The sequence below is a fragment of the Schistocerca cancellata genome, chromosome 6, assembly GCF_023864275.1.
Source record: "Schistocerca cancellata isolate TAMUIC-IGC-003103 chromosome 6, iqSchCanc2.1, whole genome shotgun sequence".
In the NCBI taxonomy this organism is placed as follows: domain Eukaryota; kingdom Metazoa; phylum Arthropoda; class Insecta; order Orthoptera; family Acrididae; genus Schistocerca; species Schistocerca cancellata.
The window spans coordinates 113,220,327-113,364,505 of NC_064631.1; the positions used below are offsets into that span (position 1 = coordinate 113,220,327).

The 144,179-nt window shown below is 41.7% G+C and overlaps 1 protein-coding gene and 1 non-coding gene across 2 annotated transcripts; one reads left to right on the top strand and one right to left on the bottom strand.

Moving 5' to 3' along the window:
• Window positions 1–430: 430 nt before the first annotated feature.
• LOC126088552 (cysteine and histidine-rich protein 1 homolog) lies at window positions 431–54,265 on the bottom strand. The gene is made up of 6 exons (XM_049906734.1): window positions 54,010–54,265; window positions 50,716–50,954; window positions 31,775–31,986; window positions 11,056–11,216; window positions 9,601–9,803; window positions 431–1,619 (listed from the first exon to the last, which is right to left on the bottom strand). Exons 1-6 carry the CDS (start codon window positions 54,217–54,219, stop codon window positions 1,592–1,594), a joined length of 1,053 nt encoding a protein of 350 aa, XP_049762691.1. The 5' UTR covers window positions 54,220–54,265; the 3' UTR covers window positions 431–1,591.
• On the top strand, window positions 6,907–6,981 carry Trnat-ugu (transfer RNA threonine (anticodon UGU)). Its single transcript has one exon. It is a non-coding gene; the product is annotated as a tRNA-Thr (tRNA).
• Window positions 54,266–144,179: the final 89,914 nt, after the last annotated feature.

Here is a 144,179-nt window from a genome sequence, read left to right on the forward strand (position 1 = left end):
CTACTGGCAGAATAACTCACTTTCAAATGTATTACTTTCTTCCAACCCGACACTAAGTACTACAGGAAAGTATTAATGGAGGTTGAAGCAGCATGAGAGAATTGGAATCAGGCATTGTTAAATCAAGAAATTAAGCTACGTCATTATGAAAATTTTTTGATAAGTGAGCACAAACAAAATATTTTAATATTGTTAACATATTATGCATTATAACTCAGACCCTTTGCCGTGTCAAATGAGTTTCTTCACTTTGCAGCCTGATAACTGATTAAACATTATGTTATTGGCTTCTCAACAATTTCAAATTCTGAAACCTTAAAAATTGTAAAAACTCTCAGTCACTGCTAAAAAAAAAATTTAAAAGAAACATATTTAAATGTGTTTTCTGTAAACTTTCATATGGTGCAAAGTATTTACTTGCCACCAGATGTCAAGTGTGACAGTTCTTTATTAACAAACTACCTCTTACAAATTATTAATCAGAACATTATTACTTCTCAAATAATAATTACTTGCTGTTGTGTGGTCTTGTCAGCTGTACTGGCTAATGATAACTTTGAAAATGTTACACTCAATCTACGCGACTGATCTCCCAAATTAGTAAGCTGTGTAACTGTGAATTGGACAACTGTTTGAATTTTCATGTGAAAGTGGAAACAGTTTTTGAGGATGTACTCTGCAGCAACATAACCAAATAAACAATAGTAGGCACGGACTTAAGGAATTAAATAAACCTTTACACTACAGTTAAATGTTACTACATTCAATGTATCCAATAATTTGTAAAGTAGTTTGGGCAATTACAATATTTCTATACTTTTTGTTGTCTCTCACTTTCTAATTTTTAATACTGCACAGTGAGAAAATAAATTATTAGGTTTCCTCAAGAACTGTGTGTGATGTAAAAAAACTGGATAGTTATAATGAATGACAAGCAAAGTAGATGCATGTACAAGGATCTTATGTTTACAACAGTAATTTTTTTTAGTAGACTGTAGAAATTCACAGTGTCATTACATCAATTGTATGTTACATTATTAATATATGCCTGTGCCACAATTATAAACAATCATTAACAACAAGTAAATACATAACATAAAATTAGAATTTATCACACACAAAAGAAAAAATAGTGACTTTGGTTATATTCATCCTGCATCACAATAAATAAATCAGATCACATGTATAGGAATTCAGAAGGAAACACTTAATGGAATATTCCTTGTAAAAATACTCAGTAAAATAAACTGATATTAAGAAAAGCTGCAAAGAATTCTTTAGCATATATCCTTGAAATACATTTAAAATTATTTTAAAAAGTTCTTAAGTTTCACATCACTACAATCACAGTAACTAAGTAGATTATTAGCAAAAGAATATTGCCATAATTTTTTATTTCTTCAAAAAATTTGAGTAATTCTTGATTAATAGTCACTAACAACAGACACTATAGATGTTAATATGAAATATACAACCAAGCTAACTAGTTCACAACAAACAATAAACTACAGGCATGAAAAGCAACATCTGAAGCACAGGTGTGCTGAAACCACCTACAAGTTCTTCAACAGCAGTCTGTGTCCAGTAACTGCTACTTCGACATCACAAACATGATCAACCTGTGGAAAAAAAATGTGTTATGACAACATGGCATTTTTAAAAACTAAATCACTTCAACACAATATGACACACTAAGGTAATGTACGAGGTTAAGTCAATTATTAACTGCAATTTAGTTATATTTTTGTTTATTTTGGTAGTACTGTTGTTTTACGTTGATGACACATGCTTTGTTTATTTGTTGTTATATATTTGCAACTTTCAAGCTGCTAGGTTAGTTTCATTATCGCTGCCGTGCTGTTAATCATGGCTGCTCCGCTGTCTATTTGCACCAAAGAAGAGCGAAGTCCAGTGATCCGTCTTTTGTGGTCAGAAGGCGTATCAGGGGCTGAAATTCATCGAAGATTTTCAGTACCTCATGGGAACAGTGTTTTGCCAATGTGGAGTGTTTACGAATGGAATGAAAAATTCCGAAATGGTCGCTCAAGTGTTATGCATGATGAAGGAGCCGGATGACCATTTACCATCACAAATGAAGAAAGCATTGAGTGTTCAAGTGAAATGATTCTCTAAGATAGACAATTAACTAATGACAAAGTGGCACATCGTCTGCAAATTTGTCATGCTTCTACCTACAAAATCATCCACAACAGACTTGGATTTCATAAAGTCTGTGCAAGATGGGTCCCAAAACAACTCACACAGTTGCATAAACAAATGCACTTGGACATCTGCAAAAAAGCATTTGGATCGCTATGGTAATGAAGGGGACAACCTCTCAGACAGGATGATTACTGGTGACGAAACATGGCTCCATCATTACGAGTCAGAGAGTAAAGCAGAGTACTAAATGGAAACATCCAAATTCGCTGTGGAAGAAAAAGACCCAACCGTCTGCAGGAAAACTGATGCTTACGGTTTTTTGGGATGCGCAATGCCCAGAACTGGAACATTATGGGGAAAGGGGCACAACAATAAAAAGTGTAAGTTACAGTGAGATGCTTACTGCCAGGCTAAAGCCTGCAATTTGAAACCAACGCCGAGGACTGCTGTCAAAACATGTTGTGTTGTTGCACGACAATGCCCATCCACATACTGCTGCCCTCACTGCTGAAATGCTCCAGCAACTCGAATTTGAAGTACTGGATCATTCTCCATATAGTCCCGATCTTGCCCCTTCTGACTACTGTATTTACTCGAATCTAAGGCGCACTTTTTTCCGGTTTTTTGTAATCCAAAAAATCGCCTGCGGCTTAGAATCGAGTGCAAAGTAAGTAGAAGTTCTGAAAAATGTTGGTAGGTGTCGTCACAACTAACTTCTGCCGTTGAATATATGTAGCACTACACAGGCATGCTTTGCAGGCACAAAGATAAATACTGGCGCCAAAACCTCCACGTCAGTAAAAAAAAAAAAAAAAAAAAAAAAAAAAAAAAAAAAAAAAAAAAAAAAAAAAAAAAAGGGTGGAAGACGAGCTTTTTTTTCTGCCCTGAGTTTCGACCACTGCATTTTCATACATTATCCAACGAAGTAAATACAAATTCCGCATTGTTCATCTTCGAATGTAGCAGCATTTCAATGTACTACGAAAATCTGACTGGCAAGACTGTTTGGGATGTTTGCCAATATGGCCAACTCTACGTTCTGAATTTTTTCCTATCTGTGAGAAGAGATGGTTGCTAATAGGAACTTTTATGAACTGTGAATCACATGCAGTATTCACCATAAGAATAATATGAATATAAACATTTTGCCAGGTATTGTTTCGTGTTTGCTGCTATCTCGTGTAAATCCTGTCTGCCTAATAAACTACGAAACTAGAGTGAGACAACAGCAAATGCAGAAGAAAATACACATCATATCATGTTTATATCCGTATTATTCTTATGCCTAACAGTGATACAGTCAGAAATGAAGCACGGCAATTGACTAGATTTTTAAATCTAAGATGGCCCTAATTTCTGTGCAGAATGTTGTGTACTAAAGAAGCGTCTGCAAAGATTTTCAAATGGAGAAAAATTTTCGCTAAACTCTCGTTCAGAATTTCTATCACATGCAGTATATTATTTGGTTCTTGTTGATCATTATCAAAGAAAGCAGCAGTGTAGGTAACAACAAATAGCAGTCTCTTGCCATTGTTTCGCTAATGAGACGATTCCTCTCTCTCTCTCTCTCTCTCTCTCTCTCTCTCAATTGTAAGTGGCTGTAGTGTGCACAAAAGCAAGCCATGCCGCGAGCAGCGACAGGCTGTAAACACTCATTATCAGAATGTGACAAACAGTGCACGACACAGTACAGTAATGCATTTTCAGCTTAGAGTGACGTAAACACCTATAACAAAGACAACGGCGCATATCAGATCAAAGAAAAACAAACAATCAATTCAAACCAGATGAAGCACGTGAAAAAGGAAGGGTACCTGTATAAATACGGATGGAGTGCCTGACGCACAGCAATTGCTACCTGGTAAAGCTTAACTGCTAAGCTTACGACTTGAACCAAACTACTGTAGCTGTATCATCATTCATTCGACCTAAATTGTGTCTCATATTACAATGGACTAACTTTGTTTGGATTTGGAGGTGCGGCCTAAAACTTTTCTCTCCCCTCAAATTTCGAGTCTCAAATTTCAGGGGTGGCTTAGATACGGGAAATTTTTTTTTCCTTGATTTAGAGTCTCATTTTTCAGGTGCGGCTTAGATTCGAGTGCAGCATAAATTCGAGTAAATACGGTATCACTTGTTTGGCCCAATCAAACAGGCATTAAGGGGCCATCGATTTGCCTTGGATGATGTAGTGAAAGAAGAAGAGCATTCCTGGCTCACAGTTCAACCGAGAGCCTTTTTTTATGAGGGCATCAGGAAGCTTGTAAAATAAAATGATTATCTTGTAAGTTTGTCGAAAAATGATTATCTTGTAAGTTTCCTATTTAATTACAATAAAATTTTATAACTACTTTGCAGATAATAACTGATTACATAACCAGAAGAAAACAACTGAATCTCAAAATGGATGCATCAAAGTCACACTTTTGCACAGAGACTTCATTTGTCTAATTGACCCTGACTATCACCATGCTGCTAGGATACAGGAAAACCACCAGGAGCCCCCCTCTCCACCAAGGTCGATGGAGATTTTCCGATTTTTTTCATCCTTGTAGTGGTTGATTTGTGAGGGTATGCACCGATACGCTGTACTGGTACCTCTGATGAAACTAAAGACCTAAAATAACGCTTTAAGATGGTGGGGGGGAATACAGTACTTGCCTCAGGAAGTGAAATATATAGACCACACACACACACACACACACACACACACACACACACACACACACACACACAAAGGTAAAAGTGACGGTACCTAGCTTTTGGTGCTAATAGTTCCTTGGATTGAAGAGTTCCTAGATAACAGAACACAGCATGTCATTCTCAATAGAGAGAAGTCTACCAAAGTAAGAGTGATTTCATGTGTGCCGCAGGGGAGTGTCATAGGACTGTTGCTATTCACAATATACATAAATGACCTTGTGGATGACATCAGAAGCTCACTGAGGCTTTTTGCGGATGATGCTGTGGTATATCGAGAGGTTGTAACAATGGAAAATTGTACTGAAATGCAGGAGGATCTGCAGCGAATTGACGGATGGTGCAGGGAATGGCAATTGAATCTCAATGTAGACAAGTGTAATGTGCTGTGAATACACAGAAAGAAAGATCCCTTATCATTTAGCTACAATATAGCAGGTCAGCAACTGGAAGCAGTTAATTCCATAAATTATCTGGGAGTATGCATTAGGAGTGATTTAAAATGTAATGATCATATAAAGTTTATCGTCGGTAAAGCAGATGCCAAACTGAGATTCATTGGAAGAATCCTAAGGAAATGCAATCTGAAAACAAAGGAAGTAAGTTACAGTACGCTTGTTCGCCCATTGCATGAATACTGCTCAGTAGTGTTGGATCCATACCAGATAGGGTTGATGGAAGAGATAGAGAAGATCCAACGGAGACACCGCACTTCATTACAGGATCATTTAGTAATCGCAAAAGTGTTACGAAGATGATAGATAAACTCCAGTGGAAGACTCTGCAGGAGAGACGCTCAGTAGCTCGGTACGGGCTTTTGTTGAAGTTTCGAGAACATACCTTCACCGAGGAGTCAAGCAGTATATTGCTCCCTCCTACGTATATCTCGCGAAGAGACCATGAGGATAAAATAAGAGAGATTAGAGCCCACACAGTCATACCGACAATCCTCCTTTCCACAAACAATACGAGGCTGGAATAGAAGGGAGAACTGATAGAGGTACTCAAGGTACCCTCCGCCACACACCGTCAGGTGGCTTGTGGAGTATGGATGTAGATGTAAAGTGAGAAGAGAGTGATAGGTTGAGGAAGGCTGCAAGGGGACGACTAATCACTCAGACCCGGGGTAAGACGGACCCACCTATACTGAGAATTAGTGTAGAAAAGAATTCATCCTCACTACAGGTGGGTCCCATCATCCTGGGCTGAGTGAACTGGCCTTCCCTTTTAACCACCTTCAACCTGTTCCCCTCTGCCCCCTGAGGATGGAACTATTACTAAATAATAATTTAAGGAACACCCTAGCTGCAAACAGGCATTTATGTACTTCATTGGGGACATGTTGAAAATGTGTGCCCCGACCGCGACTCGAACCCGGGATCTCCTGCTTACATGGCAGACGCTCTATCCATCTGAGCCACCGCGGGCACAGAGGATAGTGCATCTGCAGAGACTTATCCCTTGCACGCTCCCCGTGAGATCCACATTCCCAACATGTCCACACCAATTCATTCGTAGTGCGCCTAATAGATGTTTGCCAATCATACTCATTACTCGTGGCAGATTAATCTACCAAGTCCCGTACGAGTTCGGGCATAGCGCGTGCGTTCGCACAAGAAGATGGATAGAGCGTCTGCCAGGTAAGCAGGAGATCCCAGGTTCGAGTCCCGGTTGGGGCACACATTTTCAACATGTCCCCAATGAAGTACATCAACGCCTATTTGCAGCTAGGGTGTTCATTTAATTATCATTTATTTCTAGCAAAGCTGCATAGTCATCCACGGTAACTGTTCTTTCGGGAACAGATACTACCATCATATATAGTTAAAATATGGCTTCCCGGCCATTGACCTTCTTGTGCGAATGCACATGCTATGCCCGAACTCGTACAGGACTTGGTAGATTAATCTGCCACGAGTAATGAGTATGATGGGCAAACATCTATTAGGCGCACTACGAATGTAGTGGTGTGGACATGTTGGGAATGTGGATCTCACGGGGAGCGTGCAAGGGATAAGTCCCTGCAGATGCACTATCCTCTGTGCCCATGGTGGCTCAGATGGATAGAGTGTCTGCCATGTAAGCAGGAGATCCCGGGTTCGAGTCCCGGTCGGGGCACACATTTTCAACATGTCCCCAATGAAGTATATCAACGCCTGTTACAGCTAGGGTGTTCATTTAATTATCATTTATTTCTAGCAAAGCTGCATGGACATCCACAGTAACTGTTCTTTCGGGAACAGGTACTACCATAATATGTAGGAACTATTACTGACAGTACAACACATTTTTCCTCCTGAAGGCAAGATCTGGTCAGCTACAAGTCTCAAATCATTACTTATCTCAGATGAATTTTCTTTTAATAAAAGCAGAATTAATGGAAAGACAAGGGGGAAAAAAAGACTTGAATATTGCTGGCTGAATGGAAAGAACCAAACAAATGGTGTCCAGCATGTTCCCATGTGTGAAGTTCTCAGTAACTGGTATCAGAAGAATCCAGACAGCCTATGTGTCAAAATGGCTCCGAGATTACACACAAGCTCTATCGTGCAAAGCATACTCTTGATGTGGGCACTGTGTATTGCCTGTATATACACTGTATGACAAAAAAAGTGAAGCATCCAGAAGACATGGTCAGATGTCAGTCAATGTAACTTTGTAAAACTTTTGTTACCAGGCCTCATAGGATGTATAAGGCATGAACAGTGACAGGTATTTGAGTGATCACTATGAAGGGCATGGAGATGTTTAGTACCCGTGCGAGACAGCATTATAAGAACCTGACAGAGTTTGAAAGTGCCTCATTGTGGATCTTAATTTGGCTGGCTGGTCAAACTGTGCAATATCCAGTGTTGTGTGACATTCAGGTGTGACAGTGGCCTGATGCCAGACAGCATCATCAAGGTTCCGTTTGACCGCATCTCATCACCAGAAAGGAAGATGATCATAATGTAAACCAAGCATATCTGTGCCTGCTATCCCAAAACAAGTAATGGACTCCCTGGTACGTTCCATGTCATTCCATTGTTCTTGGAGAGAAACTAACAGCAACCAGACTATGGAATTCCCATCCAATGTGTAAAGGAATCATAGTTCTGCACTACCACAGCCCATATGGCAGCGACATGGGGAAAGGTTCAATTCTTTCAATATTTTGGGGAGGCACAGTGACATTATTCCTGGCATAATGGTGTAGGAGGCAATGACTTCAGGGCACTGCTGGTAGTGATGACACAGCAGTATGTCATGGACATCCCGCATTCTCATGTGGCAGTACTTGGTGCCATTTTTCAACAGGACAATGCTCGTCCACATCTGCTACATGTCTCTCTGAACTGTCTGTGTTATATTTAGGTACAGATCTGCCCCCAACAGAAAGTGTGGGATCAGCTTGGATGTCAACAAGGCAGATGTAGACTGTGACCATAATTGATTAGTTACGAAATGCAGATTCAAACTGAAGGAATTTCAGAAGTGTAGGAAATTAAGGACATGGGACCTGGAAGTTAAAGGAATCAGAGTTAGTTTGGAGTTTGAGGGAGGCATAAGGCAATGTTGGGCTGAAACAGGGGAAAGGAATACAACAGAAGACAAATGACTAGCTTTGAGAGAGAAAATAGGGAAGGCAAGAGATCACAAAGATAAAAAGACAAGGCCTTGGAGAAATCGCTGGATAACTCATATTATTGAACCTGAATGAAGACAGGATAAAATATAAAAATGCATCAAATGAATCAGTGAAAAAGGAATAAAAAATTAGATTTACAGAAAGTGCAAAATGGCTGAACAGGAATGGATAGAGGACTCTGTCCCAGTGTTGGTATCCCCAGATGTCAGGCAGTTGCGAAACATGTGGGTCAACTTGCTGAAAGAGTGGATACAACAGCTTCATGACCCTTCCCACCCAAATTGTTACATGCATCTAGGCCACCGACAGCACATGGCACAGTGATTTGTCGGCTCATACTGCTAAGTTGCTTGTAAATTTGACTTGATTCTATTATCGCTCAAATAACATCACATACCTTCAACCCCTGAAGTTTAATTTCATTTCCTCCCCCTCTGGGTGCTTCACTGTTTTTTGTCAGGCAATGTGTTATATAAAAATGCCCATTCACTCTTTTTACCAACTTGTTCATTTCCACAGCAATATGAAAGATTTAGCAATAGTTGCGTTTATAAAATGAGGCATTTCCCAGGCAGTTCTCCCTTTGGCAGACTACGGATTGCTACTAACAGAAGTGGTGTAGGTAGTAAAGGGACAAGAATGAAAAGACAAGTAAACTAACTCAGAGGAACATAGGGTCTGACTGCATACTTCAGACATATTTTTAATTAATCAGTTTTCTTGTTTTTTGTGTTATGGAGGGACAGGGAATGGAATTGGGGGGGGGGGGGGGGTGTTGGGTTGTTTTGGGAAAGGAGACCAGATAGCAAGGTCATCGGTCTCATCGGATCAGGGAAGGATGGGGAAGGAAGTCAGCCGTGCCCTTTCAGAGGAACCATCCCGGCATTTGCCTGGAGTGATTTTTTTTTTTTTGGGGGGGGGGGGGGGGGAGGATCCATTCTATGTTGTGTAGGGAATAGAGTAGGTCAGATGGTCATTTCAGGGCACAACTTAGGAAAAAATCATAGCCCTGTTGATTAAGTTTGTTCAGGCATGACAGTCATTACTGATCCATCTAGCTTCCCATTTTACATACAGCTACTAATGTGAACAATACTGAATGTGTTTACCTGAAGTTGATAGCCTTCGCAGCCAGTAAACGGTTGCATTCTGCAGTGTCTGGCAATGGAAGTTGAACGTACGGACTTTCATTTTCCTGATCAGTAAACTCGAATTTGTGAATCTTGGGACTCACTTTCATGTCACCAAAAGGACCTCGCAATATTAAAAAGTGGGTGGTCAGAGGACATGCTGTCTTGGTTTTCAGGATCAGCTGCAGTTGAATACAAAACATCCATCAGCAGTAGCAAATAACTTTCTCGTAAAAAGATATTACTAAAGTAAAATAAACGGAAGAGTCAACCCACCTATAAAAATTACAATAATTTATCTTATCAAAAATTGTAAGAGTAAAGATATATATTGAATAGATATGATACCTACTTCTCCGGTGTGGACAAACCAAACAACTGTAAACAGAGATCAAAAAATGGAATGAAACTTTGTCTCTGTGAAACTTCTGTGGAGCTCTCGTCATGATATTAAGCAAAGAACAGGGATCTCCAAACTTATTTAATAACTGTTGTTTTAAAGAACTTTTGAATCTTTCTTCTCCATGAATAACTTCATTTTCCGGAACACAACATAACAGCAGGAGAATTATCTTCACTGGTCAACATGCAGTTTATCATCACTCATTTTAACTGAATAATTACAGTGTCTATGCTATGTGCATATTAACTGCAGTGCACTTTAGCCTATTTTGGCCCCAATTTCAGTAGTTTGCAAATAACTTTTCAAAAAATTAATAACCAATAGATTTGCTATAAGGTCTAGTTTGGAGCTCCCTGCCTCTTTTATGCTATATACATCTATTAGAAAAATCCATGCACTGTAATATAAAAGTTTATAACGTTACTAATGCTCAAAATTATCAAAGATTTTAAATTAATTTAAGTTTTTCTTCCAGTTAGCGGCAACACTTTCGAGTTATTGTATCCTCAGAGAATCTACTCGAATACATACCTAGAATCTGTAAGTACCTGAGGCCACCCAAGAGATAAGTGGACTTTCTCCAGAGTGAGCTTGTCTTCAACTCCCACTACCATCTTCTCTTCTCACATTTCCACCTTTTCCATCTGTTAATTATCTATTTCTTCCATCAATCTTCTTTAAACAGAGAAAATGATCTTCTTATGGAATGTCTATTACATGAAGCTTGCAATTGTTTGCACAATTTACACTATCCAGCAGTTCCCAAGCCAGGCTACGATGTCACGAATAAGAGGAACTGAAGCCTGGAAAGGAATTGTGAGCACAGTTCTGCAAGTTGATAAAAAGTGAATACCGGTACACACCGGCCTCCGCTGATATCGACGCTGGTTACACGATTAAAAGGAATTAGGCACGACCCCCCTCCCCCCATCACAACGCAGATGACGTGCAGCAACAACGCTGGGAATGAAGGGAAAATTAACTTACCTGGCATTGCAAACCTGCGACCTGAAGATGCAGTCCCACATTACCTGATATGTCATATCCCTTTCGGAGCTCTGAGTTGGATCACGCTGGCTATTGTTAATGCGTGCCTTCACCACCCACTGGTTGTTGAGTGCTGAGAAACGGCTTGTCTCGTAGAACAACTTGTGTACAAACTCATCTGTTCGATACGGCTTCATCTGCAAATCTGAAAAGAATACAAAGGGAATATTGCATATAATCTTGGCTAGAAACACCAACAGATAAAACACAAATGAGCAGGAATAACATACAAATTCAAATTTATTCTGAACTTCTTAGTAGTTTATAGTAATTTAGTAAACCTAAGAAAGCTTGTCTAAATAATCCGTGCTACCACAATGTTGTTTTTATTGCAGTCTTTGATGCAGCTCTCCACACTAGTCTATCCTGTATAAGCCTTTTTATCTCTTAATAACTACTACGACCTACAGCCATCTGACCTGCTTACTTTAATCATACCTTGGCCTCCTCTGCACTTTTTGGCCAGCACAGTTCCCACCATTATCAAATTGATGAGTCCTTCGTGCCTCAGGATGTTTCCTACCGACCAATCTCTTCTTATAGTCAAGCTGTGCCATAAATTTCTTCTCCCTCTCGCTGCCCCCTCCCCTTTCCAGTTCAATTCATTTTACCTCCTCATTAGACACAAATCCCTCTAATCTTCAGAATTCTTCCATAACACCACAATTCAAAAGCTTGTATTCTCTTCTTGTCCGAATTGCTTACCATCCACATTTAACTTCCACACAATCTCCACTCCACAAAATACCTTCCTTCAGAAAAGACGTACTACAACAAATTTATATTAGAGTCTAACAAATTACTCTTCTTTCCTTGATGTAACCAGTCTGCATTTTATATCCTGTCTACTTTAGCTCCCATCAGTTATTTTGCTGTACAAAAAGCAAAACTCATCTAATACTTTTAATGTGTCACTTTCTACTAATTCCCTCAGCATCACTTGCTTTAATCTGACTACATTCCATTACCCTTGTTTTACTTTTATTAATATTCCTCTTATAACCTCATTTCAAAACACTACTCATTCCTTTCCTTTCCACTGTTCTTCCAAATCCTTTGCTGTCTCTGACAAAATTACAATATTAACAGGAAACCTCAAAGAGTTCATTTCCTCACCATGAACTTTAATTCCTTCTCCAAATTTTTCTTTGGTTTCCATTATGGCTTGCTCAGTGTACAGATTGAATGACACTGAGGACAGGCTACTATCCTGTCTCACTTTCTTATCAACCATTGCTTCCCTATCACGCCCCTTGAGTCTTACATCTGCTGCCTGGTTGCTGTATAAGTAGTATACAACCTTTCCCTCTCTGTATTTTACCCCTGACTTCAGAGTTTCAGAGGGCATTCCAGTCAACATCGTTGAAAGCTTTTTTTGAGCCTACAAATGCTATAAATGTAAATTTGCAGCCTTTCTTTAACAAAGCTTCTAAGATAAGGCGTACGGTCAGTACTGCTTCGCATGTTCCTACATTTCTCCAAAATTCAAATGGATATTTCTAGAGGTCAGCTTCTACCAGTTTTTCCATTCTTCTATTAATAATTCATGTCAGTTCTCTCTCTCTCTCTCTCTCTCTCTCTCTCTCTCGACTTTTTAAACTGATAGTTTAGAAATAATCACAAGTATCAGCAACTACTTTTTTTGGAATTGCAATCATTACATTCTTTGTGAAGTAAGAGTATTTCGCCTGTCTCATATATCTTGCACACCATGTGTAATAATTTTGTCACGGCTGGTACTCCCAAGGATCTAACTTAATTTGAGAGAATGATGTTTGCTCCAGGGGACTTGTTTGGAGTCAGATCTTTCTGTGCTATGTCATATTCTTCTCTTAGTATCATAGCTCTATCTCATTCTCATCTACTACCTCTCTCTTTTTATAAGATCATCATCAAGTTCATTTCCCTTGTAGAGCCCCTCTACATATCCCCTTCCACTTTTCAGCTGTACCTTCTTTGTTTAGTACTTATTTGCCATCTGAACTCTTGATATCGTACAGTTGCTTTTCTTTTCTCCAAATGACTATTTTCCAATAGGTGGTATGTAAAGTTCCCCTGGCTATGTGTGTTTCTACAGCCTTAGATCTGTCCTCTATCCATTCCTGTTCAGCCATTTTGCACTTTCTATAAATGTAATTTTTTATCCCTTTTTCACTGATTCATTTACTGCATTTTTATATTTTATCCTGTCATCATTCAGGTTCAATAATATGAGTTATCCAGCGATTTCTCCAAGGCCTTGTCTTTTTACCTTTGTGATCTTCTCCTGCCTTCCCTATTTTCTCTCTCAAAGCTAGTCATTTGTCTTCTGTTGTATTCCTTTCCCCCAGGCCATGCTCTCCCAACACTTTTCCTCACCTTCCTTGACCAATTATTGAATTTCAGTCTTCCACCACAATTAAATTTTCTTCTCCCTTAACTTGCTGTTCATAGTAACTTACCCGCATTCCTGTTTTCTTACTCGTTATTAGATCTACTCCTGCAGTACTCCTTTTTGATTTTATGTTTATAAGTCTGTACTCTGCTGATCAGAAGTCTTGTTCATCCTGCTGCAGCATTTCACTAATTCCCACTATAACTGCAGCCTATACATTTACCTTTTCAAATTCTCTAACATAACTAGTTATTTAAGGGATCTAACAATCCACACTCCAAACCATAGACTGCCTTTTTTGCTGATGATGATGTCCATTATAAATTTGCAATAATTGTATGCCTAAGATATTTGTTATACTATTGTTCCTTAGCACATAGAAAAGTTTATTACTAAACATGATGGCTGGCATAGTAAATAAATGCCCTCTCCACTTGCCTTCAGCACCTGGATAGATTTGCTGTTTTCCCTAACCCATGTCCCTTTTGTACAATATTGGCCAACTTCCTTGCTAAATATTGCTGCAGATGTGTCAATAGCAAATTTACAGAAAAATGACATCATTCTACCAAAAGATAGTGGTTGTTATCAACTTGTAGTAAATTGTATTTCAGATTCATTGCTGTATTTGAGATACTTCCTTTGTTACTCCCCTCTCAAACAATGTGCAACACATTATCACTGTTTGAAATATGGCTGGTGCATGTAGAGAGGTTAAATGTCCATAGTGGTCCCATGATGGTGATAGGCAAACCACATATAATTTGACTGCACTTTTTCATGTTTCTAGCATAACTGACACTTTGATGTTCTGCATTATATTTTGACAACTGACCTTTAAGTATGACTTACCACTTCATGAAAGTGATAGGTTACTACATGTGTCTTACCTTTGATGACGTTTGTCAGCTGCGGGTAGATATTTCATTAGGTAGTTGACAAATGCAAATATGCATACTGTGTGAGAATTCGTTTGTACGTATATGTAACTGGGAGGTTAGACGCTGTGTATGTACAAGATTGGGGTGACAGACAGCTGGTTCCTACCATACATCATTCGCTGGGTCGGTGGTTGAGCCATGCAGGTGCACCCCTTGTTGCATACATGCAGCACTCCAGAGAATTCTGAGGGTTGTGACAGTGAATGGAGACATTAGGGGTTCTAGGGAAGCGTGCTACTTATGTCGCTGTAGAGCTTGCCGACACTCTTTAATTGCGTCAGCAACTTCTGGTGATCACGAAGGGACTGTCTTTCACCAGGGGCGCCCTAAAGAACGAGGATTGCATTTTCCACCGCAGAAACGATCGTTGTAGTGACCTGCTCATCGACAACATTGATGGCACCATGTGGGGGAGATTTAGCTGTGACAGCAGAGGTGAAGGCTTGCCAGTCTGCCTTGTTTAAAGCCCATCTGGGTAGGTGTCAGTGGGCATGATGCCAGGGGAGTGACAGGAAGATGGGGAAGTGCTCACTACCACACAGGTCGTCAAGTGCTCTCCAGCAGATAGATGGGAGAAAGCCAGGACTGAAAACCGAGAGATCAATGGCCGAATATGTGTCATGTACCACACTGAAATATGTGGGAGCACCTGTATTTAAGAGGCAGAGGTCGAGTTGTGGCAGTAAATTTTTGACCTCTCTACCTCAGCCAATACATGGTGCCACCCCACAAGGAGTCGTACACATTAAAATCTCCCAAAAGCAGGAAAGGTTTAGGGAGTTGATCAATCAGTGCAGCCAATACATTCAGGGGTACTGCACCATCTGCATTGCATTGCACGTAGTTATTTCCTGTGTCGTCCTTATCCTGACAGCCACAGCTTCAAGAGGGGTTTTAAGGGGCACAGGTTCACTACATACCGAGTTCAGGACATAGACACAAACTACACCTAAAACTCTATTATAGTCACTACGGTTCCTGTAATATCCCTTACAGCCGCAGTGGGCAGGGGTCCGAATTGCCAGGAACCAGGTTTCCTGGAGGGCAATGCAGAAATTAGATGTAAAGCTTAACAGTTGCTGTAGCTCAGCCAAGTGGTGGAAAAAACCGCCCCCATTTCACTGGAGGATCTGCTGTCACCGGTTGAGTACCTGTGCAATCGACATACATTGTGTCTGAGGGCCCAGCGAGAACTAGGTCCTCAGTGGACAACAAAATCTCCACCTCATCCTCAGACACAGAGCTTGTAGGTAGTGGTGGTGTGGGTGCCACTGCTGTGCCTTGGTTCTTGGGAGTCTTCTTCTGTTTAGTTTTCTCTCGCTGCTCCTTAGGTTTGTCCGGCTAGGAGGGCTTCACTGATTCAGTCTCAGGGATAGAAAAGGACCGTGAAGCCCTACGAACAGCTACCTGTGGTTGCTTCAGTCACTGGCGGGTGTCAGCTTTGCCACTGGTAGGAACCTGGGAAGGGAGTGACCCAAGGGATCCCTTCCTGGCGAGAGGAGCTGAAGAAGACTTATGCTTCTCCAGCTGAGAAGTGGTTTGGGGCAGGGGATGGGGGATGCTAATGAAGTAGGTTGCGCAGGAGCAACAGAGAGGGAAGTGCCCCCACCATTAAGGGGGCAGATGGAGTCTGACGGCTCTGAGAGCCGACCGTACATGGCGGAACAGAAAATTGTAAAACCTTGTCGTAGCGGCAGCGTAGGTTGATGTCATATGCACAGGATGTAGCCTTTCATATTTTCTCCTAGCCTCAGTGGAGGTCAGTCGGTCCAGGCTCTTGTATTCCATTATATTTCTTTCTTTCTGGAGAATCGTGCGGTCTGGCGAGCAAGGTGAATGGTGCTCTCTGCTGTTGACACAAATGGGAGGCGGGGCACAGGGAGTATGTGAAGGATGTCTACAATCCCGACAGGTTATGCTGGAAGTGCAGCAGGAAAACATATGGCCGAACTTCCTGCACTTACAGCACTGCATCATGGGAGGGATATATGGCTTTACGTTGCAGTGGTAAACCATCACCTCGACCTTCTCGGATTGTGTGTCACCCTCAAAGGCCAAGATGAAGGCACAAGTGACAACCTGATTATCCCTCGGACCATATTTAAGCTCTTATGGGGCATGATGGTTACAGATGGTTACAGAAACATCCCCCAGCTTGTCACAGGCGAGTAGTGCCTGTGACTGGGCAGAGGATGTTGTTTTGATCAAGATTGACCCAGACCACATTTTGGACAAGCCCTCCACCTCCCCAAACTTGTCCTCTAAATGCTCCACAAAAAACTTAGGTTTCATTGAAAAGAAAGATTCCCCATCATCATGGCTTTGCTGCCATCCCTAGCGTGGCATTCCTCCCATGGTTTGGCCGGGGGAGGGGACGATTTGGTGTAGTATTTCTTAGCATTAAAGTTAGACCTCGACTGCTTAGAGGCTGCTGGTGTTTGACCACCAGCAAAAGATGACGTACTGTACTTCATGGCATGTCATCCGCCCTGATGCCACCCACTCTAGACCAGGGACCTCCCCACGGGCACCAACCATCCGCAGCAAAGGCCATCTGGCAGGATGACCATTGCCGGTAGTCCTCTTGCTCTAGGGTGACGGGCATCTACTACTTGGCATATGTGGGGAGTTAACAGTGCAGACATCAGCAGAGCAATCCCTGTGTGGTCAGGGGGCTACAACCAACAGGGTACACCACGGCCCCACCACAACGGACTGGCTACCATGCTGGATATAAGGTGCAAACGAGCTAAGAAGTCCATTATCGTTGAAGTTCTCTAAGGTTATAGATACTGTGATAAGGAATAGCTGAGTTGGGGTTGGGTTGTTTGGGGGAGGAGACCAGACAGCGAGGTCATCGGTCTCATTGGATTAGGGAAGGACGGGAAATCGGTCGTGCCCTTACAAAGGAACCATCCCGGTATTTGCCTGGAGTGATTTAGGGAAATCACGGAAAACCTAAATCAGGGTGGCCGGATGTGGAATTGAACCGTCGTCCTCCCGAATGCAAGTCCAGTGTGCTAGCCACTGTGCCACCTCGCTTGGTATATTATCGTTGACAGTGCAGATTGATACTGCACCGAGGATGGAGGAAAGCGCACCCAGGATGGTGACATCGCCCAACGGCTGGAGAATGAGTGGAAGTGCAGATCCATCAACGTAGGATGCGAGAGGTCTAAGTGCATGATGGAAACTACGCACCACACAAGGCACCCTTCCCCAGTTGGCTCACCCTTCGAGAAAATTTTGAAAATTGGAGATCAGACCCTACAGGGGACCATCACATAAAGGCCAAAACATGTGAGACTCCTTTTAGTCACCTCTTACGAAAGGCAGGAATACCTTGGGCCTATTCAAACCCCCAGACCTGCAGGGGGGCAGTTAGTAGACACTGAGGAACTGTTATCATGATTTGAACAAGTACAAACTTTCAGTTCAACGGATTTAACTGCTGGGTACTGGTAGATACCCCTACATGCGAACTCCAGACCTTTAACATCATTTTTGTTCGAAGGTAAGTCATATTGATTTGAAGTGCTTTCTTTTGGGCTCCACATATCAGTAGCAGTGTTCAAACAGGCTGTTGACATATCTTTGGGCTTGGACCTGCTCCATGAATTGATTATGTATGAGAATGACATTTTGATGGTCTCTAAAAATCGGTGTGATCATTGCGCATTGTTGATAAAAACTTTAAAGAGATTATTAGAAAGGGAAACCACCACACAGTTAGGAAAATCACATTTTGGTTGGGAAAACTGATACTTCTAGGACATTTGACGAGAGTGAAGGGAATAAAACCTGACCTCAAAAGAATTAAAGTGCTCAAGCAGTGTCTCAAAACCTGCATGTAAAACAAATATGTGCGTTCCTAGTCCTAGTGGGATTTCATAGAAGTTTCATGAAAGGGCAAGCAATGAATGATCCACATATCCTAACCTTACTGAAGCAAAGCTCAACATGTTTAATAATATAAAACATGCTTTAGTGAATGCTAAGGCTCTAGGTCACCCTCAAATGCACCAATCATTTAAATTAGTCTGTGATGTCTCAGAATATGGTCTGGGAGTAGAATTCTTTCAAGGGGCACAGAATCCCAAAGGAGGACAATATATATCTATAGCTTTTGCAAGCAGGCGCCTTAACAAGCATGAACTGAATTACACAGACACTGAAAAGGAAAGCTAGGTATGAGTTTCAGATGCTTATTTGGGGGTTGATGATTGTAGTTTACACCAATCACCATCTTTCCTAATGGACAGCAGACTGCTACATAGCAAAATTATGTGCTGGGTACTCTTCCTGCGGGAACTCCAAATACAAATAAATTGTGTAAAGGAGTCACAGAATGTAAACCCAGTGCTCTATCCAGATTACCCCTGGATTTGATGTGCCCAGAACAGGAGGTATTGGAGTTATATTCACAATCAATTTCCTCACCGTTACACTAACAATGAAATACATTACTTAGTATGAAAGATAAAAGAAGCATTTCAAATGAATAAAGATGTTGGAGAGGTATTGGCAGCTATTCTATCAGAAAAAGAAAAGGATAAATGGGTAGTGTACCAAGGGTCTCTATTTTAGAGTGTCAAGAAAGATTCAGCGTTTTGGAAAATATGTATTCCTCAGGATGTTTGTTTGTTTTGCTTTAGGTCGCAAAAACAACTAAGGTCATTCACACCCATGTCAGACCTATACAACACGAAGATAAAAAAGGAGTTAAAAGCGACTGCATGTTAGGCCCAATCGATGGAAGGAAAGGCAGCTAAAAACAGGGACCTGGAGAAAGATCCATAATATACACCAGAGAGACAACAGAGGTCCTGAACTAAAGACTGTTACAAAAAAAAAAAAAAAAAAAAAAAAAAAAAAAAAAAAATGGTAAAGAGCAGTCAACAGCCCATGCGTCGTTCACTAAAACGGCCAATAGCTCAGACGGCAAACACAAATTAGAAAACAAGTTTTTTTTTTAAAAAAAATGAGCATTCCATCAGGAAATGGTGAACTGTCAAAGGTTGAGGACACTGAGCACAAAGTGGTGTGGGATCACCACTTAATGAATGGGATGGCTAGAAAGACAGTGTCCAATACACAACATAGCTAAAATGATCTCCTTGCAGTGAGAGAACTGAGTGGAGGTTAGCCAAGTCACTAGGAGAGATTTAATTCCCCGGAACTTGTTCCCATGAAGGGAAGACCAGTGATGAAGCCTAAGTGACACCACCTGCTGATTGACGGCAACATAGAGATCATCGGAAGGAATGGAAGTACTAGTGGACCGATGAAGGAGGACTGCAGCCTTGGTAGCAGCATCTGCAGCGTTGTTTCCCATCAGAATGATGTGACCAGGGACCCACATAAATGTCAAAGTGGCTTCATCAAGAGTGAGCAAGTGAAAGCTTTCCTGGACCCGTTGCACTAAGGCATGGACGGTGTACAGCCCACAGAGGCTCTGAGGGGCACAGAGAGAGAGTTAGAGCAAATGTCACAATTGAAAAGTCTGTGTCACCAGATGTACTGCATGGCCTGATAGAGGGCGAAGAGCTCCGCTGAAAATACTAAGCTGTGTTCCAGGAGCCTATACCAAAAATCATTGGTGCCAATGATGAAGATACACCGGATACCACGGTCAGTCCGAGAGTCATAAGTGTACACAAATGTACTATCGCATAAATCCTTGCAAAGGTAGAGAAACTTGTGGCAATAGTGCAAGTCTGGAGTAGTGTTTTTAGGAAGTGAATGAAGTCCAAGGTGAACATGGGCTGCTGCGCGAAGTCAAGGTGGTGAAGGGTTCACATCCATCAGGAATATGGCAGGTAGCATGAAGTTACGCTGCCGGAGCAATAGGTGAAAGCAATCTCCAGGAGGTAACAGAAAAGACGAACACACCCTGTACTGGCAGTCAAAGGAATCATCAAAAGAGGTGGCATAGGATGGGTGGCCAGGCATGGCATACAAACAGCATGGTCCAGAATGAAATTTTCACTCTGCAGCAGAGTGTGTGCTAATACGAAAATTTCATTCTGGAAACATTCCCCAGGCTGTGGCAAAGCCATGTCCCCGCTATATCCCTTCTTCCAGGAGTGCTAGTTCTGCCAGGTAAGGACAGGGTGTGAGTCGTGCTTGGGTAGCTCAGTTGGTAGAGTACTTGCCCACGAAAGGCAAAGATCCTGAGTTTGAGTCTTGGTCCGGCACAGTTTTAATCTGTCAGGAAGTTTCAAACAGCATGTGTGTCTGCTATGTAGAACATCACTTTGGTACAACAGCAGCAGTTCTGTCGCTTCTGCATACAGACTCCCAAACAAGCTAGTGTAAAAGGCACCAGTGGCCATACGGATGCCACGATGGTGTATTGCATTGAGACAGGATAAGATGGATAGATGTTGCAGATGCATAAATGAAACACCAATAGTGTAGTTTCAAACGGACAAGGGATTGGTATAAACAGAGGTGGGTCATCTTGTCTGCTGTAGGACAATGAGCGACTGCGTACAGTGGGCGGCAAAGTAAGACACGTGGTAGGCCCAAGAAAGTTTCCTGTCAAGCATGAGCCCCAGGAACTTCACAGCTTCAACAAATGGAAGAGCAGCAGGCCCAAGATAAAAAGACAGTGGAAGAAACCCAATGTGCTCCAGAAATTAATACAAATGGTTCAGTCAGTGGAAAAGCAAAAGCCACTGTCAATGCTCCACGAGTAAAGATGATTGAGACAATGCTGTAGACACCACTCAAGGAGACAAGTCCATGGAGAACTGCAACAGATTGCAAAACCATCAACAAAAAGGTCAACTGCAGAATGGCTCATTCAAAATCCACATTGTAGAGTGGTTAGCAAACTGCAAGACTAGCTGGGCACGAATGATATGTTCCATCACCTTGCAGACACAACTGGTGAGTGAAATGGGGTGGTAGCTAGAAGGAAAGTGTTGGTCCTTACCAGCCTTAGGTATGGATGTGACAGTGGCTTCATGCCAGCATCTGGGAAACATGCCCTCTGCCCGGATGTGACTGTACATATGAAGAAGAAAGTGCTTGCCTGCGAAAGAAAGGTGCTGCAACTTCTGTCTGTGAATATCTTGTGGCCATGGTGCAGAGGTTCAGGATGAAGTGAGAGCATGATCTAGCTCTCTCGTAGTGAATCCAGTGCTGTAGTACTCACGATTCTGAGAAGAGAAGGGTATCACGGGAGCCTCCTCCACTTGTTTCCAATGGAGGAAGGCAGAGTGATAGTGAGTAGAGCTCAAAATCTCTGCAAAACAGCAGCCCAAGGTGTTGGAGAAAGCAATAGGATCCGCTATAACATAAACTGCTATGGCCAGGCCGGAAACTGGAGAATGGACCTTGGTCCTAGAGAGCAACTGGATGTTGACCCACATGATGGAAGAGGGAGTGGAATCATTGAAAGAACTACTAAATGAAATCCAGCTAGCTTCGTTGCTGTCTCGAAGAACGTGATGACACTGTATATGCAACTGTTTACAACGAATAGAGTTTGCCATCATAGGATGACAATTAGAAATGCTGAGATCATGTCTCTGCAAGCAAATTGCATCATGGAACGCCTCTGTCCACCGAAGCACAGGCACATGGCGCAGTACAGATGAAGTGCGAGGAATGGAACATTCTGTGGTGGTAAGGATAACATTCGTAAAGTATTCTACCTGTTCATCACAACTTGGGAAATGTTCATCGAAAGTCATCAGAGAGAACTCCAGTCGCCCTTATAAAGCTGCCATTTGGCTGCGCACATAGGTGGGGTAGGAGTCAGCAAATGGAGTGCACCGGAAATGGTCGCTCAAGTATGTGTCAGAGGGGATAGACCACTCGAGACGACGGGTGAGCTGGGCTGTGCAGTAGAAGTCCAAATGGTAATAAGTACATGCGGAGTCTGAAAGTATACGGAGTCTGAAAGTATACGGAGTCCAGGTGGTTTGTGGTGTGTACTGGCAACACAGAGATCTGCTGAGTGAGGGTATCACATCGTAACACCGTTTGAGAGGATCTCAGAGTTGGTGAAGGAAAAGACCAATTGCCTCTGTTTGATTTCTTGGAGCATGTGCAGGTGGCAGATGACAATTCAGATGCTTGTTGGCTTGAGGGATGAAAGAAGTAATTTGTAATTTGAAAAGGTAACAGCCCAGGCAATCGCTCCTCCCTGGGTGTGGCCTGTACCAGAGGGTACATGCAAACCCTACCTGCTGGCCCAGGGCTGGGAATTATGCGTTACCCAGTCAATGGTTACATGTCAGACGCATAAGCCAGCCTTCAGGGAGACAGAGGGAGGAAGAAGAAAAAGAGGAAAATGTTGTGTAATGATTTGTGTCAAAAGGTACAAGAAATGTTGAGTACCATATAAGCTATATCCTGTAATACATAAATCATCATATGACCTCACACAGGCAGACTTCTATGGTCCTTTACTACAGGGGAGAAATGGGATGGTTTATATTTTAGTCTTATTACAGTGCTTGTCAAAATCCATTAAACGGCGTCCTATAAAATCAGCCAATACTAATACAACAATCAATTGCTTGAGGGACTATATTTTGAGGATGTGAGTAAACCAAACTGTTTACTCATCGACAATGATCGCAATTTGTAAGCCATAACTTTAAAGAGCTTTTAGTGTGGGAAGATGTGAAGCACTTCACTATTTTAAAATATCATCCACAATTGAATCCCCCTAAATGGGCAACGAAAGAAATTGGGAACTACATCATATGTCTTGTTCAGAGAAGCATACTACTTGGGCTCAGTTAATAGCAGAACTTCTAGTTGTGTTAAATGAACTTCGCCATTTATCAACAGGCTTATCTGTGGAAGTGTAGGATAAGAAATTCATTGACAAACAGTTACTGAAGTGTTTCACTTGGCCCTACAGCCCAGCAAGAGGTGAAATGTATATTACTGCAATATGGAAAGACACCTAAGAAAACAAGCAGAACAACAGTACCAGAGTTTAAGGTACATGACAGTGTTGGTAAGAGTGTACCACCCAAACTCAAATCTTAAAGAGAAACAAGTACATTTTTCCATTGCTATGGAGGCCCATATGAAATAGTTGATTGCTGCATCTAAAAGCAGTATTCCTCTTGTACCCATCATATGGTAAAGAAGGGACTTTAGAATGTAGATGTGTTAAAGAAATATATCGCCTAAAAGTGACAAGTTAATTGTTACATTGCTTCTACACTTCTGTTTCTGCATAACAACTTCCTATCCCTCTCTCTATCCTGTTAACTGCATTTTATATCTACTTTGACTATCTGGTAACAGTTTTAGGTTAAGAACATGCAGGAGCAAAAAAGTTGTAATAATAAAGACGAATATGCAGAAACCATCATAGGGGCAGGGGAGGAAGGGGGGGGGGGGATGAGGCGACAGGCTGACTTCATGTGTGAAATTACACCACATGCCACATACTACGCTATGCAATAATAATAGATAAGCTTTAAGCTAGCAAGTAGTGAAAATAATGTATGCTATGAGTATTATGGCCTGCCAAACTACCTAACAGGAAGGAAATGAGGGAGTGACACCAATGATCAACACAACAGCAGTAGGAGCTGAGGCTGTCATTTTTGCACCTGGATTGCACAGACGCAGTATATGATTACAGAGCGAACTGCAAGCAAAGCTCCTAAATAACATATGCAGGTACAACCAGAGCACAGCATTAGAGATTGGTACCTTGATTACCTAACACCAATGAGTCTAGCTAGCTACAGGGTGTAAACGCCCTGGCAAATTTGGGAAAAACTGGGAGAAAACTGGGGAAAAAACCCAGGAATTTTTTAAATTCTGAGAATTTTTTATTGACTTACTTTTGAGTTAAACTTATGTAATTTTGACTGGTACGAACTTATATTCTAACAAAGAATTTTACTTTAGCCCGCTATTGTAGAATAATACTCCAGCAATAAAACATAAATGAGATAAAAACACCAATGTAAAGTGCACATAAGTGTTCACTGACAGCGATATGTGTCAAAGGCTTCAGGACGAAGGCTATGCAATACTTCACAACAAATGAATTAAATGAGCATGACGTCACAAAAGTTTACATTTCTAACAAGTCACAGGAAAATATTCCAAATGGTGGTTTGAGAAGCGTTACTTTCAAAGTAAATTTCCTTTTACACAACATTAATTATGTTACGTGTGAAAACGTGCAATGAATTTCTTAAATCACAGAGTGATTGACTCTAAAGCAAAACTTAAGGCTTTGAGGACCAGCTGCTTACAAGAATTTTGGGCCCAGAAGACATGAAATTTGTATCATCATTTAAAAATTTACTGGCATATTCGTGTTTGAGACATCTTCAAGGATAACACTCGCAAAAAAAGCTATACTACAAGTATATTAATTGCAAGATAATGTGATATGAGCTGTGACATGCTGAGAAAAGCACACTGCAAACTGGATTTCAGTGCTTCAGAAACTAACATGCTGTGTTTGGTGTAATTTGTATTTATACTTGTGTATCACAAAAATTTGCAGCGTACATGTTGCTGCACATCAAAAATCTTTCCAAAACGCGTTATTTTTTTGCTGAGTTTCGTTTCCTAAAGTGCCGGAAAGTGGCGTATAAAACCTTTACCACTCAAGGCATTGATACGTTTTACAGTTCCGCAGGATATTTTCACCCAGGAAAATGTGTATTTTTATCCGGGAATTCTTTTTCCTTGTCCGAGTGTACACCCTGAGCAAAAATGGGAGCAAATAAATAGTGATAAGAACAACAAGTGTAAGAATTATTGTGCAAGTTTGTGCTATTAGCAATGCCAGATTTGACGAGAGGAGTGGAGGGGAGGGAGACAACCTATGGGCACGGAAAGTACTGGCATGCTTACAGCCAGAGAACAGGAATGACACTGAAGTAAGCATGAGGTCAGCACTCCAGAGAATTATGAGGGTCATGATAATGACTGATGACATCAAGGACAGTCAAAACATTCATTCTGTCTGTACCCTACGAGATGAAAAGACTGTTCTATTAATGTACCGAATGCTGATGTTTAACGACAAAAAAGCATTATAAGAAGTGTCTCCGATTGTAATATTTGAGTCAATATATGAAGTTTTATGAAGAAGTAATCTCTTTCATTTCACAGAATCAAGAGAGAGTTTGGACTTGTGAGCTTTCAGCATCAAGATTTCTGGCAATGGTGACAAAGCCAGATGACAAAAGCAAGCAAGGCACATAAAAACAAGAAGATGAAAAGGGATCTTGGGTGACTGCACGATTGTTCTTGTATCTTCCAACTTAAATTCCAAATCTAACTGCATATTAGCTGAGGCAGAACTAAGGAGACATTTCGACTTTTTTGTCTCCCTCAGGTGCTTCAAGCAATGGTCTTAAGAGTGCTTGGAGTCCCAGAAGAAAACTGCTGTTGTTGTTGTGGTCTTCAGTCCTGAGACTGGTTTGATGCAGCTCTCCATGCTATTCTATCCTGTGCAAGCTTCTTCATCTCCCAGTACTTACTGCAACTTACATCCTTCTGAATCTGTTTAGTGTATTCGTCTCTTGGTCTCCCTCTACGATTTTTACCCTCCACACTGCCCTCCAATACTAAACTGGTGATCCCTTGATGCCTCAGAACATGTCCTACCAACCGATCCCTTCTTCCAGTCAAGTTGTGCCACAAACCTCTCTTCTCCCCAATCCTATTCAACACTTCCTCATTAGTAACGTGATCTAACCATCTAATATTCAGCATTCTTCTGTAGCACCACATATCGAAAGATTCTATTCTCTTCTTGTCCAAAATATTTATCGTCCATGTTTCACTTCCATTCATGGCTACACTCCATACAAATACTTTCAGAAACGACTTCCTGACACTTAAATCTATACTCGATGTTAACAAATTTCTCTTCTTCAGAAACGCTTTCCTTGCCATTGCCAGCCTACATTTTATATCCTCTCTACTTAGACCATTATCAGTTATTTTGCTCCCCTCATAGCATAACTCCTTTACTACTTTAAGTGACTCATTTCCTAATCTAATTTCCTCAGCATCATTCAATTTAATTCCACTACATTCCATTGTCATTGTTTTTCTTTTGTTGATGTTCATCTTATATCTTCCAGGTCCTTTGCTGTCTCTGACAGAATTACAATGTCATGAAGAAGATAAGATGATTTAATTTTATACACATTTTAACAACTGGTGAAGATAACTACCAGTTGTTAAAATGTGTGTAAAATTAAATCGTCAACTCTGCCAGAAACAGAAAATATACCTTCAGTTAAAAGAAAACTTTATAATATACACATATAGAATTTATTTTCATATGTGAACATATGAAATACTTACACAAACATTTTTAGTGATTTTTCAACATGGGAGAAGGATATACTAAAGAAGTATGAAGGCTCAAGAGCACTTAGCATGTTGCAAAGAGAGCTTTAAAAATATCCAGATTTTTCATTAAGACATGTCTGATGATAGGTATGTAGAGTAAATGAAGTTCAACATTTCTGATGAGTTAAAATTATGTGCTAAATTGGGACTCTCAACTCCCATCTCTATCCCACAGAGCAGCAAACTACCAATCACACTATTTGTGCATACCTCACAGACTGACCCAGTTTTAACTTCTCAAATATCTTCACCCTCCATAACTTCCTAGCTTACTTTAATAAAATTTTGGCTTATTTAATCAGTGTTAAACATAGCAGTTTTCAAAAAAAAAAACTAACAATGTTATAAATACCTCTCAATATTTATTCATTTATTTTGATAAACTACAAAACTAAGATTGTACTACATGTCTGTACATACCTGTTAATGTTTTCATTTCTTGAAGTGTTTCAGATTTTATTATTACAGTAGTGAAGTTCTTGATATTGAATATTGTGACACAGTTATGTTGTGTGAAATTAATTAGTTCAGGAGATATCATGATTTGAAGGTCCCTATGCAAAAATCTAAAACACAAAATTTAATCTTTAGGACCAACTAACTATACAGTTTTGTAAACCTATCTTAAAAGTTATAATAACTAAGATCCAATTTTAAGACAACATTCAGTCTTATACTGCACCGCATTTCTGAAATCTGTTCTGGTACTCCTGCAGCCCAAGATTTGCCCAGCATAATGATATTTTTAAATTTGCCACACTTGTTATTTTAAGTTGATGTATTTTAGGGGACATATTCTATATTTACGGCTGAAAGCAAGGGGAAACTACAGCCGTAATTTTTCCCAAGGCATGCAGCTTTACTGTGTGGTTAAATGATGATGGTGTCCTCTTGGGTAAAATATTCCGGAGGTAAAATAGTCCCCCATTCGGATCGCCGGGCAGGGACTACTCAAGAGGACGTTGTTATCAGGAGAAAGAAACCTGGCGTTCTACGGAACGGAGCATGGAATGTCAGATCCCTTAATCGGGCAGGTAGGTTAGAAAATCTAAAAAGGGAAATGGATAGGTTACAAGTTAGATATAGTGGGAATTAGAGAAGTTCGGTGGCAGAAGGAACAAGACTTTTGGTCAGGTGAATACAGGGTTATAAATACAAAATCAAATAGGGGTAATGCAGGAGTAGGTTTAATAATGAATAAAAAAATAGAAGTGCGGGTAAGCTACTACAAACAGCATATTGAACGCATTATTGTGGCCAAGATAGATACGAAGCCCACGCCTACTACGGAAGTACAAGTTTATAAGCCAACTACCTCTGCAGATGATGAAGAAATTGATGAAATGTATGATGAGATACAAGAAATTATTCAGGTAGTGAAGGGAGACGAAAATTTAATAGTCATGGGTGACTGGAATTCGAGAGTAGGAAAAGGGAGAGAAGGAAACATAGCAGGTGAATATGGATTGGGGCTAAGAAATGAAAGAGGAAGCCGTCTGGTAAAATTTTGCACAGAGCATAACTTAATCATAGCTAACACTTGGTTCAAGAATCATAAAAGAAGGTTGTATACATGGAAGAATCCTGGAGATACTAAAAGGTATCAGATAGATTATATAATGGTAAGACAGATATTTAGGAACCAGTTTTTAAATTGTAGGACATTTTCAGGGGCAGATGTGGACTCTGACCACAATCTATTGGTTAAGAACTGTAGATTAAAACTGAAGAAACTGCAAAAAGGTGGGAATTTAAGGAGATGGGACCTGGATAAACTGACTAAAGCAGAGGTTGTACAGAGTTTCAGGGAGAGCATAAGAGAACAATTGACAGGACTGGGGGAAAGAAACACAGTAGAAGAAGAATGGGTAGCTCTGAGGGATGAAGTAGTGAAGGCAGCAGAGGATCAAGTAGGTAAAAAGACGAGGGCTAGTAGAAATCCTTGGGTAACAGAAGAAATATTGAACTTAATTGATGAAAGGAGAAAATATAAAAATGCAGTAAATGAAGCAGGCAAAAGAGGAATAGAAACATCTCAAAAATGAGATCGACGGGGACAGCAAAATGGCTAAGCAGGGATGGCTAGAGGACAAATGTAAGGATGTAGAGGCTTATCTCACTAGGGGCAAGATAGATACTGCCTACAGGAAAATTAAAGAGACCTTTGGAGAAAAGAGAGCCACTTGTATGTATATCAAGATCTCAGATGGAAACCCAGTTCTAAGCAAAGAAGGGAAAGCAGAAAGGTGGAAGGAGTATATAGAGGGTCTATACAAGGGCGATGTATTCGAGGACAATATTAGGGAAATTGAGGAGGATGTACATGAAGATGAAATGGGAGATACAATACTGCATGAAGAGTCTGACAGAGCGCTGAAAGACCTGAGTCGAAACGAGGCCCAGGAGTAGACAACATTCCATTAGAACTACTGATGGCCCTGGGAGAGCCAGTCCTGACAAAACTCTACCATCTGGTGAGCAAGATGTATGAGACAGGCGAAATACCCTTAGACTTCCAGAAGAATATAATTCTTCCAATCCCAAAGAAGCAAGTGTTGACAGCTGTGAAAATTACCAAACTATCAGTTTAATAAGTCACAGCTGCAAAATACTAACGTGAATTCTTTAGAGACGAATGGAAAAACTGGTAGAAGCCGAACTCGGGGAAGATCAGTTTTGATGCCGTAGAAATGTTGGAACATGTGAGGCAATACTGACCTTATGACTTATCTTAGAAGAAAGATTAAGGAAAGGCAAACCTACGTTTCTAGCATTTGTAGATTTAGAGAAAGCTTAAGATACAGGGAGCGAAAGGCTATTTACAATTTATACAGAAACCAGATGGCAGTTATAAGAGTCGAGGGGCACGAAAGGAAAGCAGTGGTTTGGAAGGGAGTGAGACAGGGTTGTAGCCTCTCCCCAATGTTATTCAATCTGTATATTGAGCAAGCATTAAAGGAAACAAAAGAAAAATTCGGAGTAGGTATTAAAATCCATGGAGAAGAAATAAAAACTTTGAGGTTCGCCAATGACATTGTAATTCTCTCAGAGACAGCAAAGGAATTGGAAGAGCAGTTAAACGGAATGGACAGTGTCTTGAAAGGAGGATATAAGATGAACATCAACAAAAGCAAAACGAGGGTAATGGAATGTAGTCGAATTAAGTCGGATGATGCTGAGGGAATTAGATTAGGAAATGAGACACTTAAAGTAGTAAAGGAGTTTTGCTATTTGGGGAGCAAAGTAACTGATGATGGTTGAAGTAGAGAGGATATAAAATGTAGACTGGCAATGGCAAGGAAAGCGTTTCTGAAGAAGAGAAATTTGTTAACATCGAGTATAGATTTAAGTGTCAGGAAGTCATTTCTGAAAGTGTTTGTATAGCCATGTATGGGAGTGAAACATGGACGATAAATAGTTTGGACAAGAAGAGAATAGAAGCTTTCGAAATTTGGTGCTACAGAAGAATGCTGAAGATTAGATGGGGAGATCACATAACTTGAGGTATTGAGTAGAATTGGAGAGAAGAGAAATTTGTGGCACAACTTGACAAGAAGAAGGGACCGGTTGGTAGGAAATGTTCCGAGGCATCAGGGGATCACAAATTTAGCATTAGAGGGCAGCGTGGAGGGTAAAAATCGTAGAGGGAGACCGAGAGATGACTACACTAAGCAGATTCAGAAGGCTGTAGGTTGCAGTAGGTACTGGGAGATGAAGAAGCTTGCACAGGATAGAGTAGCATGGAGAGCTGCATCAAACCAGTCTCAGGAGTGAAGACCACAACAACATTTTTAATTTAAACTTGCTGCTGTGTTGAAATTTGGGGTAACATGATTGTGAATGAACTTGAGATGTCAAAAAAGTTATGCCTAGGTTTACAGCAAATACTACAATACAAATTACTTTATACGTGAAATTATTAGACTTGAAAGCCTGGTATGACTGACTTTACAGTGTTCACTTTTTGACATCATTATTCAATGTACCAGTTACCTATAATTGATGAATAACATGAAGTTGTTAATTGCTGCTAGTAGTGAAAAACTGCGGTAATAAGAGAAATGTTTCAATGGAAGGGAATTGGTTGTAGAAAATTTATACAGAACTTTATATTCCAATTTATAGCTGTACACTTCTTGTATACTATAACATTGTTTTTTACCTTGCTTGACATTATGCAACTAGGAAAAATATATTTCTCTACCACATCATAGATTCCCTATCAAAACTGTAGCAGGAAATACAATGATGGCTCCTTTCTCTTCATGTATATTGTGACTGTTGTTGGTTTTTTTTTAATGTTGCACAGCAACTGCTTATACTGTGCTCCACTTTTATCAGAGCAATGGCCTGAGCCATCCTACTTAATACACACAATTCCTTTCAATTCTTTCTTTTTTCTTTCAGTTCATCACCAAAAATGATACTTGCGTAGAACCTATCTGTGATCTGCGGTTCTCTCCAACCACCAGCATTTTGTTCATCATATATTACTTCACTGTGCTCACTACTGTAATCATTCACAAAAATCAGCATCATTTTGCCTAGATCATTTTTTCCCCAGCATGTCACATCACTCAAACTATGAAGTTTCTCAATGCGCACACATTGATGTAAACACCACGTCACTGATGACAGTTTTCCAGTCACTGCAAAATAGTAATAAAACTGACATGCTCATGTTAGAAATAAAGCACATCTAGTGGAATTCTTGAAAATCTACGGTAAATAAATGGTACATGAATTCAGTATCACAACAACAAAGTGCTTGTGCCATGGTACGAAGATTTTAGGCACGAGAGTTCTAGGAGCAAGAGGGAAATGAGAGGGGTGGGGGCGGTGGCAGCTGCAGTAGCAGAACCACATCTGTAAAATTAAGAAGCCCCTCTTGATGGTACATGGGACCGCAGAGCATCAAAGATGCATAGTGCATGACTGACTACAAAATTTGTTCTACTTATGAACTGATGAATGCTCACACCAATCTGGATACAATATACAAGTTAAATTATGTACCTTGAAAGCTGATTTTTTCGCAGGACAGGAGATCAAAGATACTGTCATACAGTCTTTTCTCTTCCTCACGTTTCTGGTCAATATCTTGGAGGGCGTCCATAACTTCTGCTCCTGAGCGATGTGGGTGAGTGCAAGTTGCCTCATGTGAGCTCTCTTCATGAAATGGACCTCGCCAAGGGCAACCTATACGACTGTACTTGCAATTTGTGATTCTGAAACAGGCAGATATATCTAACTTTTTCTTTTAAATTATTAACATTTCAAGAGTAATACTGATAAATCAACTGTCACAGAACTTTAAAATACGCAAAATTGAATGATAGGAAAAGATAAAATTATGTTTATATTCTTGTAAGAAAATAAAATACAAATTGCTAAAATACTGCCTACTGCAACTGATATACTCCTGAGATCAAATTCCAGCTGGTCATTACATTATAGCATCAACCTAACTTTGTTCTTTATTGTGATAAATAAATACATCGCTGTCGTGTGGTTGGTTTTACAAGCTACTGAATGTGAGTTCCAACTTTGATCTCTCCTAATGATGCGATCGTCTCCTTATCAAAGTTACAGTAAGCAAGGAGAGTTACAGAGGGGCAAATAAAATCTCCAGAATGTAGGCACTCTACAGCAGGGAGTGCATGGTATTGAAACATCATGGAAGATTCAAACTGTGTTAGATGGGATTCAAACAAAGAAAATTAGCTTTTATGAGCAATGCTCACACTGATCTCAGCAACTGAACTATCTGGACATACTCATGAAACACACTCCCAGTTTTACTTCTGCTGGAGAAGAGGCAATGCCAGAAAAGAAGCTGTGAGGTTGGGTTCTACCTCAATAGCTCAGTTGAAAGCATTACCTGTGAGTCATAGTTTTCCTGGTTGAAGTCTCTGTCTGCACACAGTTTTAATCTGTCAGAAAGTCATAAAAACTCATTGTTGTCTAATTGGTAGGCTTACTTGTCACCCTTGTTGTATGAAACTGATCACAAAATTATTTTTTCAAGACTCTCATGGTAGAAAGACTATGTGATAAACACACTAGAAGCTGAATGTTATGAGAAATGGAAAGATCCACTCCACTATCATATCATGGATATAGTCCATGACAACAGCTAGTGACTACTTTAACTTGCAAGTGTACTTGAAATCCAAAGATGTTGTTATGCTCTTAGATTAATCAATATATCTGAGAACTAAGTTTCTGGTGTTGCATTAGCATTTCACTTTGAATATCGGTAAAGTGGAACTACATTTAAAAATGGAAAAACACACTGCATTGCCAGCAGCCATCCCAGCGAGACCCACTGGGGACTGGCCAGCACCGTGAGCTGCATCATCGCCAGTGCTGTCACTGTAGCAGTGATGGACAAAATACTGGAAATTCTGGAGATGATCATGAGCATGGTCTGTCCTCAATAAACTGAGGCTAAAGCACATTTACTTGAACAGAAGATGATCAAGAAAAGTGGCGAGCTGGAATGACAGCATATATACAGTAATCTCAGACTGTTCAGGACTCCAGGGAAAAGCACAAAGAACATAAAGGAGTAGTGATGACTCTTAAATATAGACAACCTTCTACATGAATATTAATCAGTTTTCTGCACACACAGCATCACAACATCTGCTTTCATAAAAGTAACAGATGACCTGAAGCTTACCACAGATAGACAAGAGAACTATCATTTGACTCTTACACTTCAGAGCAAAGCATTTGACACCGTTGACTTAGAAATTTTATTTGTTACACTTGACAATCTAAATTTCTCTCCAAGTTCAATGCAACAGTTTCACTCATAGCTGACACATCAGCAGCAATGCATCATATCTGGTACCATAAAGTCAGATTGTTTGGTAAAATACTTAACTTGACAAGCAGTATTTAGTAATACTTTATTCATGGCCATTTCATAAAATAAAACTGGTACAGAAGCAATGAAGAAATTTTATGAAATATTGTAACTATTTAGGTCAAAGCATATGTCCTAAACATTATATCCAAGATAAATAATAATAATTTTAATAAGTAATCTTCATTATGCTGCTAAAGCTTCCATTCAGCCTAACATTTTTAATTTTTTTTTTATTTTAATACGTGGTTTTGTTCTTATACAGGGTGAGACAAATAAAAGTGGCCCAGACGAGTGGATATGACTGGACATGAATGTATGCACATAACCACACCCTGTGGTGTGCACACCACGTGTATGTCTGCCACTTGATCCACTCCAGTTCAGAGCATAGTATGGGCTGTGCCAGTATCAGTGGAGCACTCAATGGTACTCACAGTGGAGCAGCAGGTGTTTGTAATGCAAAGTTATGTGGCAACAAAGCCATGGAAATGGTGTGGTCAGTTGTTTGCTGGGAAGTGTAATAGTGTCAAAATGCCAGCAAAGAGTGCCATGCAAAGCTTAGTCCAAAAACAGCTTCAAATAAAATCCGTTTTGAAAAAAATAAAAAAAAACATCCTGAAACATGCCCACACATTGGACACTGTGGCTGTGGTTCACCAGAAAATGCTTCAGACTCCTACCAAATCAATCTGACACCTGTCGCAAGAGACCAGCATATCACATCTATCGTGCAGACGAATACTCCACCTAGACCTGCACGTGCATTCCTACCGTGCATTTGTCGTTCGTGCATTAAAACTAGCAGATGCTGTTCATTGAAATAACAATGAATGTCTTGGATGTGTATCTATTTTTTATTTCTGATAAAGCCTGGTTTCACCTGAGTGGTTACGTCAACTCACAGAATCACAGGTTCTGGGTAGCGGAGAACCCATATAACCTCCACAAAACACCATTGCATAATCAAAGGGTTGGGGTTTGGTGTGCAATGTCTGCACACAGCATTATTGGTCCCATCTTCTTTCACCAGACTCTGATTTTGACACATTGCCATGGCAAAATTTTGAAACCATTTGTTGCAGCATTAATGGAGGGCGAAAAGCCCTACAGTTACTTCCAACAAAATGGAGCAAATGCCCATACAGCCTGACAGTTTTTAGCAGAGGTCATTATGGTCGTGGCCTAGCTTGCCACTTAATGATCTGATCTGTCAGTGTGTTACTACTTTGTGTGGAGAACTCTCATGTCTGAGGTGTATCACAACAATCATCAGTCTTCTAGAACTGCAGCAGAACATTAATGATGAGACTGCAGCTATTCCAGCCATCCAGCAATGATCTGCCTTCAGCAACTTGCTGTCCAGAGGCCAAAATTGCCAAGAGATGAATTGTAGTTACTTTCAACATCTGTTATTGTCAGATTAGTATTATATTTTGTGTCATCTGTTGTGTCTTTGTACCCTGGAACTCTGTTCTCTGGGCCACTTTTATTTGCCCCCACTTTTATTTGCCCCACAATGTATTACAAAAATGTAAGTATTCTAGTCATAGTCTAATGACATTCTATAATAGTATATTACACTTAAAAAAAAAAAAAAGAAAACCAAAGCACTGCATGCAGATCCCTGGCTAGCATTAAGCAGGAAACAGGCACATAAAGAAGAACTAGAATATAGCAGTTTAGCCGTTGGTCATAGGATACAGACAAATAGCTAATTAATCCACTGCTCAGTAGCATCCCTATATAGTGGCATTACTTGTTACTGCCTGGGTCCATGTAGAGGAACATCTGGTATGTGGGAAATACCAAAGATGTACATTTTAATTAAATGAAACAGTACAAAATTAATCAACATTACCATATTTACTCGAATCTAAGCCGCACCTGAAAAATGAGACTCGAAATCAAGGAAAAAAAATTTTCCCGAATCTAAGCCGCACCTGAAATTTGAGACTCTAAATTCAAGGGGAGAGAAAAGTTTTAGGCCGCACCTCCAGATCGAAACAAAGTTGGTCCATTGTAATATGAGACACAATTTAGGTCGAATGAATGACGACACAGCTGCAGTAGTTTGGTTCGAGTCGTAAGCTTAGCAGTTAAGCTTTACCAGGTAGCCATTGCTATGCGTCAGGCGCTCCGTCCGTATTTATACGGGTGCCCTTCCTTTTTCACGTGCTTCGTCTGGTTTAATTTGATTGCTTATTTTTCTTTGATCTGATAAGTGCCGTTCTCTTTGTTATAGGTGTTTACGTCACTGTAGGCTGAAAATGCATTACTGTACTGTGTCATGCATTGTTTGTCGCATTCTAATAATGAATGTTTACGGCCTGTCGCCGCTTGCGGCACGGCTTGCTTTTGTGCACGCTACCGCCGCTTTAAAAAAGAAAAAAAAAAAAAAAAAAGAGAGAGAGAGAGAGAGAGAGAAACAATGGCAAGAGACTGCTATTTGTTGTTACTCTCACTGCTGCTTTCTTTGATAATGATCAACAAGAACCCAGTAATAGACTGTGTATGATAGAAGATGGTCTGAACGAGAGTTTAGGGAAAATTTTTCTCCGTTTGAAAATCTCTGCAGACGCCTCTTCAGTACATTACATTCTGCACAGAAATTAGAGTCATCTTAGATTTTAAAATCTAGTCAATTGCCGTGCTTCATTTCTGACTGTATCACTATTAGGCATAAGCATAATACGAATATAAACATGACATTATATGCATATTCTTCCGCGTTTGCGGTTGTCTCACTCTAGTTTCGTAGTTTATTAGGCAGACGGGATTTAAATGAGATAGCAGCAAACATGGAACAATACATGGCAAAATGTTTATATTTGTATTATTCTTATGGTGAAGAGAATACTGCATGTGATTGACAATTCATAAAAGTTCCTATTAGTAACCATCTCTTCTCACAGGTGGGAAAAAATTCAGAACGTAGAGTTGGCCATATTGACAAACATCCCGAATAGTCTTGCCAGTTGGCGTAGTAAATTGAAATGCTGCTACATGCGAAGATGAACAATATGGAATTTGTATTTACTTCGTTGGATAATGTATGAAAATGTAGTGGTCGAAACTTGAGGTGGAGAAAAAAGCTCGTCTTCCATCTTTTTTTTTTAAATTTATTTACTGGCGCAGAGGTTTTAACGCCAGTATTTATCTTTGTGCCTACAAAGCATGCCTATGTAGAGCCACATATATTCGACGGCAGAAGTTAGTTGTGGCGGCACCTACCAACATTTTTCAGAACTTCTGCTTACTTTGCACTCGATTCTAAGCCGCAGGCGGTTTTTTGGATTACAAAAACCGGAAAAAAAGTGCGGCTTAGATTCGAGTAAATACGGTATGAACTTATATATAATATTGTAGTTCTAGTTTAAACCATATTATAAAGGAAATATTTGCTATAAGAATACCTTTGAAAAACATTCTTACAACAAAAAGCCATAAAGTTTCAACTATTACCTCAAAAAATAATGTCGGTAATAATTTTTTGTTTGCAGATAGAAGCCTTGAGTTGCAGTACGTTCCAAAATAATGACACTACATTACCTTAGCATGCTGCTAGAGGAGCACAGCCATTGATGAAAGGGAATATGGTGTGGTAACTTGTTTTTGGCAGCAGCAGAAATATTGCAGCTGCATCAGGGCAATCTAGGTCACTTCTTTAGCCAACTGGACTGGCCTGACACAGCTGCAAAATTTCTGATGCTGCCAAAGATGAATTACTGCATGATACTCCACTTGATCACTGGAGTGTATAATTTTTTTTTTTTTTTGGCTCCATTAGCAGTGTGCTATATTACTGTGGTGTGAGGATTATAATATGTACCAGAACTGCAGGCATGTACTGGAAAGCATTCAAAAACTTTAATAACATTTTTTTCTGTTTTTCTTTTCAAATTGAGGTGATAATTAAAACTTCATGATTCCCCTTTGTAAGTGTGTTTCCAAATGTATCATTAAAGTTATCTCTCATAAAAATAATAAAAATAAATGACTGAACATACTCTCAAACTATGTTACATGAAGGTAATTAAAACTGTGTAGACATGAAATCATCTATGATATTTCTACCTTTACTAATACTGCACCCACTAAGTATTTGCAGAAGTTGTTGATAGCAAGGAATTTATAATCTTGCTTTCGAGGGAATAAATGATGGCAATGACAAAGGACATTAACGTGTATATGTACTGTAAAACAGATCATGGAATAGTTCTCTAACCCTGTATGTAAAACTTGGATATTCTGCTGCCAACATCATTTCCGAGGACTGGCCACCAGAGGCCACATGTGGTGGGTCACATGACTGGTACACATGGCATAGCATCCGCCGCACCACTTACCGGAGCCCTCCTCTTTGTGGATTGTTTCTATGTCTGTGTCTATGTTCTCAGCTGTTGTTCATTTGTATGTACAAGAAACATTGGTTCATTGTGGCCATTCTACTGTTTGTGTCTTACAGTATGATACAACTGGCGAGGAGCATGGTGTTCACTTCCATGTGCTCAGTCTGTCTTGTTCCTTTGGTTCTTCTGCCTGCAGAGGCAGTGCTCCAATCTCCCCTTGAGCAGCAGCAGGCTCTTAATGTTGCTATCATGAACTTGTCTGCCACACTGACTATGCAGGCTTCCCTGCCATCAACATATCTGCTGCTGCTTCCCCCTAACGAAGATGCAGCCAAAGACTGGGAGGAGTACGAAAAGCAGCATCGGCAACACTTCCTCGCTTTTGGTGTCACTGATGCAAATGTGTAAGGCCTTTTTCATCTCTAGGATTTCTCCTCAGATCTATCAGTTGTCGTGCCAGTTAGTCCCATTCCAGAAATCGGCATCACTTTTGTTCGATGGAATGTGTATGTTGTTGTCAAATTATCACCATAAATGCAAGCATGTCATTGCAGCACACATTGAGTTCTATTGTTGTCATAAGCAGCCCCACCAGTTCTATTGGGCCTGGGCGCCCAATCTCCGCTGCCTCAGTCACAAATATGAGTTTGTTACCAATTCTTATAACTCATATGCTGAGTCTATGGTCTGTGATACAATCATTCAGTTGGCCCTGGACAAGGAGGTGCATCCATGCACACTATGGTGCATTGGCTGAAGTGTTAAATATTGCTCAATCTTTTGACATCTCTCATACTGCTGGTCATCAGTGGTTTGATTTGATATTGCTGTGATGGCTCCTGTTCCTGGTCATCAGGTTTCAGTCAGTTCTTGGGGGCTGAGTCAATGTAGCCGTACAAACGTGAGCCTACGTGGGTGTGGTAGTCGTACAAACGTGGCCTCCATTGCCCACTGGACAATGATATGCCAAACAACCACCACAGCAAATGCAACGCTCCACACTCCTATCTTACCCATATTGTTTCATGCAAAATGACAGGGACGCATGCCCTAAGCATTGGGCAACTTGAAACAATTGTAACAAAAAAGGACATATAGAGTCTGCTTGTCATTTCCCATTCACTTCTGTAGTCATGGACATGGATGTTAACTGTGTGTCTCCAGTGCTTACAAATCATAAATAATTGTTAACTGAACTGAGAGCGACACACAAAGTGTTCCGACTACAAACGGACACATGCAGAATTGACTTTACTGAAATCACAAAATTACATGGGCTTGGGATCTCCAGCATTGTTGCTGGTTACTCAATGTTTGGTGAGTTACAAAAAGCAGCATATTCCAATTTTGAGGCAATTTATGGCTCCCACTATGTATAAATCTGTGGTTTGTTCCTTGACTTTTTTGACATTGGATGATGCTGGTACCACAAAATTGCTGATGCTGGTACCAGATGATGTCTGGAAACTTTCAATGGTTTTGGTTTTTGCATTTCAGATATGGTGCACCTCATTTCAAACCAAGTCCCTTACCAGTAATTAGATTCTCTGTGTTCTCGTGTCTTTTCTCATATGGGTTAGGTTGTGTCACTGATTTAGTAGTGCACATTAACCTGTAACCTTTCAGTGTGTGCCCTATTCCAGTGGCTTTGCGTAATCAAGTGAAATCAGAATTGGACACACTGACATTGTTGGGGACCATACAGCCTGTTGCAAAAAACACAACTGGTCAGATTTGCCTCTGCATCAACTTTAAAGTTTTAGTTAACACTCAATGTATTGTTGATACCTACCCTTTGCTTTGTCCGGATGAGTTATTGGCTAAACTTACTGCGGGGCCAGTTTTTCTTCAAAACTGATTTATCTGAAACCTATTTACAGGTTCTGTTGGATGAGGTGAGGATTCTAAACAACTCCATGTGAATAACATGATTAACATGCACTTCAGGTTGTACAAATATCAACACCTCCCGTTTGTTGTGGCTAGCACCCTGCCAATTTTTCAGCATTTTTGAAGCAACTCACAACGCCTGTTCTGGGTTGCATCAACTATCTAGATGACATTGTTGTGATTCATGCACCCACAGAAGAGCATTTATGTAACTTACACACACTGTTCACAGTATTACATACTGCAGGGCTGAAATGTAACTTGGCCAAGTCACACTTTTCTCAGCCTTCAATTGTGTATTTGGGGTTTGAAGTTCTCAGGACGGCGTTCTTTACATTGTCATGTTGCTGCTGTCACAGGTCTGACTCGCACTACAAATGTCAAAGAACTCTGAGCATTTTAGGTAAACCACCTTTCTTAGTTAAGTACAGGCTGTCACCTGGGATTGTGACACCGGCTGCCCTACAGCAGGATGCGCTCCATCAGGGGCATTGGGAGGGAGGGGGGCATTGCTTACCAAGTCATTGGCTCTTCAGCACGTGTTTTGGCCTGGCATCGACAGTGACACTGTACATCTTGTCGCGGCCTGCTGTCAGTGTGCTGCCCAACGTTGGCGCTGTGGGTGACACTCTCTCCCTGACTGCACCACATCATCCGTGGGAATACGTGGATGTTGATTTTGCAGGACCCTTCCTAAGTTCTCCAAATTCTTACTGGTTGTTGGTTGTCGATACTTCATTAAATTTCCACATGTTATAGGCTGTCTTTTGATGTCAGCAGTGGTTATGATTCAGGTCCTCTCTATATTTTTTTTTCTATTGAAGGAATGCCTTACACACTTGTGACAGACAACAGTCCACAGTTTGTGTCTTAGCTGTTCCACGATTCTTGTCTGCAATTCAAGGTTCAAATGAAGTAGTTTGTCGTAGACTCTTCCATCAACAATGCCTTGATGCACTTCTCGAGTTCCTACAGGTTTATTATGCTGATGGGGATCGAAGCCCGGCTGAGATGCTCCATGGTGACTGGCCATGCACCCTCCTGCAACTGATTACGTCGCCTCGCCAACTCCTGTTGGAGCAACCCTCATCGCACTTCGCTCCTGGCTCCATGGTCTGGGCTTGGAGATTCAGCTGCCAACTGAAGTGGATACTGGCCATGGTCCACAGTTGCTGAGGCATTCCATTTCTGTATGGTGTGCACCAGTGATGGGCTGGTGGCACAACACCATGACCAACTGTGTCCTTGCAACTAGGCAAGGGCCACAAGTCTGCCATCACCGCCTCCACCCTCAGCAACTGTCTGCCCTGCGAGCATCCCTGCTGTGGGGGTGGACCTCCCCTTCTTGTGGATGTTGCTACATCCTGTCTCTCCTCGAGGGTCCAGCCCCCTGGCACCTGCTGCCAGAACTTCCTGCGATGCTTTGCTGCTACCAGTGATTCTGCTGCCAGCTGGGTCAGTGCCTTTGGGTCCTTGAACACCAGTGGCCTCGACCGAGTGGCTGGCACCTTCACTGTCAGCACAGTACAACCATGTCAAGGAACTGGACATCAAGATACTACCAGTGCTCTTGTTACCAGTCCTCTTTAAGGTACTTATGGGGGAGTGGCCGGCATGTGTGTCCACAGACACTTCAGCCCGTACTCCCTGCTTATGTCCTGGAATCTCCTCCTGCCACTGCTGTCATCGCCTCCAGCGTCTGCCGCACAGACTATGGATGTTTAAACAGTCTTTCCGACACCCTTAACAGCAGTGTGCCATTTCTGCACTGTGGAGGGGGATGGGAAAGCGGGGTGCTATAACCCTGCATGTAATATGTGATACTCAGATATACAGCATGGCACCAGGTTGCCAATACGCTAGTATTTGAATATTCTGCAAACGGTATCTGCACGGGCCAGTGACCAGGAGCCACCTGCGTTGGGCCACATGACTTCTGTGTATGATACGACACCCGCCACACAGTCTACCAGATCCCTCCTCTTTAAAAGTGCAGTGCAGCAGGCACTTGCTCACATATTGTGTTCCTACTTACTGCCAGCAAACTGCTTGTATCAATACATGGTTTGTTTCTATGTTTGTGTTTATGTTCTCAACTGTTGCTCGCTTGTATGTGGATGAAGAATAAACTTTGGTTCTTGTTCCCATGCTGCTGTTTGTATTTACAGTAAGATATGAATGCCAAGTTCTTTAACAGATCTTTTCAGAATATTCAAAGATTAACACCACTTTTGTATTCTGAAACTGTCAACCATGTAAACAGGTAGTACCAGAGGGAATTTCTTAACTCATTAGAGAATGCAAATATGAAAAAAACACACATTTATTCATGTCTAAATCAATATGGCATTTCACACACTTTGATATAAAGGTGATATCATGCAGCAGTTTATAAACTGTAATGCAATCTACCCCAACTCTGAAAATCACTGCTCCTGGAGGTGAAGTGTAGCATTCTTTTAATGTGATATGATATCTACATTTACACCTGTTCTCAGCAGAAATGTGTGGCAAAGAGTTTGTTCCACTGTACTAGTTACTAGGGCTTTTTCCTGTTCCAGTCACACATGAAGTGTGGGAAAAATGATGATTGCTTCAACACCTTTGTGTGTATTGTAATTAGTTTAATATTGTGTTTGCAATCCCTGTGAGAGCAATACTTGGGGGGGGGTCCTAGTAGATTAATGGATCCATCTCTTAAAGTTACATCTTCAAATTGTGGAAGTAGGTTTTCATGGGATAGTTTGCATCTATCTTCAAGTGATCTTTGTGACACTCTTCCATGGGTCAAACACAGCTGTACTCATTTATGCTGCCCTTCACATCCCTTCAATTATCGGCTTCTTTGGTACAGATAACATCAATATCTCCTGTTAGTCTTATCTGGTACAGATAAAATACAGTTCGGCAATATTCTAGGATGGGTCACACAATTGTTTTGTAAGCAATTTATTTTGTAGACTGATTGCATTTCCCTTGTATTCTACCAATTATAGGTAGTCTGCCACCTGCTTTACCCACTACTGAGAATGAGTAATCGTTTCATTTTATACCCCTACAAACTGACCCAAGTATTTATATGAGTTGACAGAGTCCCATTGTGACTCAGTGACACTTTAATTTTGTTTTTGTGCACAAGATTACATTTCATTTCAGAATATTTAAAGCGAGTTGCCAATTTTTGCATCACTTTGATTATTATCAAGCTGACAGAATATCTGTGCAGCTTTTCTCATGCAGCACTTCATTAAATATAACTGCAACATGTGCGGAAAGTCAGAGGTTACTATTATTGCCTGTAGGGTCCTTAATATGCAACATGAACAGCAAGGGCCCCCAACAAACTTCCCTGGGACACATCTGAAATTAACTCTACATCTGTCAATGACTTTCCATCCAAGATAACACATGCTGTGTCTCACCCACCAAGAAATCCTCAGTCTTGTCACAAATATCATTTGATACCACATTTGAACATAATTTTGATAATAAGTGTATGTGTGTGGCAACAAGTGAAATGCCTTTTGATCCATGATTTACAGGGTGAGAAATGCACGACTTGTGCTTCACATGATTGATGTTTTCAGAATCTGTGCTGATTGGCATGGAAGAGGTCATTGTGTTTGAGATACCCCATTACATTTGAGGTCAGAATAAGTTTCAAGATACTACAACAGATGACTGCCACAGATACTGGATAGAAGTTATGTGGATCTTCCACTGCCCTTTTGTAGATCTGTGCTTTCTTCCAACAACTGGGCATAGGTTTCTATTTAAAATATCTGTGGTATATTATGGTTACAAGAGATGCTAACTCGGTTGCTGATATGTTACAGTATCTGATAGGTTAACTTTAACTGTTTCTCAATACCACTGACACTAATATCCATTTGAGTCAATTTTGGAGTGGTACAAGAATTGAAATGGGACATCACTCCTGGGTTTTCCTTTGTGAAGGAACATTTGAAAACGAAGTTAAGCATGTCTGCTTTTGCTCTGCTATCCTCCATTTCACTTCAGTTCCTTTCTCGCTCTCAAATGTCTGGCCACTAACTTTGGTGTACTAATAGCTTTTACATACGACCTAATTTCTTTGGGTTTCGTGGAAGATAATTTGATACATTTTGCTAAAGTAGTCCCTGAAGGCTTCAAGCACTGCCATATGGACGGCTAATTCTGCACCTCTCTATTTATAAGCTTATCCTGTGTTTTACACTTTTTATTCAGCAGTCTTAGTTTCTTTAGAAATTACTTTGCAGTGGCTGTATACCATGGACGATTCTTCCCATCAAATTGTTCTCATAGGTCCATATCTGCCCACTGCATGGTCAACTTTTCTTTTAAACTTGAGCCATAGTTCCCGTATCTGCTCCTATCCAGATCTAAAAATTGGTCATATCACACTTCCTTGGGGTACTGCTGAATTTACCTTTTGTCTGTCCATTTTGCTCTGTTAAGAGTGATTGTTGAGTTTTTTCTGCAAGGAAATCTTGCAGCCAGTTGAAAATCTGGTCCGACACTCTGCAAGTTCATTTTTTTTTCTTACTAAACTGCAGTGCAGGACTGTGTCAAATGCCTTCCTGAAGTCTGGGAATATGCTATCAACCTGAATCTATGTTGACTTTTACAGAAGAGAATGCTGTTCTCCAAAAATGTCACAATACACGAGCAAAACACATATCCGTAGTTCTACAACAGATTGGAGTCAGCGATGCTTCTAGTTTTCCAAAAGGCTTTTGACAATGTACCACAGAAGCAGCTTGTAGTAAAATTGCATGCTTATGGAATATCATCTCAGTTATGTGACTGGATTCGTGATTTCCTGTCAGAGGGGTCGCAGTTCGTATTAACTGAAGGAAAGTTATTGAGTAAAACAGAAGCAATTTCTAGCATTCCACAAGATAGTGTTATAGACCACCCGCTCTATATAAACGATTTAGCAGACAATCTGAGCATCCTTTTGATGTTGTTTACAGATGATGCTGTCATTTATCGTCTAGTAGAATCATCATAAGAGCCAAACAAATGGCAAAACAAATATCTGAGTGGTGTGAAAATTATCAACTGGCCCTAAATAATGAAAAGGAATACTCATCCACATTAGTGCTAAAAGGAATCTTAAACTTTGGTTACATGATATATCAGTCAAACCTAAAGGCCCTAAATTCAACCAAATACCTAGGAATTACAATTACGAACAATTTAAATTGGAAAGAACACACAGAAAATATTGTGGGGAAGGCAAACCAAAGACTGTGTTTTATTGGCAGCACACTTAGAAAATGTAACAGATCTACTAAAGAGACCACCTACACTACATTTGTCTGTGCTCTTTTGGAGTATTGCTGCGTGGTCTGGGATCCCTACCAGATAGGATTTACAGAGTACAATGAGAAAGTTCAAAGAAGAGCAGCATGTTTTCTATTATCTCAAAACAGGGGAGAGAGTGTCATGGACATGATACAGGATTTGGGGGTGGACAACATTAAAACAAAGGTGTTTTTCGCTGCAGAGGAATCTTTTCACGAAGTTTCAATCGTCAACTTTCTCCTCCAAATAGGAAAATATATTGACGCCAACCTACAGAGGGAGAAACGATCATCATAATAAAATAAGGGAAATCAGAGCTCACATGGAAAGATATAGGTGTTCGCTTTTCCTGTACGCTGTTTGAGATTGGAATAACACAGAATTATTGTGAAGACGGTTAGACGAACCCTCTGTCAGGCATTTAAGTGTGATTTACAGACTATCCATGTCAATGTAGATCTATCGTTCAACTCTTCTTGACAATGGGAATGACCTGCACACGGCTTCAATGGTATACAATAAACTACTGCTAGTAGAGAAGCAAGTTTTTTTGCACAGAGTCTTACAGGTATCTCATCTGGTGCCAACACCTTTCCAATATTAAGTTTATTTTGTTTTGTTTTATGGTGCAAAAACTGCTACCATTATTCATGCCCATGTCACAATAGCAGAACACGAAGAAGAAAAAGGGGTTAAAAATAATTACACATTAAGCCCATTCGACGGAAGGGAAGACAACTAAAATAATGGACTTCGAGAAAGGTCCCTAAAATATTCTAAATAGGCAACAGAGGTTCTGAACTAAAGACTAAATGCCATTCGCCTTATTGCCAAGTTGAATAAAAAGTTAAACATGGTCAAGAGCCTGGTGTGTAGTTCGCTAAAACATCCAATAACTCAGACGGTAAACATAAATTAGAATGTAAATGGTTAAAAAAAGAAGATTCTGTCAGAAAATTGCGAATGACCAATGGTTGAGGACAATGAGCACAAAGTGGTGGGGCCACCACTTAACAAATGGCGATGACTAAAACAACTGTGATGAACAGCCAACCAACCTAAATCATCTCTTCACAGTGAGACTGCTGAGAGGAGGTCACCCAAGCTGCGGGAGAGGTTTTATTCCCAGAACTTGTTCCCATTAAGGAAAGACCAATGGTGATGCCAAAGTGACACCACTTGCTGATAGACAGCGACAAAGAGATCATTAGAGGGAATGAAAGAACTAGTGGACCAATGTAGGAGGGCAGCAGCCTTAGCAGCACATCAGCAGCCTTGTTTCTTGTCAGACTGTTGTGACAAGGGACTCATGTAAACGTAACTGTGGCTTCATCAAGAGTAAGCAAGTGAAAGCTTTCCTGGACACTTTGCACAAAGGGATGGATGGTGTACAGCTCACAGAGGCTCTAAAGAGCACAGAGAGAGAGTTGAGCAAATGACACAATTGAAAAGCCTGTGTCACCGGATGTACTGCATGGCCTGATACAGAGCGAAGGGCTCCACTGTAAACACTGAGCAGTGTTCCAGGAGCCTATACCGAAAATCATTGGTGCCAATGACGAAGGCACACCCGACACCAGGGTCCGTCCCAGAGCCATCAGTGTACACAAATGTACTATTGTGAAGTTCCATGCAAAGGTAGAGAAACATACAGCAATAGAGCGAGCCTGGAGAAGTTTCCATAGGAAGTGAATGAAGTCCAATGTGAACAGGGGCCGGCGCACAAAGCCACGATGGTGAAGGGTTCACACCCATAGGGAAAGTGGCAGGTAGCGTTAAGTTAAGTCACTGTAGCAACAGTTAAAAGCAAACACCAGAACGTAACAGAGAAGAGCAACGCATCCCATACTGGTGATCAATAAAGTCATCGAAGGAGGAGGTATAGGATGGGTGGCCAGATGGCAGACAAATGGCTTGTGAATCTATTGAGGAGAAAAGAACGGTGCTATGACAGCGGTAGTTTGGCAGCTTCTGCATACAGACTCTCAACCGGGCTAGTGTAAAAGGTGCCAGTGGCCAAACGGATGCCGAGACGATGGGAAAGCTGGGCAGTGCAGAAGGAGAAGTCCAAATGGGAATAGGTATGTGTGGAGTTTGAAAGAACGTGGGTGCTCCCTTGTTAAGGCAGGAGGAGGTCAAGTTGACTGAGAAGGTAAGCCAAGAGGACGCCTCTCGGACAGGTTCTGGGAGAACCCCAAAGGGGATGGTGCACCTTAGTCACCTAGCAGCAGAATGGGATGAGGGAGTCGCCCAATAATCTGGAGGAAGTCTGCCCTGGTGACACCGAATGATGGAGGAATGCACATGTTACAAAGGGAAAAGGTGAAGCGAGGAAGGAAAATGTAGACTGCAACAGTTTGAAGCTGGGTAGTCAGGGAGATGGTTTGATTATGAATGTCATCCCCGATGAGCAGCACGACTCCCCATGAGATGGAATGCCGTCCTCAGGGGGAAGGCCAAAGCAGATCGGAAAGAAACGCGAGAAGTCAAAGCAGTCATGAGGAACAAGTGGACGCTGTGATTCCAACAGCAGCCATAATTCGTCCTTTTTGGATCTAAGACCACGAATGTTCCATTGGAGTAGAGTGATGATGAGGAAATGTGGTCCCGAATTTGAGGTCGCTTGTCTGCGTGGCCATCATTGAGCAAGCTGTAGCAAGAACAGTACTGTAGCTGCTGGATGATAGAATATAAGGTTTCAGAATAGGCAACAACTTGAGAGCGACAGGGTAAGGCACTTTTAGCTTCACCTGGATCTCTTGGATGGCCCGCTCATCGATATATACAGGACAATCTTGGGAGAAAGCTGTATGGTCGCCATTGCAATTGCTGCAGTGGGGGGAGGGGGGGGGGGAGGAGGTGGACAATCATCCTCATGAGCATCCCTACCATGGGTTACACACTTGGCCAGGTGTTGACAGAATATTTGAGTATGGTTGTAACAATGACACTGGTAGCAGTGCATCGGGTTAGGAATGTTTGGTCAGACTGTGATAACTTCATAGCTTGCTTTGATCTTCGACAGAAGCACTACTCTGTCAAACATCAGAAAAAGAGTGCATGTGGGCACAAAGGACACATCTATCTTTTTCATCACCTGATGGACTGCAATGACACCCTGACGTTTGGATTTCTGCTTCTGTAAGACCATCGAGCAGCCTAGTGTGAATAACACCATGCGAAGAATTCAGCGAATGATGGGCCTCAACATGAACCAGGTAGCAGTGGAGAAGCGAAGCTGCAAGCAATTGTTGTGCCTGAGAATCAGAAGTCGTCTCCAAAAGCAAAGTGGTACTGTGTAAATGAGAGAAGGGTTTCACAGGGGCAGCAACTGCACCAACACCTTTCTGAATAATGAAGGGATTTACTATTGCAAAAGACTGATGACTGACTGTCTTCAGTGAATGAAACCACGAGGAACTGTGGTGCAGCTAGGAGGGTCTTTCAGTTATGAGCTTCATTCCATTTGCATTTGGCAAACGTTGACTGTGAAGATGATGATTGGCTCAATGCAAGAAAATCCCCTATGATTGCCAGCATCTCCAATGGCATGCTCCTTCCAACTGGGGCCCACCAGCCTTAGGTGATTGTTCACACTTCAGGTCACACCTCCTGAACTCCTGACAGAGGGACCAATCGGCAATTTGGGATGGTAGCAGCTCAAGCAGTCACCCCTCCCTGGGCTAGGGCTGTACCAGTGGGTACGTGCAAACCCTACCTGTCAACCAGGGGCTGGGAATTATGCGTTACCCAGCCACCTGTTAAAAAAACAGATGCATGGCTGGTCTTCAGGAGCACACAGGGAGCAAGAAGAAAACAAGGAACTTCAAACACTGAAGCAGAGGAAGGATAGGAGAAAGTGAACAAAGAAAGAAAAAATGAACTAAAAACAGTGGAGAGACTGTTCTGATGTCTGATGATGGGCGCTCGTGGTAGCCAAGCACGGACCCTCCAAAGAGCGAGCTTCCTGAGGGGGGGGGGGGGGGGGGGGGGGGGGGGGGGCTATGATTGAAAGGAGGGAGCATATTATGATCTTCCACAGTGAAACAATTTTTCAGAATACCAAATTCAGTATTTTAGCCTTCTCTCTGTCACACTCCATTTTGGTGCCAGTAGGTCCCTGACTGGCTGAACAGATAATTTCGATCTGCTTACTGATTTTACTGAAGACAAAAACCTCTTATGGTTTTCTGTCAGACTGGTAGACAAAATTTTTTACTTTCAAAGTCACTGAATGCTTCCATCATTGCTCTCCTTATATTCATTTTCACTTCACTCAGCTTTTGTTTGTCATCTAGATTTTGACTCTTGACTCCTGAATCTCTGATGAAGTTCTCATTGTTAACACAGCAGTTTTCTGACATGGTTATTAAGCTATGGTGCATGGAATATATTTGTCTAAGGCATACTGAATTATGCTTTTTCAGTATTTTTATATTTTTGCTCTACATATTTGTCCTCAGCACTAAATATCTGATAATGCAGGTACTCCCGTCACTCTTGCAAAGCAAGAATTTCTTTCTAACTTTCTTAACATCCTTTGTAATACACATAGTCATAAATACTGTCATTGCCCTATAATCAGTGATACCCTCCTCGACATTAACTGATTGAAAAAGTCAATGTCTCTTTGTTGCCAGGAGGTTCAAGGTGTTACCTTCACCAGCTGGTTCTCCATCTGCTAAAAGTTACATTCAGGATCATTCTGTCTGGCAACAGTTTTGATTGCATGACTCTTCCATTCTATACTTGCAGGTATGAAATATTGTCAATGAAAGAAAATAATGTCCATTTTTAGAATGTAATTCTTAATGGAGTTTCCTTTGTGATCAACTTCCCTTTCATCTAGGTTCTTGTTATCTGTCCCCTAACTTATTTTATGGCATGGATAGAGAACCCATGGCTCCAAATGTTATGCCTTTCTTAATGTGTTCTCTGTGTGTTTCTATATGGAGTCAACCTATAATATTAAATAATCATTTTATGGATGTTGCAATTCTCATATAACTTACAACAGAAGCACTTCTACTTACTTTACAAGAACAATCTCCACATTTACTGAATGTTTTACAGTTAATGTTCAGTTACATACATGCTGGTATTAGTAACAATTATTTTATTAAAAAGTTTTGTGACTTGCAAAAGCAGTGACAAAGAATTTTTTTAATTCTCTCCCCCCCCCCCCCCCCTTTCACACCCTTTTCTGAAGTAAATGTGCAGACCTCTTAGTGTGGCAACCTTAAAAGCAACTAACATGTGGCCAGTATACAAATATCTTCACACAGTTTGGTAATACCTACTTTTAAACACATGGAATAGATTTTTTCCAAATGATACAAGCAAGTAATTAAAATACTGCCAGATAATAGCACAGCATGACACATTGATGGGCGAGTGCAATAGACAGCAATTTTATGGAAACATTACACACCAGGGCAGTATATAAAACTTTTAACTGAAATATAAATGCAATATAACACCCAAACAAATTATTTAACTTAAAAATTTACATAATAATTTCTAATGTTCACCTTTCTTCGCAAAGTGACTCTTCATGCCTCTCCAGAGTATTTCGAGGAAATTCTTTACCACAAAACTGGCATTCTGAAGGTAATTCACTAACAGCTTTTTCAACGGCTAAATTACGTGAAGCCGATGTTTTACTTATTTCAATCCTACAATTGGGACATGTAGCAATTTCATCTCTTAACCTTGCATCTGCCAGAACATGGGTGAAGCACCCTGCACACATTAGGTGACCATTTGTACACTGAAAAAATTACAATAATACAAATTACAGAATTACAGTTTTTCCTTTGCACCTACTTGACATGATACCATTACATTCCACAACAATAAAATGATAACTTTAAGTATCACTACTGTACTGCAACATTTCAAATATATTCATTAGTGAAAAGAAAAGGTGTGAGCTAAAATATGTATCTTGTAAACTAGTTTTTTGATTTCTTGACAAAGATGACTTGGGGAAAATACAATACTATAAATGAAAGGTTGTCTGCAACACATACAGACAGGAGGAGGAGGAGGAGGAGGAGGAGGAGGAGGAGGATGACGATGATGATGATGATGAAGAAGAGGGTGTTAGTGTTTAACATCCCATCGACAATGAGGTAATTAGAAATGGAACACAAGCTTGGACTGGAGGAGGATGGAGAAGGAAAGTGGCCATGCCCATTCGAAGGAACTCTCCTGACATATGCCTTAGGTGATTTAGGGAAATCAGAGAAAACCTAAATCAGGATGGCTGGATCAGGATTTGAACTTTTGTCGTCCTGAATGCGCATCCTGTGAGCTAACCACCATGCTACCCTGTTCAATAACACTTACAAAGTAAGTAATTACACAGTAGTTATATATAGGGAAAAACCCATAAAAATTAAGCATTTAATAAGTGGAGAAAATGAGGCTGGGGGATATTTAGGTGTACCTCAAGAAACTGTACTTGGTCCATTTATGTTCAACCTACTTAAGAACAATATTGAAGTTAGTTTGAAAGATAAAAAAATACTGTATGCTGATGACATGACATTAGTGAATGTAACAGAAAATCTGAAAAGAAGCATGCTTATGTCAACAAATAACACAATACAGTGGTTCATACAGAATGGTGTTCATGAATACAGAAAAGATAGATAACATAGACATATTCATACGTAAAACAAGACTGGAAGAAGTTACCTCTATAAATTTTTGGGAATTGCAGTTGACAGTAAGCTCCAGTGGAGGCAACATACAGACAATATTTGTTGTAAATTAAGCACCATAATATTTATTATGAAACAGCTTGCAGAACTTATGCTAACAAACAATATCGATGTACAGTATAACATCGTCTACTTGAACCATATTTACACACAGTATGGAATAACTGTTTGGTGAAACTTCAGCAGCAACAATAAAGGACAACCCTGAATACAACACAAGATGACACAAACAGAAATGCCTTCCCTAATTTAAAAATAGTGACACTTCCATACATGTACATATACAGAACAACAATGTCATTAATCAAAGGCAATATATTAGGCCTACTAGAAAAAAGGCAGATGTTGATTCATATCACATAATAAATAAAGACTGGCTGAGAAATATATCACACAGACTGACAGCTGCTGAGAAAGGTAATTGATACTCACTGGTGTAAACTGATAAAGTGTCTTCTTTTCTGACAAAATCCTTTCACTGTTGAAAGGGAAGGGGAAACTGAACACACATTTCTTATTTAGTCAGCCAATTAACTGTGTTATTGTCAGTTTTCACATCATGGGACCATACAGTCCCAAACATCACAGTTTCTTTGTGTTCATGAAAAAAAAAAAAAAAAAAAAAAAGAGGGTGGGGCCACACTTTCACAATTCCATAGCACAGTTCTCCCTCACAACATGTAACAATTTTTTCCACGCTAATGCTTGCCATGAATGCAAACTTATTTATATTATTCTATTATAAAGACAATAGACCATTTACTGCTGGTAAGCTGCCAAAAAATGCATCCTAAAAATACTATTGCTGAATTTGCACAATCGGTTATTGTGTGTTGTCTATTCTACCATTTAACAGATTTCTGCTATCATCACAGCTCTGTTCATAACATGCGTACTATTCAGCAGATTTACCTTATGGCATGGATATTATTAATAAACATCAGCAATATCAAAATACTTAATGAACTTTAATTATGATCCACTTATTGCTGGGGTGATTGGGCTATGTTCTGCACTTATCAGTTCTGTTACAGAGAGAAACTTCACTTACAAACAACCCGGGTAATTTTCTATGACTTCAAAAATACTTGACACAAAATAAATTACACCTAACAAAATATATTTTGACACTTTACTTCTATACTTACTGAATGTTTGGGAAATTAAAGATGTATACTTATTACCCATTATTAGAGTACAATTTCATTTTGATACTAGTACAAAGTTACACTGTCATTAACTTATGACCAATCTTAAAAGAGTATTGTATTTGTCCTACAGCTAATGGGCAGAGAAACTTGGCCGTTCCAGGAGGAAATCGGATGTTAATAAGAAGTAAAAACAACAGTGTTAATTCAATATTGCAGGTTTACTTTGACATATCTAGATACTGTATCAACCTGGCACTGTTCAAGTGATCACAATCCCCCAGAAGCTCTCTTCATACCCAATGCAACTAATGAATAATCACAAGCCTTGAAGAGTGTGGGCAGGTAGGAAGAAAATTGAAATGCGAACTATAAAATATAGAGCTAATAGGCTGCTACTTTTAGTACAAAATAATGGAAGTAGGGGGTTATCCTGACTGGTAAAAAGTTACCCTGACTGACTGTAACATTTTCTACCTATAATTGCATTGTTTGTCAATGATGCGTGCATTTTTTAATACTGATTTATGGCATATTATATTTTCACCCTCTAATTACACTATTTTATAATGAAGACTTCCACTAGGAATAAAAAATTGTTCTTATGAACTTACTAACAAATCGTAAAAAATATTTTTTTTTAATTACACTTGGCCAATTATTACTTCGCGGGACGAGCAACTGAATCGGCTCATATTATTACTAACGTAAGCTTACGGCATCAACCACTTCTGGTGAAGGCAACACGCATTACCGCAAAAAAAAGGATATATACACACACAAGGTAATAAAAAAGGGAAACGCAGTCGAATCTGATAACAAATGCACTTAAACACAGTTTTCTATGCTAAATTCCGACGTATTAGAAAACTGTACTGTAATTCATGGATATAAAACAATAATTACTGTTCCAAAATATTTCTGACAATCAGCTGATCTTCAAACAGACCTGATAAACTGCTGCCTTTGGGAGGTCCAAACAAACTGCGCAGCATAGAATACCCCCAAGTCTTTGTTCTAACTTCTCAGGGTTTCCATCAGTTCGTTTTAGTACTTTCCTTCTCTTACTTTCTGGCTCAGCAAACTCATCTGTTTTATCTTCAACTTCTTGTATTTCCTGATGATCGCTGCTAGACGATGCAGCTTCGGCGTCCGCCATTTTGTTTGTTGTTGTGGCGCAAAACCACCCAGTCCGCACAATAGAGTCACGTGACAAACAGCTGCAACAACTCCAACCAGGAATGGCAATGACCTTCTGCGCAAAACTGGAAGCCATTTGTCAATATTTTTATTTACTGATGACAACGCGAAGTCCTAATGTTTTACTGAAATATAATTATAAACGAAATCTATCGCTGTGTATTAAAAGTAAAAACAGGATGCGAGCCTATTGCCTAAAAAGACACGCCCTTCAAAAACTTGCAAAAGGCGGAAAATTTGAAACATATTCGGGAAATTTATTGCAGACAATATATTATTCCGTGTGCGTGTAACTGATTGTTACTTGTAACTGTCTTCATTCTCATTGCATGAATAAACTGAAATTTCAGGAACTGAACGCCATGTTAGTGTGCCTAGTCTTCGGAAAATAATTTTTAATTGTGAGTACAAGCAGAATTTATGTACAGCAAATTTAGAAAATAATTTTATTTGAACTAAGAATCGTGGTAGTACTTCGTTCAAGGGATTTGTAGTCATGAATGTAGTAAATTAGGCTTAGCTTGTAAGCGACTGTTGAATTACGGTAGTTCCCTAAGCGTACAATTTTTTGCCGTGTTGCTTATTGGCGTGCAACTTCCTTGTCTAACAACATCAAAATTAAGCATATTGATAGAATACCCACATAACAGCGTACATTTGAGAAGATTCCACAGTTTTTTCTACAGATAGTGGAAAACGGACTGAAGAGTTTCTGGGAGAGATAGGCCTGCAGTTGTATCGTGGTGTAGGTGGCATTTTCCAGACTCGCTAGAGGCAAAAGCCGGTACGCTCAGAGAGTCCCCTGCTGACCTTGTCATATGTTGCCCATCTGAACTCTGAAAATATATATTGGTGAGCACTATACATTGATGTGGAGTATGTCATGGGATACTTCCTAATATTGTGTAGAACTTCCTTTTGCCCGGTTTAGTCCAGCAACTCGACATGGCATGGATTCAACAAGTCGTTGGAAGTCTCCTGCAGAAATATTGAGCCACGCTGCCTCCATAGCTGTCCATAATTCCAAAAGTGTTGCCGGCGCAGGATTTTGTGCCTGAATCGTCCTCTCGATTATATCCCATAAATGTTCGATAGGTTTCATCTTGGGCGTTCGGGATGGCCAAGTCATTCGCTCGCATTGTCCAGAATGTTCTTCGGAGCAATTGTGGTGATATGGTGCAGTGCCATCCACAAAATAATTTCTTCGGTGTTTGGGAACATGAAGTCTATTAGTAGCTGCAAATTGTCTCCAAGTAGCCGAACGTAACTTTTTCCAATCAATGATCGGTTCAGCTGGACCAGAGGACCCAGTCCATTCCATGTAAACACAGCCCACACTATAATTGAGCCACCACCATCTTGCACAGTGCCTTGGTAACTACTTGGGTCCTTGACTTCATAGGGCCTGCACTACATTTGAACCCTATCATCAGCTTATACCAACTGAAATCGGGACTCATCTGACCAGGCCACTATTTTACAGTCATATAGGGTCTAACTGATATGGTTGCGAGCCCAAGAGAGACGATGTCGCACTGTTAGCAAAGGCACCTACGTCAGTTGTCTGCTACCATAGCCCAGTAAGGCCAAATTTTGCCACACGTGTCCTTGCGGAAATGTTCATCATACATTCCGTAGTGATTTCTGTGGTTATTTCACGCACTGTTGCTTGTCTGTAAGCACTGACAATTTTACGCACACGCAGGGTTGTCAAGTGAAGGCCGTATACATATTTTGTATATGTAGATATCGCTATCTCAAGCCTTTTGTCACGTCAGTGTAGAGATGCATGATATAATGAATACATGTAAATAAAACAAATGCATAGCGGAATTCAAGAATAAATCAAAGAAAATTTAGGGCATTAAGAGATGTGAAATGAATAAACTTGGCGGAGGTAATCCTATTGAACTACACAATGACATTAGCTTCTGGACAGAATTCAAATTTTTGGCCACCAAATATCACTTATTCTTCTCAACATGATTGAAACCACAAGAACAAAAAATTGACAGCACATCTATGATACCTAACATATCAATCAACCAATCAAATTTTATTGTTGTTCATCTCATAAAGCAATAGACAACGTCAAGATAACTTACATTTTTAACATTAATTACTAAATACAATTTAGTTTGGATTACATAAGGCCATCCACTAGATACAGTGTTGAAAGACAGTATTTTCAGTTTCAAAACATTCGTCTACTGTGTAGAAAGGATTATTTACTAGTATTCTGTACAACTTAGCTTTGAAGATATTGACAGGTAAGCCTTTTAAATCTATGCTTAACTTATTGTACAACTTAAGTCCAAGAATTAAATATGAATTCTGTGACTTGGATAGTCTTTGATATGGTACATCTAAACATGATTTGTTCCTGGTGTTATGGCTATGCACATCCCTTCTTAATGATATATTTGAAATATTGTTCCTAACATACAATAGAACATTATAGATGTACAAGTTTATTACCGTCAGGCATTGCAATTTAACAAACAATGGTTTACCGTGTTCTAACTTATCTGAGTCGGTTATTATTCTTACTCATTTTTTTTGTAAAAGTAGAATGCCCTTTACGTGACTGCTGTTGCCCCACAATAAGGTTCCTTATGTAGGAATTGAATACTAGAAGAATACTTGCATCACTAGAAATCAGTTTTACCAAATCAACTGTTACAAAAAGGATTATGTAGGAAAAGGCAGAGTGCTACTTACTGTAAAGATAACGTATTGATTTGCAGACAGCCACAGTTAAAAGATACTTACGCACAAGCTTCCGATCACAGCCTTCATCAGAAAAAGAGAAACACAAACCATTGATTAACACATGCAAGCACAGTTCAAGCACACATGATCACCAACTCCAGCAGCTTGGGCGAGATTGCAGCTATCACGTGGGATGGTAGCACCAATCTGGAGGAGGTGACAAAGGGAAAGATATAGCAGTGTAAGGTTGGAGAAAGAGAGGAGTGCTGTCTGACATAGTGTGCAGAGACTAGGATGTCAACAGGTTCAGTGTCAAGAAGTTTTGAGGCAGGGAGATGGAGAAAACATAGTGAAAAAGGAGAGGAGTGGAGAAAGATGGGGGTGGGGGGGGAGGAGGGGGACAGATGATGGCAAACAGAGTGTGGGAAATGGACAATCAACGGGGGTGATAGGACAGAGGGAGTGGAAACCATTGGTTGGATGGGGTAGGGACAGTATGTTACTGTAGGTTCAGGCCAGGATAATTATGAGAGCAGAGAATGTGTTGCAAGGATAACTACCATTTTTGCAGTTCAGAGCCGGCCGAAGTGGCCGCGCGGTTCTGGCGCTGCAGTCTGGAACCGCGAGACCACTCCGGTCGCAGGTTCGAATCCTGCCTCGGGCATGGATGTGTGTGCTGTCCTTAGGTTAGTTAGGTTTAACTAGTTCTAAGTTCTAGGGGACTAATGACCTCAGCAGTTGAGTCCCATAGTGCTCAGAGCCATTTGAACCATTTTGCAGTTCAGAAAAGCTGGTGTTGGAGGGTAGGATCCAGATAGCTGGGTAGTGAAACAGCCACCGAAATCAAGAATGTTATCTCCAGCTGCATGTTGTGCCACAGAGTGGTCTACTTTGCTCTTCACTACGGAATGGAGGGTGGCCATTCATCCTGGTGGACAGAGGGTTTGTAGGCACACCAATATAAAAAGCTGTTCAATGATTGCAGCAGAGCTGGTAAATGACACGGGTGCTTTCACGGGTGGCCCAATCCCTGATGGACTATGATAAACTTGTGACAGGAGTGGAATAGGAAGTGGTGAGTGGATGGATTGGGCAGGTTATGCACCTGGGTCTTCCACAGGGAGGGGTAGGAAGGATTTTGGTCGGATATCCCTCATTTCAGCGCATGATGATGGGTAATCAAAGCCCTGGCGAAGGATGAGGTTCAGTTGTTCTGGTCCAGAGTAGTACTGGACGATGAAGGGGGCACACCTTTGTGGCTGGTTCTTTCAGATGGTGGTTGTTGGGTGTAGTGAGAACAGAGTTACTGATAGAGCCTTCAGAAATGAGGAGATCTACGTCTAGGAAGGTGGCACACTGGACAGAGGAGGATGAGGTGAAGTGGATGGGAGAGAAGGTAACGAGGTTGTGAAGGAATGAGGATAGGTGTCTTGGCTCTGAACCAGGCTGGTGTTTGGTGTTTTGGGAGGCTAGAAAGGTCTCCTCTAGATGGCCTATAAGTAGGTTGGCATAAGAGGGTGCCATGCAGATGCCTGTAGCTGTGCCTTGGGTTTGTTTATATACCTTTCCTTCAAAGAAGAAATAGTTGTGGGTTAGGATGAAGTTTGTAAGGTGTATGAGGAATGAAGTAGTGGGTTTGGAGTCTGAAGGATGATGACAAAGTTAGTGGTGATTAGGGATCCAGGAGGTAAGGGATGGGGATGGTGGAGAGTTGGTGAAGGAAGTACTATGTGATCTGAGGCTTTCCCGGCATAAATGCTCTTTGAAGGGTTCTCTGGTGTCCACCCAGATATGATCGTAGAATGCCCACAATATTTCAGCAAATAACTGTTCTGCCATGAGCAGGTGGTGCTGAAGCAATGATCTGTCCTCCCTCTGCCACTACTATTTATCTCTTGCGGGTTCAGGTGCGATTCCATGCGCCGGTGGCGCGCAATGTGTTTGGTGGTGGGGAAGCGGCACAGTATCTCTTCAGTGGTCGTGGTGGAATGATCTCGTGTCTGCTTGCACCATTGCTCCTTGATAGTGTTTAGTTTTGGTTCCCAAGCCTTACTAAGTTGGTAACCAGTGTCCCTATTGATGAGGTTGTCTCTTACATAAATTTCTATGTCCTCTTTGAAGATGCAGTCTCAGTAGTTATTTGTGGAGGCCAGTACTTCTGTCTCATCATAATTTGCTATGTGTCCAGTGTTTATGCACTGATCTGCTAGGGCAGATTGGCTTGGTTGGCATAGGTGTGTATGGTGTTGTTCTTTTTGTCGAGCTTCCAGTGTACAAATTGTTTGGCTGATATAGGATTTGCCATAGCCACACAGATTTTGTATATCCCTGCTTTCTTGAGGCCTACATCATCTTTCACTGTTCCTATTAAGGCTCGCTTCTTAGCCAGTGGTTCAGAAGGCTTTGCCAGTCTTGTGTTGCTCCTGTAGTCTCCCTGTTTTGGACAACATGTTGCCTGCAAAAGGTGGAAACGCCCTTTGGATTTGATGGTTGCTGTGTCCATTCTTGCAAAACAAAGTCTGCAGGTGTTTGAGTTCCATTGATAGGTTTTGTTCATCTGAGATCATATGTGGTCTGTGTACCAAGGTCTTAAGAACTCAGTTTAGCTGAGCTGGGTTGTGGCAGCTGGAAGCATGTAGGTGCAGGTCAGTGTGTGTGGCCTGCTCATAGTATTGGCCATTTAAGACAAAGTAGGTTAATGTTAACACATACCTGAAAAGTTCTGTCAGTTCTGTCCCAAATTTCTCACTGATTAATAGAATCTTCCCTGGGGACTCGTGTAAAAAGTGACTCAACATCAAAGCTGACCATGATGTCAGATCGTAAAGCTAGCTCCTTTAGCAGCCAATTCCAGATATAGTGCACACATTTTCCCATGAAGAGTCATAGCAGGCCTTCCAGCTATTGTGCCAGACGGTGTGTCAGTGCCCTTATATTGCTAATTATTGGCTGCATCCTGTCTTTTGCATCTTTGGAAGACTACATATCCTTGGTGCTACCGCCGAGCATTGGTGAAGTCTCTTGATATCCTTATCCTAGAGCATGCCATTTTTCAGCAAGTTGGAGGTGCTTTGTTGTATCTTCTTAGCAGGGTCTGTTTTAATTTTCTGATGTGCTGAATCATCAAATAATTGCAGCATCTTCTGTTCACAGTTGCATCTCTCAAGAATGACAGTACCATTTCCGATAGGGCGAATGACTATCTCTGTATTTTTTCTGATGCTGCATAGTGCTGTTCTTTCCGCTCTGGATATGCTGCTTCTGGCCACTGTTGCTCTCAAAAGAATCTGGCACATTTCCCTCCTGAGTTCTTCACCGTTGTCATCTGGTAGCCCTCGAATTGCCTGTTCTACTGAAGATATTATTTCAGAGAATGGAAGAGTTGCAGGTGTTGGCACAAGGTTGAACCCCTTTTCAAGTACAGCTATAGCTGTTTCATCAAGTGGTTTCCCCATGAGATTGATCATGTGCGGAACGATGGAGTGGCCATGAGGAGCCCTCTCTCTTCGGTGGTAGCCAACTTGTCTGCGGAGAGTTTTGAAGAAGTAGCTTGGAAACCGGCAAACTGAAGCCTGTATGTTTCTTCTGATATGTGGACAACACATTTGTAATGTGGCCACATGGAAAGAACCAACTACAAATATTTCTACAACATCTAAATTCCATCCATAATAACATACAGTTCACTATGGAAAGCGAGAAAGATGGACAACTATCCTTTCTTGATGTCATGGTGCAGTGCAGGTCAGGTGGCTCTCTTGGTCACAGTGTGTTCTGCAATGCCGCACACACTGACCTCTATCTACATGATTACAGCTGCCACCTTCTGGCTCAGTTAAATGGAGTCCTTAACACATATGATCCCAGATGAACAAAGCCTATCTACAGAACTCAAACATCTGCAGACTGTGTTCTGCAACAATGGACACAGCAACTGCCAAATCTAAAGGGCCTTCGAACAATAAAACTGCTGTATGGACCAAGATGAAGAACAAATGGAAGAATAGAAAAAAAGGCCTGGTATTTCCACCTTTTCCAGCAACATGTTGTCCAAAATAGGGAGACTACAGAGGCAACACAAGACTGACAATGTCTTCCAACCACCGGCTAAGAAGCGCGCCTTAATAGGAATGGTGAAGGACGATGTCAGCCTCAAGAAAGCAGGCTTATACAAAATCCATGCGGCTGTGGCAAATCTTAAACCAGCCAAACAATTTGTACAGTGGAAGATCGATAAAAAGAACACCAACACTATACACACCTATGCCAACTAAGCCAATCTGCCATAGCAGAACATGGCGTAAATACTGGACATGCAGCAAATTATGACAAGACAAAAGTATTGGCCTCCACATATAACTGCTAGGACTGCATTTTCAAAGAGGCCATAGAAATTCACATAACAGACAACTTCAGGAACAGGGATGCTGGTTACCAACTCAGTAAGGCCTGGGAACCAATACTAAGCTCTATCAAGGAGCAGTGGTGCAAATGGACATGAGATCATTCCGCCACAGCTACTGAAGAGATACTATGCTGCCCCTCTCGCCCCCCCCCCTCCCCCCTCACCATCTCCACTTCCCCCACCACCTATCACCCTGTGCACTGTTGGAGCATGGAATTGCACCTGGACCCACAAGAGAAAAACACTAGAGGCAGAGAGCAGACAGATCAATGCATCAGCACCACCTGATCATGGCGCAATGGTTATTCGCCGAAATATCATGGGCATTCGATGATATTACCCAGTTGGACACATGAGAACCCTTCAAAAAACGTAAGTGGTTGGTGTCTTTGACATGGGAGACTACATTACAAGCAATTGGTTGAAGGTGTTGGTCAATTAGGGCCTAAATTCTTTCAGTGGGGGCACAGTAACCAGCCAGAACGGGGAGTCCAGGATTGTTTGCCTTGTGGATTTAGGGGAGCAAGTTGAAGGTGGGTGTGCGGGGATTGATAGGGCTGAGGAGGGAAATGGATTCAGGTGAGAGATTCTGGGAAGGACCTAAGGCTTTAAGCAGGGAGGTTGTGTGTTGGACTTCTGGGATGGGATTACTCTGGCAGACTTTATAGGTGGAGAATTAGATAATTGATGGTGGCCTTTTGCCAGCTAGTCACTGTGATTCGTAACAACAGTGGTAGAACATTTGTCTGCAGGTACTAATGATTAGGTCAGGGTTAGTTTTGAGGTTGTGTGTAGCTGTTCTTTCTTCTGCTGAAAGGTTATTGTTCTGAGGAAGGTACTTGGAAAATGGTGGTGAGGCTAAGTTAGAGGTAAGGAATCCTGAAAGCTGGACAGCAGGTGGTTAGGTGAGAGCGGGTGAGGATCACAGTTAGTTTGTTGTATGATCTGGAAAAGTCAGGGTTCGTCAGTTTTGGAATTAGTTTGGCTTTGGTTGCAGGGATTGGCAGCAAATGTTTCCATTGCACATATTGGAAGAAGGAGAGTAGGTCTTTTGACTACTCCAGCATGGTTAAATTTGGGTTTGGTGCTAAAAGTGAGGCTTTTGGATCAAACTGAATATGGAGTGTTAGTAGGGAGTTTGGGGGATGTGAAAAGTTGAAAATGTCAGCTACGCAGGGTTTCTGTGACTGAGGGGTGGACGAGGCAGAAACCTGTGGATTGGATAGAGGTTGGAAACTCGTGCCCCGACATAGCAGTAAGATGCCAGCTGGTTTAACAATATATGTTTGGAATGCTCCTCCAGTTGCTGGAGAGCAAGGGATCAATTTTAGACATGTGAGCTGGGATTGAACAGAAGCAGTATCTTGCAGAGGGAGAAAAGGTTGTTGTGGAATGCCTTTGGCCTTTGGATAGGACTGAAACTTCTGTGGAGCTGAGGGTTTTTGTGGAAATGTTAACAACAGTGTTATGGGAATGTTTCCACTTTGCATTTCTTGGGGTGCCGGTAGGTAGTTTTTGGGGGAGAGTGAAGTTTAGAATGGCAGCTAGCAGGCACCTTCCTAGACATGGACCTCCTCCTCTCTGGTGGCTCCATTCACACCTCTGTCCAAATTAAACCCACCAATCACCAACAGTACCTGAATTTTGGTAGCAGTCATCCCTTTCACACCAAAAAAATCACTCCTAAACAGCCTGGCTACTCAGGGATTGTGTACCTGTAGTGACAAGAAATCTTTTACCCAGTATGCTGAGCATCTTACCAAGGCCTTCACAGACAGGCACTATCTCCCAGACCTAGTCCGCAAACAGATCTCCCACGCCATTTCCCCTCACAGCTTGAATCCTTCCACCATCCCCAATAACCAGCCACCAAGGAGCACCACCTTTCTTCATCCATTATCACCCATACCTGAACAACTGAATCACATCCTTCGCCAGGGCTTTGATTACCTATTGACATGCCCTGAAATGAGGGTCACTCTACCCAAGATCCTTCCCACCCCTCCTAAAATGTTCCACCACCCACCTAACCTCCATAACATCATAGTCCATCCCTATGCCACTCCCAATTCCAACCCCTTGCCACAAGGATCATATACCTGTGGAAGAACCAGGTGCAAGACGTGCCCAATCCACCCACCCAGCACTTCCTATTCCAGAATCAGAATTCCATTATCTCATATCATACATGTTAAAGCATTGATTTAGTGATAGCATTTTTGTACCAAAGTGCTATATAATTTTCTTTTTGCTGAATCAGTTTCGATCATTTGAAAATTGTCTTTTTTAACTTATTGTATATTTTCATCCCTTTATATTGTAGGGTCTGCATGAAAAGATTGAGTCTGTGTGTAGGAAGCATGAAACTTTCCTTGTTTCTATTTTCATATCTGTGCCAGAAGGTATTTGGAGCAAACAACTCTGGATTATTATTTATGAAAAGAATTATTTCATATAAATACCGGGATAGAACACTTAGTATGTTTAAGTCACTAAATGGCTGACAAGATTCTCTTAGCTTTGCACTACACATGTTCCTTATAATTTTTTCTCTAAAGTTAATATTCTTGTCAAATTGCTAGCATTTCCCCAAAAGACAATGTCATATCTCACTATTGCCTCAAAGTAGCTATGGTACAATACCTTTTTTGTGTCTTTGGCAGTGACATTGGCTAGGACTGACATAGCAAATGCCAAGCTGTTCAGTTTATTTTTTAAGTAGTCTGTATGTGAGGACCATGACAGATTTCTGTCCAGCTGCATTCCTAAGAATTCAACACTCCTGTTTTGTTTAGTTCCAGACTTCTGTGTGTTACTTGAATATCACCTATTTTAGATTGTTTTGCCTTAAAATGCATAAGATATGTTTTTGAAATATTTAGTTTTATGCCATTTAGATGAAACCACACACCTAGATTTTCTAGGGTTTTAATGACATTTTTGGGAATTTTTTCATCTACATCTACATTATACTTTGCAAACCACCTAATGGTGTGTTGCGGAGGATACTTTTGGTGCCACTATCTGTTCCCTCCAACCCTGCTCCACTCACAAATAGTGCATGGGAAGAATGATTGTCAGTAAGCCTTTGTATTGTCTCTAGTTTCTCAAGAATTGTGCCTTACTGAAATCAAGGAACACGGCATCAACTTGAGCACCATTGTCCACTGCACTTTGGATCTCATGGAGGAACAGAGTGAGCTGAGTTTCGTAGGATTTCTGTTTGCGAAATCCATGTTGTTTTTCATAGAGGAGATGTTCATTTTCCAAAAACGTCATAATTTGTGAGCATAAAACGTGTTCCATAATTCTACAACAGATTGACATCAATGATGTATTTCTATAATTGTGTGGATCTGTCTTATGACCTTCTTAAAAACAGGAATGACTTGCGCTTTTTTCCAGTCATTAGGTACCTTTCATCACTCAAGCGATCTACAATAAATTATTGCTAGAAGTGGAGCAAGTTCTTTCACATAATCTTTATGAATCTTATAGGCGTCTCATTGGTACTGCCACCTTTCCACTACTAAGCGATTGTAGATGCTTTTCAGTTCCGCGATCAGTTATCTCAATAGCTGCCATTTTTACATTCATATGGTGATTGAAAGGAAGGACAGTGTTACAATCTTGGTGATTGAAAGGAAGGACAGTGTTACAATCTTCCACAGGGAAACAACTTAGAAAGACCGAATCCAGTATTTCGGCCTTCTCTCTGTTATCTTCCGTTTCGGTGCCGGTGTGGTCGCTGAGAGAATGAATAGATAATTTTGACCCACTTGCTGTTACATCCAACCAAAATTTCTTAGGGTTTTTACTCAGGTTGGTCGACAATCTATTACTTTCAAAATCATTAAACACTTCTGCCATTGCTCTTCTTATGCTTATTTTCTCTTCGTTCTGCTTTTGTTTGTCAGCTAGGTTTTAACTTCTCTTGAATCTGAGATGAAGTGCTCTTAGTTTACGTAGCACTTTTCTAACACTGCTCTTAATTCATGGTGGATATTTCCCGTACCTTAAAATCTTACTCGAAACATACTTGTCTAGGTTATATTGAACAATGCCTTTGAATTTTTTCCATTTGTTCTCCACATCTTCATCCTCATCACCAAATATTTGATGCCGACTGCTGAGATATTCTGAAATTTGTATCCTGTCACCCTTACTGAGCAAATATTTCTTCCTACCTTTCATGACATTCATTGTAGGACCTGACGTCATAGATGCTGGCACAATCTTATGATCACTGATACCTTCCTGTACGTTAACTGATTCGATAAGTTCAGGTCTGTTTGTTGCCAGGCAATCTAAGACATTATCCTCACGAGTTGGTTTTCTAAGTATATGCTCAAGGTAATTTTCGGACAAGACATCCAGAACAAAGCCATATGAATCCCTATCCCTGGCCCCAGCTTTGATGGCACAACACTCCAAGTCTATACCTGGCAAATTGAAGTCACCCTTTTACAATGGAACAATCAGGAAAATTACTAATGGTATTCTGCAAGTTCTCTCTGAAGCACTCTACAACTACAGATCCTGACCCCGGTGGTCTATAAAAGCATCCGATCACCATTTTTGACCGTTCTTTGATACTCAATTTCACACAGACCTTCAGAACCCACGATAACTTTGCTAGATTTTATTGAATTTTTTACTGCAGTAAACACACCTATCCTTACAAAAACATTTCAATCTAAACTTAGGATGATGTTGTCACTGATGTCTGGTTTCAGCCAGCTTCCTATTCCCTATACTGTTACCTTCAGTAAATGATACTAATTCTGGGACCTTTCTGTAGGTACTCTTGCAGTTTACTAAAATCATATTAATCTTTTCTATCCCTGATTGTGAGGACCAAGATTCTCTGAGGTCACTGTGGCTGATTTAACAGGCAAATAGTTTTTGATCCCAAGGGAGGGATTCTCTAACTTAAAAAAAAGCACCATGTGCACACCACATGTACTCCGCTACCCTAGTAGCTGCTTCCTGCGTGTAGTGCATGCCTGACCTATTAAGGGGAACCCTACAATTCTGCACCTGATAGCGGAGGTCAAGAAATTCGCATCTGTTACCGTTGCAGAGTCATCTGAGCTTCTGGTTTAGACCTTCCACTCTGCTCCAAACCAAAGGACCACAATCAACTCTGGGTACGATGCTATAAATAGACAGCTTAGCCTGCACCCCACGCGCTTTGCTAGTTGCCTTCACCGAATCAGCCACCCACCAAAAGGAGCAGAGGATGGCCTCAGAACCCAAGCGGCAGTCATCATTTGTGCCGACATGTGCCACTACATGCAGCTGGTTGCACCCAGTGTACTCGATAGCCGCCAGCAGAGCCTCCTCCACATCACAGATGAGACCTCTCGGCAAATATACCGAATGCGCACTGGAATTATTTCATGCCTTGCCTGCTATCACCCTGAGGGGCTCCATCACTTGCCTAACATTGGAGCTCCCAATGATGAGCGTATGCACCCTCTGCACTTGTCCGGACTGGACAGGAAATCAACTGCTGATCCAACAGGAGAGGCATCCCATGCTGGCTCAGAGTTATCATTAACACTAGGTAGCACCTTGTACCTGTTGCTGAGACCTAGGGAGCAAGCCACGTGGCCTTCTCCCTCTTTTGCCTTATGCCCAGTAACACGTGAACCAACCACTGTCTGCCACCCACACTGGAGTGTGGATGGAGTGGTCAGATGTTGCATATCAGAAGCCACACCAACGTCTGGGTCACCAGGGGATTCCATTGGCACCAAAGGTGTCACAGGTCTCGTCACTGGTACCCCGACGTCACTGCAACTTTGAGCATTAACTAGAAGCTTGTCTACGGTAGCTAATGCAGCTTCCAGCTGTTTACAGACAGTGGCCAACTCTCCTTGTGTCTGTTCACAACAAGCACAGTACCTCGCCATATCATACTGTGTATAAAATAGATGTAAGGTCTCAAATGGTGCTACTGAGTTTGAGATGTATACAAAATATACCAAAGAAGAATAAAGTAAAACTAAAATTTGCTGTGCAGATTACTCACTGTACTCTGAGACTACAAACTATTAAATAGAAATAAATTTCTTTACTGAAGTTGATGTACGAGGGTGAGTCAAATGAAAACCTTAAATTTGTAATAACAAATCGAAATTTCGCGCCGTTATCCTGGAAGCTGGTAAGCGTGGTACAAACAGTGTGCAGAATGGCCTGTAGGTGGCAACATAGTGCAGATGCACACATACCATTGCAGTATCAGTATAAAGATGGCTGCCCCACTTGCGACTTGCACCAGGGAAGAACAGCTTTCTGTTATTCGGTTTTTGCTTAGTGAAGGTGTGAAACCTATTGAAATTCATTGACAAATGAAGGTTCAGTACAGTGATGCATGTTTGTCACAGCAAAAAGTCTATGAATGGAGTAGGAAGTTTGCAAATGGTGTGACTTGAGTGGAAGATGCTCCTCATCTAGGTCAGGCACAACGAGTTGTGAATCCACAGAACATTGCAGCAGTTGAAGTCATAGTGAAGGAAAACCACTGAGTGACACTGAATGACATTGCAGCATGTTTACAGATTAGTCATGGGTCAGCACACCACATTGTGCATGGTGTGCTTCAGTTTCACAAAATGTCTGCAAGATGGGTGCCACGGCAGCTGACTCCTGAAATGAGAGAACGACATGTTGATGCTTGTGAAGAACTTCTTCAGCACTTTGAACGAGAAGGTGATGGCTTCCTTGCAAGAACTGTTACTGGGGACGAAACCTGGGTTCACTTCCACCAACTGGAAATGAAGAGAGCGAGCAAGGAATGGCGCCATTCCTCATCACCAAAATCAAATAAGTTTCGAACAGAACCATTAGCAGGGAAGGTAATGCTGACTCTCTTTTGGGATGAAAAAGGCATCATTTTGGAGCATGACATGCCTAGAGGGCCCACTGTCACCAGTGCATTGTACACAGATCTCCGAAAAAGTCATCTGCGGCCCGCAGTCAAATCAAAGCGACGTGGATTGCTGTTAGCAAAGCGACGTGGATTGCTGTCAGCAGGTGTCCTTTTGCAACATGACAATGCAAGGCCCCACACTGCCCGTACAACTGTTGCAACAATCACAGACCTGCATTTTGATTGTCTTCAAGTGATTTCCGTATGTTTGGACCACTCAAAGATGCAATGGAGGAAAGAAGTTCCATTCTGATGAAGAGGTACGGCACGTGGTGCATGAGTGGTTGTGCAGACTACCAAAAGAATTTTTTTCTAAATGAATTTATGCACTTTGTAAGCGCTGGGGGACTTGTGTTGAGCGTGGTGGAGATTTGTTGAATAGTGATACAGCTTTGTACCACTTCTCCACAACAAATAAAATTAAAAAAAAAAATTAAGGTTTTCATTTGACTCACCCTCGTATTTACAGATACCTGTTATTAGAAACCTGTTTACCAAAGAGTTACTGCATGAGATAAATAGTCAAACTAAAATGCACTGATCTAAACTGTATGCTGTCTACTGGCACAAAAGTAAAACTAAGTGGCTTGACAGTTTCTGGCAATGGGAAAATTTACTCTAGAACCGCCCCCCCCCCCCCCCCCCCTCCCCACTAGACAAGTATATTCACAAGACTTTTGCAAAAACAAAAGCTATGGTTAATTTTCTAACCACTAGTCTATGCAGTAAAATACACTCCTGGAAATGGAAAAAAGAACACATTGACACCGGTGTGTCAGACCCACCATACTTGCTCCGGGCACTGCGAGAGGGCTGTACAAGCAATGATCACACGCACGGCACAGCGGACACACCAGGAACCACGGTGTTGGCCGTCGAATGGCGCTAGCTGCGCAGCATTTGTGCACCGCCGCCGTCAGTGTCAGCCAGTTTGCCGTGGCATACGGAGCTCCATCGCAGTCTTTAACACTGGTAGCATGCCGCGACAGCGTGGACCGTATGTGCAGTTGACGGACTTTGAGCGAGGGCGTATAGTGGGCATGAGGGAGGCCGGGTGGACGTACCGCCGAATTGCTCAACACGTGGGGCGTGAGGTCTCCACAGTACATCGATGTTGTCGCCAGTGGTCGGCGGAAGGTGCACGTGCCCATCGACCTGGGACCGGACCGCAGCGATGCGCGGATGCACGCCAAGACCGTAGGATCCTACGCAGTGCCGCAGAGGACCGCACCGCCACTTCCCAGCAAATTAGGGACACTGTTGCTCCTGGGGTATCGGTGAGGACCATTCGCAACCATCTCCATGAAGCTGGGCTACGGTCCCGCACACCGTTAGGCCGTCTTCTGCTCACGCCCCAACATTGTGCAGCCCGCCTCCAGTGGTGTCGCGACAGGCGTGAATGGAGGGACGAATGGAGACGTGTCATCTTCAGCGATGAGAGTTGCTTCTGCCTTGGTGCCAATGGTGGTCGTATGCGTGTTTGGCGCCGTGCAGGTGAGCGCCACAATCAGGACTGCATACGACCGAGGCACACAGGGCCAACACCCGGCATCATGGTGTGGGGAGCGATCTCCTACACTGGCTGTACACCACTGGTGATCATCGAGGGGACACTGAATAGTGCACGGTACATCCAAACCGTCATCGAACCCATCGTTCTACCATTCCTAGACCGGCAAGGGAACTTGCTGTTCCAACAGGACAATGCACGTCCGCATGCATCCCGTGCCACCCAACGTGCTCTAGAAGGTGTAAGTCAACTACCCTGGCCAGCAAGATCTCCCGATCTGTCCCCCATTGAGCATGTTTGGGACTGGATGAAGCGTCGTCTCACGCGGTCTGCACGTCCAGCACGAACGCTGGTCCAACTGAGGCACCAGGTGGAAATGGCATGGCAAGCCGTTCCACAGGACTACATCCAGCATCTCTACGATCGTCTCCATGGGAGAATAGCAGCCTGCATTGCTGCGAAAGGTGGATATACACTGTACTAGTGCCGACATTGTGCATGCTCTGTTGCCTGTATCTATGTGCCTGTGGTTCTGTCAGTGTGATCATGTGATGTATCTGACCCCAGGAATGTGTCAATAAAGTTTCCCCTTCCTGGGACAATGAATTCACGGTGTTCTTATTTCAATTTCCAGGAGTGTACATAAATATAGTTCACTTCTTTGCAGAAGCACGTGAAAAAAAACCAAAGACTAAATTAATTATTGTTTATCAGACAACCGCTGCTGCTGCTGGCAGCACTGCTGTGCATCCTCTCAGCTCGGTGACAGCCGCCACACTGCATTTTTATTTTCTATCTGCATTTTTATTTTCTATGAGTACCTATGTGTCATAAAACTGAATGATGATTTATATTTATGGTTAAGTTGTACATGTAGAAAAAAAAGTATTGGGCCTATAATTGATCCTTGTGGTACCCCCTGTGAGGCAGTTCTCTATTTCGAGGAGTATTTTCCTTTGTCTGATGTTATGACTACCCTTTGCTGTCTCTTTTGTCAACTATGACTTAGTTACACAACTGTAAAACACCACCTGTAATTCCAGTCTTGTCACAAGTTTATCCTGCTCAATCAGGGATTGGTCCACCTGTGAAAGCACCAATGGCATTTACCTGCTCTGCTCCAATCATTGCACAGCTTTTTGTATTGGTGGAACTACAAACCAACTGTCCACCAGGATAAACGGCCACTACCAGACTGTGGCCAAGGGCAAAGTAGACCATCCTGTGTCAAAGTAGACCATCCTGTATCAGTGGGTGTTTCACTACCCGAGCGATCAGGATCCTCCCCTCCACCACCAGATTTTCGAGTTGCGTAGATGGGAGTTATCTTTACAACACATTCTATGCTCCTGAAATCATCCCGGCCTCAACCTATGGTACCATAGTGTCTCCACACCCTCCACCCAACACTTTTCAACCTGTGTGTCCTGTCACCTCTTCCCCATACCTGTCTCCTACACTCTTTGTTTGCCACCCTCTGCCAATGCATCCGCTCATCTTCCCCCACTCCTCTCCTTTTCCACTCCATTTTCCCCACCTACCTGCCCCTCAACTTGCTGATGCTGTGCCTGTTTGCATTCTAGTCCTTGCACACTCCACCATACAGTGTTTCTATCTTTGTCCACCTGTACACTGCTATCCCTTCTCCTTCCTCTTCACTGCCCTGTCCAGATTGCTGTACCATCCCACGTGATAGTTGCTTTATGGTCTGACATCCCACGTGATAGTTGCTTTATGGTCTGAGCTGCTGGAGTTGGCAGTCGTGTGCATGAGGTGTGCTTTCTTGTGTGAATGAATGGTGAGCATTTTTCTTTCTCTGATGGAGGCTGTGGTCAAAAACTTATGGGTAAGTGTCTTTTAATTGTGCCTGTCTGCAACTTAGTGTGTTATGTTCACGGTAAGTAGCAATCTATCTTTTCCTACATTGTTGATATTCCTGCCCAGTGTTTCTATTGTTTGACAAAAATGATTATGTCACAGTAAACTAGTAACTCTTTGGGTTGTAATGATATTCCGTTCAAATCAATAAAATCTTGTGCTAACTTGGAAGCACTTCCCTTTAGTTACTTTAGTCGTCTTTCAATGAGTAAACATGTATTTTCTGAAAGACTAATGTATATAGTAAAAAAACCTTTTACAAAAATGGAGAGACTAAAAGAGTGTGTTATTATTTGTGTATGTTATTAAACTAACTTTTTCAATATGAGAAATTTGCGCCATATATACTCAAATGAAGTAGTGCATTTGTTAAAACACTGGCTTCAGACTTTGGAGAATTGATGCGTAATGCTCTGTCTAGCCACCCTGATACATGTTTTCCCTAGTTTTACTAAATCACTTCAGGCTAATGCCAGGATGGTTCTCAGGAAGGCCACAACTGTCTACCTGACTTGTTCATTTCTTGTTAAACTTGTCTGAATATTCATATGTCTGTAGGCTTATATATGTCCATTCTGTGTTGGACAGATTGTAATCAACTTATAAAAGGTTATGATTAGTTTTATTCCTTGTTTACAATGCACTTAAACACAAGATGAATAACACTTGCAATTAAGAGTGATCATAAGAAAAGGGTATGCAACAGACTAACAGGCAGTGTGTTGACGAGAAGTGCCAAAAATAAAAAACAAATAAACAATTCACCAATCACGCTATGACATTATATACATTCAAAGGTAAACAATGCAGCAAGCTGCATACACAACAGTTAGTTGCCCTCATACTTAGTTGACATATTCAGTATCTTTGTAAAAAACATCCTTGGACGAATAATGACAAGTACTAAAGTTACCTCTAATTGTGGATCTGCCTCTCTCTTTCTTGTATTCTCAAAAATGTTTAAGGAGGTTGCCTGCAGCAGAGTGTTGAACCACCTAGTGAGAATTACGTGGTACAATGCTACATGGTACAATGCTGCCTCCCCCTCCCCTCCCCCACCCCCCCCTCCCATTTCCCCATTTCCCTTCCCATCATTTTGCTCATTTCATAGTTAGTGTGTAATATATGTACATAATATGCATCTCAATGCTCATCAACACAGTCAAGATTTCAAGTATATGTGTGTGTGTGTGTGTGTGTGTGGATTGGGGGAGGGGGGGTATGGCACTGTCACACTATCTGAATCACCTATCTGACAATAACCATTTGACAACAGCTCATTTTGCTTTCTGTAAAGGTATCTCTGCAGCAAAACAAGAATTTACCTCATTGACATTTTCTGTGATCTTGTTGAAGTCTTTTGTTGTGTAGATCACTAATTTCTGCTCTGGAAACTAAAATGATATGTGACAGTCCTGTTGGGTTTGCAATCAGAACTTCAAGTCACATTGACACAGTGTTTAGGTGACCCACATGGTCTTTGTTTTCAGATGAGGTCTTGCTTTTGTAGTCTCATTGAACTGGTGCTGCACTGGAGCTGGTGAACCTGTATCAGCTAAAATAGGGAAAATTTAAGAAGTTTTAACGTCAAGACCATGTTCTGTGTGTCAGTTAAGATTAGGGTTCTGTTAAAAATAATCTGGGGCTAAAGCTGCCCAGAGTTTATAAGAACGCCACTGAGGAAAACATACATTGAACTATTCACACTGTTGAGGATAGATGAGCGGAACATAATTGCCATGCAGTGTTACAACAACTTGAAAAATTTACGGTGATGGAGCACTGCTTAACCAAGTGACACACAATGAAATATAATGAGGCACAGTCAGGTGATTGCTGTTTCTTATTACTGTAATTATATTCTGAAGGAATCTATTGAAATAAACTGCCTGACAATCATATTAATAAGGACAATGGCTATACTCTAAGCAAGTCATGGAACGCTGCATGATGTGCATTAAAACACTACATTCAGAACTGGCAGAATAATTGGTTGTCTGGGCTGTGGCAGCAATAGGTCTTCTTGTTTGCCTTTGCCTCTGGTGGCATTGCTAGTATCCTCTGCAGTTAGGGCAGCACTCATGACACTTTGTGCTTGGGATGAGTGCTCCCTGCTAGCATATATAGGTTCTCCAGTTCCAGCATAGTATCAGTCTGAAGAGATTTAGCCAAGAGCAACATCTCACCTGAAGATGAGAGCCACATGGACTGTCAAAATATTATGTCAGTTTGATGTAAAGATCTGGCTACAAACACAAGAAGAGTATCTCCAAGTTTTTCCACTGGAAAAATGTATGAAGTTTTTAAAACAGTGTGGAGTCAAATGCATTCCTCTTGAATGGACTGAGTCATATCTTAACAGTATAAAAGAGAGAGTGTCACACTAACAAACGAGTCCACAAGAAAAAGAGTGCCAAATCAAGTAAGAGATTTATCGGAAGTTGCTAGTCTGCTAGCTTTAGTCTAGATGTGACTGATTGGCATGCAGATAGTGGTGCCCAGCATGTACCATGGCATAATTATGTGCCATCATTTTGCTGCAAATGTTTGACTTTATGGCATTGAGTTCTTTTGCTTAGATGTATGCCATTACATTCATCTCCTCTTTGAAGAATTCATCCTTTCAGATTCTCTCTGTTGCTGTATCTGGAACTAGCTAATGCTGTATAGTAAATTTCCGACACATTCAGTTAGCCTTCCATTCACATCATCTATAGGAGTCCTTCTGTAACAGTTCAGCAGCTAAAAAGGATACCCATGTACAATTAAAATCTTTCCATGTTTTTAAGGTTTCAGTCACTGCCTCTGGAACTATCACTAGACCTGCTAATAAGTACCAGGATAGGTGAAATGGGTTATCACACTTGTACTTTTGTTCACTTTATACATGTTTAAGTTCGACCGCCAGGCAGCACTTTTCTTTCAGGATGCAGCAGATTAATGATGTGGGTCAGTGTGCCAGCAAGCCTGGATGCAGTTTTTTTATGGTTCCTAGAGAAGACTACATGAATACCAAGCTGGTAGCCATGTCCCACCTCAATTACATGATTCACAAACATTTCAAAAATATTCTAAATACTTGCTTTACTTGTTGATTAAAGGAGACAACTCACAGAAAAGCAGAAGCATTGAGTCATCAATAGACCCACACTGAAAGAAAGAAGCACATACACACCTATGCCTGTACATGGTAACATCGGGACTCACACTACCAATGCTGCATTTCACCAGATGGAATAGGTTATGGTGGGGGTTGTGTCAGGTGGTGTGAGTAAAGTAGAAAGTAATGAACAGCAAGGTAAAGTTTGGTATGGATGGCCTTTGGCTTGGAGGGAGGCAGCCAGTTTGCTGGATACGAATATGTGCAGGAGGGGTGACAGGAGCATGGTTGCACAGTTGCCTGAACCAGTAGAGAACTGCACACGATGAAAGTATGTGGGGACATGAAATGGGAGGGGATTGCAGGAAGAAAGAAGAGGAAACTGTTGGTTACCAGCAACTGAGATCAAGACAGTTATGGAAGCAAAGGATGTGTTGTGGGGACAGTTCCCATTTGCATGGTTCAGAGAAGCTGGTGATGGAGGAGACGAACCAGATTTTCTGCATTGTGAAGCAGCTACTGAAGTTGAGCTTGTTAAGATTAACTATATATTGTGCCACTGGGTGGTCAACTTTGTTCTTGGCAACAGTTTGATGGTGGCCATTCACCGTGGTGTTCAGCTGGTTGGTAGTCATACTGACATGGAAAGCTCTGCAATGTTTGCAGCAGAGTTTGTGTATGATGTGGCTGCTTTCACAGTTGGCTTGCCCTCTGGTGGAGTATTATATGCCTGGGACAAGACAGGAGTAGGAGGTACTGGGTGAGTCTATTGAGCAGGTCTTAAACAGTGGGTCTCCACAAATATATGATCCCTGTTTTAAGGGGTAGGGAGTGGAAGTAGTATAGGGATGGACTAGGATGTTGAGTAGGTTGGGTGGGCAACAGAACACCACTTTAAGAGGGGTGGGAAGGATTATGGGTAGGATGTCCTTCATTTCAGAGCACGATGAGAGGCAATTAGAGATCTGACTGCTGTCTTCCTCTTACCCAATGGCCATCCACCCTTACCCCTCTCCCATTGCTCCAAAAGCTAGAAAGTTTGTTTTCTTTTTGTGTGTCCCTATCTTGTGCTTTTAGGTAAGTGGTCTCCTTTAATCCAAAAGTATTTACATTCTGCCAGAACTTCCCTTTAGAAATGTTCTCATGTTTTCAGAGGAGTATAACACTAAATTCAATCACTTGGGGAATACAGTTTCCATTTTGGGAGGGTGGGGGTGTGGAAGGAATTTGTTGTGGGGTGGGGGGGTTGTGATGGCAACAGGAAGGTAGGGCATTATGGCAACCTACACCATCAGATTAACAAGCTCACTCTGTGCAGGTATTGGATAAAAGCAAGGAAAGGCATTGTGTATGATGTGTAAATGATCAATAGAGCAATGCATGCAACATGTGTTATCGTTGGCACATGACGTGCCACATATCTGGCAAAAAGAGACACTGCAAGAATTTGTTTTAGGAGTACTTCTGTGTTTTTATTAAACCAACCTACTGATGTTTAGGGTCACTGCCTTTTCAGGCAGCTGATACAAATCTTTGGGCCTGTTGACATCAACATGTGCTTTTACTAGGAAAGTTTCCAATTTTACAAACAAGACCCATGTCCAGTAAATTTTCTAGTGGTAGTGATTGGAAATTGGACAATGTTTTTGGGATAGATTATTTCCACTCTTTGGCTTTGTGGTTCATGTAACAGTTCAGCCACATGAGTTAACATTTGTGTGTGTGAATGTACATACTTCTAGTAGAGAAAGTTCAAGAGCTCGGAAGATAGTGTACATTTCTGTTGCATGTTTCTATACCTCACACATCAGTTGGATGTTGAGTATATTGGATGGTAGTTTTTTGTGTCACTTCTGTTACTGTTCTTGTAGATGAGTGTAACCTGTGCTTTCTTTCAACTACTGGGCACAGTTTTTTATTTGAGGTATCTGCTGTATATTATGGTTAAAAGAGGGGCTACATCAGCCAAAAATTTGGTATAGAATTTGATAGGTATTCATTAGGCCCTTGAGCATTGTTGAGTTTTAGAGATTTTGGATATTTCTCAGCATCACTAACAGTAGTATCTATATCACTTGTCTTTGCAGTGGTGCAAGAACTAAAGTGGGACAATACTCCTGGATTTCTCTTTGTGAAGGGACATCTGAAAACAGAGTTCAGCATTTCTGCTTTTTCTTTGCTTTGCTTTACTAAACAAAATATGTGAGTGAATGAATGAAATGAATCCCTTAAGGCTCTCTTTCACGATGGGAGTCACAGAATGTTGTAAGTCTGCTTCTTCAACAACAGATATTTTATTAAGTGCACATTATTTACTTATAAATCTCAGAAAGTAATAATTCCTGATTCATTAGGAAATATATGAAAACTAAAAGTTTTGAAGGTTGATGCTTATTGGTCAGTATAGTGGAAGTTTGTTGAATAACATACTTGTTAGGGCTGGATAGCACTGTAGGTTCTACTTGAAAGCACTCAGATATGAAACACTCTCAGAGCACTCATATGCCATCAGTTCTTTCACTGATTACACAACTGTTGGTTGATCGATGTGTGAAGACAATACTGCATTAGTCAGACAGGCAAGCCCAAGAGAAATCCACGTAGCAGGTTTGTTGTCAATAGGTACAGTGGAGAGCTATCTGTAAGCATTAGCAGGATTGTGACAAATGAAGCCACCTGCGGTAGATGCTCTTGTTTTGCCACATGATTTAGCACCAGTGGATGTATCCTTCCATGTCTTGCCTATTGTCAGCACCAGATGTGTGCATAATTATATCAATTGATCCAGCGAATCATTCAATAGGATTAGAAGATCTCTTCCCCCCCGATTTGCCCATAGTGCCAGCTGATGTGGAGGAGGATGAGTTGGTCATGATGTGGCATGCTGCAAAGGCTGGGACGCAGCTTCAGATAATGCTGGTGTTGGTAGAGAAGACATTTCTGGCTCTGGTGCCAGACAAACAGGAGGCAATGGTGGTTCATACTAGCACTTTTTGCTGGTTCCAGAGAAGGCTGTCGGTCTGACATCAGAACCAGAGCAGACTGGGGGGCTTCCTGTGTACATCTGGAACCAGATCTATAGAGGTAATGGATATCAGCTGGATAACCACCCATCATTGGCTCATTGAATGGACAACTAAAATTCACATGCACATGATCCCGTGGGTGGGAAGGCATAGGCCATGGCTGATAGGCTTCGAGCACTGCTGGTTGCAGCATTTTACAAATTTGTCAGTGTTAATCCGTGCATGATGTCCTCATTGACAAATGGCCAGCACACATATTGGTGGACCAAATTCTTCATGCTAGAAATACCCAGTGGGACTGATGTAGGAGTCGCAAAGCAGAACTTACGAAAAAAGGTCTTCTGTGCCCTACATCCAATTAACCCCTCCCATGTGTCTATCTCTCATTGGCGCTGTACTACTGGTATACTAGCTTAACAGATGTTGTTTTGAATTAATTGATGGGAAAGCATCATTGATGAAAACTTCAACAAATTGCATTTACAACATATTTAGTAAATCACAGAGAGCAGAAAGATAAATATGAAATCTGTTTATAGTAATGTACAAGTGTCATGAAATGAGTGAATGTTGAGCCCAGGATTGGATCCTCAGTTCGAGAAGGTACTCTGTCTGTGAAGGAAAGAAGGCATTCGGTGATAAATATGGATACAGTATACAGATAAGTGAAGTATCAGTGAATGAAGAAACACATGTACTGATGTCATTTGGGCAGTTCAGTTACTCATCTTCGTTAGCTCATTGGTGGCCCGGTCACTGTTCCTTGGATACCTGAGTGATGGAATGTCCAGGCAGAGCATCAGGAGCTGTGTGATGTTCCAGCTGAGCAGTGAGTTTTTACTTTTCTTCAGTTGAAAAAAAATTATTGTAATTGAATGATTAGTGTTACTATTTATCAGTAAAGATGCATGCTGCTGAAAATATTAAATGAGTTGGTATCTTCTGCACCTTAGCTGATTCAGTCAATGGTACTGCAAGGGGCATGTTGAGATTGTATTCATCTTCTATATCAAAATTGTCATTGATGTTGGAGCATAAACCTCCACATTACTCACAGAGTTTTGTGCAGAACAATCCTGCTCATCTGCATACACACTGACTTTTGCAATCTGTCTTGCATTTGCTGGACGTAAGTTGAAGAAGCCTCTCAGAAACTGGGGGCTTCACTTTGACAGTAGAAGTCAGCCATCACTTTCTTTGTCAAATTGTGCCTGCACTCTGTGGATCCAGGTAGGACAATAAGTGTGACTGATAGGGGCTGTTTGCTGCACAGATTCCTTGGCGACCCCGGGGTTCCTGAGCTGGGGACCGGTAAGCGCCACCAGTCCCCTGTCACCGTAAGCTCTGAGCATACTTCAGCGACCACCGTGCGGCGCGGCGGTGGAACGTTGTGTGTCTCAGGGAATGGGGATCTTGGCTTGACCGCCCGGATCGTGAGGATGGAATAAACCTCTATAAAAAACCCCTCAATCTCAAGGTGTGCTGCGCGCTGATGAGATGCATGGCTGTTGAGGTGGAACAGTCGATAGCGGGCAACCTCTGGGGAACCTGCCGCACCTCAGTTGTATAAGGCTTACCTAGGCACGCGGGGCTCTGTCTAGGTGGACTTCTAGTTCCCTAGCTGCTCGTGGGACCGAGATGGATCCTTCGAAATCCTCTTTTCTTCCTCCCAGCGGAAAGGGTGAGCCGCTGGAAGGTTCTAACACCCAGTCTCTTAAGAGGGCCCGTGCAGTCAGTCCCCCTGACTCCGGCGCTTCTTTGAACAGTCCAGTCTTAGGTAACAGAATGCATTCTGGTAATCCGAATGTGTTTCTCATTGTGAAACGGAAGGAGGGTAGTTTCGAGAAGGTTTCGCCCTTATATATACAAAAGAGATTGGAGGGAATCTGTGGCTCCTTAAAATCGGTGAAGCGCTTACGTAATGGGACCTTGCTAGTGGAAACTTCCACTTCCCAGCAAGCAACTAACCTCCAATCTGCTAAAAGCCTTGGAGAGTATGCCATAGACACTGAACTGCACAGCACCTTGAACTACAGCAAAGGTGTTGTGACATGCCGAGATCTAGTTGACATTCCCAAGGAAGAACTGCAACGTGAGTGGGCTCCAGAAGGTATCGTTGATGTCCAACACATAATGAAGAGGGTTGATGGCACTCTTGTCAAATCCGACTCCTTTATTCTGACCTTCAGTAGCACAAAGCTTCCTGAACATATTAAAGCTGGCTTCCTTCGCCTTAGTGTGAGGCCTTATTTCCCGACCCCAATGCGCTGTTTCAAATGCCAGCGTTTTGGTCATACCACCTTAGGCTGTAAAGGCGAAGTGACTTGTGGAAACTGTGGTCAGGCTGCTCATGAAGGAGTTGGTTGCTCGTCTCCGGCTAAATGTATTAATTGCTCTGGGAACCACCCTGTTTGGAGTAGGGACTGCCGAATATTTTTAGAGGAACGCAAGGTCCAGGAAATAAAAACAACCAAGCGTATCCCTTATGGTGAGGCCAAGAAGATCTATAAGTCGATGCAACCTCCCACATTTGCTACATCTTTTGCATCCCTGGTTCAGAAGCCTACTCCAAAAGTCGATGCCTCAATGCAGACTGAGGTGGTGAGTGTTGGCACTAACACCTGCAGCTGTCAGTGCACTTGCAACGCAGCCAGTGTTTCAGAGCCTGTAGCCCCTACTCGAACGGCAGACAAAGGTACAGTGGCGAACTTGGGCCAGGCCCTGGCGCCTCCAACAGCTGAGGCTGTTCCCAAGCCCAGTGCGCCAATTACCACACCCACATCGGCTCCCCCAAAATCCACCAAACCACAGAAAGCTATTGTACAGCAGCAACAGCGCGTCAAATCCCGTTGTAAACCATCTGACCATGCGGATGTTGTTTTAGGTGAGGCTTCATCTGACTCTTCCCCAGAGTTGATGGAGTACGATGTATGTGTGGGGCAATCATCTCGTCCCACGCCTGCCCCTCCACCTGCTGCGGTCTCCCCGCCCCGTCGGAGAGACAGGATGAAGGTGCTACCCCCAACATAGATGGCTTCCATACTCCAGTGGAACTTGCAAGGGTTCAGGACGCATGTGGAGGAACTTCGTCTACTCTCTCAGGGTAGACCACTGTGTCTATGTCTCCAGGAGACGTATTTCCATCCATCATACTCCCCTGAGATACGAGGCTACACACTCCACAAAAAGGACGACCTGCGTGGAGAGAGAGCTAGAGGAGGCGTAGGTATTTTCGTCAGGACGGACTACCACTCCTCGCCTCTCTCACTTATGACGACTTTACAGGCCGTCGCTGTGTCCGTGCACGTGCGTCATCCATTGACTGTATGTTCACTTTACTTGCCCCCAAATGATGCTCTCGATGAAGCGGCCCTCACTGACCTTCTTACCCAGCTCCCCCAGCCATTCATTATTTGTGGTGATTTTAATGCCCACAATGTGCTTTGGGGCTCTGCAATTACCTGCCCCAGGGGTAGAGCAATTGAGAGGCTTCTCCTGTCATCCTGTGCCTACTTGCTTAATGGAGGACAGAGTACTCATTTCTCCACAGCGACTGGGTCGTTCTCTGCCATTGATCTCTCGCTTTGCTCTCCAGCTCTTGCCGCCAGTGCTCACTGGGAAGTGGTCGCTGACTTGCACGGCAGTGATCATTTCCCAATCTGGATTCACCTGCCAGATGGCGTGGGCCCCGAAAGGAGACCACCACGATGGGTGCTCAGTGGAGCTGACTGGACACTTTATAGCCAATTGGCCCAATTCGAACACTGTGCGAATGTTGAGGTGTGGGTGGATCACATCACCAAAATGGTCCACCACGCCGCTGCAGCATCCATTCCACAGTCCACAGGCCACCGGAAGAGGCCACCTGTGCCTTGGTGGAGTGCCGAATGCCGCTCTGCAATCAGGACGAGGCGTGCAGCTCTGCGTCGGTTCAAGTGTCGGCCAACTGCTGAGAATCTTGCAGCCTTTCGGGTGGCGAGGGCAAGATGTCACCGCGTTATTTGTGAGAGCAAGAAGAGGTCATGGCAACAGTTCCTGAACACCATTAATCGTTCCACCAAAAGTTCCATTGTGTGGGACACCATCAGGAGAATTTCTGGCAGAGGAGGGAGGTGTCCCATAGCTGCTGTAATGAATAATGGCACTCTCCATACGGATCCGCGAGACATTGCCCAGACTATGGCAGCGTATTTCGCCACAGCTACTGCAACAACCAGTCAGGATCCAGGTTTCCAGCGCCATAGAGCCGTTGCTGAGAGATGTAGTCTGGACTTCCATTCCACCTCTCATGAAGTTTACAACTGCAAATTTTCTATGTGGGAGCTGGATTCTGCGTTGTCTGGAGCTCGTGACACATCCCCTGGCCACGATAGGATCCAATACAGTATGCTATGGCACCTCACATTGCGCAACAAAGAAATCCTCCTTGCACTTTTTAATGCCATTTGGGCATCGGGTCACTTTCCTGATGCGTGGCGTGAGGCAGTTTTAATCCCTTTTTTAAAACCTGGGAAAGACCGCACAAGCCCAAGTAGCTACCGTAGTATTGCCCTCACTAGTTGCATAGGGAAGACCTTGGAGCGGATGGTCAATCGCCGCCTTGTCTGGATGTTAGAATCCCGGCAACTCCTTAGTCGCTTTCAGTGTGGGTTCAGGAGGTTTCGTTCCACCTTCGATAACCTTGCCCTCCTGGAGGCGGCTATACAACAGGCTTTCCTACGCCGTCACCACCTTCTAGGTGTATTTTTCGACATCGAGAAGGCCTACGATACTACTTGGAGGCGTCTCATCCTGGAGCAGCTTCACGAATGGGGTTTTCGTGGTTGTCTTCCTCTTTTTATTCAGTCTTTCCTCTCGCCACGATATTTTAGATACCGGATTGGTGACGTCCTGTCTGATTGCTTTCAGCAGGAGAACGGTGTCCCTCAGGGTAGCGTTTTAAGTGTGACTCTCTTTGCCATCGCTATTAATAGCATTACGTCCATAGCGAAAAGTCCTGTCCAGTGTTCTTTGTTTGTGGACGATTTCTCTTTGTTTTGCTCTTCTTCAAGCCTTGCAACGACAACTCGTCAGTTGCAACTTACGATTAGGCGTTTGGATGACTGGGCGCAGAAGAGTGGTTTTAAGTTTTCCACCGAGAAGTCTGTATGTGTTCTTTTTAACCATTCTCGTTCGTTTTTAACCTTTCCTGAGTTGAGGATGAGGGACACTATACGTACTTTTAAAGACACGGTGAGATTTCTGGGGCTCATTTTTGACTCGAAGCTCACGTGGTTACCTCATCTTAAAGACCTGAAACGGCGGTCACTTAAGGCTGTAAATATTTTAAAATGTCTTAGCCACAGTACATGGGGAGCTGACAGGACTTGTCTGCTCCAGTTTTACAGGGCGTTTGTGCGATCTCGGCTCGATTATGGGTGCACGGTGTATGGGTCTGGGAGGCCCTCTTACTTAAAGTTGTTGGATGTTGTGCACCATGAAGGGCTTCCGTTGGCCACTGGGGCATTCCGAACTAGCCCCATACCAAGCCTCTGTGCAGAGGCTGGTGAACCGCCACTTCATATGCGGCGACGGCTACTTACAGTGCGCCAGGCATATAAAACTTTGTCCACACCATACACCCCTGCATACCATACCGTTGCTCAGCCTCCTCTGGCACGATTGTTTCATAACTGGCAACGTGCGACGCAGCCCTATGGGATTCGCGCACAGGATTGCCTCGGTGTGCGATGTCTATGGCTGGTCTTCATGTTTTACGTCGCGGTTGGAGCAGATCTCCACCTTGGCTCCTCCGGAGACCCAAACTTATTTTAGATTTGACTAATTTTAAGAAAGCTGGCACACCAAATTTTACGTTCCAATCTCTGTTTTTTAACATTTTAGATGTGCATCATGGTTTCACTGACGTTTACACTGATGGCTCCAAACAGGAGACTTTCCTTGGCTGTTCTGTGGTGTTCCCTGATCGTGTTACCCGGATTCGCCTCCCTGCTGAATATACCGTTTTCGCAGCGGAGCTCCACGCGATCCTGAAGGCACTGGAGCAGATGCATCGGGTTCGGGGCGATCGATTTCTTCTCTGCTGCGATTCTCTTAGTGCCTTACAGTCACTGCAGAACCTGTACCCGACTGAAGAGATGGTCCAGCTGATACATGACCAACTGTACTTGCTCCAACGGCGGGGTAAAGAGGTATCCTTCTGCTGGGTGCCTGGTCATGTCGGCATTTGGGGCAATGAACAGGCTGATCAGGCTGCCAAGGAGGCCTGCAGAGAGCAGGATGTGGTCCAGTGTCCTATCCCCTTGCAGTCAGTCATCGCTGCACTCCACAGGAAGTGCATGGAGTTGTGGGAGGACGAATGGCTGGCGGTGACGGCCAATAAACTGCGGTCGGTAAAGTCGACCACTCGGCCGTGGCGTTCCTCCTGCCGGCTGCTCAGGCAGGAAGAGGTGGCGCTCACACGTCTTCGGATCGGGCACTGTCCTCTGACACATAGCTATTTATTACGGCGGGAGGATCCTCCGTTTTGTGATGCTTGTGGTGTGCACATCTCTGTCCGGCACATTTTGACAGACTGCATTTTATACCGTGATGCAAGGGCAGAAGCACAAATTGATGGGGATCTGCCCTATGTTTTAGCTAACGATGAGACGTGTGTGTCTAGGGTTTTTAAGTTTTGTGATGTGTCTGGACTCTGGCCTAAACTTTTAGGCTGGAGGTGTTAGTGTATTGCAGAGTGGCTGACTCCTCCCTTTTTTCCTTGCGGTCAGCCAGCCACTTCCATCTGCTACATTGTTTTAGCACCCTCTACCTTTTTCTTCCTGTGTTGTTCATGTTTTACTGTTGACGCCCTGCTTCATCCCACGCTTCGGTGTGGGTGAGCACATGTTTTTCAATGATTGTTCCCCGTGTTTTCTGTTCCGTTATATGTAAATGTTCTGAGTTTTTTTCTTGACACCCGTCACACTATGATACTGAACGGGCGCTGAAGACCTTGCTGTCGTGCGCCCACACAACCCTTCTACTACTACTACTGCACAGATTCGTATGGTCGAGTGGGCACACCTTCGAACAAATTTGCAACTCGTATATACATTATGCTTGAAGTAAGTATAATCAGAGTGGGACAATTGTGTTGATGTGTATTTGGATGGACAGAAGACTTCCACTTCCAAGTCCATGGAATGCTTCAGGAGGTCGACAAAAAAGCAATCCATGAAGGTACAATTCAGAAGCACCATGATACCAACAGTTTCACAAGTTAATTTTTCTATTGAATGCAGCAAACTGGGATGCACTAATAACTATGCTGATGACAAAATGCAATGAAACTGGCATCACCTCAAAATAGTGCGAATGGTTGAATCCTGGCTTCAGGTCGCAAGAGTAGGGGAAGATGTTAATCCCCTGTTCTTAATGAAGGGTTTCCAACTTCCCTCCAAAGTATATTTCCTCAAGCCAGGGAGAGCTACAGCCCCTCAGCTCGTCCACCATCTGGGAAGTGCAGCAGAGAAGATGCCAACCATATTCTCTGCCTCCACGCAATAATTGGTTGCGACTCTGTGTGCACATTATTCAACCAAGACAATGTTAAATTTCTTAAGACCCTCTCCAAAAATCGTGATCTTGAATCTTAATTACTAAATTCACTGATTCTTCAGCCTATCTAAAGGTAATAACAGTTCCTGTTGAGAAATTTCTGATCACCCTTTATGCTGCCAACCACCCAACCATAGCACTCAGCAAGCTGTGGTATGGGCAGCATGTGACATGAGCCACAAAACACAGCTTCCATACTCCTACTGAAGCTGCAACTCAACAACACACAGACTTTTTCATCAGGTACAGCATGGATTGGAAACCTCTTGGATAAAGAGCAGTGAGGGTGGAAGTTGCCAAACAATGGGTAGGTTCCCATAACCACGCTGAAATCTCCAGTCCTCCAGAGGCTTCTTCAGCTTATATCTTGCAAGTGGAAGACAGATTGGCAAGGTTGGTGTGTGGGTGTAGGTGCACAGGGCTGCTCTTCAAGAAACTGTGCCAGCAATGTAAAAGATTGCACTCAAACATCAACAACAATGTTGAATATAGATGATGAAGATGACCAGGAGAAGCCCCTTGCAGTACTGCTGCCTGAAGCAGGTGGGGTGACACTAAGTATTAATTTGTGTAATACTTTGCAGCATTACCCATCTTTCATAACCAGTTTTTCTCTATCATAACATTAATCATTCAATTACAATAATTTTTTTCAGCTAAAGGACAGCAACAACTCACAGTTCAGCTTGGACCTTCCACAGCCCCTGACACTTTGCGAGGTCCTTCCATTGCTTAAGTCCTTTCGTCTGGACCTTCTGATTCCCAAGAAACTTTGCCTATGCTGCCAACAGCCAACCAGAGATGAGTAAAAATACTGTGCACATGACATCAGTGGAGGTATTTCTTCATACATCGTTAGTTCACTTATTTGTCTTTTGTTTCCACTAAATGCCTTCTTTCTTTTGCAGATGAATAATTTATTCAAAGTGATGACCCAATTGTGGACCCAACATTTACTTATTTCATGACACATGTACATTGCTACTTACAGATTTTGTGTTCATCTTTCTATTCAGTGTCATGAACTTCAAATTTTGTGAAAATAACCTGTTAAATGTTTTCATTAAAAAACTTTCCCATCAGTTCATTCAAAAAATCCTCTTCTAACTGTAATACACTGTAAGTATAATGCCAGCGAAAGACAGCTAGAAGGGATCATTTGGCTGTAGGGTGCAGAAGGCATTTTTCGTAGTTACCACTTTGCTCTCTCACCCCCCCCCCCCCCCCTCACCCCCTCCCTCCCCCTCCCCTTGAGAAAACTGAATTTTACATCATATCTTGTAGGAAATGTAATGCACTTTCACATGGTGTATGAGTTTTTGTTGATAACATGTATATTTTTCGAGTTGTTGGAAATGAGAGTGGGCATTTTTGACATTTTACAGAAGGCTCCAAAAAGGCTGCTTTGCAGTGCACTTTAGCATCGATATTGCTCGTCAGAAAACCAAACCTACCTAGTGCATCTTGTAGAAAATTTTGTCTACTTTAATTTCCTATATCTTTGAAAAATGCATGGTTTTTCAAGATATAAGCAAAAACCTGGAAAAGAGGTTTCGCTGTTTTCCCTGTGAAATTGTCATCCTACAAGGAGAACCTACAAGGTAGTAAACATGAAATTTGGATTCAGCACCCCAAAAAACATATAGAACCATTGAAAAAAAGACTACCACAATTTTGTTATGAAAATCAGTTTTGAACACCAGTTGACTGGACTACTGTGGTCAGCCTGTTTCAAAGGGAATCTTTATGTGTGGCATCCGCAATGTATTCAGCCAGTTTTTACAAACTGGGAAAGCCGTCTAAAGAGTGTATCTTTACGTGTGGCTGCTGCAACAGCTCTGGAAGTGATGAGGAACTCTTCCAATGTTTATTTCAATTGTGAATCAGTGTGAAAGTGAACAGTCTCTTGTCTAATAAATTACTCATGGGTACCTTTAAGGAATTGTGACAGTGTGTCTAAAATAATGTGCTGAATCAGTGTATGGTAATGAATGGAATAGTGCTAATTTGACAAAGAGCCCAGCATTCTAGCCTAAGATGTCCATTCAGGAAACTTTGACATAGGATCAAATATGAATGACAGTGGCTTATGATTTGTGACCAGATTAAATTGATTGTCATACAGTAAAATGCAGAATTTCTAAAAGACATAGTTGACTGTCAGTGCTTGTCTATCTGGGAATAATTTTCTTGTGCAATGGGGAGGCGAACAGGATTGGCCACTCTGAACCATTCTGGTACTTATGTGGTAGAATGGACCCAACACCTTGTGGTGACGCGTCCACAGTCAACATAAGAAGTAAAGGAGATCGACACAATGTCAGGCAGTGAGTGGTTTGGAGACACTGCTTCAGCTTAAGAAATGCTTTGTGACAGTCTGCAGACCAATCGAAAAAAGACCCCTTTTCTCTGAATTTGATTCAATGGATGGGCTATAGTTACAATTTAGATGATAAATTGGCCATAATAGGTAACCTCGCCCGTAAAAACTTGTAGCTGCTTTACCTTCTTTGGTGTAGGAAAATGAGAAAAGATTTCTACGCTCTCCAAACTTGGTTTAAGGCCATCGGGGCTAATGTTATATCCCATATACTTAATGGAAGCCTTACAGAAAGAGAGTTTTATGAAGTTACGCTTTACCCCAGTTTGAAAAAGGACAGAAAATACTCACTGGAGATACAACTTATGCTTCTCCTGAGTCCATGACCATTGTATCATCCAAATAATTGACACATTTTGGAATGTTGTCAACAGTTTGTTCTAAAATTTTTGGAATATTGCTGGTGCATTAGCAACATCAAAAGCTTACCTGCTCTATTGATAGAGGCGTTAAGGATTATTTAATACCAGAATGGCTTTTGAAGCTCCCGAAATATTGGTCTTAGAGAAGTACTGGTCCCCTGCCAATGTTTTAAATAATTCACAGAACATGGAAATGTGGATGAGTCCACAACTCATTGCCCTTTTAATTTGCCTTCTTTGCATATATGGGACACTCTCGTACATTTTAGAGACACAGTGCAGTTTCTGGGCCTCATTTTTGACTCCAGGTTGTCATGGTTGTCACACCTGCGAGACTTGAAAGCCAGAACCCTAAAGGCACTGAACATTCTCAAGTGCCTTAACCACAGGTCTTGGGGAGCGGACAGGGTGCATCATCTCCAGTTTTATTAGGCTTTTGTGCATTCGCAGCTGGACTATGGGTGCATGGTGTATGGGTCAGTGAGGCCTTCTTTTTTGCGGATCCTTGACCTGTCCACCATGCGGGGATTCGACTGGCCACGGGTGCTTATCGGACTAGTCCTATACCTAGCCTCTATGCTGAGGTGGGAGAACTGACACTTACCATCCAGTGGAAGCTCCTGTTGGTGCATCAGGCTTGCAGATTTCTTGCAGCTCCACCCTCACTCGCTCACCATATTGTTGCTCGTCCACCTCTGGAACACCTTTTTTCCAACTGTCCACGAGCTATGATGCCGTTAGGGATCCATGTGCAATGTGTGCTGGAGGCCCTTGGTGTGAAGCCCGTACAGTCCCAAATCCAGGGTTTTAACCGCCTGTCACCCTGGTTACTGGAGAGGCCCAGAGTGATTTTAGATTTGGTACGGTACAAGAGAGATTGCACTCCTGCCACTGTTTTTAATGCAACATTTTCTGCCATTTTATCTGAGCACCATGACTATGTAGCTGTTTTTATGGATGGGTTAAAACAGTAGGATTCTCTTGATTGCTCTGTTGTTTTTCCAGATTGTGTCCTCAAGGTCCAACTGCCTCAAGCATTTACTGTCTTTGATGCAGAATTGTCTGTGATCTTTTGGGCTCTGGAGCAGATGAGACGCTCTTCCCGTCCTAAACATCTTGTCTGTTCCGATTCACTGAGTGCCCTTCACTCATTGCAGTGTTTGTATCCAGCAGATAAAATGTTCTGATCCAGGATGCCCTCCTCCAACTACAAAGACTGGGGAAGGAGGTGGTTTTCTGCTGGGTTCCAGGGCATGTCAGCATTGCTGGGAACGAAAGGGCAGATCTCGCAGTCAAGGTGGTATGTCTCGATCCACAAGTATTTCAGTGTGCCATCCCCCTGCATGCACTCACCTCGCTATTGAGCTCACGAGACATGCGTTGGTGGGAGGATGAGTGGCTGGAAATGACTGACAATAAGCTCTGTTTAATCAAGCCCACAACACATGTGTGGTGTACTTCTTTCCATCCTCGTAAATGGGATGAGGTTCTCCTCACTCGGCTTCGGATAGGCCACAGTCCTATGACGCATGGCTTCCTGCTCCGGCGAGAGGAACCTCCAATGTGTGGTACTTGTGGCGTCCAGGTCACTGTGTGCCACAATTTATTTTCTGACCAGCGGGCTGCGGCTGACTTGCTGCTGGATCTGCCATCTCCTTTAGGAAATACTCAAACGAATGTGGTTAAAGTTTTAAAGTTCTGTGACTTGTCCAATGTTTTTACCAAGATTTTAGGGGGAGAGTCTTAATTTGTTCACAGGATGTCTGGCTCGCCCATATTTTACATAAATGGCCAGCCAGTGACAATTTCCTGTGGCACCCTTGGCGCTCCTTTCTCATTATCCTTATGTTTTATTTTCTTATACAGCATTTTGCATCTTTTCTCGCTTTCTTTGTGTGTATTTTTGAAGTCCCCACAAAGGCATAAAGCACTGCATGGCTTATGAACAATTACTGGAGGTGATTTAAGGAATTGTGTAACAAAACTTTAACTCTTCTAAGGGATCTAGTTCTGCTTTAACCTTTTATTTTGCAAGCTTCGAATGCAGTACTGTGGACTCCCTTAATGTAATGTGAGTGAAAAAAGCCATTACCGGGCCTTGAGAAAAAAAAAAAGGGAAGATACTGGAGACATAAAATCGACTTCTAGACATTGAATGTTCTTCTGAATTGTTTGGACTGTTTCAATAGAAAAACCTAAGGCTGTAAAGGCATCCAGGCCAAAAATCTTTTCTTCTGTGGTTTCTGTTAGTGCAAAGAAAGAAATGGTTTTGGTTACCCTGCTCATTCGCTAATTCGAGAACTACCTGGCCTGGTATCTGAATTTCATGATGAGTGTAAGTCCATACGTCAGCTGCTCCTGATTTTAAGGGTGGAGGTATGTATCCTGATAAATAATTGAGATCAATGCTGTATTAAAAAAGAATAAAATGAAAATACTGTGAGCTGTTGTTGACAACATAAGACAGAATGGTGCTACCTTAGACTCTGTGATGTCATTTACTTGCCTATGTGCATTCGACTGCTGATGGCATGGCCTGATACGACAAAAATCTGCTTTATGACCTTGCTGAAAACACTGTTGACAGACATCATGGGTAACTATGTCTAGCATGTATAGAAAAATAATCACGTGCACTGGGCAATCTGTAAAAATTCTCCAAAGCTGGATGGCAAAACTGTTATGTTTGGTTTGATTTCTGTCTGGTTGAATGGAAGCCCCTCCACTGCTTCCTGACTGCTCAATATATTTGAAATTTTACCATAAGACAGAGTAGATCATGCTGCATTTGTCAATCAAGATGACAGTTCTGATGTCCCAAAGTCCATGGAAATGGAAACCTAAGCTGCTTGAGAAATCTTGAAAGCCATAACAATATGCAAAACTTAAGCTAAAGAAATATCTGGCTACAGTAACATCTGAGCATGCACTCCACTGTTTGGTGCTAATCTAATCACCACACCAGTTTATAGTACACAAGAACAAATAAACTTGCATTTTCTACTTAGGCTTCCTAAGTCTGAGATGCATGGTGCCATAACTGTCTGATGTTGCTTTATGCTGATGAAGAAACTCTAAATAAGCAATTGCCACATGCATTTTTGAAGTAAAATATTCATAAAAAAAGTGAAAATGGTGATGGGCAGCGCTGATGGATCAAATGATGAGCCAACTTTTAAACAAGATAATAGAACTATGGATTTGTGAATAACACAATGATTCACTATTTCTCAGAGCACTCAGTGGCACTTGTGTGGAACTGAACTGCTAATCACTTTTGATGCACTTCTCATTCATCTTGAGCTTCATTGAATGGCTGGAAAGTTGGGATTGCCAGAAGCAATTATAGATGTGTCAGATCCACCAACTTATGTATGAGCTTATATGGCTATTCAAGCTGTTGTTTTCAGGGCTCAAAGAACTGCTTGTCCATCATGATTGAAGCACTCAGTAAAATCTACATGCCATTGGTTCACTGAAGACACAACTGTTAGTTGAGTAGTGAGTGAAGACAGCATTAGGGAGACAGCCATGTTTGTGTGCATGCCAAATGTTGATGGTAGGTAACAAAGTCCAGATCACAGTCCATGAAAAAAATCCATAGCACAAGTCATCATCAATAGGTATGTCACAGAATGTGCTGAAAACATTGGCTGGATGTAAAAAAAAAATAATAATAATATCTGCCTGGGATGTTTTTCCATGTGTCTTAGAGTGAGCAGATGTATCCAATAGAGGAGTTGCACCTAGCAGCCTCACCAGTTGTATGCATAAGCATATTGACTGATCCATTAAGATGTCCAGTGGTATTACAGCACAAAGCATGAGTACAGTGAAATTAACCTAAAGCAGCAATAATTTGGTGGAATTGTTGAGAAAGCAGGGGTGCAGAAAAATGTATAAAAGGAACTCCATATTGAGATAATAAGCACTTCCATTCTGTTCACAGATGGGCCAATTAGACCCGACTGTCCACCATGCCATCCACCAGTCAGTGGCCTCATATTAATGCTGTATAGAGGTATGGGAGTCAGCATGCTGCACTCTCAGCCATTTTTGTGTTAGCAGACCTGGTGCCCTTACTTAGGCAAGTAGCTCCTCAACTGGCATCATGAAGCTGAGTACATCTCATTGCAGACCTTCCAACAAGAAAAAAATCCATGTCAGTACCACAAATCAAGCCCATTACCCTTTGTACTTTGGTACTTTTTGTTGCTTTTACTGCCTCGTGATCACAGTACCAGTTTCAACATGGACATCCTGAAAAAGGGCAGGTCTAATTGTTGTCATTAGATCTAATATCTTTCTGTCCTGAGTGGCCTTTTGAACTGTCTTGAGAGTTTTTGGAGAAGACATTTATGTTTGTTTTGCTGGCTTTTTTCCATCTCCACCACTTATAAAACAGTAATTATCCAGTCAATTGTTGGAGGATAAAGACTCTGTCAGTGATAACAGTCTGATGGGAACATATGTACTGCTGAGCTGAGGTTTTTTTCTCAAGTTCACTGTTACATGTACAGGCCATAGCTTGTATGGAGGCAGCCTGTGGCAAGGATGCTCCTGGGGACCTGGAATGGAGCTGTTTAGAAATGAAAGAGTTAATTAAAGGGAAGTCATGGTGTATTCTGAAATTATGGAATAAAGAAGGAGACAAAAGGAAAAACATACTGGCTGCTCCATTGTAAGCTGACAGAGGGGGGGGGGGGGGGGGGGGGTGCTTCCTGTGGCTTACAGCACTGCAGCACTGTTCCTGCATGCATGGAAGGAGTAGAGGGGTAAGCATTGCAAGATGTGCAGGGAGCTTTGGGAGAGAAGGAAGACACAGTAATGCCGGAGAAGAGTGGAAATGCAGTTGTGCTGCAAGAAACAGGAAGGGAGAGCGAGGATGGTGGCACATCCAGTGCCAACACATGCGCTTACTAAAGTGACCTTGAGAAAAGCATTTTTTTTTAAATAAACAGCTGAAAATATGTGCCAGTGGCAGGATACCAGTTACATGTAAACCAGAGTAAAATATTTCATTTTACAGAAAATTAAACACCGACATTGATTTGTAGAGGCATATTCAAAACTCAAATAGTCTTTATTTGAAATTGAATAATCAACATGATAAAATATTGTATCTGCAATAAGGCAGAAAGTGGTGATTCAAACAGGCAAACCAAAGAATAAACTATTTAAGATTTTGATAGTGTGCTAGTGAGGTTCTATATGTAATCTCAGCAGACCCTAAATTCAGGAAATGTTGGCTACTGCCTAGGAATTTGTAATCACTTGCATTGACACATATCAGAAGCATACCTGGGTAACAAATATTTTGATAAAAAAGAACTGAGGTGTCAACGAACTTGTGTTTTGGATGAAAGTTATGCTGGTTAAGGCAAGCAACTTGCGTTTTGGATGGAAATAGTGTTGGTTAAAGCAACCAAGCTGGAAAAGAGTATACAGAAATTTCTTTGAACATTGATGTGGGAACACTTACAGAAAAAGGCAGAATGAGAACAGTCAATTAGTCAAATTTTAGGAAATGAAAACATAGACAATTATATTCAACTCTCATAAATTATGCATTGAAGGAAAGATCAGAAATAGATGTTTCCAAATGAGAGACAGATGCACTCAGCTGCATAGCAGTGCAACATTAGGTATAAACAGTTGGTCCGTGCACAGGGGGGACAATTAGTTGCAAGACTCAGACTTTTGAGGCGGGTTCATTGGTGTCCCAGAACTGACAAGGGAAAACTGAGTAACAGTGAGAGAGTAATGTTTGTTACTGTGGGAAATAGATTGTTTGCCTTTCATGTGAAGGAGAAAGCTTAACTTCAGCTACTTTATGTTCACTTATACACTAAGAGTGGGTGTTATTCACCCAACAGCAAGAGATAATTGGTAGTCACAGGTAATAAATACCAAAACATTATCAAAGAAAGGCAGGTTGAAGAATATAGTGTGGAAGATAGCACTATAGTTAAATTGCAAATAATGTGGCATGCTGTAGGCTCTTCAAAACTTTCTGTAAAAAGATGCGTGGGTGACATAATGCTCATATAAATGTTTAAAGGGATCACTTCTTAATGGTCCATTGAAAGTAAAAGCAATCAGAATAGACATCCCAAGGAAGACGGTGGTACTGGTAACAAAGCTTAACACTAAAGTGTTCTTGCAATTGTAAAAGAAATAGAATTCTACAACAAGCTGAATAATAAAAACAGCCTAGTATAATCAAATGAATAATAAAAATTGTCAGGTATAATCAAATGTCAAATACCTATACAATGAATGAGAGAGGTTATCTTTTAACACCTAAAAGTCATCTCTCATACTTATAAACTGGTCCCTCATATGAAAACTGGACTTAGTCATGGCAGACAGTACAAAGAAGGGAAAGAGAAGTGGTAGCATGCCACTGTGTGGCTAGCTTATCACAAGGTGAAAGCTGTTCCAAACCACACATTTGCACCATGCAATCCTCTGGTTATAGCAAGTATTCACAGGTGACAGATGCTGTGACTTAAATTGACTCCAAAAACAAATTGTTACATGATCTGGAAACTCACCGTGCAGTACAATAAAATGTGCTTAAATGTTCTATTCAGACCTCTAGTAGCTACTGCATAAAACAGACCATTTACACTAAAGAGTCAAAGAAACTGTAACACCTGCCTGATATTGTGTTGAGCCCGCACAAGCACACAACTTGTCATGGACTCGACTAATGTCTAAAGTAGTGCTGGAGGCAATTGACGCCATGAATACTGCAGGGCTGTCCATAAATCCATTAGAGTATGAGGGGGTGGAGATCTCTTCTGAACAGCACATTGCAAGGCATCCCAGATATGCTCAATAATGTTCATATCTGGGGAGTTTGATGGCCAGTGGAAGTGTTTAAATTGACAAGAATGTTCCTGGAGCCACACTGTAGCAATTCTGGATGTGTGGGATGTTGCATTGTCCTGCTGAAATTGCCCAAGTTCGTTGGAATGCACAATGGACATGAATGGATGCAGGTGATCAGACAGGGTGCTTACATATGTGTCACCTGTCGAGTCTATCTAGACATATCAGGCATCTTATATCACTCCCAACTACATGTGCCATACGCCATTACAGAGTCTCCACCAGCTTGAATAATTCCCTGTTGACATGCAGGGTCCATGGATTTCTGAGGTTGTCTCTATACCTGTACATATCCATCTGCCTGATACAATTTGAAATGAGACTCGTCCAACCAGGCAACATGTTTCCAGTCATCAAAAGTCCAATACCAATGTTGATGGGCCCTGGTGAGGCATAAAGCTTTGTGTTGTGCAGTTACCAAGAGTACACGAGTGAGTCTTTGGCTCCAAAAGCCCATATTGATGTTTCGTTAATGGTTCACACTTTGATATTTGTTGACGACCCAGCATTGAAATCTGCAGCAATTTATGGAAAGGTTGCATTTCTGCCATGTTGAATGATTCTCTTCGGTCATCATTGGTCCCATTCTTGCAGGATCTTTTTCTGACCCCAGCGATGTCGGAGATTTGATGTTTTACTGGATTCCTGATGTTCACATTACACTCGTGAAATGGTCATACGGAGAAATTCCCACCTTGTCGCTACCCTGGAGATGCTGTGTCCCATCGCTAGTGTGCCGCCTGGAGTGTGGCAAATCACTAAAGTTCACATGGCCCTCTTGGAAGAATGCACACCACCTGGAGACATTGCTGTAGTCCATACAGTCATCCCCATACATGCCATGCAGGTTCCTGTGAATTTTGCTCAGTTTATGCCCTTTGGCCCACAGATATTGAACTACACTTTGCTGCTCTTCACTAGTTGACAACAGTAACACACACACCATGTTTCATTCGTAGTTCAGGCTTCTCTCATTAGAGCTGCACAAGAAAATAAAATACCCTCTGTAGCACAACTTCAAACTACATTGTTGTGAAATTTCAACTTTCCAACTGCAATATCAGGGGAGAAAAAGATTATTGTGCGTTAGTTTCTAATCTGGCCTTGTATTAGTCACCTGGCATAAGACAGTATATTCTAATACAACATATGCACCTAATCTCCTCTAATTATAGCTTCACCTTATTAATCATTAATTATCCAGCGTGACATCAGTTTCTACATTGTACAGGCAGCTACTACCATGTACAGATAAAAGGAAGAAAATAAGTGTAATCAAAACAAGCACTGGACACAGAGAAGGTGGAAGAGGAGAAATAATTAGAATAAAAGGCAGAGGAAGTTTAATCCTTTCATCTCTCAGTCTGGCAGGTCACTCAGCATTCTAATGGTTTTGGTAACAGCAGATGCAGGTCATGTGACGACTGTATGGCATCTGCAGATCTAAAGCTGCCTAATCCCATTATCAATCTGATAGACTCAACCAAGATGGAAAAAACTTAATGGTTTGTGGCTTTTTTTTAAAACCTAAACATGAATGTCACATCTATGTCTGGCCTTGGAACAAAACCATACTACCAACAAAGACTAACATTTCAGTGTACCGATGGCTTGGAGATCTTAAAAATTGACTTCCACAATGTAACAGAAGTCTGTAAAAGTGCACAGTAATGACACATATCAAAAATCATCTTAAATAGTATTTTGTATGCAGACATCTATAGGTACTTGCTTTCAAAGGCCATTGAATCATACACGCCCAAATATTTCTACAAATGTGAAATAGCTCTTGTCCTAACCTCATTGCAGTCCACTCTTTATCAGAATCATTTTAAAGTCACATTTAATGAACAAGAGCTGCAGATATGCTGTCCATTTTAGTTTCACATCAGCTATTAATAATAGATGAAGCAGAGTTTAGAAGTGACTTACACGTACATTGTGTGATCAAAAGTATCCGGACACCCCCAAAAACATACGTTTTTCATATTAGTTGCATTGTGCTGCCATCTACTGCCAGGTACTGTATATCAGCAAACTAAGTAGTCATTAGACATCGTGAGAGTGCAGAATGGACTCCGCAGAACTCACAGACTTTGAACGTGGTCAGGTGATTGGATGTCCTTCTGTCATACGTCTGTATGCGAGATTTCCACACTCATAAATATCCCTAGGTCCACTGTTCCCAATGTGATAGTGTAGTGCAAATGTGAAGGGACATGTACAGCACAAAAGCATACAGGCTGATCTCGTCTGCTGGCTGACAAAGATTGCCGACAGCTGAAGAGGGTCGTAATATGTTATAGGCAGACATCTATCCAGACCATCACACATGAATTCCAAACTGCATCAGGATCCACTACAAGTACCATGACAGTTAAGCGGGAGGTGAGAAAACTTGGATTTCATGGCTGAACAACCACACATCACACCAATAAATGCCAAACGATGACTTGCTTGGTGTAAGGAGTGTAAGCAATGGACGATTGAACTGTGGAAAAATGTTGTGTGGAGTGACGAATCATGATACACATTGTGGCAATCCAATGGCAGGGAGTGGGTATGGCAAATGCCCAGTGAACATCATCTGCCAGCGTGTCTAGTGCCAACAGTAAAATTCGGAGGTGGTGGTGTTATGGTGTGGTCATATTTTTCATGGAGGGGGCTTGCAACCATTGTTGTTTTGCATGGTACTATCACAACACAGGCCTACATTGACATTTTAAGCACCTTCTTGCTTCCCATTGTTGAAGAGCAATTCAGGTATGGCAATTGCATCTTTCAACACGATCGAGCTCCTGTTCACAATGCACGACCTGTAGCAGAGTGGTTACATGACTATAACATCCGTATAAGGTCTGGCCTGCAGAGTGTCCTGACCTGAATCCTATAGAATACCTTTGGGATGTTTTGGAACACCGACTTCATGCCAGGCTTCACTGGCTGACATTGATACCTCTACTCAGTGCAGCACTCCATTAAGAATGGACTGCTATTCTCCAAGAAACCTTCCAGCACCTGAATGAATGGATGCCTGTGAGAGTGGAAGCTGTCATCAAGGCTAAGGGTGGGCCAACGCCATACTGAATTCGAGCATTACCAGTGGAGGGTGCCACAAACTTGTAAGTCATTTGCAGCCAGGTGTCTGGATACTTACAATCACATAGTGTATAACCATACAATGGTGCTCATTTTGTTAACACACAGAAAGTAATATGAACCAACTGAAGAGGGCTATTAATCACTATAAAGCAAATGTGATATTTCCTCCTGTGTCAGTGTGCTTCTAATAGCATGTTACATCACATGTAAAAGCTGTCTCCCTCAAAAACGTAATCAAATATGTGTGTCCTGGACTGAGAACATTTTCTCCTCCAAAGAAATATAAGTATACGTTGATCAGCCATGTAACTTACAATTCTAAGTACCATCCTCCTGTGCATTACAGTTGCTATAGATGTACACAAAATCCTACTCACTCTAAACTAAATGGTCACAACACTTACAGCTTGGTGAGTGCATTGTGATGCAATAAGGTGTGGTGTAATGCACCACAACAAGTTTGGAGACAGATGGGTGGTAGGTGTGTGGCACTTGCACATAGGTGATGTCCCAGCAGTAGTTAGCTACAATAGTGGTGAGGGAAAGAGGCCCCCTATCATATCATTTAGGCCAGTACCCTCAGCTAGAACAGTTGGGCTGTCTTGATGAACAGGCCACAGGTGGGCCTATGGTTACAGATGACAATGAAACACTGCTGTCCAATGAAAGTGGCACAACACTAGTCATCACGGAGGCTGCAGCATAACCAGAGGCGATCGTGGTGTGGTGCCTCTTGGTAGCATGTTGGCAATGCTCTTGGCTCATCTCAGGCAAGTGCTAGCAAGGTGACAGGAATACAAGCTGGCTGTGGCTGGTGAGCTACAACAGTCAAATGGGGCAAGCACAGGAGCCATACAATGTGGATGTGTGATAGAGTGACTCATTACGCTTATTGCTCCACTTGGGCTACACTGGTGGTCAGGTGATGAGTCGGACTCTGCCCCTGGCACTGAAATGTGCAAACACAGTGCACCTCAGCAGTAAGGTTGGCACAACATGGCAGGCAAGCTCGCAGCAAAGTACAGCAACAACTCTCTAATTGGACACAAATTATCACATGAACTGAAAATTACGTGACCACCCTTTGGGCTGGATCGTGGGATTTATTGCAATTGTGACACCATTTTGTACAGATTTCATCTGGCGTGGGGGTAACCTGTGTCAAGGATGGGAGAGTGGGGGCACCAGAAGGGAGGCAGTTTGAAATTAAAGTGTTAATTAAAGGAAAGTCACAGTGTGTTCTGAAATTGTGGAGTACAGATAGGGCTTGTCTAGGGTGAAGCAGTTTGAAATGAAAGTGCTAATTAAAGGAAAGTCACAGTATATTCTGAAATTGTGGAGTAGAGCTGTCTAGGGTGGACTGTAGGGGCATCCACAATCTGAGTTTATGCAAAATACATAAATATGAAGGAGATAATGTTGTTTCACATTTGAACTAGTCTGAAAGCTAGAAACCAAGGCTGTCTGCTTGGTACTATAGCTGGAACGCAGTAGAGCCATGACGTGACCAGTGCCAACCATGTGACTCATTTCTTAAGCCTCCCCATTGGCTTGTCCATGGCGTGAACATTTAGTGCATTCAGCAGACGGCTGAAAGCATAACATGTCAGTGGCTTTTACCAGAAAGAACTGCTTCTCTCCTGAAGGGACAGGCCAGTTGGTCATGTAATCTGTTTTAGAAAAATATTCACCCCTTAGAAGCCTTGCGAAGTGATTCTCTGGTTGAGGTATGCAGTAGGTTTCAACTCATATCTGTGTATTGATTGCCAATTTAAAATCTCCACATACTGAGAGGGAAACATTGGGTTTCTTGACCACTACCACGGGTATGGCCCAACTCCTACCAAGGGTACGGCCCAAGTGCTGCTTTTAACAGATTCAGTTACTCCAGCTCTGAGGAGGTGCTTGAGGTACTGCTTAATGGCTGCCTATAAGGAGACTGATATAGGTCATACCCAGCAGAAATAGGGCACTGCATCTGGATGCAAGCAGATATAAGCCTGGAAATCTGTGGTGTACCCCAGGCCAAATTCAAATATACACTCCTGGAAATGGAAAAAAGAACACATTGACACCGGTGTGTCAGACCCACCATACTTGCTCCGGACACTGCGAGAGGGCTGTACAAGCAATGATCACACACACGGCACAGCGGACACACCAGGAACCGCGGTGTTGGCCGTCAAATGGCGCTAGCTGCGCAGCATTTGTGCACCGCCGCCGTCAATGTCAGCCAGTTTGCCATGGCATATGGAGCTCCATCGCAGTCTTTAACACTGGTAGCATGCCGCGACAGCGTGGACGTGAACCGTATGTGCAGTTGACGGACTTTGAGCGAGGGCGTATAGTGGGCATGCGGGAGGCCGGGTGGACGTACCGCCGAATTGCTCAACACGTGGGGCGTGAGGTCTCCACAGTACATCGATGTTGTTGCCAGTGGTCGGCGGAAGGTGCACGTGCCCGTCGACCTGGGACCGGACCGCAGCGACGCACGGATGCACGCCAGTGCCGTAGGGGACCGCACCGCCACTTCCCAGCAAATTAGGGACACTGTTGCTCCTGGGGTATTGGCAAGGACCATTCGCAACCGTCTCCATGAAGCTGGGCTACGGTCCCGCACACCGTTAGGCCGTCTTCCGCTCACGCCCCAACATCGTGCAGCCCGCCTCCAGTGGTGTCGCGACAGGCGTGAATGGAGGGACGAATGGAGATGTGTCATCTTCAGCGATGAGAGTCGCTTCTGCCTTGGTGCCAATGATGGTCGTATGCGTGTTTGGCGCCGTGCAGGTGAGCGCCACAATCAGGACTGCATACGACCGAGGCACACAGGGCCAACACCCGGCATCATGGTGTGGGGAGCGATCTCCTACACTGGCCGTACACCACTGGTGATCGTCGAGGGGACACTGAATAGTGCACGGTACATCCAAACCGTCATCGAACCCATCGTTCTACCATTCCTAGACCGGCAAGGGAACTTGCTGTTCCAACAGGACAATGCACGTCCGCATGTATCCCGTGCCACCCAACGTGCTCTAGAAGGTGTAAGTCAACTACCCTGGCCAGCAAGATCTCCGGATCTGTCCCCCATTGAGCATGTTTGGGACTGGATGAAGCGTCGTCTCACGCAGTCTGCACATCCAGCATGAACGCTGGTCCAACTGAGGCGCCAGGTGGAAATGGCATGGCAAGCCGTTCCACAGCATCTCTACGATCGTCTCCATGGGAGAATAGCAGCCTGCATTGCTGCGAAAGGTGGATATACACTGTACTAGTGCCGACATTGTGCATGCTCTGTTGCCTGTGTCTATGTGCCTGTGGTTCTGTCAGTGTGATCATGTGATGTATCTGACCCCAGGAATGTGTCAATAAAGTTTCCCCTTCCTGGGACAATGAATTCACGGTGTTCTTATTTCAATTTCCAGGAGTGTATATGCATGAAAACACCAAAAAATTCATGAAGTTCTTGGAAGGGGACCAGAACTTTGTTTGTGACAGAAAATCCCAATAATGAGAAGGGATCCAGACTGAAAATGTTGTCTGCCAAGTGACTATCAACAACAAACAGAGTTAAAAGCTGTGTGACCTTTTTGTAGGCAGCTGTGATCATGAACTGACCCCAGAGGGGAATTGAACTGTCACCATACACGACCAGTGTGCTGGAGGTAACTGGAAATGTGCATCCTGGTTAACAATTATGAGGTCAATAAACAACTTGTTATGGAAGGATCACACTGGGAAACATTTTTCCCACAACAAGTACAGTGCATCCAGCAATCCGGACAGTGCACACCTGGCTGTGCAGTGAAGCAGTCTTTATAAGATGGAAGACTGACCTGTCTCTGATGCTAACAGGATGTAACAGGCTGTTCAGGGGCCACTGACAGATAAGAAATCAGGGAATCACACTACTACCATATGGAAAGTGGGTCACAAGCATTCAGGTCGCAGGGTGTACGATGTGGCTTCTGAACTACTGCTACTCGTGTATGAGTCATGAGGTGTTTATTAGCTGTCTGCGTGATTTTGAAAGAGTGCAAAATTTTGAAAATATCATCCAAGGAGTAGTTGTCCAGCTTAAGGTCTCCAGTGTAGACTTGCAAATCAGGACCCAATTGGCCCACTACATCTCGAATTAAAGAGCCTTCATATGAGGTTTTGCTGAGCGATACAGCTGAAAAGGTTGATTGTGGTATCGGTGGAATGAGTTGCGATTCAACCACATGGAATCATTGCAAATAATAATTAGAAAGTGATGAAAATATCTCCTCGGAAGTGTATGTGGTTGGATTCAACAGCGGAGACAGGTGTCTCAGTCAGAAAAATGTCTGCAGGGAAGCCCAAGAAATGAAGCATGACCCATTGGAGAGCTTCATAACAGACCTGAAAGACAGCGCAGTGCTGTTTCAGCCACTGCAGATACATGACCCAATCCTCTTTGGCATCATTAAAAAATGGAAACAAGCATAGATGTGTCTATCCACCTGGGAAGTGACCATTGCCTTTGTAGGATGGGTACCCTGAACATGAACTTGGCCCTACAAAAGCTGACTTTCCGAATGGAGCAATTCAGTTTGTTGCTGTTGTTCTTGCTGTTTTTGAAACCACTCTTGGAACTGCTGTTGCAACTGCTGCTGCAGGAGTCACTGTTGCTATTGCTGTTCCAAGAGATGCACAAGCTTTGCATCTATGGATGCTGCTAACCTTTCACCTTATCACCAATTATAATGACAGTAATTGACAAGCCAGGAGCAACTCTTCTGAGACTTCTGAGATCAAACATTGGTATATAGTGACAATGATACGAGAACACACACAAATCACAACTGAAGCCTGAGTTGCTGCACTGCTTTCTTCAAAGGGCAGCTGCAGGCACCAATAGGCCAGCAATATGGGCATGGCTCCATGGCAAGCACTGCAGCAGTGGCGCCTGTGTTTGCAGATGTAGCAGTGCTGTGTAGCAGCTGTCCTCAATTTCCAAGCACATCAGACTTTGAAAAGTGGTGGGCCAGGATACCAGAAATACAAATATCTTTTGTGAATTTTTTGTACCTACTTAATTCGCTGAATATGCTGAATTTAACCATATGATGATGTAATATCAGAGTGTTAAATCAAAAAGGTGCCATCTTTATTTGAGATACAATAATAGTTTTGTGCTTGTTGTCAAATCAGTTATAGCAAAAATGCCACCTTCCATCTCCAAATTGTTTTCAGCTTTAATTCTGGAAGTTTGTTTTCGAGTAATCTTTTTGTGATATTGGAACAGCATATTTGCTGAAATTTTATAAACCCTGTGTGTGGTCCAGACTTGATTACAGATGCCAGGTGTATGGATCAGCAAACCCTACAAATCTAAAGATCCTCCACACGGTCCACCAAGTGGGTATTTGGTTTGGTGTCAGGCAGTGATATCAGCATCAGGCCTCTAGAGACATCTTCTCAATTAGCAGTGATATTCCACCAAGAGGCAGCACAGTGGAAGGTGGGAATAGGCTGCTACACTCATAGACCATGTTCCATCTCTACTAGAAAGCCAGGGCAGATAAATAACCAACAGCAAAAATGTAACTTCACTTGTTGTTCATCTTCTGCACCAACATCCTACCTTAGAGTGCTTACTAGACGAGTCATCTTTTGATGGCTACAGCACTGCCTGGATTCTGCATCTGGGCAAATTGTCAGAATAGTGAAATTCTGGACCTGAGGAGATAATGGTTCAGATCGCCATTGATCATCCAGATTTAGGTTTCATGTGGTTTCCCCTAATCACTTAAGGCAAATTTGATATGGTTCCCTTGAAAAATACACAGCTGATTTTCTTTTCCATCCTGCCCTAATCTTAAGCACTCTGCCTCTACTTACCTCATAATAAATAATAATAACGATAACAGTAATCTTTTGCCCATAATAATTTTACAGTCTTCATCATTTTGCACTAAATTTTAAACTTCTTTCTTCTTCATGTGATCCTTCGGATTATTGGTACACATGCTATTGAATTCTACTTATCTGTTTTGGCATGAAAAGTAAACCTCCATCTCTAGCTTCACAAATCATTTGGTTACACTTACACTTATTTTGATTTGTTTCCTCCAATAAAAGTTGGTCCCACTGACACAAGATTGTTGATGAATGAAGCTTCAAGATGGATTCAGAAATTTTTAATTTGTGGAAACGAGAACTATTACTGGCAGAAGATCAACTCCAGTAACATAAAGCACTTTGCCAGCAACAGAAAACATGTCACTAGATAATTTTTGGCGAAATACTGTGCTCTCTACGACAGGGAACAAGCTTGCCAAATCATTGTCAGCCCCCAACAAGTGCACTTCCAGTATCATATTAAAATGAAAGAATACAGAAATGCTTGTGGACACACTAGGTTCAGGTATTTTCAGCAAGCTGGATTAAAATACAGCAGAGTGCAAGATTTTTCAGGAAGAAGGTGAATATGAAGGGCATGTGCTAAGTGTACAGTTATTGCCCCCACTGAATCTTGTATCACAGCAATCCACTGTTTGACCTAGGAACCCTGAGTGACTGCCAACATTCCTTGGAAAAATATGTTATAGTGCCAAATTTATACCTCATTGCAGAGGTCATACACCCGTAAAAAACTTGTCCTAAAAGTGTCTCTTTTACATGGTCCAAATTACATGGGCAGGCTCTTCACAATTTAAAAGTTCTATCTGGAATGCCAATTGGCCAGGTATGTTTGAGGTGACTGCGTGGTGATGGCTACTAATGCATCACATAGAATTTGGCTGCAGTTTTGGCTCTTAGGCACCCTGATAGCTGAAACAACTTATTGTCTACACATCTAAAACACTGTCAGCAGTGTGATGTAGTGTTCCATAAATCGGAAATGAAGGATTATTCATTGTATTCACTGTCAAAAAATCCTAAATTTATTTACACAGTGCTAAGTTCCATTTGACTGTGAATCGTAATTTACTCTTAGCACTGTTTGAGCCATGATAAATATAAGAGAGAGAGAGAGCATGCAGGGTAAGCTTGTGCCAGTTGTACCACTACAATAGTTAGTACAAGCTCACCACAAAGATATTTCTGTATTCATCCTTACTTCATATTTACAATGCATCATCTACTATTATACAAAGTCATGTCACCCACAGAATAGAACTTCATATTTATACCACATCTTCTAATAAACAGAGCAATGGCATCATCCTTTGACAATTTACACATACTATGATAAATCATTGGTTTATCTGTAAAGGAATTACCAAACCTATATGTTTGTTTTGCAACTTCATATTGCATAACCATAAATGTTCTGTATGTCAGTACATCACAAGGTGGAAAGTTTTTCTAACTAGTAGCTAATGAACATAAAGCAGAGTCTACACAAACAATAGCAATAGTAAGCCATGCTTGAGCACCAGTAACTTTAAGTTGTAACATGCCACTTCAGTGAAGCGATGTGTTGCACTTTGTTCATAGTACTGACAAATAACCAACACTGAACATGCAATTAATTCTCTTTAGTTGGTTTACTAAGTTTGGACACATATATTGTGTGGAGATGTTGTATTATCTGTGCTTGTAACTGAGTGCAGATGGATGCAGCTTTTCTGCAAGATGGGACAGTGCTGACAGTTTGATCACGCTTTGCAGCACCTGTTGGTTTGGCAGTTACTCAATGCAGCTGTGCCCCTGCCTCAGAAAAATACGAAACAGCGCACATCACAACACTGGACTATGTTATGAAAGAATGGGAGAAGCATCAGTTTGTTCTGAAATCTGGTAGAGAGTTATCCCAGACCTGTCTTATCAGTTTGTGTTCAATTGATATAATAACTAAATCATAATCGCAGACAGTTATTGTATGGGACGTTTCAACATTGTAAGAGCTGGAAGAACTGTTGCGGGGTCGGGGGGTCGAACCCGGGACTTCTGATGGCTGAGCTGAATCCGGGACCCACCACGCCATATTTTGTCAGGAGGCCAAGCAAGCTCAAGAACGTTGAGGGGCAGTGCAGAGTGATACTGTGGTATTCGTTAACATTCGTTTATTCAGCTAATTTACAGCACTCGAGGGGTGAAGCGTAGTCTCGGCGTGCCACCTGCCGATGTCCCGCGAGTCCAGCCGGCTCAGCAGACTCCTGATATGCCGAAGCTGCTGTTGCCATCATCAAGGTCGCCTGCCGATGGCAGTCGGCTGTGCTTTCCAGGTTGCCACCTGCTGGGGCATTGCGACTGACACCGCACCGCTGCCCGTGAATCCGGAAACTGCTACAGTCCCTGCACCTCACTGCCCTCCGCCCCGTTTGGCCTGCTATGTCCGACCATGGAACGAAGGTGGGTGTACTGGTCACCTGTGGCCCTCGGGTCACCACTGCTCCCAGGACAGGACCGGACTTGAACCTGTGCCTTCCTGGATGCTGTGCCACAACTTGCCGCTAGTGGTGCTTGCCGGATGGCAACACCCGCCTCTGTCTCTGGCGCTGTTGCAGCGCTGTTGTGCCTGTTGCAGCGTACACCTCGCCCAGAACCAGTACGACAGGTGGGAAACGAACGTGGCCCATAGACTCAAGTGGAACCGGGCCCCTCCTGGACCCACTGCAGACTGCAGTGACTACCCTCTTTCAGGCAGATCGTGCGATCTGTGTGCTGCCCGCCGATGTCCCGCGAATCCAGCCGGCTGAGCAGACTCCTGGTATGTCGATGCTGCTGGTGCCATCATCACTGTCGCCTACCGATGGAAGTCGACCGTGCTTTTCCGGTTGCCACCTGCTGGGGCGTTGCGACTGGCGCCACTCCGCTGCCCATGATTCCGGAGACTGCTACAGTCCCTGGACTTCGCTGCCCTCCACCTTGTTCCTAAAAATTTGGAAATACCAGAACTGGACCAGAACTAATCTCATCTTTAATTCATCAAAAGCTTCCTGACATTCCTCCGTCCATTGAAATTTAACCCCTTTCTTTAAAAGCTTTTTTAACAGCCCGGCTATTTTAGCAAAATCTTGTACAAATTTATAATAATATGAACATAACCCAATATAAGATATTAATTGCTTCATTGTATGTGGTGTCAGAAAATTTTGAACTGCCTCTGTTAACTAAGGATTGGTTTGAACCCCTTGTTCACTCATTACATGACCTAAATATTTGACCTGCGTCCGCGCAAAATTACATTTTTCTAAACTTAATGTTAACCATGCCAACCGCAATCTTCTAAAGACTTCTCTTAAACGCTATACATGTTCTGGTATATCCTTCAAAGGTACTATAATGTGATCTAGGTAAACCATACATGTCTTTGGTTTCAGTCCCCTTAAAATCCCATCTAATAATCACTGAAAAGTTGCCAGTGCATTCTTCAACCTGAATGGCATACGTTTATACTGATAGTGTTCCCCAGGAACAGTGAAAGCTGTCTATGCCCTCTATGCCCTATCCTCTGGCGCTACTTCCAACTGATGGTATCTACTTCATAAATCCATCATCGTAAAATACTTACATTGTCCCAGATTGTTAAATGTGTCCGTGATATTCGGAATCGGGTATGCATCTGTAATGGTCTTCGCATTTAGAAACCCACAATCACAACAAAACCTATATTTCCTTGTACCATCTACTGACTTCGTAGGTATAACTACATTGCTTGACTATCACTATGCTCGGTGATCCCATCCTGTAGTTGTTGTTCTATAAATCCTCTAGTAGCAGTCGTATATGACATGCTATCCTATATGGTTCCCTATACACTGGTGTATTATCCTCTATTGGTATGTGATACTTCATAATCGGTGTTGCCGGTAACCTATCCTTCGTTCCGAATAAATTGCTAAATGTCAATAATAATTCCTCCAACACGACCCTGTTGTCTCCCTGCAAATTCTGTAATTTTCCCCTTAATTGCGCTGCATTGACATTTTGCTTATGACTCGCCTTTAAATCCTCCCTATTGAGGTCAACTTCAGCAGAAAACCCCAATGAGGTCAATAAGAACTCTTTTGACAAGCTAAAATCCTCTGTGCTGAAGTTCTCTATACTTACAGGAACCCTATAATCTCCTTCCACATAAACTCCTCTGCACAAAACAGTGCACATTATCCAACTCCTCATTACTTGAGAGTGACTCCACCATCTACAACATATCCTTTGGTAAGTCCATATTTATCGAAACCCAAACTACCTTCCCTGTACCTGCTGGTATGTTATCCTGCTGATCGACCTTTAATGAATCTGTTCGCAGTTAAGCTGGCGTCACCTTCATGTTAAGTGTGCCTTGCGACATTTGTCCATTTGCAACCGTTTCCCCCATGCGAAACGTTGTTCCAACGAGTTCCACTGTTTGTTGCCAAAGATCTATCTTCACACGATAGGAAGTCCAGTCTGAGAATCACCAAATACTCCTCACCCACACGTGGTAACACCTCTACCTGCTCACCAAACTTAGTTCCTGCGATCACAAATTGAAGTATCATCATACCCAATATCTCCACTTTATTATCTCCCACCCCACATAACCTATAATGTGGTGGCTCAAGTCTTCTCCTGCTAACCAGATCCAGACTAATGACAGATATGTGTGGCCCCGTGTCAACCAGAAATCTTTGTTTCCTCCCTTTCACCAAGCCTAATAAGAAGCATTCCATCTGTGCACCCACAAGCACATTACCTAATTTCACTGGGACTGCTCCAATGGTTGAAGCAATCCTGTTCTCGTTTAACGGCTGCTGCTGCCGAGGTTTCCCCCTACTTTTACTTCTGCAGTGCACTGCCCGGTGACCCATTTTCCCACATGAGTAACACCGCAACTGATGCTGACATTGCCTCCTAATGTGCCCTACCTGGCCACAACTGAAACACTTCATTTCTGCTGCCAGGACTCTATACTCCACCCTTTGGTTCATCGCATAATCTACCTCCTCTAAGTATGTGGCAATCCTTATAGCCTCTGCAAGATAACTGGGATTCTCCATTCTCACCCGATGTAACACCTCCGGCGGTTCTGCCCACAAAAACCCATCTAACACCCTGTTCTCAGCCTCTTGTAAGATCACTCTTTTAGTCTCTCCATTCTGTGACAGTTCAAACGTTTGTGCATTCAGTTTTCGAATCCTGTCTGAGAAAACCTCCACAGTCTCATTTATCCTCATAACTCACGCACTTAATTTTTCACAAAAAAACCTGGTACTATTCTGTTTTTGATACCTCTGGTGTAACCCAGCCTCAAGCTCTGAAAACATCCCCACATTGTTCAACGTTTCAGGTACAGTATGTACGACTTGGCCTCCCCCATTAAGCGTATCTTTACCACTCTCAACATTACAACATCTGACCACCCATTGGCCTCAGCCATTGTAATAATGTCATTAAGGAATACCAACATATCCTCTGTTGCTTTGCCCAAAAAGTGGTTAATCAATGCCGTGATTGCCAGGTCAAACGGTCTATGACGCTCCATGACCTGTAATTTATGTTCACCTGATGTCCCTTCCCCTACTCGCAATGCATCAAATCTACCTGCTAATTCTTCATATTTTTCTTTGTCACTTATCCTCGCCTCTGACAATACCCAAATTTGCTCTGTTAGAGTGGCTACAGCTTCCGCTGTAGTCACTGCCACAGCCTCCGCTGCTTGCAGTGTTTTCATCATTCTTGCTTATAACTCCACTGTTGCCATTAATTTCACTCTGCTACTCCTTAAACTTAGTTCTTGCAGCAAATCATCGCCCAACTACATTCTGAACAATTGCACACCAAATCTCTTACAAATAAAACAATTCTTTGGCACCCACTTTGTACACGGTAGTCCGTGGCCGGACAGGTTACGAAAACTACATCACTTAGGCGCTATGTTATTGTGTCCCCCAATTACCCTGAATCCAGATAAATCTACAGGCCCATCCAGCCTTACAAAGGACTCCTTTAAAAAGTCCATTCTAATTGACAAAATAATGACACATTAACCATAAATCAAATGTCACACACCCCTCCACATTGTGCTTGTGTGCAGGTGAACAGTCCTGCTTTCCTCACTATACTGGTATGGACGAACACCTCCCGAACGACACGACGTAACAAGAAGTGCACGACCACCCATCACAAAAGCAACCAAACACCTCAACTACCCCTCTGCACAGGCATACCTCAATGCTACTTGCTTGACATAAGATGTGGGAGTGAAAATCTGGTACCAGTGTTGTAACTGGCACCACTTCGGACACCACTGTTACGGGTCCGTGTGTCGAACCCAGGACTCCTGATGGCAAGCTGATCTGGGACCTACCGCACCGTATTTTGTCAGAAGGCTGAGCAAGTTCAAGAGTATTGAGGGCAGTGCAGAGTGATACAGCGGTATTCGGTAACATTCCTTTATTCAGCTAATTTACAGTACTCGATGGGTGAAGCATACTGTCGGTGTGCTGCCCGCCGATGTCCTGCGAGTCCAGCTGGCTGAACAGACTCCTGGTATGTCGATGCTGCTGGTGCCATCATCACTGTCGCCTACCGATGGAAGTCGGCCGTGCTTTCCCGGTTGCCACCTGCTGGGGCATTGCGACTGGCGCCGCTCCGCTGCCCGCAATTTCAGAGACTGCTACAGTCCCTGGACCTCGCCGCCCTCCACCCTGTTTGGCCTGCTCTGTCCGACCTTGGGATGAAGGTGGGTGTACTGGTCACCCTTGGCCCTTGGGTTGCCACTGCTCCCAGGACAGAAATGGACTCGAACCCACGCACTCTTGTATGATGTGCTGCAACTTGCCGCTAGTGGTGCTTGCCTGATGGCAACACCCGCCGCCGTCTCTGTTGCTGTTGCAGTGCTGCTGCACCTCGCACAGCATACACCTCGACTGGACCTGGCACGTCAGGTGGGAAGCGAACATGGCCCATAGACTCGAGTGGAACTGAGCCCCTCCTGGACCCACTGCAGACTGCTGTCACTGCCCTCTTTCAGGCAGATCGTGTGATCTCCAAGTTCCAGGCTGCCGTTCCGTCCAGCCCTGGTGTTGTGTCCCTGGAGACGGAATATAGCCCGAACAAGTGCATAGAAACAAAGTACAAGTTTATGCAGAATACTTACAACATTGCTGCCAGACTAGCCCCTATATGCGTAGACCAGCACAGGTTCGTCCCAATGCCCGACTGACCTAGCACACTCTGCTACAAGCTAAAATTGCTCATCTATTTATATTGGTTTTTCTCTCACTTCTGACATAGTGTCAGAGAGAGACAGAAACTATGGCAGGGATAAATTCCCCACATCAGCCAATTACAAATCACCACTCTTGGTTTTGGCCTAGTGCCCCACCTCATATATCACAATAACTAAAAGCAGTGCTGCAGTTTCCCACCATGTTGTTGCTTCACTGAAAACAAATCGTGTGTGCAATACTGCCAGCAGAGCTCCATTCCCGTGAGTGCCATGTTTACCTAGCCTGGCCTGCTGGCTGTCGACTGTTACCACACTCTGCCAGCAGCCCCAGATTTCATTGTCCAATCGCACCTTCATTGAATTTTGATAAAATTTCCCTTTCCCTTGACTAGGACTGACACTAGCACAGAAGAACATACAGTAGGGGTGCATAAATAGGTCTACAGTAAGTATTACTATTACTGTTGCTATTATTGCTATTATTATTATATTTTACAAAATAGATTGATAATAAAATGAGATTGAAAAATCTATTATGGAAAGTTACAGAAAAAAGATTTATGATGTCACAGTAAGTGCAATGTCTTCAGTGTTGAAACTGCCGTCCTTCAGTATTTGTTCATTCCTGTACTCTGGTTTGTAGACTCGACCATAATTTGACATAGAGTTCTTTATTTTTTTTATTATTTATGAATGTCTTGTCATGCTTCTCCTATGAACTGTGACATGTCATTAACAGTGCATGGCTTCTAATAACCCAAAAGAAAAAGGCCACCAGAGTAAGATCTGGTGATCTTGGTGGCCATTTAATTGGCCCTCTTTGGCCTATCCACTTGTTGGATAATTTGTTGTCAAGAAACCCATGCACTGTTTAAAGTGTAGTGGGTAGGAGCTCCATCTTGCTGGAAGTAGAGCCCTTCATTAACCTGTGTACACATAACTCTGAAAAACCAGTATCCCACAGTGTGCTCAGATAGGTGTCAGGTGCATTGATCACATGACATTAAAGGCACATCAAAACTCTAAACCAAGGTTGATTCATTTGTTTTTCAATTACAGCACGGGGGTTTTATGTGGCTTAGTACACAATGTTACGCCTATTAACAATGGGTGACAGCTTAGAATTCGGTACATCGGACCAACAAATTTTTCGAATTATGCCATCCTGTTGCATTTCTTCATTCAAAAGAATATTGCAGAATTCTAAGCAGCAATCTGGATCATCCTGTAGTAATCCATGAAGTAATCTTAGATAACCCAAGGATCTGTGGGAAATGTCCAAGTCAACACAGGCTATCCTTACGGATTTCTGTGAGTTTTGGATAAATGCCTGTGCAACTACCGTTTCACTTTCATGGGTAGTAACATTCACTGGCCAACCACTCTTTGCTACTTTACAGATAGATCCAGTGAGGGTTGTAACGTCATTAGCTGTACTTCACTGACATCCTAGGGGACCGATTGCTGTTCTGTCTCTGACTCATCCCATTGAGCATCAGATGCTTCATCCATGCACCCACCTTCAGCGATGCAGTTCGCTTAGCACATCATCACTACTGCATGTCAGCTTCAAAACAATGAGAACTAGACAGGCACTTCACTAAGCTGTGTCTATAATATTTTAAGTCATCCCTCGTGGTAAAATAGTGCTGGCATTGTGTGCAGTGTGGGAATTTCAAGCAGTTTAACAATCATTTTATTAAGATTTCTGAACTACATTTGATACTGTAGTAATGAATAGTTGATCTAGACTAGTTATACACTATTTCCTTTGTCATGTGATGTCAGTTGTGACAATCATCGTTGAGAAAATACTCCTGGGCGGTTTAAGCTTTTCAGTGAAAATTTAAACAGTAAATTAGATACAAATATTGGAAGTATAAAAGCTATGCAGACTGTGGTAAAGGCAACTAAGACTGACATAAACTCTACTGTCCAAGTGCAGAATGGCCACTGGCTTTAAGGTGCTGAGCAAAGGCACAGTTCCGTTTTACCTGTCCCCTTCTATTAAGGAGATGTTCTTGTAATCTAATTTTAAAGGTTCTGCCTGTTTGTCCGACATATCCTACATTACAATCACGACACTCCAGCAGATATACCTCCGATGCCAAATGGTTGTTTGTTTTAGGTGATTCATTATGTATGTACATAAACTGGAGATTGGCAGCCGCGGGAAATACTATATGAGAGCCCACTCCCTGAAAAAGTTTTGCCAGTTCATAACTGAAATGGCCCATAAATGGCAAAGAAATGTATTGTGCTCCTATATTTGATCCGTTAGGACGAGCATGCTCTTAGAACATTGTGGCTGATGTATCTGGGTATGATGCTGCAGATAGTCAGATTAGCCTGCACCCTGTGTATGACACTAGTTGCCTTCAGAAAATCAGCCATCCACCGAAAGAAACTCAGGATGTGCTCAGAACCCAAGCAGCAGGCATCATTCACGCCAATATGTGATGCTATTTGCAGGTGGATTCACCAATTGTACTCCATAGCTGTTGGCAGGGCCTCCTCCATGTCTCTAATGAGATCCCACAGGAAACATACTGAGTGCACACTGGCATTCTTTCCTGCACTGCCTACTATTTCCTCCAGGGTTCCACTTATCCGCCTAATGTTGGAGTTCCCAGTGGCAAGGATACCTGCATTTGCGCTAGTCTGGACTTGACAGGAAAATTGGCTGTTGGCTCAACAGGAGAGGCATCCCATGCTGCCTCAGAAGTATTATCAATACTGGGTAGCACTCATACCTGTTGCTAAGACATACTGGGCCAGCCATGTGGCCCATTCCCTCTTTCGCCTTCTGCCCAGTGACACGTGAACTCATAACTGTCCACCACTTACTATTGAGTGAAGATGGTCCAGTCAAATGTTGCATATGTGAAGAAAGGGCGACAACCAAGTCAGCAGGGAATTCCAGTTGCATCAGATGTGTCACAGGGCTTGTGACTGGTGATCCAATGTTGCTGCAGCTTGGAGTTATAGCTAGAAATCTGTCGACCATGGCCAACACAGCTTCAAACTGTTTATGGACAGCAGCCAATTTTCCTTGTGTCTGCTCACAACAAGGATAGTCCCTGTCCCTATCGTACTGTGTAAGAAAATAAGATCTCAAAAAACACAAACAAAGCAAAAAAACTGTTTACTAGAATACAAAGTAAGCTCAGTCTACATGAACAATCAAAAAATGCACTAATCTTACAACAAAAACAAATAGCAGTACTAGAAACAGCTACATAATCAGCCACTGTTCACTTCTGCTCAGAAGTAAGCTAAATGACATATATAAAATGTATACAGCAGATAAACTACCCTTGCTGCTGCTAATCATCACACTGCTAGGAAGCTGGAGATCTTCTGAATGTGCACTATTTGCCAACAGTCATGGGATCAAGTAAATAATGTGACACTAGCAATTTATCCTACAGAAAACACACTAAAAAGTATGCTCACTCAACATGAAAAGTTGAAAAATACAGTAACTCTTACATCAGAAATAAATAACACTATTATAAACAGCTAAACAATCAGATACTGTTCACTTCTACTTAGAAGTAAGTCAGAATAACACTAAACTAAATGATGTGCACAAACTGCAAACTCCATCACAAAGTAAACTCACTAAACACAAATTATCGGAAACTACACTAACTCTTACATAAAAATAAATAGCACTATTTGAAACAGATAAATAATCTGCTGCTCTTCACTTTTATTCAGAAGAATATTAGGATACCACGATGCTAAATGATGTATGCAAATTTATACAACAGATAATCTGGTCGTGCTGCTGCTGATCTCTGCTCTGCTAGGAGTGTAGACCTCGATTGTGCCGAGGATGTGTGTTGAGTAACAGAGACATAGATGGTGTACATTTAAGAGAAATTTACACTCTTAACCCTAGAGGAGGGTATCATACTTATTCTAGAGGTGTCATGGGGCAGTACTATATAATAAGATTTCTCTCTTACATTGTCTGTTACAACAACACAAAAACAAAAACAAAAATATTTTGTTAACAAAAGTTTACAGTTATACTTATTAATGCCATGATATTGTTAGTTTGTTTATTTACCTGCCTGAGACAATGGAGTCTTGTTACAAATTAATTTATTTATTTGCAGCTAAAAAAAAAAAAAAAAAAAGAAAAAAAAATGTTGCATGTATGCAAGAACAGAAGTTATTGGGCATTCAACTGAACTGATGAGTTGGAAAATGGTTCATGTTCACATTTTTTTATTTCAAATTACTTTCACTTGAGATAACTGATCTTTATATCTGTATGCACTGTTGCGTATAACAGGAGGTCATGGTACCTGTATGTCAATGGAAGTGCTTGTTAGAATGGTATTGAGTTAGAGAAGGTGCCATGTCCATCTAAAAAAACATATAGTGAATCAGTTCCAATAAAACAGAAGAATCTAGATGATGTAAAATAAATTATACAACACATACCCGATGAGCAGAAACCATTGTTATAACAGTATCAGTCAGTGGCCAGCAAATGGTGGACGAGATAAAGGTGAAACATACCCACCATTGCCTGTTTTGCTGTATTTTGATTGTGACTGTATTTGGGCATGTTATGAATAAACCTATGTGCTCATAACACACTCTTTTGTTGCTATAATGAATTGTATAATATAAACTTGCATAACAATCCTTCCACTGTGAAAAAGACGCTGGTTACCTCACCAACTTCATCAGGTTTGAAAAGGCGTCAAGCAGTACATTCGTACTCGATTGCTGATGACAGTCACTGGCTATGTTATATTCTAGTGGTGTATATTGTTTCACCCTGAGGTCAATTGCTACATGGCAACACCACCACACTATGCTTAAACCCATTGTGTAATCAAACAGTTCTTTGTCTCTCCTGAAAAGTTTACTTTCTGGGACATTACCCTTTTTCCAGCTCACCGATTCACTTGTTTAGATCAGCTGGTATCACATGAATCCTTTTAAAGTAATATTGCTAGGTGACTGATTACTAACAGCTATATAATCTCTGGCATATGTTGATGATCTTCTGATATTAATGTAAGTAATCACTTGGCCACAAGAAAAAGGAGTTCACATGGGCACTGAGCAATTGAAAAACCAGGCCATACACAAGTGCAGGAATGTAATGAAAAAGCAATAGCACCAGGTCTTAAGATAGAAGAATTAGTGTTAGTATGAGCAAATATAGAGTGAAAGAATAGTAAATTCTTTCATCGATGAGGGACCATATGGAATAGCTGATGAACCACATGCAAAAGCAGTCTTTCTGGTAGACCTGCCAGAGGGAAAAGGGACTGTACAGTGAAAATATATATATATAAAAAAAAAATTAATTGAACAGAATTTTTTTAGAGGATGTACTCTCTTTACTAGCAAGATGAATCAACAATAATAAAATCTGATTTAGTTGTTAAGTTTGCCATCAGTTTCGCATACCTTTACTGTCTTAGAGTACATTAACTTACAGAGTCCATTTCAACTTCTTAAGTGAGTGATTGAAATCCTGAGACAATTTTTTTTATTAATGTAAGCTATGTGAAGCATATAATAATATAGATTTAAGTTCAATAAAGGCACAAAGCAGAATTACTATAACTGTATTAGTGCATAGAGTTAAGCTACCCGACAAAAGAAGAGAGAACTTCTACTGTTGAAACTGACATGTTACTGATGTGAACGTGCACTTGTAGCCAAGTTACATGAACAAAATATACAAATAAAATGCTAACCACAAACTGCCTAGAAACTAACTAGAAAGTAGAAATCAAACCCGGGCCCATAGTACGACAATCCGTCACGCTGTCCACTCAGCTTTTGGGATATGATTTTTGTACTGATTTGCACATTTTCTGCAAACGTAGTTGAAACACATATCAAAATATAGATATGGAATAGAATTGATACACATCTGAGACCACTGCTACAGCTGTGAGTAATGAATTGGACTAATACAAAAAAATTAATTGTCTGAGAAAGGTACTGATGCAAATCGTAACCAAAGTGTTAAATGACATTTATATAGCAAGCTTTAATTAATATGGTGTGTGAAATATATAATTAGAATTAGCTAACCTGGAGTGTTGACATTCACAGTCTGAAATACAAGAAAAAAAATTGAAATGAACTTTCATGAATGAGTACTTAGCACAAATGAATTATTCCGTTTGTGATTAAAAGTTTTCTTTCTTTGAAGTCTAAAGAAATGAATATCTACTAGAAATGAGGGTTAAATGTTTTAACTTGTGATTCTACAGAGAATTTTTAACAATAGTACTATTGTCTTGTGAATGTTACATATTAGGGCAACATCATTCGTCTAAGGAGAAGGATGTGCGAGATTGCATACCACTTTGGCAAAGTGATATGTTGGACAACGTTTATAGTACTGCTGAATAATGATTGTCAAATGTGCAATTGTCTACACCATGACCATGGACTACGTCATCAAAGAAAGTAAAGAGTATCAGACTACTCCGAAGTCTGATAGAAAATTAGCTCTGAACTCTCTATCAGTTTGTGTCAATTGATGTAATAACCAAATCATAACGGCAAACAGTTATTGTGGCAAACAGTTATAGTACGGAATGTTTCAACATTGCATGAGCTGGAAGAATATATATATATGTCTTCAAAGATTGACTTCTGTTATTTAGTAACGAATCGGTAACAGATAAGCACAGTTCCATTTCCAGCACAGGCCAAGCTGCACAGGAGATGAAGAAGGAAAAAAGAAGATATCGAGAGAGGAGATGTGCTCCAGATAAGCAATTCAGTAATTTCAGATCAGTATATTTCAGCATCGCAATTCATACGTGAAATCCCCTTCCGAACACCCATCAAATACAGCAGTGAACATCCCAACTTATGCCTCAGTCAAAGGAAAATCATTACAACTACTGCAGAAAACAGTTCTCTAGTAAACATGAAATAATATCTTCCTTAGAAAGTTTACAAACACTATGAATACAAGCACACATTGGTTTATTTATATACAGAAATCAGCAGAAATGTCAGTTTGTGTTGTGACTTCAGACTGAATAATCATAAATGTCCTAAATGTCAATACATAACAAGGTAGAAAGTTCTCCAAACTAGTTCGTTATTATATAATGAACCACATAGTCATGTGACTCACTCACCATGTGTAGGTTCTTTAAATGGCCTACACATATAAATAAATATGTGTAATGATTCTTACTTGTGCCATCCCCTTGCAAAGATATCATAGGGAGATGTGATTACATCTGAGTAAGCTGATAGAAAACTGAAAGCTATACTTTCAATTTTTTATGTACTTCAGTTTTTTTTACTAATCTCGGTCTCTGTCGGTCTTTTGAGCTGGTGTGATAAAGACTATGTATGTGCAGTTTCCCAGTATTGTGTTAATTAATAGTTATAATATGTGGAAGTCGCAAGTTTTCGTTCTCCTACTGAGCTACAACCTAATCTCCACATCCCATTGCAATGAGGATATGCATTTTTAAATGGATCTTTTCGGAGAAGTCAACTGGAAGAGACAATAGGCAATGCTGCCACACCAGCATTGTTGTACACCATTTGGAGATGAGGGCCGGCCGATATGGCCGAGCGGTTCTAGGCGCTACAGTCTGGAGCCGCGCGACCGCTACGGTCGCAGGTTCGAATCCTGCCTCGGGCATGGATGTCTGTGATGTCCTTAGGCTAGTTAGGTTTAAGTAGTTCTAAGTTCTATGGGACTGATGACCACAGCAGTTAAGTCCCATAATGCTCAGAGCCATTTTTTTGGAGATGAGGTAAATATCAAGCCGCGCACCAAAACTCAAAGAAATTAATCTTCAATCAGTGTTCCAGAACTACTGCTATGTTTCTTAACCTGCATGCATCCATATCTGTGAGCGTTCTGATTTACAGTTTATGGTGGAGTTAAACACATTAGTATAATTTCGTCAGCTCTGAAAAGTTCGTGTTATCTCTCTCCCTAACCACTATACCTGGTGACCTATACTAGGACATTGCCTTCAGAAGAGAGTTATCATGTTTTAATAATTTAAAATACTTATATAATTTTGTAAATTTTCTATATACTAATTGTCTTACCCTGTTTCATGAATGGGTAACTATATTATCATAACAAGTATAGAAATCTGTTTAAAAAGACAGATGATGAGACTTACCGCACAAAAGCGCTGGCAGGTCGATAGACACACAAACAAACACAAACATACACACAAAATTCTAGCTTTCGCAACCAACGGTTGCCTCGTCAGGAAAGAGGGAAGGAAAAGGAAAGACAAAAGGATATGGGTTTTAAGGGAGAGGGTAAGGAGTCATTCCAATCCCGGGAGCGGAAAGACTTACCTTAGGGGGAAAAAAGGACAGGTATACACTCGCACACACACACATATCCATCCACACATACAGGCAAAATGTCTGCCTGTGTCTGTGTATGTGTGGATGGATATGTGTGTGTGTGCGAGTGTATACCTGTCCTTTTTTCCCCCTAAGGTAAGTCTTTCCGCTCCCGGGATTGGAATGACTCCTTACCCTCTCCCTTAAAACCCATATCCTTTTGTCTTTCCTTTTCCTTCCCTCTTTCCTGACGAGGCAACCGTTGGTTGCGAAAGCTAGAATTTTGTGTGTATGTTTGTGTTTGTTTGTGTGTCTATCGACCTGCCAGCGCTTTTGTGCGGTAAGTCTCATCATCTGTCTTTTTAAACATATTTTTCCCACGTGGAATGTTTCCCTCTATTATATACAAGTATAGAAATCACATGATGTGCAAAAGATTAAGTATAATCAACAGGAGAATTAATTCTGGAAGGAGTGAAAAAGCCAATGAAAAGGTAAGAAAATTGATGATCCATTCCACGCTTGACTGCACTTAGTAGCACCTCTGCCAATAGTGATCACCGTACCTCTCCTAATCTAATTCCCAAATTTAAGCATTCTTGTAAAATACATAGACATTTGGGCAGAAAATTAATTTTAGTGAGAGAAATGTGTACATACAATTGAGTTATGCCGGCAATACATCTGGATACGTGTTAGCAAGGCACCAAAAAATGGGTTTTGTATGGCCGTCTCGCTATTACAAGCCAAATATTTCATTTTCAAAAGTATTCATTTATTTTGTCATTTTGTAAAATTATCAAAAAATGAATACCCACAATAGGCACATTGCTGCCAGTCCAGTGCCAGACAGCCAGGCGCAAGATGTCGCTGACATGGACATGGCAACAGATGAAATCGAAACTGAAAATGTCGAAAGCAGTGACGACGGCCAATTAAATTTTTCAGTTAACATGGACACATAAGATAGTACCATTATCATTTGAAATGATGCATTGAGACAGGGTCACAATTTTCTCCAAGGAGTATTTTTTCCCCTGCCGAAAATGTAATGGGTGACGGCGCTGACTTATTAAATCGTTCTTTGCCTGCCACACTTATGCCTACTACAAACATAACTGGACAGGGTGCACTGCATGCACTGGAAGCCCTGATCATAGTGCAGATGTTTCATCACTTATTTAAACAACGCTTCAATGATTTTAAGAAAAGGTTTAAGGAAGACCAAGAACAAACAAAGTGCTGGTGAAAAACTTAATTTTTCAAAACAGCAGACAGATACACAAAAGGAATTACTTGAACAGCAAAAGCAAACTCTTGATGCTTTCAAAACCAACGTAACACAATAGTTCAGTGATTTGGCAAAATATTTGCATGCCGATCTTTCGAATGAATTATTGGATAAACTCGTAAGTACGGGGAAAGATCCAAAAACACAATTACTCACTGATTTGTCGCAAGATATAAATGATTTTAGCCAAAACGTGTCATCAGTCAGTGAGATGCAGGAGGTATCTGAGTCTCAGACAAAAATGCAGCAGGAGCAATCACAATTGTGCCAGAACATAAATAAACTTGCAGGTACCATTAATGGGTTACAAACAGCGTACAAAGATCTATCTGAACAGGGGAGGACCTGTCATTGCAACTTGGTAACATAAGTATAAATACTCAGTTAATGAGAAAGGAACAAGAAAGGATAGATAAAGACATTAAGGAAATAAAGGATAGAACGGAGGCTGGTATGCTGGACCAAGGCAGTACTGTGGCAAAGAAGATAGTCCAGGAACACGAGGGTTATGTAGATGTGATTGCAGAAGTGATAAAGGTACAGAAGTCAGAACAAAGAGCTGAAATAGATCAGAGGTTGAAAGCAGTGGAGGGAAAATCATGGACTAATATTGTTCGAAACACTGAAAAGGAAAGGGAACATTGAACTCCAAGATATCAGGTGTCGACAGACAGGATAGAAAATCCGAACATCTATCCACACTTGAATCCTTACCCTTACCTATCAGATGAAATAGATCACAACTTTAATATGCAGCAGGCACAGCGAACTTGTCATGCAGAAGTATTCAGAATGTGATTCAAGATATAACAACAATGCCACCCCAGCAACGGACAGTGCTGCATGCCTTTCTACTTTGCTCATGGACGAAGGTTTATTGTGATACAGGCAGTTTCTGGTTTTTTCTTTTGAAGGTAAGCAAACAAACTCAGCCATGAAGTTCATAAGAGCCTTCTGGAATGTTTTGCCAAAGAATTTGACTGAAGCACAGAAGATACGCTTTGTGGTAGGGTATACACAGGGTGATGTCTTGCTGTGTGCCAATGACATGGTGGAAAAATTTCACACCTATGAACAGTTTGAAAGGGCAATCCTAGACAAGTTTGGGTCCTTTGCAGTACAGCTCCAAACATGGAGGGCTCAGAATATGCTTTGAGAAGTATCTAAATAAAACTTGTTGCTGGATGTTCCTAGAATGCTAAACTGGGAAATAATACAACCATCCTTATGTCCACACTGTAGCCCCGTTCTGGCCATTAGCATATCAGATGGTAGTGTCCACCTCGTGCTTGACACACAAGGAATAAATAAAATTATCGTGCCTGTCAGTACACAGCCTGACAATGTGGAAGAACAACTTCTAAAACTCCATAACATTAAGTACCATACCATATATAGATCTCTAAGCCTCATACCGGAAAATTGCACTACATGAAGATAGCCATAAGTACACTGCCTTTTTATATGGGGGAAGAAGCTATAAGTTCTGTGTTCTCCCTTTTTGTTTAAAATCAGTGTAGACATCTTTATTTCTGCTTTATATGGAGTCTTATGACCTGGGTTCTTAAATAGAGTCACTGTGTATGTTGATGATTTACTAATTGCTATCCCCATTTGGCCAGAACACTTAACAGTGTGTATATGCTCTGGGAAATCTGGGAAAAACATGGAAAGTTTTTCATTTGGGAAAAATCCAAGAATTTTTTAAATTCTGGGAATTTTTCATTGTCTTAGTTTCCAGTTAAATTTTTGTGGTTTTGACTGGTAATAACTGATACTCTAACAAAGAATTTTAGTTTAGCCTGCTACTGCAAAATAATATTGAAGCAATAAAACAAAAACGAGGAAAAAATAAATAAAACTTAAGTTGCAAAGGAAATAACGCCATCCACAGCAACAAAACACGGTGTACTCACAAGTGTTTGTCAACAGCAGAATGTGTCAAAGGCTGTAAACAAAGACTGTGCAATATTTCATAACAGCAAACTGCTTCCGATGGGTATGACATTACAACAGTTTACATTAGTATCCATCTTTTTGATTTGCAGCTCCTTGTATTGGCCGTGTTTGCAGTTAAAAATTTTTGGATGTGAGGTCCGCCAGTTATGCAGAACACCATTTTTCTTGGTATCCAAACATGTTTCAGCACCATTGTGCCGTCATGAGTGGGTTTTCATTTTTATTTATTCTTTACATTTGGTGTGCATGAATTTTCTGGATCACTTTTGTGTTAATTACTTCAGATAGCTTGTCATGTTTTCGTGTGATGCATATGTAACTATAACTAGCATTTTCCACAAATAACATAGTAAAACACTTTTTCACTACACCAGAACACAGTTTCGTTTGAGCAGTTGCTAGTGGGCTTATGCACATGCCCTTGGGCAGTTAAGTTGTGTATGAATGGTTCCTTCTCCCGCTTCTGGCTACTTGAATGTGGCCATTAGCTGTATCAGCAGTGGAAACAAGCAGCCATATGCTGCCCGGAAAAATTTTTGTGGCATGCCCAAGTTGCCAGATTTGCGCATGTACAGAAGCAGTCTGAGTTGTAGTGGGATGAGGGGTAGTCTCAATGTGAACTGTGTTTACATTTAGTGATTTTACTGTTTCCTCTTGGTTTACAGCTCTCAAGTCAAATGAAAACAAAATGTATTTCTGTGACTGGGAGCTATAAAGTGAATTAAAATACATTCACGTAATTATAAAATGCAAAAATATGTTATTAGTTTCAGTTTACTGATTGAATTTTATTTCCAGGTTTTTGGCAGTTGGTCATTAATTGCCTTGCAGAACAAAGGAGTAGCTTTGCTAAAAAAATTTGGCTTTAATTAATCTTTTCCACAGAGGCAGTCAGTTTATTTGAAACACTATTGGCTAATACTAACTGTTTGCAGAATTTCAAGTGCACATTGTAATCTTTTGGGACATGTGGCATTATGCCATAATAAAGAACAACATGAGATAATACAGTACTGGTACTCCAAAAAAATTTGCATCCCAAAAACCACACTGTAAAGTTTAATATGAGCTTAGGCCCTACTTCTTTGTGAATCTGGACATATGAATGTGCTCTTTAAGTCGAATTGTACATTTTTAGTATGGTTTATGAAATTCTGATGCTCTTGGAGTATCCTCTGATGTACTGTTTTGTTTATGATGTAATGGAAGATTTCTTAATGCTATATAAGTGTGAACATATGGGCTACCTTCATCATCGTGGCTGCGCAGGCACAGTTATGCCGTTTTCTGGCACTCTTTGACAACTGCTGAAACGAATTCTAATAGGTCGCGGAAAAATATTGTGATAAGTGGTTTGAAAAGCATTACTTTCGAAGTACATTTCATTTTATGCAATGTGAGTTATGTTACGTATGTGAACATGCTTTGAATTTCTTAAATCACAGAGTGTTTGATTTTAATTTAAAACATAACACTTGGAGGGCCAGCCACTTAGAAGAATTTCCAGCCCTGAAGACCAGACATTTACGTCATTACTTAAAATTTTACTGGCACATTTGTGTGATGTATCGAAGTGTAGCACACACAAAAAAGACAAATATTATTTGCGAAAGCTTAGCTTTCCGGGTCATCGGAGGCATGCGATCCCACCCGTCGGCTTTGACCCGTGACGTAAGGGTGTTGTGTTGTGTGACATCATGACATCACGGAGCTTAGTTTATGAGTGTGTTGTGTTTGTAGACGTCGTCTTGTTGCGGTTGGTGGCGTCCTCTGGTGGTGTGTGTATGGTCCGTGTGTTATGTGGTGTATTGGGTTCAATTGGGTGTCAGTGCTTGAAGTGTGCATTTATTGGTCGTGACTGTTATAGAAGAACATAAATTAGTTTCAGTGCATTAAGATTTAAGTTTCTGTTGTGTTTATGCTATTGCATGACATTTGATGTTATTGGTTTGCTGTTTGTCATGCAGTAAGTCATTTAATTCAATTTGTGGCTTCTTTTCTTAGGTATGGACCTGACTTCTAAGTTTAAAAGCGCACGCCTGAGAAGGGGGATGACATGTTGTCTGTCATTAAGTTTCTGCAACTTTTTGGGCTTGAGACAGAGATAGTGAAATGCAGCATATGCATGCAGAATATGAGAGCTGGTTTTGTGTGTGTGTGTGTGTGTGTGTGTGTGTGTGTGTGAGGGAGAGAGAGAGAGAGAGAGAGAGAGAGAGAGAGAGAGAGAGAGAGAGAGGAGAGAGTTGAGGTGGCTGACCTAGTGTGTAGTGCCGGAACTTTTTTATGGTAAGTAGTCTTTTTTTTTGGTCCATTGTTCGCATTTTATGATGTTCGGTGTGGTTATTATGTGTTGTTGGGTCAGTGTTATTTACTGCATGTATTGGTCATTGATGTTTTGGGATTGGAACTTGTGGTTGATTTATGTATCTTAGGGGAAGTACTTGATTTCAGTTTTTTTGGTATCGTCAGTTGTATTTGAACTATATAGGTCATGGGAAGGTACTGATTCCAATTTGTTGTCATAGCTATGTGTGTTTTGGTATCGTGAGCTGCTGTTGACGTATATAGGTCAAGGGAAGTGTTCGATTTCAATGTGTCGTAGCTATGTGTGTTTTGGTATGTGTCGTCGTAGCTGTGTTTTGGTATCGTTAGCTGCTGTTGGCCTGTATAGTTCAAGGGCAGTGTCCGACTCCAATGTGTCGTAGCTATATGTGTATTGGTATCGTGAGCTGCTGTTGACCTATATACATCACGGGAAGTGTCCGATTCCAATTTTTGTTGTTTTAGGTATTGGTTGTGTGGTATCGATAGCTGCGGTGTGATTATAATTTTTGGAGTAGTTGGTTTTTATTTTGTGGTATCGACAATTGCGGTTTAGCTGTGTAGGTGATGGGAAGTGACCGATTCCTGTTGATATCGTAAGTGTATCGGAATTTGGGAAATTTGTAGTGTTTTTATGTCTTAGTTTTGTGTGGTTTGGGATCGTGGTGTGTGTCTGTATGTGTTTATATTTAGTTTGTCCCCAGCCACTTCAGTTGTAAAGATGGCGGCGTGTGTAGATATCCGCGATTTTACTCCAAAAATAAGTTACAGTGAAGCCGTTAAAAATTCGTGTGTAAGTTGCAAAAGTGAATTATTAAAGTATAATGAGCGTATTGCTAGTTTACAATGTGTAATCAGCAGTCTAAGAATAGAAATTGACAGCCTGAAGTCCGAAAATATGGAACTGAAGTCGAAGCAAAACATGGATCCATTGCTTCAAGACAGACAGAAGGACAAAAACTTTCGCGAGAACGTGGCTACATTGGTGCAAAATGACGCTGATAAATCATCAGAATGGAAGGTAGTACACAACAAGCGTCAAACAATCGGCACTAAAAATTCGTGTACAGCAAATGTTTCGAGGTTCGAGAATGTAAACAATTTTGATGTACTTTGTTCTAGTAATAGTCTCACTGAAAGTGAAAACAATCGTAAGAAGAGTGTGCCGATAAACTATCGGAAAAAGGTTAGGTTTGATCTTCCAAAGCCACAACGTTCAGTTAACAGCAATGAAAGTGGCAGTGGTGTGATCCAGTCTGCTGTGAGTGAAACATCAACAAATCGTTTTCACATTTTTGCTGATAGTCATGGTAGAGGTATGGCTGATATAGTGAAAAGCAGTTTTAATGCTGCCGATGTTTGTGGAAATGTGAAGCCAGGTGCTGAACTTCAAGAAGTTGTAGCGGGGTGTGATCCTGAAAAAGTAAAAAACGAGTGTGTGATCTTAATAGGTGGCTCAAACAACGTTGCCTGCAACGAAGGGAATGATGCCATACAGTCGCTCAGGAAGAAAATATCGGCGCTTCATCAGTCTAAGGTATTTGTTGTGAACATTCCAAAGAGACATGACTTAATTCCACAGTCCTGTGTAAATGAGGCTATCTCTCAAACGAACTCTAAGTTAACAAAGTTGTGTAAGCATTTTAAAAATACTTGTGTTGTAGATGTAAGCAGTTTTGGACGAGAATTATTTACAAGACACGGTATGCACCTGAACAGATCAGGGAAAAAAGCATTAGGTACCCTCTTAAAAACAAAAATATTGGAAGAAGTCCACAAATGTACCCCAAAGTTGGAACCAATCGCACTTGAATGGCTCCAACCATCAAGTCAGACTCGGTTTCAAACTCAAATGTTTCAGGAAATTGTTAGTAATGAACGTACTGTGTCTGTAGCTACCGATAATTTTTTAGGCCAAAGTTTAGATCTGTCTCTAATTCCAAAGAAATGACGATTTTTCACCAAAATGTGGGAGGACTTGGTAATAAAGTAAATGACATTACTGTTCTGTTAGAGGAACCACAAGGAGTAAAAGATACTGATGTATTATGTTTTAGTGAACATCATGTGAAAGATATTGAAAGGTTACAGCTAAGTGGTTACTGTCAGGCAGCGCATTACTCTAGAACCATCATGGAAAAAGGTGGAGTGGTAATTTATGTAAAAAACAACTTATCTTACAATGCATTAGATTTAAAGAGCCATTGTATAGAGCAACAAATTGAAGTATGTGGTGTTGAGATTACTGTAACTGACTTCACGGCTGTAGTGTTAGCACTGTATAGATCTCCCTCAGGGAATTTGAATGTATTTCTTAAGCACTTAGATTCTTTATTATCCATACTGTACTCAAAGTCCAAGAACCTGATAATTACTGGTGACTTTAATGTTGATTTCCTAAATGAGAGCAATAGTAAAGCATATTTAGTACATTTAATGGAGTCTTATAATCTGATGGCAATAGTAGATTTCCCAACTAGGATTACTGTTAACAGTAAAAGTCTGATAGATAATATATTTATAGATAAGTCCAAATACAATGAGATCACTGTACATCCAATCCTTGGCCTTTCTGATCATGGTGGTCAATTGCTTAGGCTCAATTACATCAGTGTGTGCAACAGTTCCGAGCATTCTTGGAAATCTTTTAGGATAATAAATGAACAGGGCCTTAAAAAATTCAATGATAGCCTAAAAGAGATAGACTGGAACCGAGTTTATAGGGAAACAGATGTAAACAAAAAGTACAATTCATTTTTAAATGAATTCATGTCTGTATTTGAGTCCATCTTTCCCAAAAAAGTAGTTAGAAATAGTCATATAGGCAATGCCAAGAAGTCTTGGATCACTACAGGGATAATAACATCTTGTAGAACAAAGAGGATGTTATACAGTTCTTTCAGGACTTGTAATAATCCAAAGAAACGACAACACTACAAACTTTACTGTAGCATTCTCAAGAAGGTTATAAATAAATCTAAAAGTATGTGCATAAAATCAGAAATTGAAAGTTCAGAAAATAAAATTAAAACTATATGGAATGTAATAAAGAGGGAAACTGGCAGGACAACAGGGAACATGTCTCAGGTAGAGATTAATACAGGGGATAGTATCATAAAGAAACCTGAGTTGGTTGCAGAAATATTTAATAACCACTTTTTGAGAGCAGCAGAGAAGACAGGCTGTAATGGTTCTATGGAAGAATCATTGTCCCTCCTACAGAAAGCTATTAGCAACAGAATCCCACAGTTATCCTTACCTCCAGTTACTGTAAGCGAAGTCATAAGAGTAATTAGATCATTAAAAAATAAAAATTCTGCTGGTGTGGACAATATTTCTAGTAAAATACTGAAACACTGTTATAAATTTGTTAGTCCCGTCTTATGCAACATATACAATGCGTCCCTACAAGATGGGATTGTCCCTGACAGACTTAAGTTGGCTGTAGTGATTCCTCTCTTTAGAAAAGGGGATAAAAGCATTGTTACAAACTATCGCCCAATATCCCTATTAACTACCTTCTCGAAAATTCTAGAAAAACTCATGCACAGGAGGACTGTAGACCATCTCGACTCCCACAGTATCTTAAGCAAAAATCAGTTTGGTTTTCGTGCCGGTCTTTGTACTGACCAGGCAATATTCTCTTTCAGCAACCAAGTTTTGGAAGCCATTAACAAAAAAATGTCTCCAGTGGGTATTTTTTGTGATCTTACGAAAGCCTTTGACTGTGTAAACCACCAAATTCTTTGGAAAAAGGCAGAATACTATGGTTTAGGTGGTACTGTTGGCTTGTGGCTACAATCATATCTACAGGATCGGAAGCAGACTGTAATGCTAAATGGCTCTTCTGGAGAACCTGCCTTGTCTGAATGGGGCACGATAACGTGTGGTGTACCTCAAGGCGCCGTTTTGGGCCCACTGCTTTTCCTCATCTTTATTAATGATCTTCCTCTTTGTTCTGAGATAAACAGCAAATTTACCCTGTTTGCTGATGACACCACAATTCTAATTGACGATTTGACTGATCATGATCTTGAAAAAACTACAAATACTGTTTTTAATGACATCTTAAATTGGTTCTCCTCAAATGGTCTCTCGCTCAATGCAGATAAAACTCATTATATGAGGTTCCATACATCACAAAGTAATCCCGATGAAATTAACATAAAATGTAGAGATCAACCAATACAGAAAGTTGAAGACACAAAATTCCTGGGTGCTTACATAGACAGTAAATGTAATTGGTCAGTTCACATTCTTCATCTATGTAAAAAACTTAGCTCGGCAACATTTGCATTACGGGTAATTTCTTCAGTGGCTGAAGTTGACACCATTAAGGTTGCCTACTTTGGCTACTTCCACTCATTGATGTCATATGCTATCATATTCTGGGGGAACCAACCACTTGCAAAAAAAGTTTTCACCATCCAAAAAAAAGCAATCAGAATAATGTGTGGGGTCCATCAAAGACACTCTTGCAGGCACTTGTTTCGGAAGATAGGTATCCTAACAACTGCCTCACAGTATATTTTTTCCTTGCTCACCTTTGTGTGCAAAAATTATTCCATCTACCAAGACAACAGTAAATTCCATGGTTATAACACTAGAAACAAAACCAATCTACATTTAGAAATGAAACGTCTCACTCTGGTACAAAAAGGAGTTTACTACTCCAGCATTAAGCTGTTCAATGCTCTACCACTACATATCAAATGTGTTCATACAGAACTGCCAAAATTTAAACAAGTTCTCAAAGATTACCTGACAGAGAAATCTTATTATACTGTGGATGAATACCTGAAAGAAAATGTATACCATCACTAAACTTATTGTGTCTAGAAGTAGTTCAATTGATTTTATTGTGCATTTGGGCATTAGCGCACTTATTGTAACAACAGATTGGCTGTACATGTATTTACTCTTGTAGGCCTAATATCTGATTTAACTTTGTGCTCTTATCTTTAACCTTTATTTGAAACTACTTTTTCTGTCAAATGGTAATTATGTTGACATTGTATCTGTTACTGTATTTATAGTATGTCTTACTTAAACTATGTACAATTTGCCATTGAATTGCCCTTGTATTTATTGTAAGTTTAAATTGAAACCTGTACAATTTGACACGTTCCATATCCTTGTGATTGACTCACTAACTGGATCTGCGGAACAAGAAATAAATAAATAATAAAATAAATAAATAAATTAGCAAAGAAATTACAAGCAATCTACACTCAGAAGAAACTTTATAATATGAGTTGACTACCAAGGAAATAAAACATCTACATTACATAACCAAACTAAGATTAAGAAATTAAGGAATAACTAAGCTAAGGAATACATTCAAAAAGAAAGATGACGAGACCTACCCAACAAAAGCGCTGGCAGGTCGATAGACACACAAACAAACACAAACACACACACAAAACTCCAGCCCTCGCAACCAACGGCCGCCCCGCCAGGAAAGAGGGAAGGAGAAGGTCTTTCCTTCTCCTTCCCTCTTTCCTGGCGGGGCGGCCGTTGGTTGCGAGGGCTGGAGTTTTGTGTGTGTGTTTGTGTTTGTTTGTGTGTCTATCGACCTGCCAGCGCTTTTGTTGGGTAGGTCTCGTCATCTTTCTTTTTGAATGTATTTTTCCTGCGTGGAGTGTTTCCCTCTATTATATTCATAAGCTAAGGAATATATATATATACAGAGAATGAAGTAAACATATCTACAGAAAACTAGCTACACACGATGATATTATGTAGAAGCTGTTTTCATTTATACAAGTGTCTATTTACACGTACACAAAAGGGGTTATCTACATGAGGAATGAAGGAATATAAACTAAGTCTTGAATATAGGATGTGCTCCTCCTACGACAATGCTTTTCTTTCTGGGTGCAGAAAGGTAAAGTTAAACCAACAACATGGGCGCTCTTATAACTCATAAAAAAATTGATAAAGAATGAACTGTATACTGATAGAAATGGAATGTATGAATATTGAAAGTGTGATGCATTAGTAGCCAGTGAGCAACTCTGCACTTAGTTTAAAGTTAGTATTCAAGTGTCCTTCCAGCAAAAGATGCAGAGTCACACCTTGGGTGAAAGAGGGAACACAAGAGTTAGGTGTTTGGTACCAAAGCATAAGGGCTACACCAAAAATAAAAAAATTATATGTATACGTATAGGTGTGAGTGTGATGGCGTGACTGTGTGTTTGAAAATACTACAGTATGCCAGATGTATAAAAAGGTTGAACTTAGGTCATGTGCTACCAAATGAAAAGGGGTCAGATCAAGAATTACAAGTCCCTGTGACTGAGAAGATAGCCAAGCAATAGTTATTACGGTACATTTGCACACAAATGCTAGGTGTCTCAACATTGTTTGCAATGGTTCATTGAAACAATTCTCATAGAGTTATAGTCATGCACAACAGAATAAGAAGAGTGATATCATGTAGCAAAAGGAAGTATATGACACTGACACTGAAGTAAACTGTTTACAGTCATGATGACCCTTGTATAATACAATATTGTACTGTCAAAATGTATTAGTAGATAGTAAACACGAAGTAAGCCGATTAAAATGAGTAGATAGTTATGAAATGATGTACTCAATAGTTCTATTGTGATGAACAAAGGATTGCAGTAGTACAGTAAAACTGAATGCTTCTTCCTGTCCGTAACATTTCCTGTAGACACATCCTAGTAAACTTTCAGAGGCATTAATAAATGTAGTTATATGGGCTTATCACGATTTCATGTTATGAAGCTTTCTTTCCTCAGCATCTGTAATGATGGATACTCACATCTTGTATGTTGAATGAACATAAAACTCATGCACATCATGTGATAATGTGCAATGCAAATATTTTGTCAATACTGGAAAATGAGATCGAAAAAATGACAAACTGTGTAATGTTAACACAAGATGAGACTAAAAATATAGATTGTTCACATATAAACATTCAAAAAGATGATGCCTGAGAGCAACATGTGATAAAAATGATAATGTAAAAACTGAAAAATGTTACATGACATTAAATCACAAGAAATGTACGTAATATTAACTCTCTTGTATATATAATTAATGTACAGTGTTTGTGTAAATTTTTGTACAATATTTATGTAAAGAAATGTAAATGCCATATAAAAATGTATATGTATGGTGTAAGAAATATGCAAACCGGCATGTCAGTATATTTTAAAATGTAAATACTTGGATTATTGTAATAATGGTGAAATGTAAAAATGATATACACTCCTGGAAATTGAAATAAGAACACCGTGAATTCATTGTCCCAGGAAGGGGAAACTTTATTGACACATTCCTGGGGTCAGATACATCACATGATCACACTGACAGAACCACAGGCACATAGACACAGGCAACAGAGCATGCACAATGTCGGCACTAGTACAGTGTATATCCACCTTTCGCAGCAATGGAGGCTGCTATTCTCCCATGGAGACGATCGTAGAGATGCTGGATGTAGTCCTGTGGAATGGCTTGCCATGCCATTTCCACCTGGCGCCTCAGTTGGACCAGCGTTCGTGCTGGACGTGCAGACCGCGTGAGACGACGCTTCATCCAGTCCCAAACATGCTCAATGGGGGACAGATCTGGAGATCTTGCTGGCCAGGGTAGTTGACTTACACCTTCTAGAGCACGTTGGGTGGCACGGGATACATGCGGACGTGCATTGTCCTGTTGGAACAGCAAGTTCCCTTGCTGGTCTAGGAATGGTAGAACGATGGGTTCGATGACGGTTTGGATGTACCGTGCACTATTCAGTGTCCCCTCGACGATCACCAGTGGTGTACGGCCAGTGTAGGAGATCGCTCTCCACACCATGATGCCGGGTGTTGGCCCTGTGTGCCTCGGTCGTATGCAGTCCTGATTGTGGCGCTCACCTGCACGGCACCAAACACGCATACGACCATCAAGCTCAAAGTTCGTCAACTGCACATACGGTTCACGTCCACGCTGTCGCGGCATGCTACCAGTGTTAAAGACTGCAATGGAGCTCCGTATGCCACGGCAAACTGGCTGACACTGACGGCGGCGGTGCACAAATGATGCGCAGCTAGCGCCATTCGACGGCCAACACCGCGGTTCCTGGTGTGTCCGCTGTGCCGTGCGTGTGATCATTGCTTGTACAGCCCTCTCGCAGTGTCCGGAGCAAGTATGGTGGGTCTGACACACCGGTGTCACTGTGTTCTTTTTCCATTTCCAGGAGTGTATATAATTCAGTGTAAAGCTGAATATGTTTTCCAGGACTGCATATGTGAAGTAATAAATGTAAATGTGCTATGAATGTTTTGTGAAGGTTTGAAACCCGTAATTCCATGTTTTCCCATAAAAAATGTGTCCCATTGCTGGAGAGTAATGAACATTTATATCCTCGGTGGACTTGGGTACCAACAAGACATTCTACCACAGAGAAGATAAAGAAACGAGTAAAGGCATTGGTGACTTGAACCCAATCAAGAGTCTTCGGGATGCTGATAGCATAAGTTTGGTTCAGCCACTGAAACATATGGATTACAACAGGAATGAATGTCTGGGCCATAAATGATGCACCTCCTCATCACAGCATGAATGGTTCCACTACACACAAGCCTCAGCACACCACATTGTAGAAATGGGATGAACACTTTTATTGACTTTGAGTAAATAAGTGAAAGTGTAGCACACTCGTGGACATATCATCTTAACTACAGCATTAACAGACTCAAGTGAAGTGTACATTAAACCAAATTAGATATATATGTTATGTAATGAAACTTTCTGGGAGTAAACTAGGTAAACCTGACCATTCAATAAAGATCTCAGTACCCTGACAGGCCAAGAGTTTAAAGGTGCAAATAGTATAATGCACCACCACTACATATTGATGTCCATTGATATGGATCAGACCAGTATAGTGTGGGAGGAGCAGTTGTATAGGTTCTTTAAATGGCCTCCACATGTAAATAAATATTTGTAATGATTCTTATTTGTGCCATCCTTGTGGGGGAAAGGAAGATATCATAGGGAGGTGTGATTATATCTGAGTAAGCTGAGAAAACTTAAAGCTATACTGTCAATTTTTTTTATGTACCTCAATTGTTTTTTTCACTGATCTCAGTGTCTGTCAGTCTGTATGATGTTAGTTAAAAGTTATAATATGCAGAAGTCATAAGTTTTCATTCTCCTACTGAGCGACATCCTAATCTCCACATCGTGATGTGATGAGGATTTGCATTTTTAAATGCACCTTTTCAGAGAAGAAGTCAACACAGAGAGAGAATAGCTGATGCAGTCACACTGATGTTGTTGTACATCATTGGGGAGATGAGGTAAATATCAGGCCACATACCAAAACTTAAAGGAATCAATCTTCAAAGAGTGTTCCAGAACTGCCGCAACATTTCTTAACTTGCACGCATCCATACCTGTGTTCGTTTTTGAACTTACAATTTGTGGTGTGGCTAAATGTGCATTAGCATAACTACATCAGCTCTGAATAATTCACATTATTTCTTTCCCTAACCACTATAACCAGTTAGTATATGAATGTTAATACATCTAAATTAATTGATGTGCTGCATGGATAAGCTGTTTTTGATTTTCTTGTGATGGATCTAGAAGTTACTGCTGATCAAGTGTGGCATGCTATTTCTGCTATTCATGTAGACTCTTCTTTACATACAATGGCTGCTAGTTAGGAGAACTTCCTTGATGTACTGGCAAATAGAACATTTGTGGTTACTCAGTCTGAAGTCACAACATGAACTCATATTTCTGGAAATGTCTTTATTGATAAACTATTGTATGTTCTTGACTATTAAAATTTTCCATTTTTACTGGCATATGAATTTGTATAGGCTGCTACTCACTGCATAGAAGATATGCTGAGTATTAGACAGGCACATAAAGTAGACAAGCTGTTAGACACAGCCCTCCATTGTTTCAGGTTCAGAGACTTGAATAAGTTTGTATACCTTAAAACAGTGGTTATAACAATACTGCCTGTCATTATCTTACTTTGGTATAAAATCATAATTACTGGAGAGAAAAATATACATGAAGAACAAATATAAATTAATTGGTTCCGGAACACAAATGTATACAAAAGAGCTGGAAAAAATCAAGTAGTCAAGATGTTGTAGTACACTTTAAACACATGCGAATACCTCATGGTCAAAATATGTGAACTGTCAGATAAAAAAATAAATAATGCAATCAAAGTGTTACACATTTATTAAAGGATATAATCGACCTTGGCTGGATGGCTTAACTATTTTGGAGAATAAATTGTAATTAGCTTCCTTTCACTAAGCGATGTATGTAATTTCCAAACAATTATACGACGGCCGTTCAGAAAGTAACCTCCGGTTGATTTAAAAAAATACACGAAGTTAAATAAAAATATTTTAATATATACATCTTACAACTACATCTTTGCACTATTTTTCTACATAGTCTCCATAGCGATTGAGACACTTATCGTATCTCTTCACAAGCTTTGAAATTCCTTCTGCATAAAAATCACCCGCTTGTGCCTGGAGCCAGCCTGTGAATGCATCTTTGAGCTCTTCGTCGTCATCAAACCGCTGTGACCCGAGCCATTTCTTCAAATGCATGAAGAGGTGATAATCACTTGGCGCCAGGTCTGGGCTGTAAGGTGGATGGTTGATAACGTCCCACTTGAAGGACTCAAGAAGGGCCGTTGTTCTGCGAGCAGAGTGAGGACGGGCGTTATCGTGCAAAAAAACGATACCGGAAGTCAGCATACCACGGCCTTTGTTCTGTATAGCCCATCGTAACTTTTTTATTGTTTCACAGTACACGTCTTGATTAATGGTCGTACCACGTTCCATGAATTCAACCAACAACACCCCTTTGGCATCCCAAAACACCGTTGCCATCAGTTTTCTGGCAGAAAAATCTTGCGAGGCTTTTCTTGGTTTGGTAGGCGAATTTGAATGTGCCCACATCTTTGATTGTTCTTTTGTCTCAGGGTTCACGTACTTAATCCAGGTTTTGTCACCGTTCACGATTCTGTTTAACAATGGTTCTCCTTCGTCCTCATAACGTGACAGAAAGTCTAATGCAGAGGCCATTCTTTGAGTTTTGTGTGGTCGGTAAGAATTTTGGGCACCCATCGTGCACAGAACTTACGGTAACCCAATCTTGCTGTCACTATCTCGTACAAGAGAGTCTTAGAAATCTGTCGAAAACCAGTAGACAACTCCGACATTGAGAAACGTCGATTTTCACGAGCTTTTGCATCAACTGTCTGAACGAGTTCGTCAGTCACCAATGATGGTCTACCACTCCTCTCTTCATCATGAACGTTTTCTCGTCCACTTTTAAATAAACGTACCCATTCACGGACAACTCCTTCACTCATAACTCTTGGTCCATACATGGCACAAAGCTCACGATGAATAGCTGCTGCAGAATATCCTTTGGCTGTAAAAAACCTTATGACAGCACGCACTTCACATTTGGCGGGGTTTTCTATTGCAGCACACATTTCAAGCTGCCACAAAAACTAAACTAGCGCAGGTATGACGTTCACTCGACCACGGCTTGATGCCGACTGACCTGTTGAGTGCGTGAACGCACAGATGGCGTCGCTACTCCCTCCACAACCCGCACTGTGACCGATCGGAGGTTACTTTCTGAACCGCCCTCGTATAAATCTAGGACAAATGTTGTCGCTAGACAGAAGAATAGGGAACTTTTTGGGTGTGATTTTCGTTTGCACTGTTCCTGGATCAGTCACATTAAATACATAATAAATAAAATTGGAAAGTCATTGGACATTTTGAAATCAATAGGTATTACCTGTTAAGAAATTCATCCCAGTGCTCTTTTTAAATTCATAATTATGAAGTTTCATTCTGATTAGTTTTAGATTATAGATGCTTTCTAATAAATTTGGTTTGAAAAGAGCTGACAAATACTGAGTCGGTCCTTGATAAAATTTCAGAGTGATCCAAATATTGGCAACTTGTTTTAAATGGCCATATGTTTAAAGCTGAGTATTTAACAGAATGCATAAACAAGGTATTCTATGTCCATAGTCAGTCAGCTGATCCAAATATCTTATGCAATGTATCACAGTATATTGCTGACATTGTGGAACCAGTCACAAGTAAGACTAACACTGTTAGTCTTGTGATTCTTGAGTTTCTCCTGGCGTATTTGATAATCGAAATATCCACGGGTGTGCTGCCGGTCTACAGTGTCCAACGGGCACAATATTTTGGCGATCATACATGTTGCCATCATCAGGTGAACTGATGGACTGAACTCCTGTGAACGTGCTGGCACGGAGATCTGTACGCTATGGCTGCTCAGAGGGAACTGGGTTTGGTCGCGGCAGTGGCCGATTTAAATACCCTCCGCCTGTGGCGTGCTCCTTCCGCTGTCCGCGCCCCGCACCACGGTTGCGCGGTGGAACAGATTGCGACGGCGTCTGAGATGAGTAAATCGAACAAACGTATAGTTGTAATGACCACGGTGGACAGAGCCATCACACCGACGTCATCTCAGACACCGTCCAAGTCTGTTCCACCGCACGACCGTGGTGCGGGGCGCGGACGCCGAAATATTGTGCCTGTTGGACACGTAGACCGGCAGTACACCCGTGGATATTTTGATTACTGTTAGTCTTATTTGTAATTGAACATACATGAAGAAGGGCTGCATGAATGGCCATACATTTGTTTGATCCTTCAAGGAGTTTCATGGAAATGATGAAAAGCCTGATCTGGGAGATTAACTATCTCGTGAAGGCCTACTTACAAAGTTTCAAGAATTGGTATTAAACAAGGAATCTAGGAATATAGTACAGCCCTTTGTGTATTGCTTTGTAAGGACCGCAAAGACAATATTAGACTCATTACAGTACACACAGGGTCATTCAACCAGTCATTCTTCCCATGTTACATGTGTGAATATAAGGGGAAGGAACCCTAGTATGTGGTACAATGGAACAATGCCTCTGTCATAGTCTTCAGAGTGATTTGCAACTTATGGATGTAGATGAAGATCTGAAACATAAAATGAAAAAGGGGTGAAAAGTGAAAGAATAAAAGAGCATGAAGAACATAAAGGGTGAAATTCTGAGTGTAGAACCAACCGTATCGTGCAGATCAAAATCTCAACTTCCTGTACTGGGAAAATAGACCAAAATTATTCCAGTGATGAAAATAACAAACAGCTCCCTTATTGTATTTGTGTCTTGTTGTTCAGTCATTTTGGAGGTGTAGCAATGATATCAATAAATTAATGGTATGTAAATTAATGTTATCAAAAGGATAATTCACTCAAGAAAACTGTATAATTATGACAGAATTGCTGACCATCCCTTCCCTTCAGGAGACAAAATATCAGTAATCTCGATAGGCAATATAAAAACACATGATGTTATCCTACTTCCAGAACTAATAGTTCCTTCCTTGGTGAGGAGAAAGGGATGGATTGGAGTAGGTTAAGAAAGGAAGGAAGGAAGGTCACTCAGACCTCAGGATGAGAGGGACTCACCTGTTCTCATAACAGCTGGGTGCTCTCTCATCCTGAGGTCTGAGTGACCTTCCTTCCTTTTTAACCATCCCAAAACTGCTCCTCTCCTCCCTGAGAAAGCAACTAAAAGCTAGGCAGGTGTCATGTATTTTTATATGTGCCTAATGACAGCACTGATACTTCACCTCCTGAAGATAAGCAATGGCCAATAATTCTGTCTCATAATTTTGTATCATGTTAATACCCTCACTAGTAATCTTCCCTTTGCATATGTTTCCAGTAATGAAACTGGATAAATGATGCTGCCAAATTTTATAGTTGGTTACTATGATTATAAAAAGGAAAAATCAAACAATGGAAAATCCAGGATAGAATAATGACAATAGGGAAGATTGCTACTCACCATGTAGCGGAGATGTTGAATCACAGATAGGCTCAACAAAAAGACTGTCAAATGGGTAAGCTTTTGGCTTTTCTGAACTGTGCACGTGGGAACTCTCCCTGCCGCATATCCTGTATTCCCGTAACCCTCCTGACCTCAGCCTTCATTAGTCATTGTCCTACACCACCTATCCCCTTCCCTGTTTCCACTCTGGAACTACACAGTCGTCTATTCAACCAACGCAACGACAGCAGTTTACTTCTCTCCTTTTCTACTGCCCATCTCCCCCCCCCCCCCCCACCCCCTCACCCTTTGTCTGCATCTAACCTTCCAACTGTACCTAGCTGCCCTACCCTCTCTCCATCTTGTGCCCGTATGCTCCCACATGCAGCACTTTACCATTCCCAATCTCTACCCTGCTATCCCTTCCCCTCCCCACCCCGCCTCCTCTTTACCCCCACCAACCAGACTGCTTGTCCCATGATGCGCTGCTGTTCGCAGTCTAGCCTCAGCAGCAAGAGACTGTGGTCATGTGTGTGTGTGTGTGAGAGCTGCATTTCCTTAAGTGTTTAGGAGTGTATGTTGTCTAATTCCAATAAAAGCCTCTGTCATAATTATACAGTTTTCTTGAGTGAATTATTCTTTTGATAACATTAAAAAAGAATGTAATTTTGGCTGGAGGATTAAATATTGCTGTCTTTTGAGGCATCTCATGTTACTGCTTATCGGATCAAGGCTTGGAGTGACATTGTCATAGTGGCTCCTATTCCTGGTCATCAGGCGTCATTCAGTTCTTGGGGGGAAGATGACATGACAGCTTTACAAAAACACCTCTGCACCACACTGGATAGCGACGTGCTGAACACCTACTGCAGCAATGGCAGCACTCTGTACTCCCAACTGAGTGACTTGCAACAACCATAGGAAAAAGGGACATACAGCATCTGCATATGTCATTCCCAGCTCCATCCTACAGGCATGGAACATGAGATTAATTGTGTGTCTCCACTGCTTGCGAATCATAACCAACTGTTTATCGAAGTGTGAGTAATGGTATAAAGTGCTCAGAATACAAGTGAGCATGAGTGCTGTCATTACGTTACTGAACTCAGTAACTGGATTTGGGACCTCTGACACTGCCTTATGTACTATACATATGGTGAGTTACAGCAAGCAGCATATTCCAATTCTGGGGCAATTTACAGCTCTTCCTGTGTATAAATCTGTGGTTTGTTCCTTGACTCTTTTGATGGTCGATGATACTGGTATCGCAAAGTTGATCTGTGTGGATGTTTTAAAATCTTTTGGTTTTTCCATTTAGTATGTGGTGCACCTCATTACTGAGCAGGACCCTTATCAGTAGCTAGGTCTTTTGGGTTCTGAGTCCTCGTCTCTTTTCTTACTTGAGTCAGGTTGTGCTACAAATTTTGCAGACCACATTACCCTGAAACCTGTGGAATGGCTGTGGTTTTTCTGTGAGTGCCATGTTCCATTGACTTTGCATGATCAAGTGAAATCAGAATTGAACAGGTTGACATCATTGGAGGTTACCAAACTATTACATCCAGTGAATGTTCTCCCCCCCCCCCCCCCTACCACTCCCTCACAATTTTTAAGAAACCAACTAATCTGCTTCACCTCAGCAGCAACTTTAAACTTTCAGTTAATGCTCAATCTGTCATTGACACCTACCCTTTGCCCCATCCGGACGAGTTATTGGCTGACTTCAACAGGGTCTGTACTTCTCCAAAATTGATTTATCTCAAGCATATTTACAGTTACTGTTGGATGAGGATTCAAATGACTCCTTTTGTGTAACGTGCCCTTCAGGTTGTATCAATATCAGCACCTCACACTCAGTGTGTCTAGAACCCTGGTAATGTTTCAGCATTTTTTGGAACAATTGACTATGTCTGTTCCATGGAGTATCAACTATCTCAGTGACATTGCTGTGATGGAAGCATCCAATGGAAGAGCACTTGTGTAACTTATGCACCTTGTTGACGGTCTTACATCCTTCAGGGTTGAAATGCAGCTTGCCCAAGTCACACTGTTTTCAGTCATTCATTGTGTATCTAGGGTTTGTGGTTTCTTGGGGTTGTGTTAAGATCTTAAGTCATTATGTTGCCTCTGTCAAACCTCTGCCCCACCCTACAAATGTCAAAGAACTCCAAGAATTTTGGTGTAAAATCACTTATTATCACAAATTCATTCTGGGTGCAGCCATTTTGGCCCATGGTTTTGTTGTTTAATCCTTGTGCTTCATTGCCTGACAAACCAGTGCATCACCTACAGAGTTAGGCCTTGTTTATATCTTGCTACAACTACAAAATACAGTTTCAAACTACAATGCAACATGCAAATGCCAATGCATTGCCACAGCTTCTGTTCAGGTCAGATCCTACTTTTGATCAGGTTTTACTCCTCTGTTTTCACTTAGATGTTGAAGCACAATGTGTAGTGGAAGGGTTCCCTGCTATGGGCTCCCAGATTGCATTTGCTGTTGCTGCAAATCTGGTTTCGCATCAAGTTGCTCACCTTGTTCAGTATGGTTGTTTAGACATACCTTCAGGCAGGGTTTCTGATCCTTTGCCCTCTGTCACCACCTTTTGGTGTTTGTGCTGTTCTATTAGCTACAGATGGGCTGTCAACTAGGGTTGTGATCTCTGCCACCCTACAGAGGGATGTTCTTCAGCTCCTACTTCAGGGACATTGGGGGGTCTCATGTACAAAGTTACTGGCCTGTCAGCATGTATTTTGGTCCAGCATTACCAGTGACATGGCCTGCTCTCAGTGTGCTACATAACAGGTAGTGCTATGGGCACTCACCATGCCCAACACCACAGTGTCTGTGGGAATGTGTACACGTTGATTTCACAAGATCCTTCCTAAATTCTTCTCACTTGTTGGTTGTTGATGCTTTCTCTAAATTTTCATTTGTTATCTGCTGTCTTTCGATGCCAGCCATGGCTACGATTCAGACCTTCTCCAAAATTTCTTCTATTGAAGCATTGCCTTATCTTCTTGTTGTGGATAATGGACCTTGATTTGTGTCTAAGGCCTTCCACAATTTTTGTGTCCATCAAGGCATTTATGATATGAGTATCACTTCCAATCTAATTGTGAGATGGGGCACTCATCCACACATTCAAAGTACAAGTGAAGAAGTATGTTCTGATCTACCCCACAGATGACACCTGGACATGCTTCTTGAGTTCCTACAGGTTTAGTTGGTGGGGGATTGGAGTCTGGTCAAGATGCTCCATGGCTGCCAGCCACACTACCTCCTGCATCTGTTGACGCCACTCCTCCAGTGCTTGTCAGCGTAGCCTTCATCCTAGGTTCCTCCTGCCTCCATGGTCCTGGCTGGTGGGATCCACTGCCCAACGAAATGGATTTCAGCCAGGGCCCACAACTGCTGAGGCATTCTTATGATGCACACCAGTGGTGGACTGGTAGCACGGCACCATGTCCAACTGTACCTTTGTGCCATGGTGAGGGCTGTGGGTCCTCTGCTGCTGCCTCTGCCTCTTCCCTCAGTGCCTGACCTGGCCTCGAGGTGTGTTGCTGCTGCAGGATGGACCCATCCTCCTTGTGATGTCACCACCTACTATCTCTCCTCTTCGGGCCCTTTCAACTCCAGTGCCCTTTCAACTTCCGACTGAGGAAGAGGCACCTTCACCATTGGTGCAGGTCTACCACATTGAGGAATCAGATGTTAGGATGCTACCACTACTCTTGTCACACATCCTCTCTTGTGGTACTTCGCAGGGGAACTGCTGATACACATGTCCTCAGCCACGCAACTTCTGCCCCTGCTCACCAGTTCTGGCCCAGAACCTCCTTCCACCACTGCTGTCATCTATGGCAACCACTGAAAAGGGTATGGATGTTTCCACAGTTGTGCCAACACCTGCTTTGGTAAAATGCCCTTTTGTCAAGGGAGGAGGGATGCTATAGCTCTGTAAGTAATACTTGGGTATGTGCTGCAGCATCAGATCAGTGGTGAACTACACTACTAATATTCCGTCAAGGGAATCTGCATGGGCTAGCCACCATAGGCCATCTGTGGTGGGTCACATGACTTGTGCACATGGCACGGCATTGACCTTGCTGTCTACCCAAGTCCTCCTTTTTATAAATGCAGTACATTAGGCACTTGCTCCCATATTTATTCATACTTACTGTCAGCAACTGCTTGTATCAGTACCTGGATTGTTTCTGTGTTTTTTATCTATGTTCTCAGCTGTTGTTCACTTGTATGTGGCTGTGCTGTTGTTCGTGTCTTGCAGTAAGATACACTAATCAGACAAGTTTCTCATGAATTTTGAGTACTGAAGGTGTGCCTTTTAGTAAGTCACATTGTGGCATGGAAAGTAATTAATAAATTGTAAAATAAGGCAGTACTGTGTCTCAAACTAATCAGTTTCTCTTGTTTGTCTAAGTTTAATAGAAAGTAGACAGGGCAATTATAGTGATACAGTTTTTGCGTGTAAACTTTGTGGTGTGGGATTTGTATGAAGCATTGTGAGATGTATGACACAGCTGGTAGTGAGTGTGTACTACAACAGACACCATGTCATGAACTCTTCAAGTATGCAGGAAGCAAACTGTGATTTGGAATGATGGCTCTTGTTCAGTAGAAGGCAAATATTATTATTATTATTGATGGGTCTATGTGAACATAAGCATTCATGAAGTTTCATTAACATGAAAGATAGACATGATGTAAGGAATATTAGCAAGGATTCAAGTGGAGGACTGGGTGAATATTGTTTCCAACAGTACGTATGAATCATCCATGTAACCCTCATGTTCTTTTGCTTCAGCTGCTTTTGATAAGTGTGAAATGTTAGCAGCTATTTTTTTCTATCTGTTCATTTTGTGTGTCCTTACTTTTAGTGTTAATGTTAATTTTTTTCCTTTCAGAAAATGTAGCCATATTGGTCATATGTAACGTAAATTAATTTTAAAGCCACATTTTTCTGACTAACAGTAATTGGACCTGTATTTTTGGAGAAATTGAACAATATTGTTTGTTTATTATTTGAACTGAAATTCACCCTGCCTTGTGCATATATCCCAATAGAC

What these genes read in the sequence shown, in the direction of transcription:
- LOC126088552 (XM_049906734.1), bottom strand. Translation starts at nt 54,219, where the DNA reads ATGGCGGACGCCGAAGCTGCATCGTCTAGCAGCGATCATCAGGAAATA. An exon ending in CGAAAAAATCAGCTTTCAAG is followed by an intron (nt 11,217 to 31,774) that starts GTACATAATTTA and finishes TATTCTTTTCAG; the next exon opens with ATTTGCAGATGAAGCCGTAT. An exon ending in GCGAAGGCTATCAACTTCAG is followed by an intron (nt 1,620 to 9,600) that starts GTAAACACATTC and finishes TTTTTTCCACAG; the next exon opens with GTTGATCATGTTTGTGATGT.